This window comes from Phocoena phocoena, chromosome 3 (assembly GCF_963924675.1).
Source record: "Phocoena phocoena chromosome 3, mPhoPho1.1, whole genome shotgun sequence".
NCBI classification, from domain to species: Eukaryota; Metazoa; Chordata; class Mammalia; order Artiodactyla; family Phocoenidae; genus Phocoena; species Phocoena phocoena.
Genome location: NC_089221.1, coordinates 85,948,583 through 86,092,761, shown reverse-complemented (window position 1 = coordinate 86,092,761; position 144,179 = coordinate 85,948,583).

Below are 144,179 nucleotides of genomic sequence, written 5' to 3'. Positions count from 1 at the left end.
CACTACAAATCCAGTCCCCATTCTTTTCCATCATATCTGTGACCTGGGAAGCGGTACTCTGTGGAGTACTGGGCTCCCTTGCCTCCTGACTTTCTGATGGATTTGGCCAGTGAGAGGCATTGTGAGAGATTGAAAAAGACAGGAGAGAGAGATCAGGGTATCATTTCTGCAAAGCTGTCAGGTTATTTATTACTCCCTGCTGTGAAGAGGTTTGCAGTAGCTGAATTCATTAATTTCATGGCTCCTGTGAGGCAGCATCACTTCTGGGACTGTATCTCCAACTGAATGCCAATAAAGTCTTCTTTCCTTTGGCCTTTAGGTCCATGAGATGATAACGACTTCCTGTACTTCCTAACCCCTGGGTGATTTACTTTCACTCGTAGTCCCATTAATCTTGCCCATTTCTTTCTTAAAAATCCCTTAATTAAATATTTTAATTACTCCTTAGAGAAAGCGTCAACACACTTTCTTTAAAGGGCCAGATAGCAAATATTTCAGACTTTGCAAGCCAAGAGTCAAAATTGAGTATATTTTTATATCAAAACTACACTTTATTTTTGACTGTTCAAAATATAATAATTGAATATGTTTTTTTAATAATTGTCTAGTAATGAGAAGAGTGGGATTAGTTTTTGGGGGGCAGGGGATAACATATTGCTTAACTGGATTTTATGGTTAGTGTTCCCTATCATCAAATTAAATAGAAATGTTCATCTATAAAAACCACTCTTAGCTCATGGTTTATAAAAAATAGGCAGCAGGCCTGATTTGGCAACTGGGCCATAGTTTGCTAACCCCTTCCTTAGAGTGTGCCATAGTTTACTGCTTGGGACCTGAGTAATAAACATCAGGATGCCCAACAGACACCTCAAACTTGTACATCCTTTCATAGCCATTCTCTTGATAACCAATAACAACATTTATATCATTCCAGCCAAAATGTTTTCTTCATATGTTCTCCTTTCTCCAGTATATTCTATCTAAAATACAAATTGTGTCCTCACTCTAGTCCTTTAATTTCCTCTCAGCTGCTCACAGTGTTCAGAAAGAAAAGCTTCTCCAGCTTATGCCTTCATTGCTCTTCAACATGCACACTGTGCTCTAGTTATATGGATCATTTGCAATTCCTTGATGTGACTGCCTTCCTTCTTTTACCAAACTCCTGAATCATCTGTTGGCCCTTTCATTCTTCCTTCCCTGGCTAATACTTCATGAAGCTTTTTGAAGTTACTTCTTCCATAGGCTGAATTTGATAACATTAAAAAAGTCTCTTTATACATGTGTATACCTCCATCATAGGATAATAGGACTATATTGCAAATGGTGACCAATGTGTAATATCCTCCTGCTATAGATTCCCCAACAACTAGGACAACTCCAGACACATAGTGGGGCCATAATACACGTTTATAGAATTAATAAGTGAATGAATAAAATCAATGATTTGCTAGGCTAGATCTCAACAATCCACAAAGGCAATGCTGTAATTTAAAAAAATATAAAATATTTGTACTCTATCTCAGAATTCGATCTACCATGTTAATATAGATTGACTGATTTCCTACAAACCCAGAACAGATTACTGCACACACAAAGAAAAATGATGCAATAAGGGTAAGAGATTATCTAAAAGATCATATTTTCAGCCATTTAAAAGAGGTCAGTCAGACATGTAAGTTTGGAATTATCCCTTCTGTGAAAGCTACTTTGATCCTAAATAACTTTTGCTGACCATTCAACATAACAGTGGTTCAGAGCCTGTCCTTAGGAGTTAGAAGTGTCCTGGTCCCATCCCATCTGATCCTTATCTGCTCTGTGACCTTGAGCAAATTTCTCAGTCTTCTACTCTCCTCTCTTCTTTCAACTATGGAATGAGAATAAAAATAGATCTTGTTTAACAGGATAAAACCCTTAGCACTTTAACTGGTACAACTTAATCCCCCAATATATTCATTTTTAATTATTGTATCAGTATTCCTGGCATTAATATAACCAAGCACCTACTGAGTAAGAGGAACTAAGCTCTGGAAATATAGAAGTAATACTCACTTCAGTGTGTTAGAAAAGAAATCTAAATAAATAAATAAGAGCAAATCAGGGTGAAAGCTATAAAATAAGCAGGTAAAAGGGGGCACAACAGAAAAATTGTCAATGTGAAATAGAATTTTGAAAAGGATCTTGAAAGAAGGATATGAGTTCAGATGGAAACAATATTTCAGGCAATAGCATGATATGTAAAAAGGCCATACATTTATAAAAGCCTGGTAAAGAAAAGTAAAAGTTAAGAAATAAAAAGTGATCGAAGGTTAGAGTACAAAAGTAAAATTCTACTTGGACATCAAGTGGGGTTTACTTTATCTAGGATGTCTCCTCTTACTGTGAGACTGGCTTAGGCCCCCAAGCACTACCTTATGTTTATCTTTACTGTCAAACATTTCATACCATATTGAAATTACCAATGAACTCAAGAACAGGAACTTGGGTTCTTTTCAGTGCTGTATCCTCAAAACCCAGCTAGGTGATCAATAAACACTGAAATTGGTGCCAGGCAACTCAAAAGGAGAGTTGCTGTAAAAGACCTAGTAAGAAATAACATTCAGGTAGGGAGAAAGGTCTTCATATGTAACTTTTTTTTTTTTTTTTTTTTTTGCTGTACGTGGGCCTCTCAATGTTGTGGCCTCTCCAGCTGCAGAGCACAGGCTCTGGATGCACGGGCCCAGCGGCCATGGCTCACGGGCCCAGCCGCTCCGTGGCATGTGGGATCCTCCTGGACCGGGGCACGAACCCTCATCCCCTGCATTGGCAGGCAGACTCTCAACCACTGCACCACCAGGGAAGCCCTGTAACTCATTTTTGAAGCAGATTCCAACAGCATTATTATATTGTATGAGTTAGACTAAAAGGAGGAATTAATGATTACTTTAATTCAGGGGTTAAAATAAATGACTACAAGAGCCTTGGAGGTAATGTGCCTTAAAGTAAGATACTGAATTTTTTTGGTTTCTGTCAATCTGAAAATGACTATGGGTGAATATATGCCAAGTAGTTAGTCTGGAGGTGGGAAAGTGTTCAAATTTGGATGTTATTTACTTAATAGGATAAATCATATTAGAATTCATGATATTTCCCAGGAAGTGTATAATGAGAATTTTAAAAATGCTGGATCCTCTGAGAATACAGATATTTAAAGAATGGGTTGCAGAAGGAACGTGGGGAAAGGGCTAAAGTTGTTGAAAATCTTTTTTATTCCAGTGATACTGAAATAATTAAGCTATATCATCAGATAACAAAATTCTACATATTATTGTAAAGATGATGAAATTCAGAGTTAGAAAAGGTTAAATAACTTACCCCAAGGGGATGGCTTATCCCTGAGTCAAAAGATAGACTCTATGAACCTGAAACTATGTTTTTCACTCTACCGTGCTGCCCATGGGTTTCTCCTGCTATAAAATGAAGAAGTTGTTGTCAGACACTTTCTAGGGACACTACATAACATTTTATAATTGCAAGTAAAGAACCTCTTATTTATATATTTATTACTGTGTCAAATAATGTTCTAAAAGGTTTGTATATATTAATCCTTATTTAATTCTCACAACAAGCCTATAAGATAATTGATACTGTAAGATAATTTTTTCCACTTAAAATTTGCCAGAACTGAGGCATGAAGATATTTGGTGACTTGACCAAGGCCATATAGGCAGGAGCAAGCAGTGCAGCTGTAGAGCCTGTGCTCTTAACTGATAAGCTTTATTGCTGCTCTGTTTTGGCAACCCTTACTGCAGAATTGTGCAAATTCTTCATCTTACAAATTCATGAATACAGTAGGAAGTAAATCTTGGAAGAAAAAATTTCTAGACCTTTGAAAAAATAGAAAATAAGAGCTGGAAAGTGTGAGATGTGACTTAAAAGCCCTATAGATGTCCCTAGATTTGTTGTCATCAAAAGGGAGGCTGTCAATACCTTGCCATGCTCTCATATTATAGTTATTATATATATATATTATATATATATATGTTATATATAATATATATAGGCAATTCAAAAGCTTTATTTTCTAGTATTTTGTGTGTTTATGTTCTTCATAAATATTTTGAAATAGTTTATTTCAATTGAATAATAATTCAGAAAAATTTTGTGTATGGAATCGTTAAAGAAGCTCTGACTGTTCTTAATAACATAGGTACTTTAATGAAGCTAAAAGGGTAAATGAGCAAAGTGGCCTTGAAGGTTGATAACCATGTGTGCATTATATGAAGTACATTGTGTAATGGATAAAAAGATTTTTACTTTGAGCAATTACTATCAGTGTGAGAATTCTATATATGAGCAAATATTTCAATCAAATTTTTCATAACCATAATAATCTAAATACAGTTCTTCGTGACAAATATATAGTTTACCACAGTTAGTAATTTATCACAGTGTAGCAAAATTTGAAGATTATATACAGCTTTTACAAGTTAATTATGAAGTATTTGATATGTAAGTTATAGAAACAATACAACAGGAAATGATGACTCTATTCTCTGAATCAAAAATACACAATATCAAAAAGGATCCTATAAATTTTTTCTACCTGAAATATAAATAACTGTTATACCTTCATCAAATTTCTGAGGAAGACTTGTATTTTTATATTGGAAAAAAATGAACTCTACCTCACTGAAACCTGAGTATATAGGCATATAAGTTGAGAATATCAAGTACTGTGAAGTAAGGTGCACATCTAGGAAACAGGTACTTATTAGTCACTTTTTCTGTTATCATGAGATTAGATGCATGAGATGGAAGAAGACTATCCAAACTGCCACTTGGAACTGTGCTGACCTACTTTTTCTTAGAAGCAACATCAAATATGGAAGAACAGCATAAAAAACAGTATTTATAACATTTGTTAAAATATCTTCAATAGAATATCTACTTTTAGATAATGTCTTATATGTGGGATATAAATAAATATGGCAAAGGTATATCCCCTACACTCTAAGATTTTCTTATAAGGGAGAGAGACTTGGAAGAGTAGAAGGATTTATGCATGAGTGAAAGGAATCTTTCCTACTGAGAGGAAGGATTGAAAAGCTTAATTTGGGGGATGGGGGAGCGTATAAGTTTTCGATTACTAAATAACAGTTTACCACAAATTTAGCAGCTTAAACAATACCCAATATCCATTTATTTATATCACAGTTCTGTAAGTCTAAAGTCTTGTTGGAGTTGGCTGGTTTCTTTGCTTAGGGTCTCTAAAGACCAGAATCAAGATGTTGGCCTAGATGGGTTCTTATTTGGAGATCCTTGGGAGAAATTCTCTTCCAGACTTATCCATGTTGTTGGCAAGATTTTTCTTTGCAGCTGTAGGACGGAGAATTCTGTTTCCTTGCTGGCTGTTAGCCAGGGACCTCTCAGCAAATAGAGCCTGCCCACCTTCCTTAGCATGTGGCCCTTTCATTTTTATGTCTAGAAACTGTGGCTGAGATGCTTCTCTTGCCTCAAATCCTTCTAATTTCCTCTTCTTTGTACTAACTGGAGAAAATTCAGTGCTTTCAAAGGGGCTTGTGTGATTAGATCAGTCTCACTTAGATAACATCCCTATGTTAAGGTCAACTACATTATAAAAACATGTTATTAAGGGAGTGATATATCATTTATTCACATGTATCTGAGATTAAGGTGTGGAATCCTAAGAGGACCTTTTTTTTTTCTGAAGACTTCTGCCAACCGCAGGACCTGTTGGAAGAGTCCTCAAATGATGTAATGTATTAGCTGACCAAAGAAGGAAGACAGGCCTTCAAGAGGTCATTGTATGGGAAAGTATTTTGGATTAAGGAAAAAGCTCAGAAATGCCTAGATCTGAGAATGTACAAAGTGTATTTAGAAAATAAGTATTGCAATGTGACATAGAACGTACATATTGTAGCAAGAAACAGGATGAGGGGATAAAAGGTTATAAGGGATCAGGGTTTTGAGTGCTTCTGTGAGCTTCCAAAACTTTGTTCACTATTTGGTATGAAATAAGATAAAATATGTCAATATTTGCAGATACTTGTTTTTATCTGGAGTAATTGAATGAATGAATATATTTCCTTCCATGAACTGCTTAGTATTTATCTTTTTTCTTGAATTAAACCCTAAGTTTAGATATTAGCACATGAGGGCAAAATGTCACATATACCTATTAAAAAACAAGAAGCAAGAGTCTCTTAAATATTTTGCTTGGAACTTCTAGATTAACAGACTTAATGATAACATTAGCCTATACCATTCACTAATAGTGAAAAAAGATATGATACTTCAAAAATAATTTCCTTTATTTCAAATTCCTTTCCTACATCACAGATGTTGCCTTTTCTCAAAAGATATTTTAAACTAGACAATTCAATTTCTTCAGGGATTGATTTATAGAAAACTAATTTCTCTGCTTCTGCTCTATGACACAAACTGAAAACAAAAAGAGAAATGAGGAGCTTTTTGATGAAAAAGAAATGTTATATAGTGCTACTATGATATATATAAAGATGTGCTACCAGAAGAGAGGGGAACACCTGAACAGGCTGAACCAAAACTACTGAAACAGGAATGGCAGGAAGAACAGGTGACAGGAGACACATGAATAACACACACAAAAACTTTGGTTAAAGAAGAGATGAAAATTATCTTCAAAAATTTCCCCAAGAATTTAGAGGAATTTTTGGAAAAATCAGTAAAAAATTAGAAAAAAATATTATTAAATGAGCTATCGGTGGTGCTCAAAATGAATGGGAGGGGCTTCCCTGGTGGTGCAGTGGTTGAGAGTCCACCTGCCGATGCAGGGGACACGGGTTCGTGCCCCGGTCCGGGAAGATCCTACATGCGGTGGAGCGGCTGGGCCCGTGAGCCATGGCTGCTGAGCCTGGGCATCCGGAGCCTGTGCTCCGCAACGGGAGAGGCCACAACAGTGAGAGGCCCGTGTACCGCAAAAAAAAAAAAAAAAAAAAAAAAAAAAAAACAGTATTAAGAAACTAAAATATATAATTCAAGAAAATTTATTGAAAGAAAATGAGTGATCCCATCTATTGAATCAGATATAATTCTAGAAATATGAATGCAATTAATCAAAGTGATGGCCTTGTGGATTTGCATTTTTTTTCAACAAGATGAATCAATTATATATGTACATATGTTCCCATATATCTTCCCTCTTGCATCTCCCTCCCTCCCACCCTCCCTATCCCACCCCTCCAGGCGGTCACAAAGCACGGAGCTGATCTCCCTGTGCTATGCAGCTGCTTCCCACTAGCTATCTACCTTACGTTTGGTAGTGTATATATGTCCATGCCTCTCTCTCGCTTTGTCACAGCTTACCCTTCCCCCTCCCCATATCCTCAAGTCCATTCTTTAGTAGGTCTGTGTCTTTATTCCTGTCTTACCCCTAGGTTCTTCATGACATTTTTTTTTCTTAAATTCCATAAATATGTGTTAGCATACGGTATTTGTCTCTCTCTTTCTGACTTACTTCACTCTGTATGACAGGCTCTAGGTCTATCCATCTCATTACAAATAGCTCAATTTCATTTCTTTTTATGGCTGAGTAATATTCCATTGTATATATGTGCCACATCTTCTTTATCCATTCATCTGATGATGGACACTTAGGTTGTTTCCATCTCTGGGCTATTGTAAATAGAGCTACAATGAACATTTTGGTACATGACTCTTTTTGAATTATGGTTTTCTCAGGGTATATGCCAAGTAGTGGGATTGCTGGGTCATATGGTAGTTCTATTTGTAGTTTTTTAAGAAACCTCCATACTGTTCTCCACAGTGGCTGTACCAATTTACATTCCCACCAACAGTGCAAGAGTGTTCCCTTTTCTCCACACCCTCTCCAGCATTTATTGTTTCTAGACTTTTTGATGATGGCCATTTTGACTGGTGTGAGATGATATCTCATTGTAGTTTTGATTTGCATTTCTCTAATGATTAGTGATGCTGAGCATTCTTTCATGTGTTTGTTGGCAGTCTGTATATCTTCTTTGGAGAACTGTCTATTTAGGTCTTCTGCCCATATTTGGATTAAGTTGCATCATTTTAAACGTAAAGAATATATTCTGCAATTAAGTAAAATACAAAATTAAGAACAAAGGAAAAACAGACTAGTTATAAAACTTTTCCTCGTTGAGATATAAATATAAAAATATGACTAATTTGCATCAGTAACTGGTAAAGTAAAGTGAGGAACTGTAGAGCAAGAGACAGAGAAAATTACATGTATATGCTACTAGTTAATAATTAACTAGTTAATAATTAACTAGTTAATTATTAACTAGTTAATTAATCAAAACCAAACACAAATAAGAGACAACTATTGCAATGAAAGTTAAAGGCTTCAGGAGTGGTAAATGATAGATAGATAGATGATAGAGAGAAAAATGTACATTATTAGAGTCAGTAAAAATTGTTGGCATTTATTGAATATTTAAATGTCATAGTCAATTTTCAGTGCTTACATGTGTGTGACTGTGTGTGTGTGTACATAATATCATTTAATTTTTACATCTCTCAAGAGGTAGTTATTATCACCTTTTGAATATGATGAGAATGAGACAAATATACTTAGGAAACCAACCCAGTACTCCACAGCTTGTAAGTGGTGGCTCTAGAGGTGAGGTACCAGGCAGCCGAGCTCTGTGAACTGGTGCTCTGAACCATTACAAACTGGTGGTCTTAACAAGTGTAAACTGGTTCTTAATGGGTGCAAACTTCATCTGAGGAAATGTAGTTAAAATTACAATTTTAATAGCTGTTTATTGGCCACAGTCAAATCTCTGAAACATAACAGATAGTCTTAAAAGAAATTTATACATGGGAATACCTTAATATATGACAATCCAATAATAACTAAGGAATAAATTAATGATCTTCAACTTCTAACCACTGCCAAACCCACATTCACAAATCTCAGAGGCTCACAGATTAGATTATAACAACTTGTAAATATTTAAATAGTCTTATGACCAGAGAGAGTTTTCAAAATATTCAAATGAAAAGGCAAACAATTTTACAAAGAAAAGATCAAGAGAATAAATTCTTCAAAATTTAAAAACATTTTTGCCAAACACCATAAAAAGGTACAGTATCAATTTAAAAAAAGTCTAAGTGAATATTGAATATCCATAATCTGTGAAGAGCTTTTAAAATTAAAAAAACAAGTTGCAATAATTGTAATTTTTCTTAGGAAATAATCAGAATTGAAGGCAGTTTTAAAAATATATGATGTTTATTTTTGAAACTACACATTCACAAATATGGTCAAATAAATGATGATGTGTGTCCGATGGCATATTGTGCTGTCCTAAAAACCATCATTCAAGTAATTTTCCATGAAAGGGTAAAATTCATTGTTTCCTGGTTAAAATGAAAAATGTATGATATATAACTGTATATATGAGTCCAGTCTTTAAAGTAATATTTATGTAGTAGATTCATGCCAGATATATGCACATATTGATATATTGCCAGCGGCTTCATGATTTTGCCACTTTGACAGTGAAGGATCTTAAAACCTAGGGCCCAGAGACTTTGTAAGGGCCATTTCATTTTACACATAACTGGGCTCTTCCTGCTCTAATTCTGAGAAATATTGTTGAGGATTTTTCATTCCAGATATACTTGTTTCTGTTGTTATTTGATGCCTTACTGGACAACCAACAGGAGGCAACACTAAGTTTACTTCTTTTGGGGGGATCATAGCTGACTACATAATATGTGAGGCCCAGTACAAAATAAAAATGTGCGTTCCATTATTCAAAAAACAGGAAAGCTGTGTCAGTAAAGGTACTAATAAATACATAGAGAGAGAGAGCATGAGCATGTGTGTGTGTGTGTGCGTGAGAGAGAGAGTTCAGACACATAAGTTAAATGATGCTTTTTATGTTTTATCTGTAATTTCTAGGTGTTTGTAGGAGGATATTTTTTCCACAGAATACTTCCAACTACCATACTATTCTTGACAAAAAAATACTTAGTCTCGATCTAAGATAGATATGGAAAACTTTATTTGAGCCAAATTGAGGATTATAACCTGGGAACAGCTTCTCAGAAAGCTGACATATCATTGACAGTTTACACAATCCAGAGCTACATGTACAAAGTGAGTAGTGAGTCATGGGTCATCGTGGCCCCTTACAAGATTAAGAAGAAAGGTTATCTCTTAAGAAGTTATCTTGTTGAGGCTAGGAGAATGTTGCCCTTTATAGTTGAGCAGGAATTTCTGCCCATGGGGAGGTTTGGTCGATGCATGATGCAGATACACAAGCACAGTAGAAAAGAGAGGGAAAAAATGTTAATGTTCAAATTTTCTTTGACTTGCCTTAGAATACAAATTTTTATTTCATCACTATTCTAATATTTTTTTAAAAGCTATTTGATTTTGTTGATCCTTTCTCCTACTTACTTTATGTTTACTTTATTTATGGCATAGTTTCTTGAGTGGAATCCTTAGATCTTTTATCTTCAGTCATTTTATGTATTGTTTTAAAAAATAAATTCCTACCTTGTATGAGGAGACATAAGCCTTTTGTTTCCTATAGACTGCATTGTCCTGTGACCGCCCTGAGTGTGTTAACTCAGCAGGCTGAGCTGTTCAGGAGGAACCACCAGCTTTCTGATCTCCAGCAGACAGGTAGTAGTAGGCTACTTCTTCTACATGATCGACTTGATTGCCTGGCGTTCTTCTGGTTGTTAAAGTACCCTACCCCTCAGCCAGTTTCTGATGCAATCATTACAAGTTCTCATGGTTACATAGTAAGTTAGGCACAGTTGTCCACCTCCTAACTTCACTGAAATTATGTAAAATGTTACTTGGGTGGGTTCCCTCTCTTGAGCACTTATGTTTGCTTCTGAGTTTTGTCTCCACCATCTGGAATAATAGAGTAAAAATTTTGCTATAATTGTCACTTCAGTTTTATCCCTAAATTTTGATATGTGACACTTCTATTGTTTTGTCATCCCTATATTTCATAATGATTTTCTGTATAACACATTGTTTGTTTAGACTTATGTCTTCACTTGTAAATATCTAAAATATCTCCCTTTCTATTTTCATTTTTACTCTCTAATTTCATTTTATTTTGTTTAATCCATTCATATTTATTTTTATTATGTTTTGAAATATTTCTAATATGTTTTATCTGTGTATCATTTTTTAATGTTTGCTTCTCCCACTTTCTACTTTCATGACTTCCTGATTGTATTTGTTCATTTGTGTATGCATTTTTATTGATTCTTTAATTGTGCTTTAGAATTTTGACAGGCTTATGGTAGAATGAGAGTAATAATTGATCATTAAATCATACATCGTTGAAAAGAATATGAAATAATTAGGCATATAATGGTTTTTACATACAGTAAATGTAGAATATGCAAAATATAACTAAATTTGGAAGAAAATATTTGACAGAACACTAAAATTAATTAACATAAAAATTGGGTGAAAATGTCTTCTTTGGAGATAGATTCTAGTCTTTTGTGGTTTACTCTATTTTAACTTGTGGTCTTCTAGCTTCAAATGCTTTTGATAAAAAAATTACCATGGTAATTATTTGAAATAAGATCAAGTCATGTAGTAAACATATTGTGAATTAAATAGAGGTTAATCAGTTGTAAACATTCATAGCACAATATATTGAGAAAGGAAAAAGAGCAGAATTATAATTAAATTTGAGCGAGACTGTTTCATTTTTATTTTAACAGTCATTTCAATTATGTTCCAACTAAAGTGGTTGTTTTGATAATTCATTTTTAAAAATCTCATTTTAAATAATTTTTAAAATCCTATTTGGCCATAAAGAAATTACCAGGGATGCATTTACTTGATTGCATTATTGCAGAGATTGCATTATTTGAGGGACTTAACATAGCTTTTGAAAGAAAATGTAAACATTGACATTTCTCTAAATGTTCAGTTATAATGTTACAAATATAATAGGGCTGAAATTTAATAATTTTTAAAGAAAATGATCACACCAAAACTTAGCATGCAGGTACAAGTGACAATAAAGAAAGAAAAATCCTATTTTTAAATCATATTAGACAGACAATAATACAGTCTGACATAATTTGCAGTTGAATAAAATTAATGTATTCACTAACCAGTTTTTATCAGCAGCACATTAAATGTAGTATAAAGCATGTAAAAATTTAGCAAATCCAAAAAGTAAAATTTCTATAGAGCTTTCATTGATAAAATGGAAATTCAATGAATATTTTATTATCTATTTTCTACAAAGTATATTTAATACTTCTCTGTGGGAAATATAACAATTAATAAGGTATAATTACTGTCCATCAGTAATTTAAAGTTAAATGTGACAGAAAACTGAATTATAGAATATCACAATTTTAAATTAATATTATATATGTTACAGAGCATACGCTGTATAATTGTGTTATGTGCTTTATATATATAATGTATAATATTTGTTTTAAATTTGTGATAATTTTATAGTCAAGTTTTTCTGTCTCAGATTTTAAATTATCGGGGTTAGTGCCTGGAGGTGCATATGTGGGGAGCTTCAGATGTGGTGCTAATATTCAGTTTGGTTAATTTCTTGATCAGCTTAATGGGTAGATGGATGTATTCAGTTAGTAAAAATTCATTAAGCTGTGCATTCCTGATTTGTGCACTTTTATGAGTGTATATTTTATTTCAAAAATACTTTACTTTAAAAAATACATTTATATTACTGAAAGAGATTCAAAAGTTTGAATGTTCCACTAAAACTTGTTTGAAACTGTCCCAAATACCAGCTGGACAGGTAGAGGAAAAGCTTTATTTCTGTGGGTTTGTTGCCTAGTATAGCAATTTATGATATTCCTGGCTAAAGACTGGGGTCATCAGAGAAAATTGTATATTGTAGTCCATTAAAAGTAAAGTGAAACATTTAATTTTTCACCTTGAAACCAGAAGTTCTCACATAGTATTTTTGATTTTTAAGTATTTGGATGGGTAACGTAATTAAAAAGATGTATTGTTTCTTCATGGTTTTAGTTGCATTCTCTCTAATTGTGTCCACATTATGTGCCCAACTTTACCCTCTTATAAAATTATGTTGTGGACCATTCAGAAATAAAATTCAGGCATAATCTAAACATAGACATTTTCCTCATTGGGTAGAGTGATTGTTTGCTACTAACATAAATCTAAGTGAGAAAAGCTTGACTCATCCATTATAAAGGAAAATCACAGCACAATATCTTTCATTATCTTTTTCCAGATCTTTCTCTTTACTTATATTTTGCTGTTTCTTAATCTATCCTTTGAGGTTAGAGGAATTCCAGTAATGACAGATGTCAGTTCTCTTTTATCACTGTTTTCTCTCAGGGTCTTTGAACAGTGAAACACTCCCTTGTCACATGTGAATCAGCAAATATCAGATGAATTAAATGATAAATAGGTCATGTAGAAATTCTAAAAAGTGATGTGTTAGTATAAACTCATCCACCAGGGACGGAATTCGGCCTATTAGGGTGGTTAGGATTTTGGTAGACAGAGAAAAATAGAAGATGCTTTCAAGGGAACTGTCAACTTTAGCAGAAGCTGAAAATTTCAAAATATCACCAGTATTCCTAGTTTCACAAAATCTAGGGACCATTGTCATCATCTGCCATATCTGAGATTTTTGATTAACTATATTAATTTCCTCTTTTATAATTTTGAAACAGGCAGAGACAACATGGAAAGTGAGGCCCACAGGCTGTGGGAAACTACTTCGGCTACCTTTATTGATTGGCCAAAAAGTTCATTCAGGTTTTTCCATTAAGATATTAACAATTTGGCCAACCCAATATTTATTATAGTGAAAATTTGTATTTTTTAAAAGATGCATTATTTATGTTCATATACACCACACTACCCACTTATACCACACATATTCATTAAATGAATAAACTGACTGAATCTTGTAATATCTTATAAATTCCCAAGTAATGTTAATAGACCTTAACTCAGCATTTAGGATTTGGGTTTTTTTTTCTGTTTTTTTTCTTCTTTTTTTAAAATTTTATTTATTTTTGACTACGTTGGGTCTTTGTTGCTGCCTCAGGGTTTCTCTAGTTGCAGCGAGCAGGGGCTACTTTTCGTTGTCGTGCGTGGGCTTCTCATTTCAGTGGCATCTCTTGCGGAGCACAGGCTCTAGGCATTCGGGCTTCAGTAGTTGCCACAGGCTCAGTAGTCGTGGTGCATAGGCTTAGTTGCTCTGCGGCATGTGGGATCTTCCCGGACCAGGGCTCGAACCCATGTCCCCTGCATTGGCAGGCGGATTCTTCAACCACTGCACCACCAGGGAAGTCCTAGGATTTGTTTTAACTTGATGGTAATCGATGAATTGTAGTGCAAAAGCAAGCAATGTATCTTGAAGTAGAGCAGACTTGGATTTAAAGAGCAGCTAATAGCTATTTTTCTAATTTGTAGAGTAAAATTGTGTAGATATTTAGGTTAGAAGCTTTACATTTAACAACAAATGACTTTGTTGCTTTGGCACTCACTGCATAAGCTATTGCATAAGGAATTTCAGAAAAAGGGGTGTCTTAATTATACCAAAAAAAAGTATGTATAAATATAATAGTAAGACTTTTTCCATTAGTCTGTTTGAAGAGCTAATCTGCCTGAAGAAGCAATTAAAATGCTTTCATTTTAAGTGTATATTAAATAAATCAAATATGATGTTGTAAACATTCATTATAGATTTATTTTGATATTTGTTCTGCATAAATTACAGATATATGCATAATTTTATCTTTAAACATCTAATAACATTTGATTATCAGGGCACACAACCATGCACTGTAAGTGTTGATGTTTAGCTAATAAAATGACTGTTTCATTGCCTGATTTATAAATAAACCAAAGAGATCCATTAGCAAAGCTATTCTTTTTTTTTTTTTTTTTTTTTTTTTTTTTTTGCGGTACGCGGGCCTCTCACTGTTGTGGCCTCTCCTGTTGCGGAGCACAGGCTCCGGACGCTCAGGCTCAGTGGCCATGACTCACGGGCCCAGCTGCTCCGCGGCATGTGGGATCGTCCCGGACTGAGGCACGAACCCGCGTCCCCTGCATCGGCAGGTGGACTCTCAACCACTGCGCCAACAGGGAAGCCCAGCAAAGCTATTCTTTAACTTCTTTTGCCTGCAAATATCTTTTTTTAGATTCATTACATTTAGAATTTATATTACTGATTTGTTGATAATTCCCATCAGTATCACAATTTTTCCATCCATCAGTATGATTGTATTTTTAGATATTTGGATTGCATGAGAGACTAATTTATTTTACTTTTCTTAATTTTGGCCATATTTATTCAAACTGCCAGAGAGATATTCTCTAGGTGTTCCAACTCAAAGCCAGGGGTTACTTGGGCACTCAGTCTTAGTATGTGATCTAATTTCAAAACGGAGGGTATGTGCAGTATATCTTATTGGCACTTTTCTGGCCAATAAGATAGGTAGGAAAGTCTGCTGAGGTGGTGCAGTGTAAAGATGATACCTCACACTGGGAAAGACTTTAAACCCTGCCTCTTCTCTATTACTACATGTGCTAGAATAAGGATGTGGTATTTGGACCCAAAGTGGCAATATAGTAACCATCAGGGGGAAAAAGGTGATTTAAAAAAATTGTAGATGTAATTGCAATGACATAATATTATTGAGTTATTAAAACAACCTGGAACTGCCTAACTCTAGCTTTTCTTATAGAAAATACATAATCATTTCATTGCTTAGGCCAGTGCTAGTGAGATGATTCTGTGATTTGCAGCTGGATGCATCCTAATTGCTGTATATTTTTTGGTAATCTATACATAACTACCCACATCAGTTTTTATTTTCTCCTTTAATAATTAACTTTTGGGAAGATTTTAATAAAATTTTACATAGATAAGAAGTTATTGTTTGACGTGAAAGCACCAATAAATGTACCACTGAGTTTTCTGTAATAGCTTGATAATTCTTTCTGCCCCCATTAAGCAGCAGAAATACTATTTTCCTCCTGATAACCAGGATAAGTAACACTTGTGAGCATAGTAACTCCTTTCTTTGACTCCTGGACTACTGGTATGAGGAGCACAAGATGGGAGATGGCATTACATTTAAGTATAGTGAAACCCCCTACCATGGTTTCTGATAGAAGCATTATTCCTCTCTGGGAACTAGGAACTGTAGTTCATCAGAGATAAAAATTATGGGGAAGGGAAGCTTACATTTCTCAGGTGAATCACAGGGAAGAATGATGAGCAGGGAATCTTCTCCATCCACTCCTTTGTTGAAGACACAGCATTACACTGATCAGGGATATAACACCAATTCATTAGTTTAAAATATATACCATGTCTAGAAGGATAACACGCCAATCCCACAGTGCTTCCAGTGGAACCATCCACAGGGTCATCCTCTCAAGGAACAAGCTGTTGTACTTTCCAACTCCTACCACCAAGAAAGAGGCACATGACTTGGCAGGTCAGCCTGAGTTTTGGAGATGGTGTCCACCACAAAGGGAAACATTACTTAAGCTTATTCACTGGGTAATTTGGAAGGCTATCAGACTTGAGCAACATCCAGATCAAAAGATGGCATTTAAAAATGTATATGCTCTGATATAACGTAGCATGCTACTTAGGCCGTATGATCGAAACAAATCTGTGGTTTTAGAGGACTCAGTGGTAGAAAATATGCTGTGTGGAGTTTCTGCCAAGTTCTTTACACTAATAATATTTACATTATCTCTGATAGTTAAGTGCAGTCAACAGGTCTCTGCTATTCCAGAACTCTGTCTTTGCCACTGACACCATCAAGTCAAGTTCCACAGCAGATATCCCTATAATTAGCCCTGGCCTACAGAGGAACACCACTGTTGAGCTTCTTAGTGATAATAATGCTCCCTTCACTAGTGTGTTTCTTATTGTTTTGGTGAAACACACACAATGAGTTGGGTTTTCTAGTCTTACATAATAAATCTGTCCTAGTGTACTTGTATCTCAGAGTATGTTCCTCAATACTTTGTCAAGGCAGTGGCAGAATCTTCACTTTATTAACTATGGACCATCATTGTACCCACATGTTCCTACCAGGATTTTAAATACTGAAGAAGGAGAAAGGCCTCCACTGTCACTAAATTCTTGCTTATCCAGCCTTATATTCCATCCTTGTGCTCCTCTACATTCAAAATCATTTTCCCATGAATGTTACTCTAGTACCTTCCAGTACTTATTAGTCATTATTTCAGTTCCTTTCATGATTAAGCTCTTACTTCCTGGATCAGACACAATACTTCTCCAGTTATTCCATGTTGAAATTTGGCCCTAGTTATTTATCTAGAAACAATTAGGGGTAGTGATTTCAGACCTTGAATAGAGTGAGTATTACCTTGCAAGACATCATGTAAAGTCTTTGCATGGTCATAGTCAAGGGCAGGCCTCTTGATGACTTTTGTAAGCTCAGAGGTTCCAGGGAAATCTGGTGGCTCAAAGTTCTCAAGTATTTCAGTGTAGGTATCCTTACTTCAGATCTCAGGGTCCTATTCCATCCATATCCTTGTCCTTAATTTAGTCTCAGAGGCTTGCCAGTGCTCTATATTCAGCCTTATTTGTAGCATTTTTTTCTTATAATCAGGGCTTAAGCATGAATTTGAGCACAGACTTGCCTTTTGATGCCAGAGATCAAGGTCCCTTTACAATGTGATAGAGGCTCTTCTGTAACTTTTGTACCAAGCTGACTGGCCTGAGCTTGTTTTCTTCCACCCTCGCTTCAGTGATACTTAATAACAAATAACCAACTCCACATTCCTTATAATTACCGCTACCTCCGTATCTCTCCATTGTTAGAGATATTACATAAGTCACAGATCTCCTTCCACATCTGTTATATCCCAATTCATCACATGTGAGAGTTGCGGTAATTATGATGATTCAGCTCACCAAGAGTTATCACCACCCACTTAGCACCAGCAATGTAATCCTTGTTGCCATTTGGACAACAAAAATTCAATTTCCAAATTATATCCTGAAAAACTGCTTCAAAAATTCATGGCTGTTAATACCTGTCTTAGTTTGGATTTTGCTAGAAGCAGACACTTGGACAAGTAGGATTTAATGAAAGCAGTTTTAATGGGATATCATTCTAAAAAAGTGTTATGGGAAGGAGGAAGGAAAACAGGAAAGGAAAGGCAGGTGATAAAGTGTATCTTATCCAACTGTCATTGTGGGCAGCGTTAACTTAACCCAGTGAAGAACTCAGAGTTAATAAAAAAAACATGAGCTTCAGGGTAAACTCAGTAGAGCAGCAAGAAAGCTAGGATAAAATCCTATCAAGCATGGATCAAAGTCTGCTCTTCAGGGCTTATATTTTTATCGCACATCCAGTTTACCATGTGCACAGTCAGGGAGGTCTCCAGAAGCTGATAAAAAGCTTTCAGGAAAAGAGAGATGCTGGTAGTGAAAGTGTGGCTAATGCCCTGAAATGGTAAGACACAAGAGGAGTGGGGAGGACACTATAAGTATCTGTTACAGTTATGTCCTATCTGAATCTTTTCAGGTATTCCTCTATTTCTTTTTCATTTTATTTGTTTTCTCATTCTATACTCCATATTACCTCCTGAATTTTTATGGGGTCTATTCTCTCTCATGCTCTTATAATTTAATTTTTATTTCTGAAATAACTTTCCCTTCAATCTCTTTCCTAAAATGGTACAATTCATGTTTCACATCCTCTGTTTACTACACACCACTTCTTGTTGTTTGCCTGAGTTCCTGTATTTGCTTTGAGTTGTTTCATTGTAACTGTAATTTCTTCAATAATTTTTCAAATTCATGTTGGATTGTCGTGACATAATATTCCTGTATTTCAGGATGAATTTCATCTGTTTTTGTTTATTCTACTGGGAGGAGTTGATGCTTGTTTTTTAATTCTTTTATATTTATGCTGCAATTTCATTTTGGATTATTAATACTTGAAGAAGGTGTACTTTTGTACCATTTATTAGCAGAACAATCACATATTTCCTGCCACCTAGTTTCAATTAATATATAAGTTGGGTTTTTTTTGTTTGTTTTTTCTATTCAACTTGTTTTTCAATATGCCTTATAGGAATTGAAGTAGTTGTAATTGAATTGAAGAACTTGTAATCAATCTAAAAACCATTTTAATGAATTTATTTTTCATTTTCATAATTTGTATTTAATGTTCTTAAACATTTTTTCAGACACTCTTTGTCTTGCCTCTTGGTCTAAAAAATTTTTTTCCTGATATAATTGTAGATTCACACACAGTTGTAAGAAATAATATAGAGAAACTCCGTGTATACTTTACCCAGTTCCCAGCTGTGGTAACATCTTCCATTGGTATCGTACAATATTATAATCCATATGTATCACAAAAGGACATTAATAAAATCCATCAATCTTATTCAGACTTAATTAGCTTTACATACTCTGTGTGTGTATTTAGTTATATGCAATTTCATAATGTAGATTTCTGTCACAACTGCCACAGTTAAGATATAGAACAGTTCAATCAATCAATCCCCTTGTGCTACTAACTTTGCCATAGCCATCTCCCTTCATCCCCCCTCCCTAACCCCGGAACCAACTAATTTGTTCTCTGTCTCTATAATTTGTCATTTCATGATTGTTATATGAATGGAATTGTACAGCATTTCACCTTTAGATTGGCTTTTATCACTAAGCATAATTAAATTGAGATCCATCAAAACCGTAGTGGATATTGATAGCTGTTTCTTTTTATTGCTGAATGGCATTCTATGGTACTGATGGTTTAACACAATTTGTTAAACAATTGATTTCATCCTTTATGTTTTGAAATATCACAGCATATTTATTTTGGGTTAATTTCATACTATATTATTTTTAAGTATCAGAGTATAAATTCTACACTTCATTCCATCTTCTAAACTCTCTCTCAAAGGGGATTACCAACTCATGAAGTTTTTAAACTCTAGCCATGAACTTTTTCTTTTAAGCTAAGTAAACAAACTTCATAGGTGTGTGAGCAACTTATAACAACAAAATAATCCTAATTTCTCCTTCCCATACCTTGTATCATTGCTGTCATTTATTTCACTTTTATATAAGCATATGTGTGTATGTGTGTGTGTATATATATGGTATTTACTTAAACATACATAATTGAATACATTTTTGATACTATTATTTTGAACAAACATATGTTAGAAAAATTAAGAATAGAAAATAAAAGTTTTTATTTTACCTTCACTTATTCTTTCTTCAATACTCTTCACTTTTTATGTAGATCTGAGTTTCTAACCTATATTATTTGTCTTTTCTGTAATGAACTTCTTGTAACATTTCTTGCAAGGCAGGTGGCAACAAATTCCTTCTATTTTTATCTGAGAAAGTCTTTATTTCTCCTTCACTTTTGAGAGACAATTTTGCAGAGTAAAAAATTCTAGATTGGCTTTTTGTCTCTCTCTCTCTCCAGTTTTAATATTTCACCCCACTCTCTCTGGCCTACATAGGTTTTGAGAAGTCAGATGTAATTCTTATCCTTTTTTTCTTTTTATACGTAAGGTGTTGTTATTGTTGCTACAGTTGTTGTTTTTTCTCTGACTTTTTTTAGGATTTTTTAATCTTAGATTTTCTGTAGTTTGATAATGATATGCCAAGAGATAGATTTATCTTTAGCACTTATCCCACTCGGTGTTCTCTGAGCTTCCTGGGTCTGTGGTTTGGTCTCTGACATTAATTTGGTTAAATCCTCAGTCGTTGTTGTTTTAGATATTTCTTCTATTCCTTTCTCTCTTCTCCTTCTTTTATTACCATTAATGTGTATTTTATACCATTTATAGTTGTCCCCCCATCCTTGCATACTCTCTTCTATTTTTGTTGTTGTTTTTCCAGTCTTGTTCTCTTTGCTTTTCAGTATTGGAGGCTTCTATTGATATATTCTAGCTCAGAAATTATTTATTCAGCCATGTCCAGTCTGCTAATAAGCTCATCAAAGGCATTTTTAATTTATGTTACAGTGTTTTTGATCTCCAGCATTTCATTTTGGTTCTTTTTTATGATTTCCATTTCTCTATTTATACTGCCCATCTGTTTTTACATGCTGTCTACTTTATCCACTAGAGTGCTTAGCATATTGAGCATGGTTGTTTTAAATTCCCAGTGAGATAATTCCAACATTGTTGCCATGTCTGGTTCTTAAGCTTGTCCTGTCTCTTCAAATTGTGTTTGTTACCTTTTGCCTTATAATTTTTTCTTGATAGGTAGGTATGATGCAATAGGTAAAAGCATCTGTTGTAAATAGACCTTTAGTACTGTGGTGGTAAAGTGGTGGAGGGAAGGGAAGTGTTCTGTAGCTCTACAGTTAGGTCTTTGGTAGCCTATGCCCTTGGACTGTGAACTTCACAAGTGCTCAGTTTTCCCTCCTCCCCCTTTAATTGGACAAAATGACTGGAATGGACTAGAATTGGGTATTTCCCTTTTCTCACATGGACAGCTAAGAGCTGGCTGGAGTTGGGTATTTCCCTTCTCCTAGATCAGTTAGAGTTTTCTAAAACCCCAGCAGGTTAGGCTCTGGTTAGATAGTTTTTCCTGAGTACAGGCCTTATTAAGAAGAAACAGTGCTCTGGAATATTTCGAAATGCTTCCTTTTCCTCTCTCCCTGCTGGGAGCATAAAGAGATTTTTCTCCAATGTTTACTGTGAAAACCTAGTCCAGTTCCTGGAGGTAAAACTCACAAAAGCACGAAAAGTATGGGTACCACCCCCCCCCACACACACACCCTGAATGAATCCCAGTGGAGTTTTTAACTCTCTGACTTTTCACACTGAGCCTCCAGTAATTCACCAGTTACAGTTCAGGTTTTCCTTCCCTGGCACTGATTTCTGTTTATGAGTCTCTGTCCTGGTAAGTCCTGACTCCCTGTGTTCGCCTGTCTCTGCAGTCTTAGGGGCAGCTGTTTGCTCTGTGTCCTCCCCTCTCTTATGAATCCAAGAAAAGTTGCTGACTTTTTAGTTTGTTCAGTTTTTTACTTGTAGTTGGGATGGAGTGGTGACTTCCTAGCCCCTTACCTGGGAACCAGACCCAGCTTGTTTTATTAAAGTGTTGGTTACTATGGCATATCCAAATGCTTTGGGCTTTGGAGGCATACTTGCATGGTAATTTTCATGTTTGTCATGCACAGTCCTCTGGATATCAACTGCTTCATTTCTGTTAGCTTCTTATTTTTAAGGTTTTTGTACTACTTTAATAAGACAAATGTTTATTGAATGCATGCGTGTTGTGCAGCCTCAGGTTCAGAATTTATTTGGATTATTGTTTGATCATAGCTACACCTAAGCAGAGAGGAAACTCTTTTTCTTTTCTTAAGCCAGTGGGAAGATACTTTTCAGCCCAAAGTTTCATAGAAAGGGAAAATTCTTGTGTCCTCACATTGGTTAAACTAGGTAATGGATCTCCAACTCTCATCCATGTACAGAGAAAGAAACTATGTTGAAGACTTAAACAAATCCAGAAAATCTACATGTTTTCTCTTAAACTTACTTTCTGTTAAAGAGACACATTTTGTATGTAAATAGCCATTTTGTATGTATGTAAATATATACATTTTGTGTATAAACAGCCATGTACAGGTAAGCAGTTTGTGCTCTAAGTAAAATGTAAAGAACTATACAAAGTTAGAGGTAAGAACATATGAAAAGAAAAACACTGTGTTAGCACCGAACAAATCAGGGTGAGAGATGTGGGTCACTGCCACTGTGTCCTCTTTATTAATCCTAATATCACCATTCCTCCCAAAGCTACTCGCAGGTAGTATGAAGTAATCACTAATTATCCTCAAAACATAGGTAGAAAAAAAAAAACCCTGCTTTGCTAAGCTGAACAATTTATCATTTTCTATATGTGAACATTTTTCTATTTGATTATGCTGCTAGAGAGCACAGTATGAGCAAAAGAGAGATGGCACATGTTTTTGGAAATTGAGGTTGAGACCAGATTATAAGGAGATCTGATCCTAAGGAGTAAGAGTTTAGTTCGTTAGGCAATGGGGCATCATTGATTTTTTTTTTTTTTTCCTGAACCAGGGATTAATGTGATCTAATTGTACTTCAGGAAGAAGGCTTAGGAAGAACTGTAGAATTGATTAGAGAAAAGTAACTGAAAGCTAGGTAGTTTTGTATATTCTTAAGTGTAAAATGTACAGTTCTAATGATGAGATGCAGTTAAATATAAACATAAAGTTAAATTTAGATTAAATATATTTCAACTAGATGATACATAAATATATATCCAATGACACATGAGCATTTGGTTTAATGCAGTTTTCCGTGATTAATCCTTCCCATCTTTCTTATGATGTCAGTCCAGGCCTTCCTCTGATGTTTACTCTGTGAAAGATCTTGCGGTGATAATTATTTCATTGAAATATTTTTAATTTGAGGTATTTATAATAATCTGTTATGATAATTATTGTGCTCTTCGAGCATTTCTTTTAAAACTGAAATCCTATTTAACTTATAAGAATGTTACAGTTTTGATAGAAAATATTTTCTCTTTTCATCTGAAATTCTCCACAATCATTTCTGAAAACAACCATATAATGGAATGGTTGCTAACTTGAATGAGTTTAGGAACAATTTTTGACTCAGTAAATAAAACATTTAAGTGATCAGAGTATTCATGGATATGAAAAATCTTTCTTCCCTTGTAAGATTTTGTGAACACTCACAAAATGAAATGGATAATATATAGTTAGTTATCTCTACATTAAGGAAAAAAATAATTATTTAGTCTTGATTGAATTCAGAAATTCAGTTACCAAGCAGTTAAATGTAGGGACAAATTATTTGTACATAGAACTTTAAGTCAAAATCAACAAACTCCTATTTTAATTAGAAATCTTTCCATGGTAGTGTGCTTCTTTCACCCTGCCAGAAAATATCTTCAGTCTTTCGTGGTGTGGTATTTCTCTTATTTCTCTTTTCACACAACATTTGTGTTACCCTCGTGGTCAGATATATTTTTACTGAAAGTAGGAAGAGCCTCAGTTTCATACTTCTACCAATTCTTTTGCTTAATATTGTATTTGATTATAACTACTTTGGAGCTACTTCTCTTAGAATAGGAGGAGGTATTTGGATTGTCCCAGTAAGTGACAACAGTCAGATGTAATTTGTTTTCTGTCCTGGCTATCACAGCTCTCAATATTTCTGAAGTTTCTTTTATCTGTTAAACAGTATAATCTTTTATCATGGATTCTCTGTCTTCAAAGATCGAAACATATTTGGTATTAGCATAAAATTTGGGGGGAAAGACTAACTTGAAATGCATATTGCCGAGAATGTTGGAGTAGAAAATGTATTCAGTCAACATCTGAGAGTTCATAATGGGCATAAGAGGCTATGAAATCCTGAATAAGGACATAATGAGACCTCAGAAAACAATAGCTGAAGTGCGGGTACCATCATTCTTTCCTGACTTTCCAATGGGTAAATTTGCCAAATGCTTCAGACTGCATCAAATATACTATAGTTGTTCATGGGGAAAGGGGGTAAGTTATATGAGTGGATGGAAAAATGCATAACATGAATACATTTACAAGATAATTAATCAAAGAACACAGTCCATGGGTAAAAAATAGAGCATGAAAGTTAGAGCACAGTATCAGAGAAGATAAATTACCAGGAAACAGTGAGTTTAGGTAATTCGTTTTCCACATTTGATTCTTAGGCCTAGGTAAGAATGGTATAGCTGCAAATGTATCTGTTGAGAAGGGGCGTTTGTCACATAAACATATAGTACATGTAGTATATTCTAATGATATAGTTCTGTCTTGAAGCATTAAATATAGGAATATGTTCTTGCAGGGTAGGAAGTAGAAAGTGGAGATAGAAGTTCATGCGGAAAATGTGTCGCAACATTTCTTTTATGTGTATTTGAAACACTTTGTTTAGGTTCTGGTGTGTTGTAAGTGCTTACTAATTATTTGTCAATGCAATGGATGAAGGTCTAAGACCTAAATTTCCTATTGTGCTCCCTAGTGGTAATTGCTTGAAAGCTGTAGTCAGACTACATAAAATATAGTAGGACTAGGGAAATTTTATAATTCTTTCAGAATTTAGCCTGGTTCATGGCTCAGCCTGGTTCATGGCCGTTTTCTTAATGGTTATTGCAGCTTGAGCTTTACAATGGCCTTTATAGCCCCTACTAATAGCAATATTTTCCCTTTTATATTTGTCAATTATTAACTTTCTATCTGTAACTCTTATTATATTCATTCAGTGTATCTTTCTTTCTTTTTTTTAATACATGGTGTTCCCATATATCACGTTATTTATTCAGTCAACATGATATTAAACATGTAATATACATTAATAAACTATGATAAAAATAGCATTGGCATTTTTCTGCAGAACTGATGGGCTAATTATTCAGGTAAATATCACAACTTACCCTTATTTGTTCATGGAAATGGGTTATTTTCCAGGAATATTTGATGAAAAATTTCCATTCAACATTATGTTTTAATACATAGTAAAATCTCACTTATTTATCAGTTAAGTAGATTATGCACATTCAAGACTATGTCATCTATATTTAAGCATTATATTTTATTATATTTCTTAAATTTGATGCCAGAGCTTACTCATTTTTATCTCAAATGCTTTTTTGTCACAGGAACACCATTCACTAGTGTTATACTTTATAAACATCACAATTTGTAAGACACACACACAGAAAATATATATGTGTGTGTGTGTGTATATATATATATATATATATATATATATATATATGATTGCTTAATACATTCATGAAGCTTTGTAGCAGGTGAATAATTACTTACATAAACTGACTTTAGTGGCTACCATAAAACAGTCTAGTTATTGCATTCTTAAAGTGACTGTAATTAATGTAATCTCCAAAGCTGTAAAATATTATTTCAGGTTGCAGATTATCTGTAACATTTGTTGCACAAGATGGTAGTTTAATGTGCAGTCAGGGTTATAATTCACTGTTAATCTTTCAATACTGAACATTTAAAGTGCCAGTTCTTAATAAATTACTGCTCTAGTATCATAGGTTTGAACTCAACTTCAGGTAAAAACGAGCAGTTAAATGTGCAGCAAAACTGAAACATTAGGAAAAATGCTAATCTTAAAAATGAATGTTAATATTTGTATCTGTTAATATCTATAATATTTCATAAGCAAGAAATCTGAACACTGGATAAGAATTTAGAGTATTTGATAGCTTGTCTTTACTGCTTATTGCAAAAGCTTTGCCATCCTATGAAATAACAAAAAGCTATATATGAACTGGCACAAAATAGTCAAAGAAAACATGATCTATGAAATATATGTTAGAAAATTATTTATTTTAGAAATATTCTTATTCGGCAGGTACAAAAATTGTCAATTTCAGTTGTATATATTGAATAGTTTGGGCCTTTAACCTTGTGGTGACAAAAATGTGCAGGGGTGGAGTGGGTCAATAACTAAATAAAAAATCTATATAGTGTTATTTTTGTATCAAAAGTTGTCTTAGCTACCAGTGCACCTTGTTTTTGAGACACTGTTAAGTATGCTTAAAGGATTTGAAACTCCAAAAACTTTTATTAAAGTGTAGACTACAGTAAATGTGTTATTAAAAAGTAAAGAACAGGCTTCTTTCAATAAAACTGCCCTTGGAACTGAAAGACTCTTTAGAAACAAACTATAGTTCATCCTCTGAGACTATTTTATTTTTATTACTTACTCTTAGTTTTTGCTTAGTTTCTTACACTATTTTAAACAGTATATTTTTAAACTACTTAATTATGACATAAAAACTTTTTATCTTCCCTTAAATTTGGACCCTCTTTGATCAAATAAACACAAAGATCATTCTGCTATTATGGATTCCTACTATTAAAATCTATAAATAAATTAGAATATCAATAAAATATGTTTATAATATGTATAAAATTCCACTGAAGTATATAAGTAAAAACAGTTCTTGTAAAGGAAGATAAAGGAATGAAGTAGAAATACTAGTGTGTGGGCCTCTTCTAAACCCTTCCTTACCCTTCCAAGTTCTCTGTATTCATAAATCAGGGGTATTGACACCTGACTGAAGTAAGGAAGAATATACATCGTGTTCAGAAGACAGGCTATAAGATAGCAATGAAATGATTTCTAGATTAAAAGTGGAAATATTGTTTACATCCAAAGAAATTATCATTTTTCCAAATTATCAATTCTGTCAGGTTTTTAAAATAGATGTAGAAACAATAAGAGTTAAAATTTGGAGAGTTGTTGGTATAATTTAGACTTTGGAGGAAGAAAGAGGAGGACTTACGGTGAAGAAGGCATTTTCTTGACTTAAATTTACTGTGAATACAGTTTGACCACATTGACCGAAGTATATTTAATTGTATTTAACTCATTTAACTGGTAACAGTATGAAACTTTCTAAATACAACACACATTTCTCTCTGAATAGCATGTTATATGTTAAATCAGACACTGTAAACTATTCCTGAGCAATAACTTTAAGAATTACAAATTATTTTCTAGGGATAGTCTGGGAATTGATACAAAAGCCTGAATTCTATATTCTCTCTCTCTCTCTCACTCTCTCTCACACACACACAGACACACACACACACTCTAATATATTTCTTTTTATACTACCATATTTATATAATAGAAGTGTCTGTAATTACCTTTACTGTAGATATATATGCCTTTATGTCTTATATATGCTGGCATGATTAGATTATTTTATAGTTTAATTTACTTATTCTGCTTCCAGAGTTTCTTATATTTTGAGGGTCATTTCATACAGAAATGTGTTTGCACCTTAAAATTTCCCTCTATATTTATTTGGTTTTGATAGATTTCACTAAAAGGATGATTATGAAAATCTTGCATAATAACACTGATGAACCATGAAATATGAATGTAAAAACTATGGATGTATAAAAGGTGACTTTAATCTCAGATACTAGAATGAATAAAATTGTCTTGTAAAATTTTCATGAAGTCATATAGGATTAAGTATAAAATTTTAAAGCCTTCAGAAGGTAAGCGTGATGTTCTTTATATTCACAGCCCTAAGTCAATCTTTTATGAATTAGTTTTTAAACTCAAGCATCTTTAATTTTTATAATTTTTACCTCTGAAAGATCTTAAAATAATCTATTCAGTTTTACCAGATCTCTAGATATACATAGATCAATTGAAGAAAACATGTTTAATAGTTAAATAAAAGCTTTGTCACTTTATTTTAAAATGAAATTCTTGTCATAGTTTAGGTGACCATAGGTGCATGGTGCTGGGAAAACTGGACAGCTACGTGTAAAGGAATGAAATTAGAACACTCCCTATCACCATGCACAAAAATAAACTTAAAATAGATTAAAGACCTAAATGTAAGGCCAGACACTATAAAACTCTTAGAGGAAAACATAGGCAGAACACACTTTGACATAAATTGCAGCAATATCTATTTTGATCTACCTCCTAGAGTAACGAAAATAAAAACAAAAATAAACAAATGGGACCTAATTAAACTTAAAATCTTTTGCACAGCAAAGGAAACCATAAACAAGACGAAAAGACAACCCTCAGAATGGGAGACAATATTTGCAAATGAAGCAACTGACAAGGGATTAATCTCCAAAATATACAAACAGCTCATGCAGCTTAATATCAAAAAAACAAGCAACCCTATCAAAAATTGAGCAGAAGATCTAAATAGACATTTCTCCAAAGAAGACATACAGATGGCTAAAAAACTAATGAAAAGATGCTCAACATCACGAATTATCAGAGAAACGCAAATCAAAACTACAGTGAGGTATCACCTCACACCAGTCAGAATGGCCATCATCAAAAAAATCTACAAACAATGCTGGAGAGGGTGTGGCAAAAAGGGAACCCTTCTACACTGTTGGTGGAAATGTAAACTGGTACAGCCACTGTGGAGAGAACAGTATGGAGATTCCTTAAAAAACTAAAAATAGAGCTACCATATCATCCAGCAATCCCACTCCCAGGCATATACCCAGTGAAAACCATAATTCAGAAAGATAAATGCACCCCAATGTTCATTGCAGCACTATTTACGATAGCCAGACATGGAAGCAACCTAGATGTCTATCAACAGAGGCATGGATAAAGAAGATGTGGTACATATACGCAAGGAATATTACTCAGCCATAAAAAAGAAAAAATATGCCATTTGCAACAATGAGAATGGACATAGACATTGTCATATTGAGTGAAGTAAGTCAGACAGAGAAAGACAAATATTATATGATATTGCTTATATGTGGAATCTAAAAAAGGGTACAAATGAACCTATCTACAAAACAGAAATAGAGTTACAGATGTAAAAAACAAACTTAGGGTTACCAGGGGGTAACAGGGGGTGGGATAAATTTGAAGAGTGGGATTGACATATACACACTACTATATATAAAATAGATAACTAATAAGGACCCACTGTATAGCACAGTGAACGCTACTCAATACTCTGTAATGGCCTATATGGGAAAAGAATCTAAAAAAGAGTGGATATATGTTCATGAATAACTGATTCGCTTTGCTGTATACTGAAACTAACACAACATTGTAAATCAACTATACTCCAATAAAAATTAATAAAATAAAATAAAATTCTTATGTATTTCCAGGATACCATCAAAAGTGTTGCTCAGGAATTCTAAAGAGGCATTTGGGGGAAAAAGAAAATGAAAGCATTCAACTTGAGTCCACTTAATTAAGTGTTCATTTTCTTGATTTCCTACTCCTCTTACCAATATTACTTCAGATTTTCTTTCTATTGTAAGCAGATTACAAAGCATGAGGTAAAATAAAGAATATAAGGAGATATTAAATCCTATTCCAGTTCTGCCACTGTTAGCTGTGAAGTCTTACATATATCAGACAAGCTCTCTTGGATGCATTTTCCCCATAATTAAATGAAAGTGTTGGACTAGTTGAATACTGTATTTTATATATATCAGCTGTAGGGATGAATAAAATTTGAAAAACTGGAAGGCTCAGTGTGTTTCTGCACGTAAATGCACGTTTTTACATTTTGAATAATCATCATGTGTGTAAGAGTGGCACTCAACCAAATATTAATTTTCAACATTATATTAATTTATTTCTACTTCATGTATTATGTTAATACGTCAGGCTTTGTATTATGTAAAAGTATCAATATAATATAAAATAACATGTTATTACTTATGCAGATAAAATTTCTGCTATGTATATGACATAAATTTGCTAGTAAAGGATGAATATATTAATACTTTATGGGAGTACCAGTATAAAATTAAAAAGGCATGAGGTTAGATATCCCCCTTTATCCTTAATAGGTGAATATTTCTGCTAAAGAATACTTTTTAGGAAATAAAACTTAGGCAAGTTCCGTAAAAGCAAAGGTTATGATTTCATTATGTTATTTAAAATATCTGTGTAGAACATTTCTACCAAAAATTTAAAAAACGTATAAATTTGAAAAAATATTATCAGTCCACCTAAACAGTACAGGTTAACGCCATTACCATATTAGTGCATTTTACTCATTCATGTGACTAATGATCTAAAACAATAGGAAATTTAGGGAAGAATAGAGAAGTCACAAAAAGAAATACAGATAAGCAATAGACGTGTAGAAATATCTTTATTTTCTTTAGATTAAAAAAACAAAGTTAGGGATATATTTTTGTCTTGCAAGCTTATAAACATTAAGAGACTGGTGATGACTACTGTTTGTGGGTATGTGAGGAAATAGACGCTAGAGGGAGATTTGTCCATGGTTGTCAAAAAGTCTTTAAGTGAATATCTTGGGATGTAGCAATTACATTTTTAGGTTTTTCTCCTACAGAAAAACTACACGAGTGAAAAATAATGAATAAAAAAGATTTCATAGCCTCAGTGCAGCATCTTTTTCTCAAGCTGTCACAAGATCTTAACCACACCACTGTCATCCTTCATATTGTCCTACCTGCTGACCATCGTGGTTCCTAACAAAGTTTGACCAAAGGCTAGATATATCTCAATAGATCTTAAAATTATAATCAAATCTAATTGCAAAGTTAATCTGACTAATATTTAATGATATGCATGGCTATTATTGATGCTGTATAAGTAAAACTGGCCAAGTATTCATTTAAATCACTATAACTAGTATTATGCTTAGAAATTAAATCAAATCTCAGCTCAATTCAAGAAATATTGAGTTTATGCTGTATGAAAATAGCTATTCTGTGGTTACTATATCATGGGAAATGACTTTCATCTATTTTATGGGACTTGTTCTGTCCTTTACTGCACGCATACATATTTATGTTTATCTTAACCATTCCAGGAAAACTACAATTTACAGCTAGAATTGTTTATGTGTGCCAATATAAATTTTTATGATATATTTTAAAATATACAGTTATGAATATGAATGTTATTGATAATATTAAAATTATTTTATTCTGAGATCTCTCTTTCTCCCTCCCCCACAATTCACTCAAATTGATTCCAGTATATAAGAGATATTATATTTCCTCACTGAATTAATATTAAAAATCTATGAAGTTGGTAATGCTTTTCTAAAAAATTCTGTCATATTCCTTCAAAGTATTAACATTATAGAAATAATCTTGCATGTATGTTTTCAGAATGACGTTTTAAAAAATATTTTATTGAAGTATAGTTGATTTACAATGCTGTGTTAATTTCTACTGTAGAGCAAAGTGATTCAGTTATACATATATATGCATTGTTATTCTTTTCCATTATGGTTTATCACAGGATATTGAATGTAGTTCCTTGTGCTATATAGTAGGACCTTGTTTGTCTATTCTGTATATATATTTTTTTACATATAAATATATATATATATATATTTTTTACATCTGCTGGTCCCAAACTCCCAGTCCATTGCTCCCCACTTGGCAAACAAAAGTCTCATCTCTATGTCTGTGAGTCTGTTTCTATTTCATAGATAAGTTCAATTGTGTCATGCAGAATATGACATTTTTTGATATTTGATACTTCTGTTTCAAAAAATAGATAAAATAACTGAATAAATTTAATACATATTTAAATATTCTCTAAATAAAATAGATTTATAGAGACTTGTGTTTCATTCTGTATCAATGAGTTCGACCAAAGGAACACGAGTTTTACCAACATTATATTTATATACATTTAAACACTAATAGATAAATATTGCTTTCTAAAACAACATATGTATTATCTTTCCTGTAACTGTCATTTCAAAAGTAAGCATTTTGAAGAGCCGTAAACATAGACATGTTTACAGTATCACCATTAAAGGAAATTTGGCAAGATATTGTCAACAGAATAAATACTAATTAGTCAAAAGTAAATTGAAAAGGATGAACAGTGAGGTATTTTTAAGGTTTTAATGTAAATTTTTAAATGTTATTTTCCTTGTTTTTTTGCAAAACGGATGTCTAAGAGAAAGAATTGACTAATGAAAGCAATTTGAATCTATAAAATATGTAACTGATGTAAAAGTAAGTACTATTTTGGACTTATAACCTGGAAAACATGGGAAATATGGGTTAAGAGGATTTTCATATGGCAAATCATTAATAATGATAATACTTTATAATTTCAATAAGTAGAACTAAAAACTCATCAGTATAAAATAACATACATCATGTGCACTTATTTTAAATAGGAGTTTTAAAACAAGCAAGTAAAAGACAGTGGAAATTTGTGACTGGAGTTAATAAATACATGATATTTAAATTTTCTGGGATGTAAATGATTCAAGGAAAATTCCCTTTAGGTTTTCATTGAATGAGAATTCTTTATGTTATTACTGAGCAGTAACACAATTAGAGCATTTCTAAGATGTTCTTAAGATGATCTTGATAAATCTCTATATATTAGGACTAAGGAATTTCACTGTGAGTTGAAACAGAATCTGTGAATCTGGAGCAAAATATTAGGTAGGACAGTATAGAAGTGCTTCACACACATACTAACTATGCCCATCTTCTTAGTAGCAGTTATCCTGCTGTTTCCAGGACTTTCCACTTATTACATAGAATCACCAAGAATTCTTAATTTTCATACGATTTTGCTCAAAAATAACTTATTTCACCCCTAATTCCAGTATAGTGTAATTATGACTATAATTATCAATATTGGTCCGTGGTTTGAAGCATTATTGTACATTACATTTTGGAGGTGCTGTTTTTTTTTTTTTTTAACAGAGTTTTGCCATTTCAATTCACTCTAATGAAGCTAAAAATGGAACAAAGTTGCTACATATCATGGTTCCAACTTGACCGTTAATGACAATTTCAGTTTTTCACTGGATTGTGGGCATTAATCAATTACCATTATGACAAAATTTGTTGAGGGAATAAAAATATATGTTGTCTGGATATACAACAGTTGGAATATAACTATAATTATGTCTTAGGAATAATTTATTAACTGCTATCATACCAATAAAACTTAGAGTAACTGAATGACTTAATAAAAAATACGAGTGTTCATTATGTGTTTTTTTTTAAATAAAACATGATTCAACACCAAATGTCAAAACAGATTTGATTACAATCACACACGATTTTTATCTTACACTTGGAAAAAGAGATGCAAATTGTTTCCCTCTGTTTCCATTTTGACAAATGCTATTAATTGTTACAAAGAAAAAATATAAAAAATACCATAAATTACCAATGATTATTTTTGAAGTAAACTGTTTCCTTTTTCATTTTATTGAGGTATAGTTTATTTACAATGTTATATTAGTTTTGGGTGTACAACATAGTGATTCAATATTTTTAGAGATTATACTCCATTTAAAGTTATTACAAAATCAGGCCTATATTTCCCTAAGCTGTACAATATAACCTTGTTGCTTACTTATTTTATACATTTTACATTTGAGATTTCATCTTCAACCTACTGTTATTTAAGAGTATGTTATTTAATATTCAGATATTTGGGAAGTTTCCAGCTATCTTTCTGTTACTGATTTCTAGTTGCCTTAATACATTTGAGCTGCTATAACAAAATACTAGAGTCTGGGTAGTTTATAAACAACAGAAATTTACTTCTAACAAATCTGGAAGATGAGAAGTCCAAGATCATGGTACTAGCAGTTTTAGTGTGATGGCTGGTGACAGCTTACTTTCTAGTTCATAGACAGTGCCTGCATGTTGTGTCCTTACATGGTGGAAGGGGCTAGGGATTGCTGCGGGATCTCTTTTATAAGAACACTAATCCCATTCTTGAAGGTTCTACCCTCAATCACCTAAGGTCTTCCCAAAGGCCCCACCTCCTAATATTGTCACTTTGGACATTAAGATTTCAACATAAGTATTTTGGTGGAAAACAGACATTTAGACCATTGCACTAGTTTAATTATCATGTCTGAGAATATTTTTTAAATGACTTAGTATTTTCAGAAACTTAAAAAAATATATTTTGTGGCCCAGAGTGTGGTTCATGCTGGTGAATATTGAATGAGAGCTTGAGAAGACTATGTATTCACAGGTTGTTGTAGTATTGTATAAATATCACTTACATTAAATAGATGGTTAATGCTATTTGGGTTAACAGTATCCTTTCAGATTTTCTGCCTGCTTTATCTAACAGTAATGGAGAGGTATTGAAGTCTCCTACAATAGTAAAGGATTTCTATTTCTCCTTTCAGTTCTATCAGTTTTTGACTCTCATCACTTAATGCTCCCCTTTATTCCTGATAATTTTCCTTGTTTTGTTGTCTTCTTTGTGTAAAATTCATATATAGCTATGCTAGCTTGCTTTTGATTAGTGTTAGCATAATATATATTTTATAGTTCTTTTAGCTTTTTTGATTCTTTAATAGGGGTTTCTTATAGACAGCATATAGTTGAGTGTAGTTTGCAAAACTTCAACAAAAAAGGCTTCAGAACAAGGAAAATTATCAGGAATTAAAAGGAATATTAAATAATAAGATTTAGAAGTGGATAGAACTGAAAAGAGAAATCTATTATTATTGTTGGAGCCATGTAACCCCTCTTTCAGGCTTCCTTGTTTCTTTTTTCTTTTGACGTCTTCCTCCTGAAAGAGAGGCAGCATCTTACAGTTTAATTCAACTGTAATCCACTATTATCCTGAAACTCTTTTCATTTGTTTTTTAGTCATTAGGTAAAGGAAGTATTCTATAATCTTATGTTTAAACCCCAAGAATTTTAGTGGGTCTCTGTCTGGGCTGTGTCCACCACAAGTGCTACTGCAGTGGCAGAGCTCTTTTTTCCTGTTAGATAAGGTAGGAAGCTAAGACCTGCTGGTGTGGAAGGAATGTCCTTCTCCAGCTGGAGTAAGTTTCTAGTAAAGTCTTTTACCATGGAGAGTAGGACTTTGGTATGGAGAACATTCTAGGTATATTTCACAATGATTATTATTCCCTTACCTCTGCCAGAGTTGTGAGAGGATCTTTCTTGGAACTTCACTGTAGAACCTAGTTGTTTTCCTAGAGTTAAACCCATTAAAAATGTGGACCCTACTCCCCAGACTTTAGCATTCATAGTTTATCACTCTTGACCTCATGCACAATCAGTCTCCAGCAATTCATAAAGGTTACCATTCAAGTGTTACTACCAGTTCATGGCTCCTGTACCTTCTTGCCGTGTAAGCTGATCTCAGCTATGACTCTGTATTAGCCTGTCTCTAGATTTGAGGGTGAGTGTCTTGCAACCTCAGTTCTCTGACAGTTACAAGAAAAATAATTTATTTTTGGTCTGTTCAGCTTTTTCTCCTTGCAAGGTTGAGAATGACAGCTTCTAAGCTCTTTATATGTTGGGGCCAAAACCAAAAATTATGAATATCATTATTTGTTGATTAAAATGTACTAATTTTGGACATTGAGAAATCTCTCAGAGCAACCTCCATTTTCTTTAGGTGTTGTTGTTGCTATTATTATTATTATTAAACATTTACTTTCTGGCAATACAAGAGGCCCTAGTCTCATCTTGTTTTTTCCCTGCCCCTTCATAGAAACAGCCATTTCTCCAAGGAATCCTGTTTCCTTTTATTAGAGAATGACATTTAGAAACCAACAATCGTCACTGGGTTTGCTTGTTTCTGTTGCATTTCTAGAAATTTTCAACTATGCCTCCATGCAATTTTCACTACCCCAAATTTATTTTTCCTACAAACATTATCTATGCTTTTTAAGTACAGGAAAAGTACAGAAAACAAGAACAATGTACTTAAAATATATTCTCTTACTCCCTGTGAAAACTTAAATCAGAGCATCTAGGCATATGACAAAGGAATATCTATTGTTCACCTACTCTATAAGGTGTTCTAAGGCCTCTAACGTTAAAAAAAAAGAAAAAATTCTCCTAGAAAAAAATGATCTCCACACTAATTTAGAGAAGGAGGATATTTTATATTTTAATTTTTATTACAGGAATGATATGTGTGAAGCAGGAATATAACCCCAGGAATATTAGGAAATCTAAGAAAATAATCATTGTTTTTAGCATAGCAATGTTAAGAGAGTAATAAAGTTACCAAACTTGAATTCATGTAGGAGATGCTGTACTGTATTTCTGTATATCATTCCAATCACCCTTTCATGATGGAAGCACTTTTTTCCTACTTGCTATAGATGTTGGTGGCTGAGTCTGTGTACCTCTCTGGTAATTGCCCTGGTTGAAAAGAGCTACCTATACCAAGGTTACCCTCCCCTACTTTCAGGAGTAATCCATAGCCAATGATTGGTCAGTTTGGGGCTATGGAAAGCCACTGTCCTTGCCTCAACTGGGACAACTTTAAGGAGCAATGTCCGCTCTAGAGCCACTTTTAGGACAGCCTCGCCTGCTACTGAAAATGTTCTGTAGTTCAGTCTTCCTCTGTCCAGTCCTGCTTTTCTCACACCTGACTAGTGGTACCTTTTAGAGTACATCTGTATAAAGCTCCTGCACCCAAATCTCAGAACCTCAGAGTCTCTTTTCAAAGAACCCAACCTCTGAAAAGGTTATGTCCTCATAATGCACCATGTGATGAAACAATGGAAGAATAATAAAATAGTTTAAAAGTTTTACTGTGCCATTAGGATTTGGCTGGCATATATATTTACTTTTTACATTTAATACTTCCAATAAGCCCGTGAAGCTAATTTTTGAAATAGACATCCATCCTAATTATGCCATCATTCAAATTGTATCTATTTTGAACTTTGATTCTAGTCAGGCTGTTGATTAAAGTACTTTCAAATAAATAAATAAAAGATACTAGGGCTTCCCTGGTGGCACAGTGGTTGACAGCCCGCTTGCCGATGCAGGGGACATGTGTTCATGCCCGGGTCTGGGAAGATCCCACATGCCGCGGAGCGGCTGGGCCCATGACCCATGGCCGCTGAGCCTGCGCGTCCGGGGCATGTGCTCCGCAACGGGAAAGGCCACAACAGTGAGAGGCCCGCGTACCGAAAAAAAAAAAAAAAAAGATACTATCAATATTTAAAAGGTACTTGCAAATAAACAATGCATCTGAAATTAATTTTCCTGACTTAGAAACAAAAACACTGAAGTTTACAAAAAGCCTACAAAAAGTGTTATGTCCTAGAGATTGCCATAAGTACCTTTATTCCATTTGCCATAGGTTAAAGGGGAAGATAATTCTTTTAATTAGTTTTTCTTTTATATATTCTCATAATAGCAAATACAGATAATAAAGAGGAAGAAAGCTAAAATAGTTAAATCACTGAAATATTACCACATTTAATGTTTTTGTATATCTCTTTTGTCTTTTGCTTTAGTTTTGATTGAGCTATGATTATATTACCTATATAAATTAACACATCTCTATACCTAATAATCCAATACTTTTATATATCATCAAGTTATGAAAAACGTTGATTACAGAAATAAAAATTATTCTGAAATATTTTAATGAATATATAATATTCTATTGAATGTATGCTTCATAGTTTATTTCCCTAATGTTATTTTATGTTGTTTTGAATATTCCCTATTATGGAAGTAGTATAATATTTACTTATTACATGATGCTTTCATAATATTTAATAAAATGTTGGTATTGTGTCTGTAAAATAGAACTATAAGTGAAATGGTATACAGACATTTTTTCATCTTGAAATATATTACAAAAGTTTTATCAAATATATTTTAAATCATTTAAAGTGCTACCTAAAATAGATGATACCTATTTTATCATGTCCTTGCCAGCATTATATATTCAATATAGGCTAATTTTAATAATGAAAATTGAAGTTGAGGGACAGTCCACTGAATTTAAATATTAATCATTGTATATAATCTGTATGTGTTCTGAAATAGTTACACAGCTTAAATTATACAAAATAGATTAGAAAAGGCAAAATAGGCAGCTTGAAAAATGTTAGGATGTAGGTAAACAATGATGGTTTGTCTAGGTAGTGGAAAAGAAAATGGAAATATATACAAAATTTTAGGTATATTTTTGAGAAGGAATTAACAATTTTATGTGAGAAAACTAGAGTGGAATTGCTAGGAAACTGTAGACTTCAAACTTACTTTTAGAAAATGAGCCAGAATCTGAAGATACATTTTGAGCCTGTGTCCCCACAATTTCATTTTAGGCACATATGCACATACTCCAAGTCTGAAAGAAGTGTGAATGTGGTGTGAATGCTTGAAAGTACATGAGTGTCTATATGTGGGATTTGCATGTGTGTATATGTGAGTGACTGTGTATGTGGGGTAGGTGCATATGTGCATCTCTGTGTGGGAGTATGTGTATATATAAGAAGAAGTTGAGGGAGCTGGAGGTGTACATTTATATGAATATGTTTGTGTGTGAGTGTGGGTACGTTTATGTATACATGCATGTGAGTATGTGTGCGTGAGGAATGCACGTGTGTCAATTTGGGTGAGGGAATACAAGTGTATAAGTGAGTGCATGTGTGAGGGTGTGGTATGCACACATTTATATGAGCATCTTTTGGTAGTGTCTGTGAGTGTGTATTTACAGAGATATTCATATGCTTGTATGTGAGTATACGTTTATGTGGGGAAGTGCATGTGTGTATGGGAATGTGTATGTGAGATGTGCACATCTGTGTATGTAGGTGAATTCACATATCTGTTTGAGAGTGTGCTATGTGTGTCTTCTGAAGGAATATTTACTCCCGTTTTGGGCATGTCAAGCACTGGAGACTGAGTTGAGATAATCAAATATCAGGGGAAAAATTAGGATTTGGTACTATCACAGATGCAAAGAGAGGAAAATATTTAATAGAAATAGAATCATCAGTAGAATCATCTGAGATACAGAATAAGGTGAAGTAAAAGAATGATTATTGGATTGAGCAATGTGGAATCACTGGTGACCTGAGCCAGATCAGTTTGAATCGGGGTATAACCCAGACTGGAAGATATCAAACAATAGTTAGAAATTCAAGAAGAGGTGGTGGTATATACAGATTATTTTTTCAAGATCTGTGGTTATGAAGGGGAGCAGAGATATGAGGCTCTAGTTGGATGGTGTTATAGGCAAATACGGGTTCAGGAGTTTTGTTTTGATTTTTGGTGTTATAGGCAAATAGGAGGGGTTGGGGGGGTTGTTTTTAGGATATAAAACAGTACATGTTTTTATATTGATAGGAACAATCCATCAAAGATGGAGAAAGAAGGACATCCAAAGGATAAAATGAGGAGGATGGGATGCAGTGGACAATTGAGATTTTGGTGTTGAGAGGAGTAGGAACATTTCTTCTTTTGAAATAGGAGGGATAAAAGGAAGAGGTGCTTCCTGAACAGGTAGATTTTAATGAGTAGTGAAGGGAAGGGAAGAGCCCTCCAGTCTGATGGCTTCTATTTTATCAATAAATTATCAATAATAGATAATAACTTGTGTGAGAATAGCTTTTGCCAAAAATATTATGAAACAAAAGACAAATATGATTGATTTGCAGGGAAGTTTGAGTGTCAGTTTTTTTTTTTTTTTTTTTTTTTTTTTCTTTTGCGGTACGCGGGCCTCTCACTGTCGTGGCCTCTCCCGTTGCGGAGCACAGGCTCCGGACGCGCAGGCTCAATGGCCATGGCTCAGGGGGCCAGCCACTCCACGGCATGCGGGATCCTCCCGGACCGGGGCACGAACCCGCGTCCCCTGCATCGGCAGGCAGACTCTCAACCACTGCGCCACCAGGGAAGCCCTCGAGTGTCAGTTTGACCCTAATGGTCTTGAACATTTTTTGGACACTAATATGAATGTATGATTCTCAGAAGCAATGCTCACCCATTCAGAGATGAGCATGGAAAATGTAGTATACTGAGCTCATCATGATTTTGGATTTATTAGGTAATTACAACTGTAGGAAACAAAGACTAAGGTTTTGAGCTGGTTGCAAAGATGATTTATAATAGTAATTCATTGAATATAAGATAGAAAATGAGAACATGATGAGAAAAAGATAGAAAAAATATTTTGAGGTAACTGGATTGAGTTGTATAACTGCATTTTATACATTTTACATTTCGTACCTCCTTCAGTGAAGCCTGTGGTGATTCAAAAACAAGTGGGAGAAAAGATAGGATATTTCATTTGTTGTTACCACAATGAATATCTTAATTCCTACTATTTACCAATTATTATTCTAGGTACTAGAGAAACACAGTGTAAAAAAAAAAGAATAAAGAAAATATCCTTCACCCCCTGGAACTTAAATCCTAGTGCCAGTGGCAGATAATAAACAAACTCATGTATAATATGTTAGCAAGCAGTAAATGCTATAAATAAAATAAAACAAACACAGCTAAAGATTGAATTGTATATTCTTAAAATTGGTTTGTTTAGACCAAGCTTATCTGAAAAGGTGACATTTAAAAAGTGATTTGAGGGACTTCCTGGTGGAACAGTGGTTAGGTGGCTCCCTGGTGGATTTCCCTGGTGGAGCAATGTCAGGGGATATAGGTTCGAGCCCTGGTCCAGAAGATCCCTCATGCGTACATGTCGCGGAACAATTAAGCCCGTGTGCCACAGTTACTTGAGCCCACGTGCCACAACTACTCAAGCTCGGGCGCCTAGAGCCCATGCTCCACAACAAGAGAAGCCACCACAGTGAGAAGCACGTGCACCACAACGAAGAGTAGCCCTTGCTCGCCACAACTAGAGAGAGCCCGCGTACAGCAACAATGACCCAACGCAGTCAATAAATAATTTATAAAAAATTTAAAAAATAAACATGTCTCTTTAAAATAAAAAGTGATTCAAAGAAGTAAAAAAGAATAAGCTGTAAGAATACTTGAGAAAGTATATTTAGACAGAGGGAATAGCAAGTTAAATCTCCTTAGTTTGTGGCACACTTGACAGGTTTGAAAAAGAGCAAGCCATTGTAGCTGGAGAATACGGCATCTAATTTTTAGAGACAACCAAGGACTTATGATGGAAACTTTAGATTTCATTATCAGAGTGGTGGAAACTTATTGAAATGCCCTGAACAGAGGAATGGCATAATCTGACTGACAATAAAACCACTACTGTGTTTTTGGTGGCCAATAGGAAGAGAAGGATGGAAGGCTATGGAAACATTCCATTTGAGACATATGTGGAATAATGTTAGTGATGATGGAGAATGGTTGTAACCAGTTGATTTGATGTTCCTTATAAATGTAACCATACATTCACCAGGTGACCCAGCCATTGCAATCCTAGGTATTTATTCAACAAAAGTGAAAACGTGCATTATCCTGAAAAGAAAAGCTGAAAATATTGTTTGCTGAAGCAAGTAAGACTCATTATTGTCTGGTACAGGTTTACTGTGCAAAGCATAGATCTCTTCTAATATAAGGTTTTAAGAGCCTTTGAATTTAGCAATTGATACACTTTCAATGCAGGAGTATTTCTGAAAGGGATTGGTTAAATCTTAAAGGTAGAAAGAAGTGCTTCCATTGTTGCAGAGCTGACAGTGGATTTTTATTTTTTTTTGAGAGAGTGGGTACTTTTAATTCTCACTTAGGATTTTGTCATAAAAATTTTGATGCAGAGGTAATAGCTTAAGTTCTGTGATAGTTCTGCCAGGTGTGGTAACAACATGAAGAATTGGGAAGATAAGTATGGACTATCCCTTTGAGTTTATAATATGGGAAGAAACAAAAATTTAAAACAAGTGTGAAAAGGAGAGTGGGAAAAAAAGAGATAATGGAAAAAACTGATTCCTCTAAGAGCTGGGACAACATCTCTTAGACAACAATAAGTATACATAAAGGAATACAACCTGGGAGAGAGTGTACACTTTTTTTTCCCTAAGAAAAAAAATAAATGGATATGTGGAAAAACATAAGAATCATTGAGAGAGAGGGAATGTGGTGCATTACACATTTTCTCAGCAAGTTAAATTTCTGAAACTGAAGAGTGTTGGGAGTTGTGTTGGGTTTTAATGGAGAGCTGTGAGAAAATTAAAGATGATAAGCCTAATTTAGAAACTTTAGGATTTGGAGGGCATCTGTCTGTAGCTGATCAAATTCTGTTTTAAAATATAATTTTTAAAATATAATATATGCTACTTTCTTCTAAATTATTATTTCATGGCCCTCTGGGTATTTAACCTTGTAAATCTTATTCATTTTCAAAATTTGCCATTGACCTACTTCTCCTACAGGCTCTATTTTAATGTATTTATGATCATATTTATATTTTACATGTTGCTAATTGGTCTTGTATTACCTTGAGCAGGAATGTCATTTATCTTTGTTGCTGGACTTTAATGCAATCTTAGGTAGCCTGTAAAGACTCTGTGAAGACACTTCAGGGAAAAAAAAAGAGATTTTAGGAAGGAACACATTAAGCCTTTGTATCTCATTTCATTTCAAAAACAAAGTAAAAAATGGGTAGCAGTCCTAGGTGGGTGTCTAATTATTTTTGCTTCAAGAGTATGAACTGTTACAAGTACTTTTGTCTTTAAAATGAAAGAGAATATATAATAAAAGAGCTAGTGACTCAGTATCATCTTAGTGCTTTCAGATTTTCAAAAATTTATTTTAAAATAGTTACTCAATAAACTGTCAGTCACCCATTTTTTTTCTGCCAGGAAAGAAGAAATCATTCACTTGATTTCCTACTGACTTGATCATGGAAGATTAAGCTATCAGAGAAAGGGAAGGAAACAGTTTAGGAAAAAGGAAGTAAAGATGTATATGCATATATTCTCTAGTGCTTATTTTTTTTTAAAAAGTCCTGTGTGTGAAATATCAATATCCATAACATGGAAGGTAATATCCACATGTAAAATATTACAAAAACTTCCTACATGGTTTAGAGACATACATGCTTTTGAATATTAATTTGCTGTACTTTAGTTTCTTCACTAAAAGTTATATGCATCCTAGATTCTTAAGAATAGACAATCATGACAGTTTGAAGCAAAAATCTAATCTAGAACTTTTTTTCTCTAACTCCCTTACATATGAAAAAATTATGGAGAATAATGGGGAATTAAAAAGTAAATATGGACTTTTGAGAAATATGTGATTTTATAGTCACTTTTCTTCTTGAGTATCTCAGGTTATTGCTGAAGATTAGGGCCACTGAAGCCTAGCTTAATCCAGATTTTTTGAGGCACTAGAGTGCTCTAAATTCAGACAAATAAACCAAACAGCAAACATACACACAGAAACAAACAAAACAGTGTCAGCAGTATGAGCCTTCCTTCATTTAATGGATGTTTATTGGACATCTATATGTCGAGCATTGGACTATATGTAGATTTATATGACATGGTATGGTATTTTAAATGAGAAAATTTTCAAATTAATGAATGAACCAATTACTTTGTGTTAAATCTTACAATTTCATATAGAGTATACATTTTAAAAACTATAATAGAATATTGTTTATAAAATCCTTTACAAAATATTATGTGAGAATACCTTTAAAAAGGAGAAAGGGAAGATCCCAACTTGGGAGTGAGAGTATTGCAAGGGGACCCTAGAGGAAAATGTTAAATCACAACTAGGTTTGCAGTCTTTACCCCTTAGGATTTTGATTGAAAGGCTTCATAAGTATCCTTCCTTGCCAAATAATAACAAAGGGTTACGGGTGAAAAAATTTCCAGCTTCACCTTTTTTTGAACCAGATAGGATTTTCATACATGGTTGTTTGTAATATGGAGTAGATTTGGGGGGTGGCAAGATAAGGGAGAAGCTTAATTTCCTTTTCCTTTATATAGTATATAGTACAGTATACTCTTGATACAGTATATTTTACATCATGATTATGTGAATTTTCTAATAAAAATATTATTTTTAAAAGTTTGAAACATTCAGAATGTGAGTACAGGTACTTAATGATAAATGATAAAGTAATGCAAATATTTTGGAATTACTTCTATTTTATGAAAGGAAAACTAATTTAAGTTCTGAAAGATAAAACTAGCATATGAACTTACTAATTTTGAGAAAACCTACTAACAATGAGAAAGCTTAGTACAACTAAAACATATTCACATTTGGTCTTCTGTTTTCTGTTGTAAGAAATCCCACATGCTTTGTATTGTTATTAGATTTCTGTAGTATCCAGAATTCAATTCCTGAAACTTGCTTGCCTAAGCTTGCCACTATTCTTTATGAACCTGGCATCACTCTCGAGAAACACCGATGTTCCAGATTTCATTATTCTTTGAGATGGAAGAAAGACTTGTATTATTTGTAAATGGGTTTTCTCTCCTCATAGATAGATAGATAGATAGATAGATATAGATAGATGTTATAGATATAGATATAATCTTTATAATACATACAATCTTTATTTTAAATATATATATAAAACCTTTGTCCAGCTTCCTGATCTGTATATTTCTCTGATTACAAAAATGTAAATATCTTTAATTTGACAAGTAGTGTATCTAATTCTTAAAAAAAATTAGCAACTGGGTCTCTTTGATTTATATATAAACTGAAAAAATATAGAAAATTCCCCAGTTATTGTCAGCAGTCTTTATTTTCTTTATATATCAAAAATGACCATATTTTGTCTCTATTGTTTTATAAGTCACATATTTATAAGTCCTTGGTATATTCATTTCATATCCCAAGATCTTTTATTGGTTTTCCACAGTTTGTAGAATCTCAATTAAAAATTGTAGTTTATCTAGCTCTACCTTGTATTGTTAATTAAATTTAGTTGCTGTGTGTTTTATTTCCATAACTCAATTTTAACTATTTGAAGGTTCTCATATTGAGTCTAAAATTAAAGTTAAAATGTCTAGAAGAATTGTCTCTGTGTAAGACACAACTAATATTTTGAGAGATTAGATAAATGGAGAGAGTATTATACTTACCAATTAAAACATTTTGCCTCAAATTTTATTCTACCAAAAAAAAAATCCTTAGCAGGCATAATAGGTACAACTTCTGTTTTTGATTAAAGAAATCTAGCTTTGAATCCTAGATCTATAAAACAATGGTGCCTCAACAAAGTGGTTTAAAAAATAAATACATATACATAGACAAATATTATGCATCCAAGAAAAAATAATACGACATCCTTTAATTTTAAAGTGATTTTCTGATTATTGATTGACTACTTGGAATATAAATTATGTTTAGAAGGGACCTGAAAAGATAGTTGAGCTCCCAGATGTAATTATCCTTAAGATTTTTTTTTTTTTTTTTTTATGTTTGGCTGCATTGGGTCTTCATTGCTGAGCGCGGGCTTTCTCTAGTTGCAGAGAGTGGGGGCTACTCTTCGTTACGGTGCGCGGGCTTCTCAATATGGGGGCTTCTCCCGTTGCAGAGCACAGTCTCTAGGCACGTGGACTTCAGTAGTTGTGGCTCATGGGCTCAGTAGTTGTGGTGCACAGGCTTAGTTTCTCCGCGGCATGTGGGATCCTCCCGGACCAGGGCTCAAACCTATGTCCCCTGCATTGGCAGGCGGACTCCCAACCACTGCACCACCATGGAAGCCCTTAAGATATTTTTATATTGTCATTATAAACCATTAGAATTATTTGTTTGATTAAATACTAAAAACTCTTCTCCCCAACTGCCTGGTCATTACATAATGCATCATTATAATAGAGAAGAGTAATACTGTAATACAGCATGTAACATGATTCTATGATGGCTTAAGAACACTTTTTTTCCCCTGAATCTCTTGTCACATTTAATAGAGTATATGATAAAAGAAAGATATAATCTAATCCCAAATTTCTGGCACAAAATTTTGGGTCTGATACTGTATGGAAATCAGATAAAATTGAATCTCTACTTGAATGTTTCTATTATGCATTTAAGACAGAAATGGCAACTTACATATTTGGTTGGTATAGACTATTTCTTTTTTATCCGAGAGATTTGATTTGTTTAAAAGAGATTTTCATCTGTAGATTACAGCAGAATATTCCTTTACCAATTAAACTTCTTTTCTGTTTTATAAGAGGTAGACTTTTGTTTTAGGAAATACATCATAGTTTCCAACTCTTGTTAAGAAGAATTTTTCATTGTTTCATTTATTAACCTACATGAGCATCTGTTTTAATGAAACATATTTTTTTATTAAGTTGAATAAAATTTTGAAAAAATATGTAATGTGCGAATGGAAAAATTTATTTCAGGAGAATAGTCTGCTTAAAAATATTTTAATGGTTTCTGCCTCTTCCAAAACAATTTTATTTTAAAAAATATTTTCCTTTTGAAGTAATAATTTGTTTAAATATATTAAACTGATTGAATAATATTAACTATTTCTTGAAATTTTTCATGGGTATTCTATAATTTTTTTAAATGCTGAAGTTGTGGTTTTTTGAGAAGATAAATTATTTTAATTCGTTTGTTTGATCCTTTTTTTGGGAGGGGAGAGGAGCAGGGAGGGTAGGCAGGTAATATTTAACGAGCACATTTTACCAAAACTAAAGGTTAATGGCACAGAAGCTGATGTCCAAAGCATAGTTTACTTTCTCATTTTCACTCTGCTCTTGTGTGATTTAGAAGGAAGCACTTGAGTTTCACAGAGAAAAAGAGGTAGTTAATGAAGAAAGACAGAGGCTTCATTCTGTGAAATGAGCAAAGTTTGGTACTCTTCTGCTTATTTCAGTTCCTAGCAAGTTACAAGAAGATAGTTACTCTTGTTTTTTGATGAGGAACTTCAGCTTCCCACAGTGACCCAAGTTGGAAAAATCCCTCTTTATATTACTCATTTAAATTTTTTGCATTTCTTTATGATGAAAATACTTAAGTTTTACTCTCTTAGCAGTTTTCATTTATGCAGTACAATATTATCAACTGTAGTTTTACCAAACTCTCCCTATTTCCACCATCCCCCAGCCCCTGGCAACAACCATTCTACTCTCTGTTTCTAAGGTTTCATTTTTTAAAATTCCACATATAAGTGATTTCATGCAGTATTTATCATTCCTTGTCTGGCTTTCCTCACTTAGCATAATGCCCTCCAGTTTCATCCATGTTGTTGCAAAAGACAGGACTTTCTTCTTTTTTAAAACTGATAATACTCCTTAGTGTGTGTGTGTGTGTGTGTGTGTGTGTGTGTATAAGTATGTATACATATCACATTTTCATTATCCATTCATCTCTTGGCAGACACCTAGATGGTTTACATACCTTGGGTATTGTGAATGGTGCTGCAATGAATATGGCAGTAGTACAGATGTCTCTTAGGGATACTGTGCTCGTTTCCTTTGGATATATACCCAGAATTGGGATTGCTGAATCGTATGGAAGTTCTGTTTTTTAATTTCTTGAGGAAATTCTATACCGTTTTCCATAATGGCTGTACAAGTTTAGATTCCCACTAACAGTATACAAGGGTTCCTTTTACTTTATATCCTTACAATCATTTGTTATCTCATCTGTTTTATAATAGCTATCCTAACAGATACGAGGTGAAGCTTCACTGTAGCTTTGATTTGCATTTCCCTGATGATTAGTGATGTTGAGCACCTTTTCATGTACTTGTTGACCATTTGTATACCTTCTTTGGAAAAATGTCTATTTAGGTCCTATACCCATTTTCAATTGGGTTATTCTACTATATTTAATCATATAAGTTCCTTCTACATTTGGGGTTTTCTGCTTCTAGTTTTATTGAGAATCTAATTGACAAACAGCACTGCATAAGTTTAAGGTGTACAGCATAATAATTTGACTTACATACACCATGACATGATAACCACCATAAGTTTAGTGAACATCCATCATCTAATTTATTTTGTAACTCAAAGTTTGTACCTCTTAATCAACCTCACCTATTTCTGTCATCCCCCTTCCCACTTCCCCTCTGGCAAGCACCTCTTTGTTCTCTATATCTGTGACTCTGTTTCTGTTTTGTTATGTTTGTTCATTTCTTTTGTTTTTGATATTCCACATATAAGTAAAATCATATGATATTTATCTTTCTCTCTCTGGCTTATTTGACTTAGCATAATACACCCTCTAAGTCCATCCTTCTCACAAATGGCAAGATTTCATTCATTTTATGGTTAAGTAATATTTCACCATATATATGTGTGTGTGTGTGTCTGTGTACATACACACACCCCCCACATCTTCTTTATTCTTTCGTCTGTCTGTGGACATTTAAATTGCTTCCATTATCTTCACTATTGTAAATAATCTTGCAATTTACACAGTTGCTGTTCTAAGTGCTGGAGCTGTACAGTGAACAACACAGAATCTCTATCTCATGGAGTTTATTTTCTGGGAAGAGAGAGACAGCTGCACCTTCCAGTGACCAGTTTCTGTGCTCTGTACTACTACATTCTGATTCTCTTCTTCTGATAATATTGCTGGAAGTATGGGAGGTCTTTGTGGAAATTCTGGATTAAATTCATAAGAAAGGTACATGCTATCCCCACACTTACACACTTGTAAACAGGCATATTAAGCTATATGTTTGTGTATGTGTATGTGCCACACACTCTTCTTAGCTAAGTAACCTGGTTCAAGTTACAACTCTGGGTGGGCCTCAATTTCTCATCTGAAAAATGGGAATTATCCTAGTACCAACCTTACCTTGTAGGGACTAAACGCATGTACATAATTCAGCATAGTGTCTGGCACAAACTAAGAGCTTAACAAATGATGGATAATATTTATTATTATTATTCTTACTAATATGTATATATTTATGCACATGTGCTTAATATTCCTCAATAGAATAAAATAAATAATTGTGGATCTCATAAATAAATAAAAGGGATGCATATACCTTTTCAAATTACTGTTTTTGTTTTCTTCAGATATATATCCAGGATGAAATTGATGGATTGTACAGTAATTCTATTTTTAATTTTCTAAGGAAATGCCATACTGTTTTTCATAGTGGCTGCACAAATTTATGTTCCCACCAACAGTGTAAGAGAGTTCCCTTTTCCTCACATCTATGCTAACGCTTGTTATTTCTTATCTTTTCGATAATAGCCATTCTGACTGGTATGAGATAATACCTCATTTTGGTTTTGATTTGCATTTCCCTGATGATTAGTGATGTTGAGCATTTTTTCATGGGTCTGTTGGCCACCTGTATATCTTCTTTGGAAAAATGTCTGTTCAGATCCCCTGCCCATGTTTTCTTTTTTTTTTTTTTCCTGCCCATGTTTTAATCAGGTTGTCTGTTTCTGATGTTGAGTTGTATGAGTTCATTGTATATTTTAGATATTAACCCTTTACCAGGTATATCATTTGCAAATATCTTTCCCCACTAAGTAGGCAGCATTTTCATTTTGTTGATAGTTTCCTTCACTGTGTGAAAGTGTTTTAGTTTGATGTAATTTCAGTCATTTATTTTTGAAATTGTTTGTCTTGCCTGAGGAGACATATCCAGAAAAATATTTCTGAGATCAGTGTCAAAGAGTATAGTGCCTATGTTTTCTTCCAGGAGTCTTGTGGTTTCAGGTCTTTTATTTAAGTTTGTAATCCATTTTGAGTTTATTTTTATGTGTGGTTTGAGAAAGTAGTCCCATTTAATTATTTTGCATGTAGCTGTCCAGTTTCCCCAGCACCATTTGTTGAAGATACTATCATTTCCCCATTGTATGTTGTTGACCTCTTTGTCATCGATCAATTGACCATGTACACGTAGGTTCATTTCTGGACTCTGTATCCTGTTCCATTGATCTGTGTGTTTGTTTTTGTGTCAGTACTATACTATTTTGGCTACTGTAGCTTTGTAGTGTAGTTTGAAATGAGGGTGCATGAAAACTCCAGATTTGGTCTTTTTTCTCAAGTTTATTTTGGCAATCTGGGGTCTTTTGTGTTTCCATACAAATTTTAGAATTATTTGTTCTAGTCCTGTGGAAAATGCCATTTGTATTTTAATGGGGATTGCATTGAATCTGTAGATTGTCTTGGAGAGTATGGTCATTTTAACAGTGATGATTTTTCCAATCCATGAGCATGGTATAGCTTTTCATTTGTTTGTGTTGTCTTCAATTTCTTTCATCAGTGTCTTAAAGTTTTCTGAGTGAAGGTCTTTTACTTACTTAGTTAGATTTATTCCTAGACATTTTATTCTTTTTGATGTGATTGTAAGTGGGATTGTTTTCTTAATTTCTCTTTTAAATAGTGTGGTGTGAGTATATAGAAATGTAACAGACTTCTATATATTAATTTTGTATCCTGCAATTTTTCAAATTCATTGTTGAGTTCTAATAATATTTTGGTGGCCTCTTTAGGATTTTCTACATATGGTATAATGTCATATGCAAACTGGCGGTTTTACTTCTTTCTTTCCAATGTGGATTCCTTTTTTTCTTATCTAACTGCTGTGGCTAGGACTCCTAGTACTATGTTAAAGTAGTGAAAGTGGGCATCTTTGTCTGGTTTGATTTTACAGGAAATGTTTTCAGCTTTTCACCAGTAAATGTGATGTTAGCTGTGGGCTTGTCATATATGGCCTTCATAATGTTGGTTATCTTCCCTTTGTACCCACTTTATGGAAAATTTTTATCATAAATTGTTCTTGAATTTTCTCAAAAGCTTTTTATGCAACTGTTCAGAGTATCATGGGATTTTTTTTTTTTTTAAACATCTTTATTGGGGTATAATTGCTTTACAATGGTGTGTTAGTTTCTGCTTTACAACAAAGTGAATCAGCTATACATATACATATGTTCCCATATGTCTTCCCTCTTGCGTCTCCCTCCCTCCCACTCTCCCCATCCCACCCTTCCAGGCTGTCACAAAGCACCGAGCTAATATCCCTGTGCCTTGCGGCTGCTTCCCCCCAGCTATCTACCTTACTACGTTTGTTAGTGTGTATATGTCCATGACTCTCTCTCGCCCTGTCAAAACTCACCCTTCCCCCTCCCCATATCCTTAACTCCGTTCTCCAGTAGGTCTGCGTCTTTATTCCTATCTTACCCCTAGGTTCTTCATGACATTTTTTTCCCTTAAATTCCATATATATGTGTTAGCATACGGTATTTGTCTTTTTCTTTCTGACTTACTTCACTCTGTATGACAGATTCTAGGTCTATCCATCTCATTACAAATAGCTCAATTTCATTTCTTTTTAAGGCTGAGTAATATTCCATTGTGTATATGTGCCACATCTTCTTTATCCATTCATCCGATGATGGGCGCTTAGGTTGTTTCCATGTCCTGGCTATTGTAAATAGAGCTGCAATGAACATTTTGGTACATGATTCTCTTTGAATTTTGGTTTTCTCAGGGTATATGCCAAGTAGTGGGATTGCTGGGTCATATGGTAATTCTATTTGTAGTTTTTTAAGGAACCTCCATACTGTTCTCCACAGTGGCTGAACCAATTCACATTCCCACCAGCAGTGCAAGAGTGTCCCCTTTTCTCCACACCCTCTCCAGCATTTATTGTTTCTAGATTTTTTGATGATGGCCATTCTGACTGGTGTGAGATGATATCTCATTGTAGTTTTGATTTGCATTTCTCTAATGATTAATGATGTTGAGCATTCTTTCATGTGTTTGTTGGCATTCTGTATATCTTCTTTGGAGAAATGTCTATTTAGGTCTTCTCCCATTTTTGGATGGGGTTGTTTGTTTTTTTGTTATTGAGCTGCATGAGCTGCTTGTAAATTTTGGAGATTAATCCTTTGTCAGTTGCTTCATTTGCAAATGTTTTCTCCCATTCTGAGGGTTGTCTTTTGGTCTTGGTTATGGTTTCCTTTGCTGTGCAAAAGCTTTGAAGTTTCATTAGGTCCCATTTGTTTATTTTTGTTTTTATTTCCATTACTCTAGGAGGTGGGTCAGAAAGGATCTTGCTGTGATTTATGTCATAGAGTGTTCTTCCTATGTTTCCCTCTAAGAGTTTGATAGTTTCTGGCCTTACATTTAGGTCTTTAATCCATTTTGAGCTTATTTTTGTGTATGGTGTTAGGGAGTGATCTAATCTCATACTTTTACATGTACCTGTCCAGTTTTCCCAGCACCATTTATTGAAGAGGCTGTCCTTTCTCCACTGTACATTCCTGCCTCCTTTATCAAAGATAAGGTGTCCATATGTGCGTGGGTTTATCTCTGGGCTTTCTATCCTGTTCCACTGATCTATCTTTCTGTTTTTGTGCCAGTACCATACTGTCTTGATTACTGTTGCTTTGTAATATAGTCTGAAGTCAGGGAGCCTTATTCCTCCAGCTCCTTTTTTCGTTCTAAAGATTGCTTTGGCTATTCGGGGTCTTTTGTGTTTCCATACAAATTGCGAAATTTTTTGTTCTAGTTCTGTGAAAAATGCCAGTGGTAGTTTGATAGGGATTGCATTGAATCTGTAGATTGCTTTGGGTAGTAGAGTCATTTTCACAATGTTGATTCTTCCCATCCAAGAACATGGTATATCTCTCCATCTATTTGTATCATCTTTAATTTCTTTCATCAGTGTCTTATAATTTTCTGCATACAGGTCTTTCGTATCCTTATGTAGGTTTATTCCTAGATATTTTATTCTTTTTGTTGCAATGGTAAATGGGAGCGTTTTCTTGATTTCACTTTCAGATTTTTCATCATTAGTATATAGGAATGCCAGAGATTTCTGTGCATTAATTTTGTATCCTGCTACTTTACCAAATTCATTGATTAGCTCTAGTAGTTTTCTGGTAGCATCTTTAGGATTCTCTATGTATAGTATCACGTCATCTGCAAACAGTGACAGCTTTACTTCTTCTTTTCCGATTTGGATTCCTTTTATTTCCTTTTCTTCTCTGATTGCTGTGGCTAAAACTTCCAAAACTATGTTGAATAAGAGTGGTGAGAGTGGGCAACCTTGTCTTGTTCCTGATCTTAGTGGAAATGCTTTCAGTTTTTCACCATTGAGGATGATGTTTGCTGTGGGCTTGTCATATATGGCTTTTATTATGTTTAGGAAAGTTCCCTCTATGCCTACTTTCTGGAGGGTTTTTATCATAAATGGGTGTTGAATTTTGTCGAAAGCTTTCTCTGCATCTATTGAGATGATCATATGGTTTTTCTCCTTCAATTTGTTAATATAGTTTATCACATTGATAGATTTGCGTATATTGAAGAATCCTTGCATTCCTGGAATAAACCCCACTTGATCATGGTGTATGATCCTTTTAATGTGCTGTTGGATTCTGTTTGCTAGTATTTTGTTGAGGATTTTTGCATCTATGTTCATCAGTGATATTGGCCTGTAGTTTTCTTTCTTTGTGACATCCTTGTCTGGTTTTGGTATCAAGGTGATGGTGGCTTCGTAGAAGGAATTTGGGAGTGTTCCTCCCTCTGCTATATTTTGGAAGAGTTTGAGAAGGATAGGTGTTAGCTCTTCTCTAAACGTTTGATAGAATTCACCTGTGAAGCCATCTGGTCCTGGGCTTTTGTTTGTTGGAAGGTTTTTAATCACAGTTTCAATTTCAGTGCTTGTGATTGGTCTGTTCATATTTTCTATTTCTTCCTGATTCAGTCTTGGCAGGTTGTGCATTTCTAAGAATTTGTCCATTTCTTCCAGATTGTCCATTTTATTGGCATAGAGTTGCTTGTAGTAATCTCTCATGATTTTTTTTATTTCTGCAGTGTCAGTTGTTACTTCTCCTTTTTCATTTCTAATTCTATTGATTTGAGTCTTCTCCCTTTTTTTCTTGATGAGTCTGGCTAGTGGTTTATCTATTTTGTTTATCTTCTCAAAGAACCAGCTCTTAGTTTTATTGATCTTTGCTATTGTTTCCTTCATTTCTTTTTCATTTATTTCTGATCTGATTTTTATGATTTCTTTCCTTCTGCTAGCTTTGGGGTTTTTTTGTTCTTCTTTCTCTAATTGCTTGAGGTGCAAGGTTAGGTTGTTTATTCGAGATGTTTCCTGCTTCTTAAGGTGGGCTTGTATTGCTATAAACTTCCCCCTTAGAACTGCTTTTGCTGCATCCCATAGGTTTTGGGTCGTTGTGTCTCCATTGTCATTTGTTTCTAGGTATTTTTTTATTTCCTCTTTGATTTCTTCAGTGATCACTTCATTATTAAGTAATGTATTGTTTAGCCTCCATGTGTTTGTATTTTTTACAGATCTTTTCCTGTAATTGATATCTAGTCTCATGGCGTTGTGGTCGGAAAAGATACTTGATACAATTTCAGTTTTCTTAAATTTACCAAGGCTTGATTTGTGACCCAAGATATGACCTATCCTGGAGAATGTTCCATGAGCACTTGAGAAAAATGTGTATTCTGTTGTTTTTGGATGGAGTGTCCTATAAATATCAATTAAGTCCATCTTGTTTAATGTATCATTTAAAGCTTGTGTTTCCTTATTTATTTTCATTTTGGATGATCTGTCCATGGGTGAAAGTGGGGTGTTAAAGTCCCCTACTATGAATGTGTTACTGTTGATCTCCCCTTTTATGGTTGTTAGTATTTGCCTTATGTATTGAGGTGCTCCTATGTTGGGTGCATAAATATTTACAATTGTTATATCTTCTTCTTGGATCGATCCCTTGATCATTATGTAGTGTCCTTCTTTGTCCCTTTTAATAGTCCTTATTTTAAAGTCTATTTTGTCTGATATGAGAATTGCTACTCCAGCTTTCTTTTGGTTTCCATTTGCATGGAATATCTTTTTCCATCCCCTTACTTTCAGTCTGTATGTGTCTCTAGTTCTGAAGTGGGTCTCTTGTAGACAGCATATATAAGGGTCTTGTTTTTGTATCCATTCAGCCAATCTGTGTCTTTTGGTGGGAGCATTTAGTCCATTTACATTTAAGGTAATTATTGATATGTATGTTCCTATTTCCATTTTATATATTGTTTTGGGTTCGCTACTATAGGTCATTTCCTTCTCTTGTGTTTCGTGTCTAGAGAAGTTCCTTTAGCATTTGTTGTAAGGCTGGTTTGGTGGTGCTGAACTCTCTCAGCTTTTGCTTGTCTGTAAAGGTTTTAATTTCTCCATCAAATGTGAATGAGATCCTTGCTGGGTAGAGTAGTCTTGGTTTCAGGCTATTCTCCTTCATCACTTTCAGTATGTCCTGCCACTCCCTTCTGGCTTGTAGGGTTTCTGCTGAGAGATCAGCTGTTAACCTTATGGGGATTCCCTTGTGTGTTATTTGTTGTTTTTCCCTTGCTGCTTTTAATATGCTTTCTTTGTATTTAATTTTTGACAGTTTGATTAATATGTGTCTTGGCGTGTTTCTCCTTGTATTTATCCTGTATGGGACCCTCTGTGCTTCCTGGACTTGATTAACTATTTCCTTTCCCATATTAGGGAAGTTTTCAACTATAATCTCTTCAAATATTTTCTCAGTCCCTTTCTTTCTTTCTTCTTCTTCTGGAACCCCTATAATTCGAATGTTGGTGCGTTTCATGTTGTCCCAGAGGTCTCTGAGACTGTCCTCAGTTCTTTTCATTCTTTTTTCTTTATTCTGCTCTGCAGTAGTTATTTCCACTACTTTATCTTCCAGGTCACTTATCCGTTCTTCTGCCTCAGTTATTCTGCTATTGATCCTATCTAGAGTGATTTTAATTTCATTTATTGCATTGTTCATCGTTGCTTGTTTCATCTTTAGTTCTTGTAGGTCCTTGTTAACTGTTTCTTGCATTTTGTCCATTCTACTTCCAAGATTTCGGATCATCCTTACTATCATTATTCTGAATTCTTTTTCAGGTAGATTGCCTATTTCCTCTTCATTTGTTAGGTCTGGTGGGTTTTTATCTTGCTCCTTCATCTGCTGTGTGTTTTTCTGTCTTCTCATTTTGCTTATCTTACTGTGTTTGGGGTCTCCTTTTTGCAGGCTGCAGGTTCGTAGTTCCCGTTGTTTTTGATGTCTGTCTCCAGTGGCTAAGGTTGTTTCAGTGGGTTGTGTAGGCTTCCTGGTGGAGGGGACTAGTGCCTGTGTTGTGCTGGATGAGGCTGGATCTTGTCTCTCTAGTGGGCAGGTTCACGTCTGGTGGTGTGTTTTGGGGTGTCTGTGGCCTTATTATGATTTTAGGCAGCCTCTCTGCTAATGGGTGGGGTTGTGTTCCTGTTTTGCTAGTTGTTTGGCATAGGTTGTCCAGCACTGTGGCTTGCTGGTCGTTGAGTGAAGCTGGGTGCTGGTGTTAAGATGGAGGTCTCTGGGAGATTTCCGCTGTTTAATATTATGTGGAGCTGGGACGTCTCTTGTTGACCAGTGACCTGAAGTTGGCTCTCCTACCTCAGAGGCAGAGCCCTGACTCCTGGCTGGAGCACCAAGAGCCTTTCATCCACACGGCTCAGAATAAAAGGGAGAAAAAGTAGAGAGAATTAGTAGAAGTATGAGGAAAGAAAGAAGGAAAGGAGGAAAGGAAGGAAGGAAGAAAGAAGCAAAGAAGGAAAGAAAGGAGGGGGGGAGGGAGGGAGGGAGGAAGGAAGGAACGAGGGAAAGAAGGAAAAAAAGACAGAAAGAAAGATGATACAGTAAAAATAAAATAAAGTATAATATAGTTATTGAATTAAAAAATATTTAGAAAAAAAAAAGGGACGGATAGAACCTTAGGACAAATGTTGGAAGCAAAGCTATACAGAGAAAATCTTACACAGAAGCATACACATACACCTTCACAAAAAGAGGTAAAGGGGGAAAAATCATAAATCCTGCTCCCTGAGACCACCTCCTCAATTTGGGGTGATTCGTTGTCTAAAGGAGGGAGGGAAGGAAGGAAAGAAAGAAAGAACGAAGGTAAAGTATAATAAAGTTATTACAATTAAACTTAATTATTAAGAAAAAGAATTTTTAAAAAAAAGTCATGGACGGATAGAGCCCTAGGACAAATGGTGGAAGCTAGAGTATACAGACTAGATGTCACACAGGAGCATACACGTACACCTTCACAAAAAGAGGAAAAGGGAAAAAAATCATAGATTTCGCTCCTAAATTCCACCTCTTCAATTTGGGATCATTCCTTGTCTATTCAGGTATTCCACAGATGCAGGGTATATCAAGTTGATTGTGGAGCTTTAATCCGCTGCTTCTGTGGCTGCTGGGAGAGATTTCCCTTTCTCTTCTTTGTTTTCACAGCTCACAGGAGCTCAGCTTTGGATTTGGCCCTGCCTCTGCGTGTAGGTCGCTGGAGGGCGTCTGTTTTTTCCGCTCAGACAGGACGGGGTTAAAGGAGCCGCTGATTCGGGGCCTCCGGCTCACTCAGGCCGGGGGTTGGGGGATGGGGGAAGGAGGGGCACTGCGTGCGGGGCAGGCCTGCGGCGGCAGAGGCAGCGTGATGTTGCGGCAGAGGCCGGCGTGACGTTGCACCAGCCTGAGGCCCGCCGTGCGCTGTCCCGGGGAAGTTGTCCCTGGATCCCGGGAACCTGGCAGTGGCGGGCTGCACAGGCTCCGCGGAAGAGGGGTGTGGAGAGTGACCTGTGCTCGCACACAGGCCCCTTGGTGGCGGCAGCAGCAGCCTTAGCGTCTCCCGCCCGTCTCTGGGGTTTGCGCTTTCAGCCGCGGCTCGCGCCCGTCTCGGGGGTTCGCGCCCTCAGCCGCGGCTCGCGCCCGTCTCTAGGGTTCGCGCTTTTAGCCGCGGCTCGCGCCCGTCTCTGGAGTTCCTTTAAGCAGCGCTCTTAAACCCCTCTCCTCGCGCACCAGGAGACAAAGAGGGAAGAAAAAGTCTCTTGCCTCTTCGGCCGGTGCAGGCTTTTTCCCGAACTCCCTCCCGGCTAGTCGTGGTGCACTAACCCCTTCAGGCTATGTTCAAGCCGCCAACCCCAGTCCTCTCCCTGAGCTCCGTCCAAAACCAAAACCCGAGCCTCAGCTCGCAGCCCCGCCCGCCCCGGTGGGTGAGCAGCAAGCCTCTCGGGTTGGTGAGTGCTGGTCGGCACCGATCGTCTGTGCAGGAATCTCCCCGCTTTGCCCTCCGCACCCGTCGCTGTGCACTACTCCGCGGTCCCGAAACTCCCCCCTCTGCCTCCCGCAGTCTCCGCCCGCGGAGGGGCTTCCTAGTGTGTGGAAACTTTTCCTCCTTCACAGCTCCCTCCCACTGGTGCAGGTGCCGTCCTTATTCTTTTGTCTCTGTTTTTTCTTTTGCCCTACCCAGTTACGTGGGGAGTTTCTTGCCTTTTGGGAGGTCTGAGGTCTTCTGCCAGCCTTCAGTAGGAGTTCTGTAGGAGTTGTTCCACGTGTGGATGTATTTCTGGTGTATCCGTGGGGAGGAAGGCGATCTCCGCGTCTTACTCTTCCGCCATCTTCAAGGTCGAGAGCTATCATGGGATTTTAATTTTTCAATTTGTTAATGTGGTTTGTCACATTGAGTGGTTTTTGAATACTGAAAACTACTTGAATCTTTGGGATAAATCCCATTTTATTGTGGTGTATGATCCTTTCAATGTATTATTGGATTTGGCTTGCTAATATTTTGTTGAGGATAATTGTATCTCTGTTCATCAGTGTTTTGTTCCATAATTTTCTTCTTTTGTGGTGACTTTTCCTGGTTTAGGATCTGGGTGATACTGGATACATAGAATGAATTTGGAATTGTTGCTTTCTCTGCTGTTTTCTGGAATAACTTGAGAATGATGTGTTAACTCTTTAAATAATTTGTAGAATTCATCTGTGAAGACAACTGGTCCTGGACTTTTGTTTGTTGGGAGTTTTTCTTAATTACTTATGTAATTTTACTACAGGTAATTGGTCTGTTCATATTTTCTATTTTTTCCTGATTCATTGTGGGAGACTGTACATTTCTAGGAATTTGTCCATTTCTTCTAAGTTGTCCATTTTATTGACATATGATTGTTCATAATAGTCTCTTATGATCCTTTGTATTTCTATGATATCAGTGATAAGTTCTTTTTCATTTCTGATTTTATTTATTAGGGCCCTCTCTCTTTTTCTTGATGAGTCTGGCTAAAGCTTTATCAGTTTTGCTGGTCTTTTTAAAGAGTCAGATCTTAGTTTCATTGATATTTTCTATTGTTTTCTTACCCTTCATTTCAATTATTTCTGTTCTGATATTTATTTCTTTATTTCTACTAACTTTAGGTTTTTTTCATTTTTCTTTTTCTCATTCTTTTAGGTATAGGTTTAGCTGTTAACTTGAGATTGTTCTTGTTTCCTGAAGTAGGCTTGTATTTCTATTAACTTCCCTCTAAGAACTGCATTTGCAGAGTTCCATAGATTTTGGATTGTTGTGTTATTTTTTATTTCCTTTTTGATTTCTTCAAGAAACCACTAGTTGTTTAGTATTGTAATGTTTAGACTTTACATGTTTGTGTGTTTTGCTGTTTATTTCTTGTAGTCAATTTCTAGTCTTAGAGTGTTATGGTCAGAAAAGGTGATTGGTATGACTTCAGTCTTCATAAAGTTTATTGAGACTTCTTTTGTGGCCTTGCATATGATTTCCCCTGGAGAATGTTCGATGTGTACATTGAAAAGAATGTGTATTCTACTGTTTTGGAATGAAATGTTATATATGTATAAAAGTCCATCTTATCTAATATGTCATTTAAGGTCAATGCTTCCTTATTTTCTGTCTGGATGATCTGTCCATTGATGTAAATGGGGTGTTAAAGTTTCCTATTACTGTCTTACTGTCAATTTTTCTCTTTACGTTTGTTAATATTTGTTTTATGTATTTAGGTACTCCTATGTTGGATGCATTTACAGTTATTAAATCTCCTTGTTAGATTAATCCCTTTATCATTATGTAATGACCTTTGGCTCTTGTTAATTCTTTGTTTTAAAGTTTATTTTTTCTGAAAAAAGTATTGCTGCTCTGGCTTTAATTTTATTTACATGGATTACCTTTTACCATCCCCTCACTTTCAGTCTATATGTGTCTTTAGACCTAAAGTGAGTGTCTTGTCGGCAGCATATATATGGGTCTTGTGTTTTTGTTTTGTTTTGTTTTAGCCACTCTATCTCTTGACTGGAGATTTAGTCCATTTACATTTAATGTTATTATTGATAGGTATGTACTTATTTCCATTTTGTAAGTTGATTTCTGGTTGTTTTTGCTCATTTCTGATTCTTTCTTCTTTAGTTCTCTTCCCTTGTGATTTGATGACAATTTTTAGTGTTATGCTTGGATTCCTTTTTTTTTTTTTTCTTGTATGTGTATCTGTTATAGATTTTTGGTTTGTGGTTACCATGAGGTTTATATATAGGAACCATATATATGCAATTATTTTAAGTTGATGATCTCTTAAGTTGGAACACATTTAACAACCCTGCATTTTTAATTCCCCTGTTCCATGTTTAATGTTTTTGACATCATATTTTATATATTTTTGTATTGTGTATCCCTTTACTACTTACTGTGGAAATAGATGATTTTACTTCTTTTGTCTTTTAACCTTCCTACCAGCTTTATAATTAGTTGATCTACTACCTTTACTGTATATTTGCCTTTACCAATAATATTTTTCCTTTTGTAATGATCATATTTCTTTTTTTTTTTTCTTCTTACGCATATTCCTTTAGCATTTATTATAAAGCCAGCTTAGGGGTGCTAAACTCTTAGTTTTGCTTGTATGTAAAACTCTTTATCTCTCTTTTAAATATGAATGATAATCTTGCCAGGTTTAATTATTCTTGGCTGTATTTTTTTTTCCTTTTTTTTTTCATCATGTTAAATACATCATGACACTGCCTCTGGTCTGCAGAGTTTCTGCTTAAAAGTCAGCTCATAGTCTTACAGGAATTCCCATGTATATGACTAGTTGCTTTTCCCTTGCTGGTTTTAATAGTCTCTCTTTATCTTTAATTTTTGCCATTTTAATTACAGTGTTTCTTGGTGTGGACCTCTTTGGGTTGATCTTGTTTGGGACTCTGTTCTTCCTGAGGTCTGTTTCCTTTCCCAGGTTAGGGAAGTTTTCAGCAATTTATGTTTTCAAAGATGTTCTCTGCCCCCTCTCTCTCTCTTCTCCTTCTTGGACCCCTATAATGTGAATGTTAGTACTTGATGTTGTCCTAGAGTTCTCTTAAACTGTCCTCATTTTTGAATTATTTTTCTTTTTTCTGTTTAGCTCAAATGATTTCCACAACACTGTCTCCCAGTTTGCTGATTTGTTCCTCTGTGTCATCAAATATACTGTTGATTACTCGGGAATATTTTTTATTTCAGTTATTGTGTTCTTCAGCTCTGTTTGTTACTTCTTTATATTTTCTAACTCTTTGTTAAACTCTCACTATATTCATCCATTCTTCTGAGTTCATTGAGCATCTTTTTGATCATTACCTTGAACTCTATTGGGTAGATTGCTTATCTCACTTCTCTTAACTGTTCTTCTGGGGTTTTATCTATTTTCTTCATCTCAAAAACATTCTATGTTGCCTCATTTTTGCCCAATTCTGTTGTTATTTCTGTGTATCATGTAGGTCAGTTAAATTTCTTGATCTTGGATAAGTGGTCTTATATAGGAGATATCATGTGGGATCAGCAACACACTCCCCTCTGTTCACTAGAGCTATATGCTTTAGGAGTGCCCTTTTTACAAGCTGTGTGTGCCCTTGTTGTGGTGAAAACAACTACTGTAGAAGAGCTGGGAAGTGTGGCTGGTACCTGGCCCAGTTGATTGCTAGTTCCTGTCTCATGTAGAGGCTGCTTGCTGCAAGTGGGTGGGGCCATGTCCATGACTAATGATGTAGAAGGAGGACTCCAAAATGGTGCTTGACAGCACCAGTGTCCTCATAGTAGAATGAGCTCCCACAAACGGCTGCCACAAGCATCTATATCCCCAGAATGATTCCACCTGCCTCCTGCCTCTCCAAGAGGCTCTCAAGATCAGCAAGTGTGTCTGACCCAGGCTCCTTTCAAATTATTGCTTCTGCCCTGGGTCTTAGAGTGTGTGAGATTTTGTGTGAACCTTTAAGAATAGAGTCTCCATCTCCTACAGCCCTATGGTTCTACTGAATGCAAGCACCACTGATTTTCAAAGCCAACATTCTGAAGGCTTATCAGATATCTAATTTACAAATATGTTCCCTCATTCCATAAGTTGCCTCTTATGTTGTTAACGATTTTCTTTGCTGTGTAGAAGGATTTTATTTTGATATAATCCCACTTGTTTATCTTCTTTGTGTTGACTTTTCTTTGGTGTAAAATATTAAAATCCTTGCAAAGGAGAATGTCACAGAAGTTACCCTCCATGTTTTCTTTGAGAGGTTTTATTTATGGCTTCATGTTTTACATTCAAGCCTTTAATCCATGTTGAGTTGATTTTCATATGTGGGGTAAGATAGGAGACTGGTTTCATTCTCTGCATGTGGTTATCTAGTTTTTCCAGCACCACTTAATAAAGAGACTATCATTTTCCTATTATATATTTTGGCTCCTTTATCTAAAATTAATTAAACATATTTGCATGGGTTTATTTCTGAGCTCTTTATTCTGTTCCATTGTCCTATATGTCTGTTTTTTGTCAATACCATGCTCTTTTGATTACTATTACTTTGTAATACAGTTTGAAATCAGGAAATGTGATGCCTCCAGCTTTGTTCTTCATTCTCAGGATTCCTTTGGTATTCAGGGTTCTTTGTATTTCACATTAATTCTAGAATTAGTATTTCTTTTCTGTGAAAAATGACTTTGGAATTTTGATAGACATTGTATTTAATCTGTAGGTCACTTTTGGTAGTATGGACTTTTAAACAATATTAATTCTTTCAATCCCTGAACATAAGATACTTTTCCATTTATATGTATCTTCTTCAATGTCTTTCATCAATGTTTTGTAGTTTTCAATATATAGATCTTTAACCTCCTTGGTTAAATTTATTTCTAAGGATTTTATTTTTTGAAGCTATTAATGGGATTGTTTTCACAATTTCGTTTTTTGGATAGTTTATTTTTAGTGAACAGAGACACCTGATTTTTGTAAGTTGATTTTGTATCCTGCAACTTTACTGAATTCATTTATTAGTTCTAACAGGTTTTTGATGGAATCTAGTTTTCTATGTAAAAGACCATGTCATATGCAAACAGAGAGTTTTGCTTTTTCCTTTCCAATTTGAGTGCCTTTTGTTTCTTTCTTACCTGTATGCTTGACTAAGACTTCCAGTACTATGTTGATTAAAAGCTGTAAGAGTGGGCATCCTTGTCTTGTTCCTGATTATAAAAAAAAAAAAAAATAGCATTCATCTTTTCACTGTTGTGTATGATGTTAACTGTAGGATTATCATATATGTCCTTTATTATGTTGAGTTATGTTCCCTCTGTACTCACTTTAAGAGTTTTTGTAATGAAAGCCTGTTGAAGTTTTGTCAAAAGTTTTTTTCTGCATTTAGCCAGGTGATATTATTTTCCTTCATTTTGTTAAAGTGTGTGTCATACTATTGATTTGTGGATGGTGAACCATCTTTACATCCCTGAAATAAACCCCACTTGATCATAGTGTATGATCCTTTTAATTTATTATTTGGTTTGCTAATATCTTGTTGTAGATTTTTACATCAATGTTCATCTGGAATATTGGCTTGTAATTTGTGTCTTGTATTATCCTCATCTGGTTTTGACATCAGTGTAATGCTGGCCTCATAAAATGAGTTTTGAAGTGTTCCCACTTATTCTATTTTTTTTGAAGAGTGTGAGAAGGATTGGTATCAGTTCTTTAAATATTCAGTAATACTCACTAGTGAGGCCATCTGCTCATGGACTTTTCTTTGTTGGGAAGTTTTTGATTACTGATTCAGTCTGTTTACTCATTATTGGTCTGTTCAAATTTTCTATTTCTTCATCATTTAGTCTCAATAGGTTGTACATTTCTAGGAATTTACCCAGTTCTTCTAAGCTCTCCAATCTTGAGGCAAGTAATTGTTCATAGTGGTCTCTTAGGAACTTTTGTATTTCTGTGGTTATATTTATAATGTCTCCTCTTTGATTTACAGTTTTAGTTACTTGAGTCTTCTCTATTTTTTCCTGGTAAATCTAGCTAAAGATTTGCCTATTGTAATTATCTTTAAAAAAAAAAAAAACCCAACTCTCAGTTTTGTTAATCTTTTCTATTGATTTTCTTGTATCCATTTCATTTCTCATTTTGCTCTGATCTTTATTATTTCCTCCTTCTTACTTTGGGCTTAGAATGTTTTTCTCTTTCTAGTTCTTAAACAACAAGTTAGGTTGTTTATTTGAGACCTTTCTTTTTTTCTTTCCTCTTAGAACTACTTTTGCTACATCACATAATTTTTGGTATGTTGTATTTCCATTTTCATTTGTCTGAAGATATTTTTAGATTTCTCCTCTTTTCTTTCTTTGACCCATTAGTTGTTTAGGAACATGTTTAATATCCACATTCTGTAAATTTTCTGGTCACCATTTTGTATTTCACTTCTAGTTTCATACCATGAACATGTGGCCAGAAAAGATGCTTGATATGATTTCAATGTTCTTAAATTTGCTGACTTGTTTTGTGGCCTAACATATCATCCTGCTCCATATATGCTTAAGAGATTTTGTTTTCTGCTTCTGTTGGATGGAATATTCTGTATATGTTTTTTAGATTTATTTGGTCCAAAGTATAGTGAAAATTTAGACCAGTATAAACAATTAGGTCCAGTATTTCCTTATTGATTTTTTTTTGTCTGAGTGATCTATCCATTGTTGAAATTGTGGTATTGAAGTCCCCTACTATTACTATATTGCAGTTTATTTCTTTCTTCAGAACTCTTAATAATAGCTTTATATATTTATGTGTCTGGATGTTGTGTGCATAAGTATTTACAACTGTTATATCCTCTTCATGAATTTACCCCTTTATCATTAAATAATTACTTTCTCTGTCTCTTATTACACTCTTTGTTTTTTTTTTCTGATATAAGTATAGCTACCCATGATTTCTTTTAATTTCCACTTGCATGGCATATATTTTTCTATTCCTTCACTTTTCTTTTTTTGCAGAACACAACCTTTTTTATTGAAGTATAGTTGACTTATAATATTGTGTTTTTCTTAGGTGGACAACATAGTGATTCAGTGTTTTTGAAAGTTGTATTCCATTATAGGTTATTACAAGATAATGGGAACAATTCCCTGTGCTATAGAGTAAATTCTTGCTGCTTATCTATTTTATATATAGAGTTTGTATCTGTTAATCCCATACTCCTCATTTGTCCTTCCCCTGTTCCTTCTCTCCTTTGCTAACCACAAGTGTGTTTTCTAGGTGTTTTAGTCTCTTTCTGTTTCATATATACATTTGTATTATTTTTTAGATTCCACATGTAAGTAATATTATACAGTATTTGTCTTTCTCTGCCTGACTTATTTCACTAAGCATAATATTCTCTAGGTCCATCCATGTTGCTGCAAATGGCAGTATTCCACTCTTCTCTGTGGCTGAGTAGTATTCCATTTTATACATACACCTCATCTTGTTTTTTACCAGATCAAATCCTCTTTATTATAATTATTATAATTTTTCTTTCTCTGTCATAATTCTTGATTATACTTACAACATTTTCATCACTAGGTTCAAAAGGATCTGTGTGTTTTTCTTGTTTAACATCAGTAACTAAATAGCAAGACTTTGGACAAACATTTAAGACAAATTCCTGTCATAAAACACAAGAAATATCAATCTCTATTTTCAAATTTCAAGTAAATATTATTCCGAAAGTGGTCCTAGATAACACTTTTTTTAAACTTATTATTTTATATTGAACAATAGTTGATAATGTTGCATTAGTTTCAGGTGTACAGCCAAGTAATTCAGTTATACATGTATCTATTCTTTTTCAAATTCTTTCATTTAGATTGTTACATAATACTGAGCAGAGTTCCCTATGCTATACAGTAGATCCTTGTTTGGTTATCCATTTAAAATACAGCAGTGTGTACATGTGAATCCCAAACTTCCTAACTATCCCTCCCCTCAAACTTTCCCCCTGGTAACCATAAATTAGTTCTCTAAGTGTGTAAGTCTGTTTCTGTTTTGTAAATAAATTCATTTGTATTTCTTTTTTTTTTTTTTTTAGAATCCACATATAAGCAATATCATACAGTATTTCTCTTTCTCTGTTGGACTTATTTCACTCAGTATGACAATCTCTAGGTCCATCCATGTTGCTGAAAATGGCATTATTTTGTTCATTTTTTATAGTTAGTAGTCCATTGTATATATGTACCACATCTTCTTTATCCATTCTTCTGTCAATGGACATTTAGTTTGCTTCCATGTCTTGGCTATTTTAAACAGCTCTGCAATGAACATTGGGGTGCAAGTATCCTTTCAGATCATGTTTTTCTCTGGGTATATGCCCGGGAGTGGGATTGAAGCATCATATGATAGCTCTGTTTTTAAGTATCTTAAGGAATCTCCATACTGTTTTCCATAGTGGCTGCACCAATTTACATTCCCACCAGCAGTGCAAGAGGGTTCCCCTTTCTCCACATCCTCTCCAGCATTTATTGTTTGTGGACAATTTGATGATAGCCATTCTGACTGGTGTGAGGTGATATCTCACTGTAGTTTTGATTTGCATTTCTCTGATAATTAGTGATGTTGAACATCTTTTCATGAACCTCTCGGCCGTCTGTATGTCTTCTTTGAAGATATGTCTATTTAGGCCTTCTGCCCGTTTTTTGTTGGGGTGTTTGTTTTGATGATATTAAGCCTCATGAGTTGTTTGTAAATTTTGGAGGTTAATACTTTGTCAGTCAAATCATTTGCAAATATTTTGTCCTGTTCTGTTCATTGTCTTTTTGTTTTGTTTATGATTTCCTTTGCTGTGAAAAACCTTTTGAGTTTAATTAAATCCCATTTGTTTATTTTGTTTTTATTTCCATTATTCTGGGAGATGGATTGAAAAAGATATTGCTATGATTTATGTCCGAGAGTGTTCTGCCTACATTTTCCTCTAAGAGTTTTATAGTGTCTGGTCCCACCTTTATGTCCTTAATGCATTTTGAGTTTATTTTTGTGTATAGTGTTAATTAATGTTCTAATTTCATTTTTTTACACACAACTGTCAAGTTTTCCCAGCACCGTTTATTGAAGATGCTGTCTTTTCTCCATTGTATAGTCTTGCCTTCTTTGCCATAGATTAGTTGACCATAGATGCATGGTTTTATTTCTGGTTTTTCTGGCCTGTTCCATTGATCTATATTTCTATTTTTGTGCCACTACCATACTGTTTTGATGACTATAGCTTTGTAGTATATTCTGCAGACAGGGTGTCTGATTCTTCCAGCTCCATTTTTCTTTCTAAAGATTGCTGTGGCTATTCAGGGTCTCTTATGTCTCCATACAAATTTTAAGATATTTTTTTCTAGTTCTGTGAGAAATGCCATTGGTAATTTTATAGGGATTGTATTGAATCTGTAGATTGCATCGGGTAGTATAGTCATTTAGACAATATTGATTCTTCCAATCCAAGAAAATCATATATCTTTCCATCTGTTTGTGTCATCTTTGATTTCTTTCATCAGCATTTTATAGTTTTTGGAGTACAGTTCTTTTGTCTCCTAAGGTAGGTTATTTGTATATATTTTATGCTTTTTGATATGATGGTAAATGGAATTGTTTCTTTAATTTCTCTTTCTGATCTTTTGTTGTTAGTGTATAGAAATGCAACAGATTTCTGTGTATTAATTTTGTAACCTGCAACTTTACCAAATACATTGATGAGCTCTAGTAGTCTTGTGGTAGTGTCTTTAGGATTCTCTATGTATAGTATCATGTTATCTGCATACAGTGACAGTTTTACTTCTTCTTTTCCAATTTGGATTCATTTTATTTCTTTTTCTTCTCTGATTGCCATGGTTAGGGCTTCAACAACTATGTTGAATAAAAGTGGCAAGAGTGGACATCCTTGTCTTTTTCCTGATCTTAGAGGAAATGCTTTTAGTTTTCACCATTGAGTTTGATGTTAGCTGTAAGTTTGCTATATATGGCCTTTATTATGTTGAGGTATGGTCCCTCTATGCCCACTTTCTGGAAATTTTTATCAAAATGGGTGTTGAATTTTGTCAAAAGGTTTTTTTTTCCTTCTGTTGAGATGATCATATGGTTTTTTTCCTTCATTTTTTTGATGTGGTGTATCACACTGATTGACATGTGGATATTGAAAAATTCTTGCATCCCTGGGATAAATTCCACTTGATCATGGTGTATGATACTTTTAATGTATTGTTGGATTTGGATTGCTAGTATCTTGTGAAGATTTTTCCGTGTATGTTCATCAGTGATATTGGCCTGTAATTTTCTTTTGTGGTATCTTTGTCTGGTTTTGGTATCAGAGTGATGGTGGCCTCATGGAATGAGTTTGGGAGTTTTCCTTCTTCTGAAATTTATTGGAACAGTTTCAGAAGGATATGTGTTAGCTCTTCTCTAAAAGTTTGATAGAATTCACCTGTGAAGCCATTTGGTCCTTACATTTGTTTGTTGGGAATTTTTAAATTTCAATTTCATTACTTATGATTCATCTGTTCATATTTTCTATTTCTTCCAGGTTTAGTCATGGGAATTTTTCCATTTCTTCCAGGTTGTCCATTTTATTGGCTTCCAGTTGCTTGTAGAAGTCTCTTATGATCCTTTGTATTACTGTGGTGTCAGTTGTAACTTCTCCTTTTTCATTTCTAATTTTATTGATTTGAGTCCTCTTCCTTTTTTTCTTGATGAGTCTGGCTAAAGGTTTATCAATTTTGTTTATCTTGTCAAAGTACCAGCCTTTAGTTTCATTAATGTTTGCTATTGTTTTCTTCCTCTCTATTTCATTTATTTCTGCTGTGATCTTTATAAATTGTTTCCTTCTACTAACTTTGGGTTTTGTTTGTTTTTCTTTCTGTAGTTGCTTTAGGTGTAAGGTTAGGTTTTTTATTTGAGATGTTCTTGTCTCCTGAGTTAAGAATTTATTGCTATAAACTTCCCTCTTAGAATTGCTTTTGCTACATCCCATAGGTTTTTGGTCATTTTGCTTTTGTTTCCATTTGTCTCTAGGTGTTTTTTTGATTTCCTCTTTGATTTCTCCCATGATCCATTTCTTGTTTAGTAGCATACCGTATAGCCATCATGTGTTTGTGGTTTTTACAGTTTTTTTTCTTGTAGTTCATTTCTAATCTATGGTGTAGTGGTTGGAAAAGATGCTTGATATGATTTATGTTTTCTCAAATTTACCGAGGCTTGCTTTGTGGCCACGTATGTGATCAATCCTGGAGAACTTAATTGATACACATAGAACATTCCATCCAAAAGCAGCAGAATACACATTCTTCTCATGTGCACATGGAATGTTCTATATGTATCAATTAAGTCCATCTGGTCTAATGTGTCATTTAAGGCCTGTGTTTCCTTATTGATTTTCTGTCTGGCTGATCTGTCCATTGATAAAAGTGGGGTGGTAAAGTTCCCCACTATTATTGTGTTATTGTTGATTTCTCCCTTTATGGCTGTTAGTACTTGCCTTATATACTGAGGCGCTCCTATGTTGGGTGCATATATATTTACAGTTGTTATATCTTCTTTTTGGATTGATCCCTTCATGATTATGTAGTGTCCTTCTTTGTCTCTTATAACAGTCTTTATTTTAAAGTCTATTTTGTCTGATATGTGTGTTGCTACTTTAGCTTTCTTTTTATTTCCATTAGCATGGAATACCTTCTTCCATCCCTTCACTTTCAGTCTGTATGTGTCCCTAGGTCTGAAGTGGGTCTCTTGTAGACAGCATATATATGGGTCTTGTTTTTGTGTCTATTCAGCCAGTCTATGTCTTTTGGCTGGAGCATTTAATCACTTTATATTTAAGGTAATTATCGATATGTATGTTCTTATTGTCATTTTTAAATTGTTTGGGGTTTGTTTTTATAGGTCTTTTTTCTTGCCTTCCTCTCTTGTTCCCTTCTCTTGTGGTTTGATGACCATCTTTAGTGTTGTATTTGGTTTGCTTTTTCTTTTTGTGTGTGTGTATCTATTGTAGTTCTTCGGTTTGCTGTTCCCATGAGGTTTTGATATAGCAGTCTATATATGTACAGTGTTGTTTTAAGTTGCTGGTCTCTTTCCTGACTAGAGAAGCTCCTTTAGCATTTGTTGCAAAGCTAGTCTGGTGGTGCTGAATTGTCTTAGCTTTTGTTTGTTTGTGAAGCTTTTGCTTTTTCTGTCAAAACTGAATGAAAGCCTTGCTGTGTTGAGTATTCTTAGTTGTAGATTCTTCCCTTGCATCACTTTAAATATATTGTGCCACTCGCTTCTGGCCTGAAGAGTTTCAGCTGAGAAATCAGCTGATAACCTTTTAGGAGTTCCCTTCTATGTTGTCATTTTTCCCTTGTTGCTTTTAATTATTATTGTGTTTAATTTTTTTCAGTTTGATTATTATGTGTCTCAGCATATTCCTCCTTGGGTTTATCCTGTATGGGACTTCTGTGCTTCCTAGACTTGGGTGACTGTTTCTTTCCCATGTTAGGGAAATGTTCAACAATTTTCTCTTCAAATATTTTTTCAGGTCCTTTCTCTCTCTCTTCTCCTTCTGAGACCCCTATAATGTGATTGTTGGTGCATTTAATATTGTCCCGAGGTCACTTAGACTGTCCTCATTTTTTTTCATTCTTTTTTCTTTATTATGTTCCATGGCAATGATGTCCACCATTCTGTCTTCCAGGTCACTTATCTGTTCTTCTGCTTCAGTTATTCTACTATTGATTCCTTCTAGTGTATTTTTTCATTTCAGTTGTATTGTTCATCTGTGTCTGTTTGTTCTTTAGTTCTTCTAAGTCTTTCATAAACATTTCTTGAACCTTCACAGTCCTTTCCTCCATTCTTTTTCCAAGATCCTAGATCATCTTCACTATCATTATTCTCAATTCTTTTTCTGGAAGGTTGCCTATCTCTACTTCACTTAGTTGTTTTTCTGGCATTTTATCTTGTTCCTTCATCTGGCATATATTCCTTTGCTATTTCACTTTGTCTAACTTTCTGTGATTGTGGTTTCCACTCTGCAGGCTGCAGGATTCTAGTTCTGCTTGCTTCTGCAGTCTGCCCTCTGGTGGATGAAGCTATCTATCAGGCTTTTGCAAGCTTCTTGATAGGAGGAGCTGAGTCTTGTCCATCTTGTGGGCAGGGCCATGTTCAGTAAAACTTTAATCTGCTTGTCCATTGATGGATGGGGTTGTGTTCCCACCCTGGTATTAGTTTGACCTGAGGTGACCCAGCACAGGAGCCTACAGACTGTTTGGTGGGGTTAATGATGGCCTCCAGGAGGGCTCATGCCAGTGAGTACTTCCCAGTACTGCTGCTACCAGTGTTTTTGTCTCCACAGTGAACCACAACCAAACCCTGCCTCTGTAGGAGACCCTCCAGTAGTAGCAGGTAGGTCTGGCCCAGTCTGTTAATGAGGTCACTTCATTTTTCCCCGGGGTCCTGGTGCACACGAGACTTTGTATGCACCCTCCAAGAGTAGAGTTTCTGTTTCCCCCAGTCCTGTGGAAATCCTGAGATCAAATCCCTCTGGCCTTCAAGGACAGATTCTCTGGGACTCCTCCTTCCATTGCCAGACACCCAGTCTGGGAAGCCTGATGGGTGGGGCTTAGAACTTTCACTCCTGTAGGATAACTTCTGTGGTATAATTGTTTTCCAGTTTGTGTGTCGCCCACCTGGCTGGTATGGAATTTGATTTTGTTGTGACTGCGCCCCTTCTACCATCTTGTTGTGGCTTCTTCTTTGTATTTGGATGTAGGGTATCTTTTTTTTGGTAGGTTTCAGCAATTTTTAGTCAATGGTTGTTCAGCAGCTAGTTGTGATTTTGGTGTTTTCATAAGAAGGGGGTGAGCTCTCATCCTTCTACTCCTCTATTCCTTCACTTTCAATTTCTGTGTCCTTAAGCTAAGATGAATCTCTTATAGGCAGAATATAGTTGATAATCCATTCAGCCACTCTATGTCTTTTGAGTGGAGAATTTAGTTTATTTATATTTAAAGTAATTATTGATAGGTATAGATTTACTATTACCATTTGTTAATTTTTCCCTGGATGTTTTCTACTTCTATTCTTCCTCCCTTGCTCTATTCCTTTGTGATTTGATAGATTTTTGAAGCATTATGCTTTAATTCCTTTATTTTTATCTTTTAGGTGTCTAATATAGATTTTTGCTTTGTGATTACTATGAAATTAAAATAGTCTATTTTAAGTTGATAACAGTTTAACTTTGAATACCTACAAAAGTGCTACATTTTTACACCTTCCTCCCACATTTTGTTTTTGTTATCAACATTTACATCTTTTTATACTGTATAATCATTAACAAATAATTGAAGTTATAGCTATTTTTTATACTTTTGTCTTTTAACCTTTTACTAGAGTTATAAGTGATATAGCCACCATCACTGCAATTTTTGAATTTCTGAATCTAACTATATCTTTACCAGTGAGTTTTCCACTTTCATATTGTAAGGTTGGATCTTAACAAACAGCACCACAAAACAGAGGAAATCTTCAAGTGAGCTTTATTAGGGAGTGCTCCCAGGCGAGGTTCACTGGTCCGAGAGTAGGGGGCCAGAGAAGTCGCACCCAGGCGAGGGTTGGGCAAGATTTTATACGGGAAGAAGGGAAAGGGGTGTGGTGAATCTGGGAGGGCACAGGGTATTCCTTATTTGGTGGTCTTTTCGGGTATCCTGGGGGACCGTTAGTCCCGCCCCTTGAAAGGCGGGAAGGCTGGGCTGGGTTCAAAGTCCCCAGGTCAGTTCCTGGAACTGGGTGGTCCAGAATGTCTCCAGGGCAGTTACTGGAACTGGGTGGTCCAGAGAATTTCAATCTGATGCAACCTGTGAATCTGATTGTGTTCCCCTGCCTCGGGCCAGTTGGTCTTACACATATGTTTTCATGTTAAGAATTAGTGTCCTTTAATTTCTGCTTGAAGAACTCCCATTAACATTACTTGCAAAGCTGGTCTGTTGGTGATGAACTCTTTCAGCTTTTGTCTGTCTGGAAAACTCTTTATCTCTCCTTCAAGTCTTAAAGGTTACCTTTGCTGGGTAGAGTATTCTTGGTTGGTCAATTTTTGTTTCAAAACTTTGGATTTATCATTCCACTCCCTTCTGTCCTGCAAAGTTTTTGCTGAAAAATCATCCTTCCCTTGTATGTAACAAATTGTTTTTCTCTTGATGCTTCTAAGATTCTGTGTCTTTAATTTTTTTTAATTTATTTTTATTAATTTATTTTTTAACATCTTTATTGGAGTATAATTGCTTTACAATGGTGTGTTAGTTTTTGCTTTATAACAAAGTGAATAGGGAGGTTGTGTCTTTTACTTTTGACAATTTTAATTATAATGTCTTCGTGTGAGCTTTATTGGATTCATCTTAGGTGGGCCTTTTCTGTATTGGATGTCTGTTTTTTGTTTGTTTGTTTTTTCCTCCAGGTTAGGGAAATTTTCAACCATTAGTTCTTTGAATAGTTTTCTGCCCCATTATCTCTCTCCTCCTCCTCCTAGAAACCCTATAATGTGCATATTGGTCTTGTTTGTGGTATGCCATATGCCCTTTATGCTATCTTCACTCTTTTTCATTCTTTTTCTTTCCCTCTTCTGACTGGATGACCTCCACTGCCCTGTTTTGAGTTAAATGATCTTTTCTTCCTCTTGATCTAGTCTGTTGTTGAATCCACTATTGGATTTTTCAGTTCAGTTATATTCTTCAGCTCTGTGATTTCTTTGGTTTCTTTTATATTTTCTATCTCTGTTGAAATTTTCACTTTGTTCATTCATTGTTTGCCTGACCACGGTGAGCATCTTTATGACCGTTAATTTGAACTCTCTTCATGTAAATCACTTAATCTCCAATTCATTAAGGTTAGTTCCTATAGATTTATTTTGTGCCTTATATTCCCCAGTTCCTTCATTTTCCTTGACTCTCTGTGTAGGCTTCTGTGCATTAGATAAGGCAGCCCCCATTCCCAGTCTTGACAGACTGGTATCTTATAGGATATGAAACTTGTTAGTTAACCCAGTTCAAACTCCTAGTTGTTTCTCAAGCCTTTTTGATTTTCCAAGCCTCTACCCTTGTTCTTAGTGGCTCCCAGTAGTTGAAGTGTGTCAAGATCTGTCAGTATCCCAAAGGGGAGGGTTGCAATCAGCACCTAGATGCAGACTGATTAGAACTTGAATCATTAAGTTTGGAAACTATATAATTAAGCCCTTTCTAGGGAGAAACTGGGATATGGGAGTTTTGCCTGCTATTTCCGTGCTAGTTCCTGCTGTATAGCTATGGGAGGTACTGCATACCTGTTAACAACTGCTTCTTTGTTTGATAATGCCCTGTGAGACTTGTGAATGTAAGCCTCATTGCCTTTCAGAGGGAGGTGATTTTGAAGTTTTAGCTTTTATTGGCAACTGTAAATGTTGAAGTGCTAGATGTGTGGACAAGCTTCTTCCAGGGAAACACTGGTAACTTGGTTTTATTGTTCATGTGAGCCAGAGAGGGAGAAGGCAGAGGAAGTGCCCAGAAGCTCTCTAGGACTCCAGGGAGAATTGCAGTCAGCCTGTGGAAGCCAGACTCTCAGGCAGCAACTTATAAAGCATGCAGTCAAACCCCTTCCAGGAAAAAATGGGGGATGGGCATTTTTGTCTTCTCCCTCTGACCTGAGCTCAAGTGAGAGAGCCATGGTGAGTACTCATCTATCCATTAAGAGCGGCTTCTGTGGGACTCAGAATATAAGCCCTGTTGGCTTTTAGAGCCTGGTGTTTTGGGATCCCACTTCTCTGGTGGAAGTCTTAAAAGTTGGGGTACATGATGTGTGGTCCAAGCCTTTCACTCCTCTGGGATAAACTGGGAGTTAGAGTGTCCCTCCTGATTTAATGGTATTGTGCCAGGGTTAGGGTTTATTGTCAGAGTGTGTCTCAGCCTTTCCCACCCATTTCAATGTGATATTTTCTCATTTACCCAGGGTGGGGGAGATACTCAGCTAATTTTTGGGCTTTCTCTCAGAAGGAATTGCTCTGTTTGTACCTGTATATTTGGTGTGTCCATGGGAAGAGGGAAGTTCAGAAGCCTCCTTTGTATCCATCTGGTCCTTCCATTAGAATTCTTATTTGTTTATTACTTGATGTTGATTAGTTGTCGTGATGGAATGTTTGTAAATAAACCTACTTTCATATATTTAAGTGACTAACAACTTATGGCACATAGTGTATACAGCCAACTGTGTGCTGGACATTGGTGATAGGGAAATATGAAACAAGGTCCTTGACCTCAAGTAATTATTAGGAGCTATATACATAGATTTGCAATATATCATAATTAATGTTACAGTAGAACAGAGCCTAAGAATGCACAAAGATGATATTCCTAACTGTGAAAAGGGGTAGGAGGCACCACAGAAATCTTTATGGAGAAAATAACATTTGACCTCACTTGGGAAATGCACTCGGTGAACTCTAAGGAATTGTAGACAACATAGTGGGTACAAAGCATAGAACTGAAAAAAAGGATGGAACACAGAGAACAGAAATATTTCAAGACTGGAGCATTGCATGTATATTGGAGAGTGATGGGGAATGGACAGAAAAGGTAAGAGTCCTATAATGATGTCTATGTTGTACTGAAGAGTTCCTACTTTAGCACAGAGGCAATGTGGGATTATGAAAGTACTTTAACCTTGTGGCAATGCCACCCTTTTCTATCCCCAGTTCAATAAAAGCAGTAGGCTTTCCTGATTGCCAGGTCAATTCTCAGATGCTGTCAAGAGAGCAAATTCACTTTTCTCCCTGTATCCTCTTTTAAGAGTCAGTCCTTGTTGAAATAACAGGAAATAGAGGAGGCAAAGCAAGCTCTAATTCTCTCAATGATTTACACTGATCTAGGACAGGATGAGTGGCAGAAGCAAGCCTATAGTTCTGCACACCTTCTCAAACATGCATGCTTCAATGTACATTTTTATAGGAAACCAAAAAATAATTATCTCTTTTGACTCCACCCATGTTTCCTTATAGTGCTTCCCACTCATAAAATAATCTTTAAAATCAGTTTCAGGCATACTGGTATGTTAGTGAGAATAGTCATTTTAGGGAAGGCAATGTTATCCATGTAAAACAAATAAATAAATAATACTAGTTGCTACTTGTGATTATGATTTACACAGAGAGGGAAAAGATGAAGATAGGTAGAACAAGGCATTAGCTTGGGAACAATATACAGAAGAGTCAAGAAAAAAAATTGATGAAGTGACTTGTATGGAAGAGAAAGATACCAAATTTCTCAGACATAGGTAAAAACTAGATAAAGAATATTAATAAAATTTGGTGTTTAAATGTTAATATTTTCTGAATAAGCAGTAATTTATTTCTTCTTTGGAAAATTTAGAAAGTATTTTATAGCATCATAAAACTCACTTATCATCTATAGAAAACCTTGTGAATACTTGATAAATTTCTCCTTAATTTTTTTCTAATCCTCTATTTTAAAACTTGTTTTCTATATTTGAGATGATTTTTTAAAGTTGTAAACCATGTACATTAATGAGAGCAGGTCTCTCTTTTTTCAGTTCTTGCTTATCAATGGGAATGTCTAAAGCCGTGGAAGTGACCTTGGCCAAACACTGAGAATGAAACTTCTGGAATGTTCATATAGTCACTGATGAGGGTGTTTTTCTGTATATCTGAAGCAGTGAACCAGGATGTACAAGGCTCTCAGCATTGTTGAAAGTATGCATAAAGATTCATAATAGGCAACTGGTGCCTGATTTGGCGTCCACACATAGCCATGTGACCAGCTCTCTTTTAAAACTCTGCACTCTAGGAACCAAGCAGGCTTCCCCAGTGGAATGATTTGCAACTGAAGGGAAAAGTGAATCCATGTAAACCATGCAAAGAAGAAGCTTGTGCCTAGCCTCTCAAATGTTCACCTAATGTGTATATTTATTATGAACTGAATTGTGCATCCCCACAGTTCATATGTTGAAGTCCTAACCCTCAATACCCCAGAATGTGACTGTATTTGCAGACAGAGCCTTTAAAGATGTCATTAACATTAAATTAGATTATAAGAATGGACCCTAATCCAATAAGACCAATGTAAGGACATAAGAAGTAGAATAGACACCAGGGTTGTGTGCACACAAAGAAAAAGCCACATGAATACATCCAGAGAATACAGCCATTGGCAAGGCAAGGAAAGAGATTTCAGGAAAAACAAATTTTTCCTGCACTTTGATCTTGGACTTCCTACTTCCAGAACTGTGAGAAAATACATTTCTATAGTTTGTCACCTAGTCTATGATGTTTTGTTTTGGCAGCCATAGAAACATAATACAATATTATTCTTTTTTTTAATATTTAGTATTTTTGTTTTTACAATATTATTCTTGCTATTGCTTCATTGTATCCTTTGTAATGAACTTTACATGAATATAACTTGTTGTTGAGCTGCCTGAGTCCTTAAAGTGAGTCACTTAAACTAGTGGGAGTGATGGGATCCTGAGTAGTATATTTTCCACTTTTTTTGTAATAAGCCTTTTGGTACATTATGTATATGTTTTCATTATATTCGATCATACGGCTGTGACAAAATACATTTAACTCTTCTCCTGTTCATGAAATTTAAAAATTTATCCTGTCTTTTACCATGGTAAATGACACTCTGAATAGATTTAGAAATGTCTTAATTCACATTTTTGATTATTTTCTTAAGGTACGGTTCTAGATTTTTATTCTACGGATCAAAGAATACACATATATTAAGGATCTTGGAACACATAGAGTTTCTTATCTATTGTTAATTAACAGGTGTATCAGTAATAAATGATCATGTTACCCTCTGTACATTGACTACTAACAAGGTTAGACCCTTATTTTTGAACCAGTACCAGCAAGTATGTAGTAGTACCTTTTTTTTACTAACCAAATATCTGTTCTTTGATCCATCACATTTTTCTATCATTTTCCTTTTGTCTCATTTTAAAATATTTAATTTTGGGCTTCCCTGGTGGCACAGTGGTTGAGGGTCTGCCTGCCAATGCAGGGGACACGGGTTCGTGCCCCTGTCCGGGAAGATCCCACATGCTGTGGAGCGGCTAGGCCCGTGAGCCATGGGCGCTGAGCTTACACGTCCAGAGCCTGTGCTCTGCAACGGGAGAGGCCACACAACAGTGAGAGGCCCACATACCACACACACACACACACACACACACACACACACACACACTATATATATATATATATATATATATAATTTTGCTGTATTGTAGACAGCTTTTTATGCTAAAATGTATATTTTATTGAAAAACTATTTTGAATGCATAAATATATCAGTTTTGCTAAATTCTGTTCCATAAATATTACATAAATTTGCATTGCCAGATGTTCCATTTACAGGGATTTTTTTTCTCAATGCCTTTTCCCTAAACTCCTTCCTTATTTTTCATTGTGATTATTTGCCTCTTTGCTGTTCCTTGATTTTAAATTCCACTTGACATATCTGAAGTCTTTCAAAAATCCTCTGCATCCAAACATCACATGACATTGTAGCTGTACTATTTCCTCCAATCTTTTACTTTCTAGGAACTTTCAATTTTATATTTCTCTATCTAGTCTCATTCTATTCTTCATAAATACTAATATCAGTTTTACTCAGTAGGTAGGTAAGTAGATATACAGATAAATATTGAGACTTGGACAAAAGAAAGAAAGAGACTCAGTATAATATGTGATGGACATAGCCTTTAATTAAATATTTAACTCCCTTTTTAGATTCTGTGTTTACATATATGTCAAAATATTTTTATATATCAAAAATATTCCTAATTTTTCACAGAAAGTACACATGGAAAAGCATGTCACTTTTAAAAAATCAACATCCTTATATTATGATTAAAAGTCATTAAAGAGAAAAAAATTACTGCAAACAAGGAAACATTTTAGTTGTCACAGTTTTATAACTAAACACATTAAACTGTTTCTTTCCCACTTTTAATTTATAATTGTTTATGAATATAGACTTAGTGAACATTTGTTCTATGTAAAAATGTACCTTTCGTTTTTCCTGTAACATTTTAAAATACAAACTCCCATCTTCAGTGTACTGTTAAGATCATTTGACCTGGATACTACAAACATCTAAATCAAAGCCTCAGTCTTTTTAGACACAATAATAAATATGATGAAATCAGAAAAGAAACATTGTAAAACAAAAGTTAAATTAATATTGTTAGGTCACAGAAATGTATCTTCAAATCTTTTTGTGGGTATATGAAAGAAGGAAAACCAATTTTTTTTAATCAATTGCATTAAAACAACCAAATTAAAAATGTCAGAAATGAATGCTTGGCTTCCATTAAATTAGCTCTCTTTTTATCTATATAGCAAATAGAAAACAGAAACTTAGTTATTATTAGATATTGAAACCATTAGCATTTATGGCAAAATTTATTTTTAAAATCTATTACATTTTTAGGATTTAGTATTTATTTATAACTATTAATATTGAATTACTAAAGTGAAGCCAATAATAAAACAACCCACCTAAAATAAAAAAGAGGTATTGATTATTTCCAGAACTTAGAGGTTTGATATATTTGAGTCAACTTATGAAGTGTCATTATTCTTTTTTTCATCCTTTCTGGCTATATATCAAAACTGTGGCATTTTCTACATTTTGCCATGATATCTCTTTAACAGACTTGGGATAATTTAGGGGTATTGTAGAAGCATAATTGAAGACAGTATATTTTATTTTCTGTATATATGAAGAGCAAATGCTTTAGTAAATTTATACTTTCAACTAAAACATATTTAGATTACTTAAATACTAAATAAAATAGATATAAAATAACTTCTAAATTTAAAGTAGGCTCTGGGTTGCAATAGTAAAAGTTTATTTTTATTCCCTCTATGAATTTATTCAACAACTATTTATTTTCCATGATATTTGAGCAATACTTTAGATCCTAAATATAAATAGGTGAATTAAAAATACAGTCTTCAACTTAGAGAGCTATCATTGCTGGTGAAAGTTGAATCATTGCCTTCTTCATGTATAGTATCTGTCAACTTCTACTCATGATCCCTCTTTTTGTCTTTCTCTCTCACTTTTACCTGCACAAATATCCTAGTTGGCAAAATTTCATAAAAAAGCATGAGACTAATTTTTAAAGAGAAATGTAGGCAATGTTTGCAATGAAAAGTATAATTAAATGACTTTGAAGCCATTTATATTGATTAAACTACACAGGTCCATTATTAATCAACTAGTTGCTGTTTATTGGAACATTATATCTCCTAGGGATAAAAATCTCTGCATTATTACTGAGTTGAAATATAAAGAGTTGAAATTTTGGCATTTTGCCTATAATCTACAAACTATCAGTGGTTGTGACCATGATTATCTTCCACATTTAAGAAAAGTTAATGCAGAACAAATTTTTACATTTTTACTCAGGGAAATATTTGGCAGCTGATGAGAAGAATGTATAAGTGAGGAATCAGATATAAAGTTGAATGCTTCAGAAGATCAGGTCATTATAGCCAAAATAAAATTAAAAGAAGAAAGATGTAGTTATTTAACTTCCTTTGAGAAAATAGTCACCTTCTGTTGTTATTGTGTTCCTGCTTCTAAACGTGTATATTAATTACACCAACTCTTTGAATGATATTCCCTAGTGATTATCTACTTTTCAACACTGGCAAAAATTGGTAATGTGTGTTCACATATTATCTGTATACTCTTCGTGTGAAGGTATCAAAGATGTCTTGATGTGTACTTGATCTCATTGTACTTATATGAGTTAGATTCTTTTCTACCATAAATTACAAATAGAGTCTTCCTAGTACCCAACGATTTTTTTCTGTTGGTTCTACCACCACATTTGTACAAAAATCTGTGTTAGTCAGAGTTCTCCAGAGAAACAGAACTAATGAGATGTGTGTATATATGTATGTATGCATGTGTGTGTGTGTGTGTGTGTGTGTGTGTGTGTGTGTGTGTGTAGTGGGCTTATATATTTGTGGGGGTTGGCAAGTCTAAAATTTTCAGGGCCAACTGGCAGGCTAGAGCTCCAGGGGAGAGTTGATGTTGTAGCTCAGCCCCAGTGGCAGAATTCCTTCTTTCTCAGAAAAGGTCACTCTTTGTTCTATTAAAGTCATCAACTGATTGGATGAGGCCTACCCCCATTATAGAGGATAATCTGCTTTACTCAAAGTGTTTTGATTTAAATGTTAATCTCATTTAAAAAATATCTTCAGAGTGGCACTTAGACTGGTTTTTGACCTAATATCAGGGTATGGTGGCCTGGCCAAGTTGACACACACATACTCACAGTGGCTGAGCAATCTCCTAACTTCTGGTTTTCAAATGCAAAGGGAGAAATGAAAACCATTTTGGTGAAGTAATTATATTCATTCAGTAAACTTTCTTTGTTAGGAGAGAGAATGAGCCATCAGTTTCTTTAGTTAGAATATTCATGGAGAAAATATTTGCAACAATGAAAGAAACACAAAAATACACAATTTATTTTTTTCTTCATGGATTTATTACTAACAATTCATCACTTACTCATAACTCAGAAAGATGTTAGCCAAAATTCACATTTTTAGAGTGTATTTCCCAGGCTACAGTCTTAACTTACATGGTTTTGCTTATCTATTAACACTAAAATATCCATTGGGCCTAGAATGGTGTGACAAACAGTAAATACTTTTAATTTGTTTTAAGAACAAAAGTAGGAATTAATCAAAGTATAAGTAAATGAATGCAGCACTATTCAAGCATACATTCTTGTTTTGAGTCCCCACAGTGTTATATAATTATGGAAATTAGTAATCTGCTGTCCATCACTTTCTCTCATATTTTCAAGTTTTATATTAATTGCTATACCACTTCTGTATACTTAGAGTATATCTTATTTGATTAATTTTCTCCAAATTCTTGTTCCTTTTGTTCCATTTTCCCAGATAAGAAAAATGAACATTTCCTGATGCTTTTCAAGTAAAACCTACTACCTCAATTGATTCTAAAATGCACTTTATATAAACGGAAACAAATGGAGTAGTTAAGCAAAAACATGGGCCCCTTCTTTAAGTATACAGTAGATATTTTAACAGCTTTCAAATACTCAGTTATTGTGTTAACTGTGACTTGTGGCCAGAGAAAAAAGAAATGCGAACAAACATCTAGTCTGATGAAAGTTATTTCTATTCATTAAGAAATCCTCTGAAATGTTTTTCCCTGAGACTAGTGTACTCCTGACCGTACGGCTAACAAATTGTATATTCCTTACCATTTATTTTCATGAACTTAATTGACTATTTTAGGAAAGAAATGGCCCTTTATGATAACAACAAGATAAAAGCTGGTAATTGACTAAAATGCTTGAGTACAGATAGCTAAAACCACTTTCGACTAATGGAGACCTGAATGAAAGGCCTGAAAGTTTCAGCCAATTGCAGAGAAGGTTACAAGATTTTTGAATCTTACGAAAAAATGTTTTGATGATGCATCAACTTGAAAGAGGTATGAAAGAAAAGAGAAAAGATCATATCAAAAATTGTTTTGTAGAGCAACTGATTATCATGCACCATGCATGATGTATTATGGAAAATTGATATTATTTTAAAAGATTTTTTTTCAGTATTATTATGCTGTCAACACAAGGTTATTTCATGTAAATAAGGCCAAGAGGATTTATTAATATTTTCAGAACATGGTAAAAACAATATTCTATTAAACACAGGATTGATAATCTAAATTAAACAATTACAGATTTTTTAAACAGTCATAAATTATTCAAGATTTTATATTTATTGGCTCAAAAGTAATAGATAACTCTAAATTTAACTTAAGTCATTTTATCTATATAAAATAATTTTAAAATACCCAAATTTCTGTGCATGTCATTACTTTACATGATTTAATTTACTTATATTAATATATTTATATCTAAACATATTATGGCTAATATAGTCTCTCACTAAGCATAATATATTTTTAATGGTTTATAGCTATTGATGGTTTTATTTTCTGTCTATTCTTTTAACAAGGACCTTATCTTTTTACTGTTTTCATAAATTGAGGGAGTACCCTCAGAGTCCTGCTACAAAAATCACTCAAAGGTACACATTAATTCATACTTCTGCTAATTGTTTTAAATGAACACTCTTAATGGATCATAAGAAATTGTAATATTTGATTTGTTTTGCTCATCTTTGTTTCTTATTTTTAAAAAATTTTAAGTGAGGGTATGTTGCTTTATTAACAACAAAAAAAGGATTTTAAAAAATGTATATGATTGTGAAGAAAGTTCTAGGAAAAGGTGTAGCAATAGAAAATAAAATATTAAATGTCTGTTGATTTAATGCATCCTTAAAATTGTAGATAAAAAACTGCTTTTTGTAACTAATTGGATGTTCCTTCTCTAGACCCTGAGGATATAATTCATATACCAAAAAGGTAGAAAGCACTGAATACTTTATCATTATCTATGAACTTATTTTCCTTTCAACTTTGGCAAATTAGACTAAAGAATCTACATCCAATAAAAACATATGCTCCCCTTTACTCTTTTTAAAAACAGATCACTACGAAGACACAGACTTCCTGTTTTCTTGAAATTTGCCATTTTCCTGTTAATTATAAAATCCAGTGGATTTTTTAACCCCACTTTAAGACAATTTTATAGCACTTTATACTACTGATCATACAACTTTTGTAGATTATCCTCTTCTGGCAGTTAGGAATAATCTTATTGTTACACAATTTCAATGACCTTTTCTTTATTGTGTTTTCACAGTAGGTATAGATAATGCTTTCACTTCTTCCTTGATAGTGATTAATGCATAAATTCCCTTATGTCCAGATAATCTGTTTCTTTCTTTTTTATTTTTTTTTTGTCTTTTCTATCGGAGAGCTTATTGACTCTGTGTTTCAACTGTTACCTTAAAGTGAATGGCTCTCCTTTTATACCACAAGCCTCCCAAGTTCTATTTCAGTTGCCTACTAAAAAACCCCACAAATGCGTATTTTCATTTTCACAAGTAATCTACAAAAACAACCTCATATTTTCCCTTTCAAAACAACTCAGTGATTCTATTAATCATCCATGAAATCTGATTTATCTTCAATTCTTGAGCCCCAATATTTTTTGCTCATTTAAAATAAATTTCATCAGTAAGATGCCACATCTCTCCTTTCAAGTATTAGTCTTTTTGACAAGTGTTAGTTCCACCCTACACCCTCTACTCTTTCTCCCATGTTTTCTCCAGTGAGGAAACAGCTTGAGAAAGATAAAACTCATTTAAAATTACTGTATATGTAGTTTCTAATACATTATCTATGATAAATGTGAAATTTGATAGGGCAAGTATTAAGATGTCTTAAATACATGGCTGTAAATATTATAAAATTAATAAAGCTATGGAAATAGTAAGGTTATGAGATGATAAGAACATGAACTAGGTGGATAACAATACGAGGAAGAAGAATTTAATTTAAAGAAATTAAGAAGACAGAATTAGTAGAGTTATTTTACTGAGTTTAATAAAGTGCCTCAAAGGAAGTTGTATCTGAAATTTTCTTATGCCTATGGATAAATCAAAATAGAGTTTCAAAAAATTGTTTGGCCCATAGGAAGGCAGGAAAAATAAAGAAAGAAAATACAGAAAGAACAAACAGAAAATGAAAACCAGACTTAAGCTCAAATAGATCAATGTTACATTAAGTACAAATGGTCACAATACAATTAAAAGACAGATAATGGCAGAGGAGATCCAAAAAACATGTCTCAAAAATATGCTGTCCATAGGAAAATCACTTCAAGTATAATGATATAGATAGGATTAAAAAATATATCATACAAATATTAAATCAATCAGAAGAGGCTCTATTCATATCAGGTGAGGTAGACTTCAGAACTGAGACTTAGGGACATTATATAATAAAAAATATTTAAAGAAGAATAATTCTAATTCTACATAATCTCTTCCAGAAAATTCAAGAGGGGGAAGAGATTCATTTTTTTTTGTTAGTATTACTCTGTACCAAAACCAGACAAAAATAGAACAAAAAGAGAAAATCACAGATTTATCTCTCTTGAATATAGATCAATATCTCACATGTAAAAATCTTTAATGGGAAATAACAATTAATAATTATATATCATAATTGAGTAGGGTTTGTTTCAGTGATGCAAGTCTGGTTAAATATTCAAGAATCAGTTAATATAACCCACCATATTAACAGGATAAAGAAGCAAACTCATATGATCATATCAGCCGATGGAGTAAAAACAATGCAGAAAAAACAAAATTCACCACCCACACATGTAAAAACCTTCAGAAAAATAGGAAACGGGGGAGGCATTCTCAATGTGATAAGTAGCAACTACAGCACACCTACAGTTAAACTTAAACTTAGTGATAAAAGACTGAATGCTTTCCCACTAAGGTCAGTCCTAAGACAAGGGGGACTGCCATTATCACTCTTATTTAGTGTAGTTCATTAAGGCAAGAATCAGAAACAAAAGGCATGCAGATTGAAAAGAAATAAATAATACTGTCCTTATTTGCAGATGGTATATTTGTCTAAACAAAATCACACAGAATCTATAAAAACAAACTCCTATAATTAACAAGTGAATTCAGCAAAGTTATTGGTTTCAAGATAAACCTAGAAAAATTAATTTCATTCAATATACTACCAATGAATATGTGGGCACTGAAATACCATGTATAATCCTAAAAAGTAAAATAAATAGATGTATATCTAACAAAACTGGTACAGGACATGTATGCTGAAAACTACACATGATGACAAAAGAAATCAAAGTATATCTAAATAAATGGAGAGATATATATACCATGTTCATAGATTAGAAAACTCAACATAGTAAAGATGTCAACTTACCCATTGTTATATATGTTTAACAGAATTCCTATAAATATTTCAGCAAGACATTTTGGAGCTATAGACAAAATTATTCTAAAATTTGTATGAAACGTCAAAGAAACTAAAATATTTAAATCAATTTTGAAATAGAAGTATAAAGTTAGAGGAATCAGTCTACCCAGTTTTAAAGGATTATTATATAGCTAAAGTAATAAAGAATGTGTAGTATTGGTGGAATTATAGAAACACAGATCAATAGTACAGAATAGAAAACCCAGAAATAGACACCCACCAATATCCCCAATTGATTTTTTGGACACAGGATAAAAGGCAATTTAATGGAGGAAACAGCCTTTCCAATAAATGTTGAGGGAACAATTGGACATCCATAGGCAAAAAAAATGACCCTCAACCTGTCTCACACATTATAAAACACTTAAAATAGCCATGTACTTAAATGTCACATAGTTTTACATTTTGAAAAAATTAACAAAACCTTGGGATCTAGGACCGGGCAAAGAATACTTAAAATTGACCACTAAAGCACAATCCATAAAAGGAAAAATTGGACTTCATCGAAATTAAGAACTTTTATTCTGTAAAAGAACCTGATAAGTGATTGAAATTTTTATCTACAGACTTGGAGAAACCATATGCAAACCACATATACAACAAAGGACTAGATCTAGAATATGTAAAGAACTCTCAAACACAACATTTTTTTAAAAAAAACATAGAAAATCGGCAAAAGACACAAATAAACATTTTACAGCAGGGGATTTACAGATGACAAGTAAGCGCATGAAAGATTTTCAACATCCTTAGCTATTAGTGAATACAGATTAAATCCACAGTAAGATACACACCTATCATAATAGCTAACTAAAAAGTAGTGATAACACCAAATGCTGATGAAGGAACTGGATCACTCATACATGGGTGTTAAGGGTATAAAATGGTATAGTCACGTAGAAGTCAGTTTGGAGGTTTCTTAAAACACTAAATATGTTTAACTGCTACATAACCCAGAAATTGCACTCAGAGAAATGAAGAGATATGTTCACATAAACATCTATACATGTAAATTTATAGCTGCTTTATTTATAATAGTTAAAAACAGGAAATAATCCAGATATCTTTCAATAGATGAATAGTGAAGTAACCTGTGGTACATCCATACAATGGAATATTACTCAGTAATGAAAAGGAACAAACTGTTGAAATATGCAATAAACTGAGTACATTTTTAGAAAATTATACTGAATGAAATCCCAATAGTTTATATCCTGTATGATTCCATTTATATAACATTTAAAAAATGACAACACTGTGGAAATAGGGAGCAGATAAGTGGTTGCCCAGGGTTAATGAAGCTTGGAACCTGGAATTAAGTATTTGTGATTATAAAAATGCAACCTAATTGGTCCTTGGCATGATGGCAATCTTCTGTATCTTCACTCTATTAAGATTCATATCCTGGTTATTATATTGTACTATAGTTTTGCAAGATGCTACCATTGGAGAAAAATGGGTAAGTATACATATGATCTCTCTGTATTATTTCTTCCTTTTTTTAAATTTTAATTTTATTGGAGTGTAGTTGATTTACAATGTTGTGTTAATTTCAGGTATACAGCAAAGTGATTCAGTTATACATATACATATATTCATTCTTTTTTAGATTCTTTTCTCATATAGGTTATCACAAAATATTGAGTAGAGTTCCCTGTGCTATACAGTATGTCCTTGTTTCTTATCTATCTTATATATAGTATTTATTATCTATGGAGCTGCCTCACAAGATCCTGGATTAGATTTAACCTACTAGGGAAAAATATACAATCATTTTTTGCATTGTACTATCTTTGCTTTATATGGGGAATTATGCAAAGACTTTTAATTATTGAGAAGGATAATTAATTAACCTCAGGAAAAAAAATTGTTTCATGGCTATCCATTGATTTTGGTACTGCTTTTATTCATGCATGTAGGAAGGGGCATAATCATCAGCTTTATCCCTCATAACAAACATTTCAAATCAAAATTTCAATATGTGATTTATAATATGTTCCTGCAGTACTAGTATCCCACCATGGTTAAAAATCATCTTTATGAAACTATTTCAACATACCTGACTTAATTTCAGCATTGAACAAAATTTTTGTCATTGTTTAGACTTCACTTAAGCTGTATTTGATTATTATAATATATAATATGAAATATTGGAAATTCAACAAATTTAGTACTCAAACAACAATGTTCAAGTTTACCTTCCCAAGTACCAAAAAATAAAATGAGGAAAATAATACATTTCCTAATTATCTAACAAAGTGATTATGAGAAATCAGTTGGAAAACAAGTGAGAGGACAATTTATAAAAGTATAACAAGCTAAAAAATAGCCTCTTTCCTATCATTCTTGTAAATATCAATTTGTTGCAATCTAAGTATAGTAGGAAATGTTATTCTTCCTCAGCTAAATGGAATGGTAACATTCTCTAGGCTTTTGTCAGGACTACTTTGCTTTCTTACTTTGTTTTGCTTCCCTCAGTAATCATCACACCTTAGGATTCCAGTGCCCACTATAAGTTGATGACCATTAAGCCTGTATCACTGCATAAGACTTTTTCACTAATGTTTTGAAAATATACACAGTTTCCTGCATATATGTGCATTTGATAGACTCAGTCATCTCCAAAATTGTGCACTTATCTTTCTTTTCAAATTCTATTCCTTTTCTGGCTCTATATCTCATTTAATGACATCATCCACCACTTTGTACTTGGGAATCATCTTTGAGTTTTCTCTCTTCCTTAATTCCTACAATCTATCAATAACTGTCACTAAATTTCATTAATCTCTCTTAAATATATTACCTTTAGCCATTGACTTTTCTCTGTCCCTGCCATTTTGGTTCAGATGCTCATTCTTTATCATCTAGACTCTTGCAATAGTCTGCTGCATTTCCTCTGTGAGCTCAATCTCAAACCCCTACTTAAAATGCATAAAAAGTTCTACCCTGACCAAAGTTTAACGTTCAACATTAGGGAGAATGCAGGGTCCTTTCTAACCTTTATTACTCTATCCTCAACACAAGTTTTCATCTCAGTTGAATCAACACTTATTTTGTACTTCTATGGTTTCAGAGTCACTTCTACAGACACTCTCTCTCACACCCATATATCAGTGATAAGACTTCACTACTTTGTGCCCTTGATTAACTCTGTTTATCTTTCAGAATTCATCAGAAGCATTACTTCCTAAGGTATACCTTTCCTAATACTTTCACAATAAATTAGGTGTCTCCTTATTTTATGCTCCATTCACATTCTCACTTATCACAAATACTTGCACAGTATTTAAAATGTTTACTTGGTTGCCTCACACTTCAATCAGACTGTGGCAAGGATTGTGTTTTATTCACAACTTTATTTCAAATACTTGCAGATTGTTTACCACAACTAAGAGTTCAATAATTGTTGAATGAATAAATGAATGAAGGCACAGATAAATTAATTTGATTGTAAAACTATCTAAAGTGTCTGCTTATATAGCCTTCTTGATTTTGAAGAACATAAAAAGATATTTTGCAAATATCTGAACCAAAGCCCACTTCATACTTTTCTTTTTCTTAGAAAAAGGAGTTTAGTTCACAAAGTGTATATGTGAAATCAGTTTTGAGCAGTATCTCTTTCCAGTGAACAGTGCAGTATATCATGTGAAGGCATTTTCAGTCATCTCGCTGTCCCCTTAACCCTCACTGCCACCCTTAACCTGAGTAGCTATGAACTTAGAAAGTCTGGCTTTTTCTCCTTAAAGAGGATTGACGTGTAAGAATCAAATATTTTCTCAAGGTTGGAGGTGAACACTTTATTCATCAAGCAATTTAACAGATTCTTTTTCCAACTTACTTCCAAGTGCCTATCTGCAACAAATGTTCTTAGAAATGATGTTCAAAATAAACTTCAATGGTTCACTTTTGATTCATTTTCAGTCCTCCTTCTAGGTAAGGATTTATTGACTTGGTGTGTTAGTTCCGGTGCTCTGCAATGCAGACCCCAAAATGGGATAGGATAATGTACATCTGTGAAGAATAAAGGGGCAGGGGATCAGGAGTAGCCAAAGAGAGCCCATTGACTGTAAGCAGGTCTGACACCTGTGAGAGAAGAGGGTAGGGAGAGGTGGATTACACAGGTGGAATCAGACTCCTGTACAGCTCTATGAAAATTTCAACTAGTCTGATGGGAAGTCCTTAAGCCAAAGGTTCTTATTAGAGTACGAATATCCCCACCATGTATAGACATTAGCAAGTGGAAATACAGCCTCAGTGCAGACATGGTTGTGGATTCTCACAGGTGGCAGCTGAGGCTGTCAGTTGAATATGCTCTGTAGCAGGGTAACTGAGAACCCTATTTTCCTGGTGTCACACTTAGGTCTGAGCAGGGTATACAGAATTATGCCTTTATGGATAATTTTAACTATTATTATATTTTTTATCATTCAGAAAAATAAAACTACTTCTAATCATTGAGAGATTTAAGTCATATCGGGTTATCAAGCATAGTGTGGGAGAGCACCACACTTGGAAGAACAGAACCAACGTTTTCCTTCAGGTTTCACTACCACTTTTAACAAAATATGATCTATAAGTATTTGTCTGAAATATCCCTGTGTATATTTTAGAGGATTTGGAATAATCTGTCATAATATCTCAAAGGCCATTTGCTCTCATATTATCATTTAATTCCTTCAATTAAAACAAAACTAACAATTGTTCATTTAAATGACCCCAAATTCCTAATTTATTAAGATCTTTCAAAGATAATAGACCTTGTCAATATTTTGAAATAACTAAATCCCATGAAATACTTATTATATAAATTGAAGTAATGTACGCTGCTCGGAATCACTGTAGTAATAAATAGAGCTTAGATTTTAGAGTCAGAATTGAATTGGACCCCTGGTGCTTCTTTGAAGTAATTGAACATCACTGAATTTGTTTCATTGTCTATTAAACAGGAAAAAAAATAAGAGAAACTTTGTAAGGTTTTGAGGATCATCTGAGATAAATTTTGTAAAGAATTTATTGTAGTGTTGAGCATATAATAGATACTGAAAAAAGTGTACACTTGAGAGTCCAAGTATGGTCATCAGTCTTACTAAGGAAATTTATTAATTTATAAGTTAATATTTGTAGAAGATAATACATCTAAAAATAGTCACCATTTTAATTTATTAAGCATTTCTAATCTATTTTCTTAATTGCCTAATGGGGATATTAATATTACATAATTTACAGATTGCTGTGAGGATTACATATGAAAGTGAATATCAACTGAATTACCCATGCATGTATGTATGTATCTACTAAATGCCTATCAAGTTTATAGTATGAAACAAGTATTCAAAAGTATTAGCTATGGTCATCCTTATTGTTCTCATTTTAATAATTCTCATCTTTCTCTTCTGTCATCATCAAACATTTCATCAAGTTCCATGAGGGACAACTTTGTATTTTGTAGCAAAACCTCTATGAGGTAGAAAAGGTTCATTAATATTTGTTTTATGGATGGCACTGGCCCTGAGAAAAAATATAACTATTAGGAGTTATGAGGATGTGCAATCATTTAAAAAGGTGTATTAGGAAGTAAAACAGAAGGCAACTGCTTTCCAGTTCTTTTGATTTTTTCCCCTTTTCATTATGTTTTTTTTTAATGTAGTGTTAGTTTCAGGTGTACAGCAGAGTGATTCAGTTATACACACATACATATCTTCTTTTTCAGATTCTTTTCTCTTATAAGTTATCACAAACTATTGGGTATAGTTCTTTTTGCTATACAGCAGGTCCTTGTTGGTTATCTATTTTATATACAGTAGTGTGTAAATGTTAATCCCAACCTCCTAATTTATCTATTCCACTCCCTTTCCCCTTTGGTAACAATGTTTGTTTTCTATGTCTGTGAGGCTCTTTCTGTTTTGTAAAAAAAAGTTCATTTGTATCTTTTTTTAAATATTTCACATATAAGTGATATCATATATTTGTTTTTCACTGTCTGACTTACTTCACTTAGTATGATAATCTCTAGGTCCATCCATGTTGCTGCAAATGGCATTATTCATTCCTTTTTATGGCTAAGTAATATTCCATTACACACACACACACACACACACACACACACACACACCACGTCTTCTTTATCCATTCATCTGTCGTGGACATTTAGGTTGCTTCCATGTCTTGGCTATTGTAAATAGTGCTGCAATGAACATAGAGGTGCACATATTATTTTCTAATTATAGTTTTCTCTGGATATATGCCCAGGAGTGGAATTGCAGGATCATATGGTAACTCTATTTTTAGGTTTTTAAGGAAGCTCCATACCATTCCCCATAGTGACAATACCAATTTACATTCCACTCAACAATGTAGGAGGGTTCTTTTTTCTCCACACCCTCTCCAGCATTTTTTATCTTTAGACATTTTTTTTTTTTTTTTTTGGGTCTGTGCCGTGTAGCATATGGGGATCTTAGTTCCCTGACCAGGGATCGAATCTGTGCCCCCTGCAGTGGAAGTATAGAGTCCTAACCACTGGACTGCCAGAGAAGTCCCTATCTGTAGACTTTTTGATGATGGCCATTCTGACTAGTGTGAGGTGATACCTCATTGTAGTTTTGATTTGCATTTCCCTAATAATTAGTGATGTTGAGAATTTTTTCATGTGCCTGTTGGCAAACTGTATGTCTTCTTTGGAGAAATGTCTATTTAGATCTTCTGCCCATTTTTTGATTGGGTTGTTTGTTTTTTGATATTGACCTGTATGAGGTGTTTATATATTTTGGAAACTAATCTCTTGCCAGTTGCATTGCTTGCAAATATTTTCCCCATTCTGTAGGTTGCCTTTTCGTTTTGTTTATGGTTTCCTTTCCCGTGCAAAAGCTTTTAAGTTTAATTTGGTCCCATTTGTTTATTTTTATTTCCATTTCCATTTCTTTTTTTTTTTTTTGACTTTTATTTATTTTTTTATACAGCGGGTTCTTATTTGTTATACATTTTATATATATTAGTGTATATATGTCAATCCAATTTCTTTGGAGGCAGATCCAAAAAGATATTGCTGTGACTTATGTCAGTGTTCTGCCTTTGATTTACTCTAGGAGTTTTATAGTATCCAGTGTTACATTTAGGTCTTTAATCCATTTTGAGTTTATTTTTGTGTCTGGTATTACAAAATGTTCTAATTTCATTCTTTTACATGTAGCTGACCAGTTTTCCCAGCACCACTTATTGAAGAGACTGTCTTTTCTGCAATGTATATTCTTGCCTCCATTGTCATAGATTAATTGACCACAGGTGTGTTGGTTTATTTCTGGGCTTTCTCTCCTCTTCCATCAATCTATGTCTGTTTTTTGTGCCAGTACAATACTGTTTTGATGACTGTGGCTTTGTAGCATAGTCTAAAGTCAGGGAGCCTGATTACTTTAGCTGTTTTTCTTTCTAAGATTGTTTGTCTATTCAGGGTCTTTTGTGTTTCCATACAAATTTAAAATTTTTTGTTGTAGTACTGTGAAAAATGGCATTGGTGGTTTGATAGGGATTATATTGAATCTGTAGATTGCCTTGGGTACTATGGTCATTATAACAATATTAATTCTTCCAATCCAAGAACATTGTATATCTTTCCATCTGTTTGTTTCATCTTCAATATCTTTTATGTGTCAGTTTTCAGAGTACAGGTCTTTTGCTTTCTTAGGTTGGTTTATTCCTAGGTATTTTATTCTTTTTGATGTAATGATATATGGGATTGTTTCCTGAATTTCTCTTTCTGATCTTTTGTTGTCAGTGTATAGAAATTCAACACATTTCTGTATATTAACTTGTATCCTGCAATGTTACTGAATTCACTGCTGAGCTCTAGTAGTTTTCTGATAGCATCTTTAGGATTTTCTATGTATAGTATCATGTCATCTGTAAGTAGTGATAGTTTTACTTCTTTTCCCGTATGGATCCCTTTTCATTATGTGTAATGAAAAAGCTAATTAAAATAATATAACACAAGTTGAAAACAAAAAATACCAAATGGAATTTGAAGACAGACCTAAGTGAAGTCTTGAAATGTTGCACTTATTGCTAGTTTAGTGTACTGTCAGTTTTTCTTTACTTCACAAGGAGTAATAGCATAAGAAAAATGTATTCAATTTAAGCTGCATTGAGAGAACAAAGTAATGTATTATTAATTAGAGGTAGCTTGAGAGAAATTCAAGTATTTAAAGCAGTGAAGTTTAAATGAACAGAATGTAAAAACTCTTAATGTGTTTTATTTATTTTTTTAAATTAATTCATTCATTTTTGGTTGTGTTTGGTCTTCATTGCTGTGCGCAGGCTGTCTCTAGTTGTGGTGAGTGGGGGCTACTCTTTGATGCAGTGCGTGGGCTTCTCATTGTGGTGGCTTCTCTTGTTGTGGAGCATGGGCTCTAGGCATGCGGGCTCAGTAGTTGTGGCACACAGGCTTAGTTGCTCCACTGCATGTGTGATCTTTCTGGACTAGGGATTGATCCCATGTCCCCTGCATTGGCAGGTGGATTCTTAACCACTGCGTCACCAGGGAAGTCCCCCCAAATGAGCTTTAAAAGGCACAGCCCCCTATGTACATTTGATATAATTACTGCGAATTTTAATATATTATAGAAATAGTTATTACTTGTAGTACTGTTCATAAGTAGGAAGGTATGTGACCTAAAGTTGTATTCAAATTTTCTCTTTCTTGACATCTTGATCTCTTATTTGTGATGGTAATAGTATGACAAGACAGAGGAAAATGTTCATGTCCTGGAATGCCCTGAGTAAAAACATTTCAGTGCAAAGGAAACGTCCATAAAATCTGCTGTACACATCACTTTTGTCTGTTGAAAGATATTTTGCTCTTATCTGATTGTAATGAAACAGAAACAACAAACAGAAGCAAGTTTTTATGAGTTTAGGATTACAGAATTTAGTATAAGGGATGGGCATAGTGTGTGTGTGGATTCAATATTTTATTTGCTGTTATAATTTAAGTGGAACTATTTTCTCAAGATCAGTTGTTGTTAACAATGATACTTATGTCTTTTCATGTGACTGTAATAAACTAATCCAATTCTCCAAGCCAAGTACAATGGTCATTTAGCAGTGAATATGCAGTTTTATCTTAATTCATTGTAAAACCTATATAAATTGGTTTTGATACTGTACTCTTATGTTACTTTCAAGGAATTTGTTTCCTCTATTAAATAAAGACTTGTGTTTTTCTGTTTCCAAGAAATAGACTACTAGAGTTCTCTGTTTTCTTTCTGCATTCTCTCCTAGGTTGTGGATATAGGCATTGTTTTGCTTTGGTATCCATTGTTCCATCAGTTACACTGTTGATGTCCAGACTCATTGTCATTAAAACCCTTACAAGTAAATACATTTGATTTATACTAAATAAAGCTTGTACTCCCTTCTTACTACAACGTTCATAATCAAAATCGTAAAATATTATATATATATATACACATAGTAAATTCTAATTCAATTTTCTGAAAACTTATAGATAATATATTTAAACTACAGTGTAGTGTCACTGAACAGGTAGTTAAGATAAACATATAGAAGAAAACCTTTGCTCATTTCAAACTTCAACTTTACTACTCTCATCTACATCTATTAACTCAGCTTATGGAACTAAGGCCTGGTAGTGTGAGGTTTTTTTCCTTTTTTTTTAGTTCAGCTTTTAAAAATGCAAGTATAGCTGATTTACAATATTATGTTAGTTTTAGGTGTACAACATGGTGATGCAGTATTTTTAGAGATTGTACTCCATTTAAAGTTATTACAAAACAATTGATATATTTCCCTATGCTGTACAATATGTCCTTGTTGCTTATTTATTTTATACATAGTAGTTTGTATATCTTAATCTCCTACCCTTACCTCACCCCTCTCCACTTCCCTCTCTCCACTGGTAGCCACTAGTTCATTCTCTATATTGGCTAGTCTGTTACTGTTTAGTGATATACATTTGTTTTTTTTTTTTTTTAATTCTACTTATAGGTGATAATATAGAATACTTGTCTTTCTCTGTCAGACTTATTTCACTAAGCATAATGCTCTCTAGGTCCATCCAGTTATTGCAAATGGAAGAATTTCATTATTTTTTTATGGCTGAGGAATATTCCATTGTATATATACTCCATATCATTTTTGCCCATTAATCTGTTGATGAGCATGTACATGGCTTCCATATCTTAGCTATTATAAATAATGCTGCTGTGAATATTAAGGTATGCATATCTTCATATCTTTTAGAATTACTGTTTTTGCTTTCTTCGGCTATATGGCCAGAAGCCTAATTTCTGGATCATATGGTAGTTCTATTTTTTAGTTTTTTGAGGAACCTAATTTACAATCCAACCAAGAGTGTACTAGTGTTCCCTTTTTTCCACATCCTACACAATATTTGTTATTTATAGACTTTTTCATGATAATATTTTGAAAGGTATGAGGTGATATCTCATTGTGGTTTTGATTTGTATTTCTTTGATGTTAAGGAATGTTGAGCATTTGTTCATGTGCCTGCTGGCCATCTGCATAATTACTTGTGAAAAATGACTATTCAGGTCTTCTACCCATTTTTTTATTGGGTCCTCTTTTGATATTGAATTGAATGAGCTGATTATACATTTTGGATATTAACTCTCATCAGTCATATCTTTGCAAATATTTTCTCCCAGTCCATAGGTTGTCTTTTCATTTTTGTTGATGGTTCTCTTTGCTGTGCAAAAGCTTTTAAGTTTAATTAAACACCATTTGTTTATTTTTTGCTTTTATTTATTTTGCCTTAGGAGGCAGACTAAAACAATATTGCTACAATTTATGTCAAAGAGTGTCCTGCCTATGTTCACTTCTAGGAGCTTCATAGTTTCTGGTCTTACATTTAGGGTTTTAATCCATTTTGAATTTATTTTTCATATATTTATGAGGAAATATTAAAATCACATGGACCTGTCCAGTTTTCCAAGCACTACTTACTGAAGAGAATGTCTTTTCTCCATTATATGTTATTGCCTCTTTTGTCGTAGATTAATTGACTGTAGTGTGTGGGTTTATTTCTGGGTTCTCTGTTCTGTTTAATTTATCTGTATGTTTATTTTGGTGCCAGTACCATGCTGTTTTGATTGCTATAGCTTTGTATTATAGTCTGAAGTCAGGGAGCTTGATACCTCAAGCTTTGTTGTTTTTTCGCAAGATTGCCTTGACCATTAGGGGTCTTTCGTGGTTCTCTATAAATTTTAGGATTACTGGTTCTAATTCTGTGAAAAAAATGTCCTAGGTATTGTGGTAAGGGTTACAATGAATCTGTAGATCACTTTCAGTAGTATGGACATTTCGACAATATTAACTCTTCCAATCCCAGATCATGGGATATTTTTCCATTTCTTTGTAATATTTTCAACTTCCTTCATCTGTGTTTTATAGTTTTCACATTATAAGTCTTTCACCTCCTTGGTTAAGTTTACTCCTTGGTATTTTATTCTTCTTGATGTAATTGTAAATGAGATGGTTTCCTTAATTTCTCTTTCTGATAGTTCATTAATAATGTATAAAAAAGCAACAGATATCTGTACATTAATCTCATTAATTAAAATCTGCAACTTTATTGAATTCATTTACTAGTTCTAATAGTTCTGGAGACTGTAGGGTTTTTTACATATAGTATAATGTCATCTGCAAATAAGGACAGTTTTACTTCTTCCCTTCCAATTTGAATGTCTTTTATTTCTTTTCCTTGTCTGATTGCTGGGGCTAGGTCTTCCAATACTATCTTAAATAGAAGTGGTAAGAGTGGGCATCCTTGTCTTGTTTCTGATTTTAGAGGAAAAGCCTCTCAGTTTATCACCATTGGGTATAATATTAGCTGTGGGTTTGTCACAAATGTTCATTATATTGAGATATGTTCCCTCTATATTCACTTTGATGAGAGTTTTTATCATGAATAGATATTGAATTTTGTCAGATCCTTTTTCTGCATCTGTTGAGATGATCATGTGAGTTTTGGTATCAGTTGTTATTTTTCATCCTTCATTTTTATTTTTTATTTGGGTCCTCTCTCTTTTCTTCTTGATGAGCCTGGCTAAAGGTTTATTAATTTTTGTTCATCTTTTCATAGAAGCAGCTTTTAGTTTCATTGATCTTTTCTATTGTTTTTTGTTTGTTTTTTGGTCTATGTATTATTTATTTACTCTCTGATCTTTATTATTTCCTTTCTTCTGCTGACTTTGGACTTTGTTTTGCTTTTTCTAATTCCTTTAGTTGAAAGGTTGGGTCATTTATTTGAGATTTTTGTTTCGTGAGGTATGCTTGTATCACATAAACTTCCCTCTTAGAACTGCTTTTTCTGCATCTCATACATATTGGAAAGTTCGTATTTCCATTTTCATTTGTCTTGAGGCATTTTCTGACTTCCTCTTTGATTTCTTCATTGACCCAGTGATTTTTTAGTAGCATGTTTTTTAGTCTCCATGCATTTGTGCTTTTCCCATTTTTCTTCCCATAATAGATTTCTAGTTTCATACCACTGTGGCCTGAAAAATGTTTTATATAATTTCTATCTTCTTAAATTTGATGAGATTTGTTTTGTGGCCTAGCATGTGATCTTTCCTGGAGAATGTGCTATGTGAACTTGAAAAGAATGTGCATTCTGCTGTTTTGTGATAGAATGTCTTGTAGATATTTATTAAGTCCAACAGGTTTGTTGTGTCATTTAAGACCACTGTTGCTTTATTGATTTTCTGTCTGTATGTTCTGTCCATTGGTGTAAGTGGGGTGTTAAAGTTACCTACTATTATTGTACAGTTGTCAGTTTCTCCCTTTATATCTGTTAGTATTTGCTTTATATATTTAGGTGGTCCTTTATTAGATGCATATATGTTAACAAGTTTAATATCCTCTTTATTGATCCCTTTATCACTATATAATGCCCTTCTTTGTCTTTTGTTATAGACTTTGTTTTAAAGTCTGTATGTCTGATATGAGTTCTGCTACACCTGCCTTCTTGTTTCCATTTGCATGAAATATCTTTTTCCATCCCCTCACTTTCAGTCTGTGTGTGTCTTTAGCTGATAAGTGAGTCTCTTGTAGGCAGAATATTGAAGGGTCTTGTTTTCTTATGCAATCAGTCACCTTTTGATTGAAGCATTTGGTCTATCAACATTTAAAATAATTATTGATAGGTTTGTACAATTGCCATTTTATATCCTGTTTTCCAATTGTTTTTTTTTCTTTTTAGTTCTTCCCTGTTCATTTTTTCTTCTTTTAGTTTCTTTCCTTGTACTTTGATAATTTTCTTTAGTGGTATACTTTTGTTTCTTTCTCTCTTATTTTTGTGTGTCTATTATAGGTTTTTGATTTGTGATTACCATGGGGATCATATATTTTGACCTATAACTGTATCTATTTATTTTAAATAGGTTGTCCTTTAAGTTCAAACATGTTCTAAAATAATTACAGTTTTACTCCCTTCTCCCACACTTTCTGTTTTTGATGTCATATTTTACATCTTCATCTATATCCCTTTACTGATTATTGTAGTTGTAATTTATTTTACATTTTTTTGTATTTAATCTTTATATTAGCTTATTTAAGTTGTTGATCTCCAGCCTTTAATACAGACTTGTCTTTAATAATGGGATTTTCTTCTTTTCTATGGATACTTAGTTCTTGTTATAGTCTTTTATTTTCTACTTCGAGAAGACTCTAACATTTTTTTAGGGTCTGGTTAGTACTGATAAACTGTTTTAGTTTTTCATTGTCTGAGAAGTTCTTTATCTCTCCTTTAATTATAAATAATGATCTTGCTGGCTAGAATAACCTAGGTTGCAGGTTTTTCCCTTTCAGCACTTTAAATATATCATGCCACTCCTTTATGATCTTCCAAGTGTTTGTAAGAAAATCAGCTGATAGCCTTATGGGGGTTCCCTTTTATATGACTATTTTTATTTTTCTGCCTTTAGAATTCTCTCTTTAACTTTTGCCATTTTTGTTATGGTATGACTTGATGTGGATCTGTTTGGCTCATCTTGTTTGGGGCCCTGAACTTGGATATCTGTTTCCTTCTTCAAGATTGAGAATTTTTCAGCTATAATTTCATTAAATACATTTTTGACCCCTTCTCTCTCTCTTGTTTCCTTCTGGAACTGCTGCAATGCGAATATTGATATGCCTGATGTTGTACCAGACATCCTTTAAATTATTATCATTTTTTAAATTTGTTTTTCTTTTTGTCATTCTGATTGGGTGATTTCCATTATTCTGTCTTCCAGATCATTTATGCATCCTTCTGTAATACCTGGTCTACTGTTCATTTCTTCTATTGTGTTTTATTTATTTATTTTTTCAGTTATTGTATTCTTCAGTTCTGACTGGACTTTTTCATATTTTCTAGTTTCTTATTATAATTTTCACTGTGTTCCTCTATTCTTTCCCATAATTCAGTTAGTGTTCTTACTAATAATTCTTTGAATTATTTATCTATGAAGTTATTTATTTCTCTTTCACTATTTGTTTTTAAAGGGTTTTCTCTTGCTCTTCAGTTGATACGAATTCTTCTGTCTTCTCATTTTTGCTTATCTTTTTATATCTCTATGAAATTAGGTGAAACAGTTACCTATGGAAGTCTTATTTTTTTTTGGCAGTACGTGGGCCTCTCACTGTTGTGGCCTCTCCCATTGTGGAGCATAGGTTCCGGATGCGCAGGCTCACTGGCCATTGCTCACGGGCCTAGCCTCTCCATGGCATGTGGGATTTTCCCGGACCAGGGCACGAACCCATGTCCCCTGCATCGGCAAGTGGACTCTAAACCACTCCACCACCAGGGAAGCCCCCTATGGCAGTCTTGAAGAGGCACCCTTATGTGGCAATATTCTTATACAGTATCTGTGTGCCCAGTGGCTTTAGCGAGAGAACTGGTTTTGACATGAACACAAAGCATGCCTTCCCTCAGTGTTTGCTGGCAGCTATCACCTTGGTAGGAGGTGGGGCTGGAGATGCAGGGGCTAGGTCTGGAGCCAGGTGTGAGGTGGGGCTTCGCCTCTGCCCAATGTCCATCATCACCCTGTCAGGAGCAGTGTCAAGTCCCAAACTGCTGGAGCAGAAGCCTTGAGAGTCCAGTCTGAACTGACTCAATTCTCTTTAAATGTGTGCTCTTCCTTATCCCAGTACCAGGACCCTCAGTCTCAGAGGGGAGCAGTGCTGGAGCAAGAATGGGTGGTGTGGGTATTCACTGAAAGTCAGCACCTGAAGGTCAGTGGCAATCTGGCCACTGTCAGAGATCCAGACTGCTTCTGATATACTGTGTAATCACCAGTAATATCTTCCCCTTCCAGAATTAAAATTATTTAAAATATTTGGTTTACTGCATTCTCTCATACTTTTGCATTTATTATGAAAACTATTAAATAGAGCCCAATTTGCATCAACTTTTCATTTTGTTTTTGTTTGTTTTAAGGCCCCATGTTGCTTTTTTACAATTTTTTACTTTATCTTTAACAATAGAGATTATGGTGCTTTTGGCTTTATTCTGTCAAGTATCTGGAAGAGCACAGAACTCTTCTTAATCATATAAGTGCAATGTTTCTCAAATGACTGACTCTTTCTTAAAAGTCATATTTAGATATGAGACTTTTAAGCTTCAGTTGTTTTGAGAGTTGTCATATTTTCCTCTGATTATAACAGCAGTCAAATCCCATTTCCTTCTTTCTTCTATTAGGTGAACAGAAAAAAAAAAAAATATATATATATATATATATATATATATTTTTTTTTTTTTTTTTTTTTTTTTTTTTTGCCTAGTTCTGCACCTCTCCTTCCCACTGCTAGTTTCTTGCAAAAAAAAATTTATTTGGCACTTAATCTAGCCAAGCGTTGCATTTGGCACTGGGGATGCATAGTTCAAAAAAGACACAATTGCCATATTTAAGGTGCTTTACCTAAGCAGAGAGGTTAAGATTGATATGCTCCTCTTGTTACTTTAAGGGCTAGACATTTCTGTGAATATATCAGAAATGAATATGTGAAAATTTATTTCCACTACCAGCTTCTTGCACAATTTCCCCACTTGTCTTAGATTATAACTTTGCTTCCATGTAATCATAAACAAATTTTGAGAGAGGGAGATAAACTATACTTTCTGTAAATTCTTCTAGCATCCTTGGATGAAATCTTTTGTGGATTAAATATTGCTTCATACTTTATGAATATTCAATGAAAACAGTTACTCTCAGTTTGACTTTGGAAGAGCTTTGAATTCATTGGAATATGTAGGTTTGAAAAATGTGAGGGTTATTATTGGTGAAATTTTTACAAGGACATTCTTATTTAATTCCAGATTTTGAATTAAAAGCACTTTCAGAATCACCATTAAGAAAAGTTATGTTGCATTTATGGAGCATAGGTTGTTTTAGATATATCAGCTCATTGTTTTCCTACATCAACCATGGAGTGAGAAGACAGTATACTGTAAAGTGTTGCTTTCCCCAGTTTACTGTGCAGAGGAATCACTGAGGATCCGTTTAAAATGCGGATTCTAGATCAATAGGGGTCTGAGCTCTAGACAGCTTTTCTACATGTCTAACAAGCTTCCCAGTTATGCTGATTTTGTTTCTCCAGGGACCATAGTTTGAAGAGCAAAGCTGTAAATAAACCCATTAAACACAATCTGGAAATATAAACTTTAGCCTCACCTCTCATTGTTCAGTTGATGACCTAAAGCAAATTACTTTACCTCTGGGCTGAGTCTTTTCATTAATAAAGAAAAGATATTTGAGTTTTATTATTTTTCATAATCAAGAAGCTACTGATCACTGATGTAGAGATATTTCTCAAATTCACGAGTAGTGACTACTCTTGTTTTCTGACTTTAGGTGTTCTAATGGCAAGTTGAAGCTTTCACTTTATCATACAAGCAATGGAACCTGAACCCATTTATATAGAGCATCATAGCTAAAAATAAGAGAAATCTTTCAGAGCTAGTTTACAAGATACCTTGAGAAATTTTAGTAAATTGGATGGTTATTAAAATAATGGATTTTATATTTTTCATGCTATACCAATAGTTTTCTATTTTATTCATTTCCACTATTCATTACTTTTATACCATAGCCCTTTTTTCTACTTTTAAACAACCCTTGACCAAGTGATAGCAGCACCTTTAAGCAAAGCTATTTTTCACAGCAGTCTTACATAAATGCCAGCTGTGATTTCATTTATACTGAATCACTGTAATTCCTGAAACAATTTATGAAGTCGTTTATGCAACCCTGACTTCAACTTATATTCTCATGAAATCAAGGTATGTGGAGACCATACTCATGTATTTTTCTATGGTTCATTTTTGTAACTAAGGTTTGGCTTGCAGATGTAAATTTATTGGCATGTCTTCCTTGACTAGTAGAAGCATCCTTCTAAAGCAAAGTGTGGAGAAAAATCTAAATATGCTTACATGCAGGTGTATTGTTTACCTCACTGGCAGTGTTGTAGTTACTGCCTCTTCCAGTCTACATGATAGTGTTTTTGCATGGATAAACAGGTGCACATGAGCATAGGGCCAAGTCTACCCCAAACACAAGTGACCAGTGTGTTTCTGCATATTTAGGTCAACTGGTGGTTTTTTATTGACTGCAGATGGTTACTGACTATGCAGTAAAAAGCTTCCAGTTGACTGATTACATTCTTAAATAACCCTAAAGTTTCTTTTGCTCATGGCTGGCAGCTCCAATTGGTACTCAAATGTAAAAGCATAAATGTGAGCCCACATGAAGGCCTTACAACCCAGATGTGCCCTTGAAGCCAATAGAGATTTCAAGCCTCATTTACAGCCTCAGGCTCATCTTGATATTTTAAGAACCCAAAGAAATGAGCCAGTTTCAACTCTACTCATCTTTCCCTGAGGTCTTCACAGGTTTATAAACATTGCTTCCTGGGGCCCAGCTGAAAGCATTAAAGGAAACCCAGAGTCAAATATATATATGTAAATTTTTCATGTTTGGAACATTTCTAATAATAGTCCTGGCTGTGAAGGTGCTTCAAAAAATGCAGCAAATGTGTTTTAGGTGTCAACAATGTTTACTAATCAACTGGATGTGGGAAACCACACAGACATACACATATACACACATGCACACCTGCACACACAGTAATGTATGTTTTACCCTCCATTGTTCTATAATCATGTTGAGAGTCCATATGAATAAATATAGAGTGAGGAAGAATGTGATTGGAACTATAAGAAGGATATTAAAAAATGCTATTAAAAAATCTGAAAAAGAGTGGGCAATACTCTTCTTGCTGTGGGGAGAGATAAAGGAGTAGAGGAAAAAGGTCCTGGCCTTTCCTCAGGTAAAATTTTTTTTTCTTTTTTTTTTTGCTGTAATGTATGCATTTTATTTATTTTGAATTTTTTTAAATCTTTATTGGAGTACAATTGCTTTACAATAGTGTGTTAGTTTCTGCTTTATAACAAAGTGAATCAGTTATACATATGTTCCCATATCTCTTCCCTCTTGCATCTCCCTCCCTCCCACACTCCATATCCCACCCCTCTAGGTGGTCACAAAGCACGGAGCTGATCTCCCTGTGCTGTGCGGCTGCTTCTCACTTGCCATCTATTTTACATTTGGTAGTGTATATATGTCCATGCCACTCTCTCACTTTGTCACAGCTTAACCTTCCCCCTCCCCATATCCTCAAGTCCATTCTCTAGTAGGTCTGTGTCTTTATTCCCGTCTTAACCCTAGGTTCTTTATGACATTTTTTTTCTTAGATTCCATACATATGTGTTAGCATATGGTATTTGTCTTTCTCTTTCTTACGTACTTCACTCTGTATGACAGACTCTAGGTCCATCCACCTCACTACAAATAACTCAATTTGGTTTCTTTTTATGGCTGAGTAATATTCCATTGTATATATGTGCCACATCTTCTTTATCCATTCATCCAATGATGGACACTTAGGTTGCTTCCATCTCCTGGCTATTGTAAATAGAGCTGCAATTAACATTTCGGTACATGACTCTTTTTGAATTATGGTTTTCTCAGGGTGTATGCCCAGTAGTGGGATTGCTGGGTCATATGGTAGTTCTATTTGTAGTTTTTTAAGAAACCTCCATACTGTTCTCCATAGTGGTTGTACAATTCACATTCCCACCAAGAGTGCAAGAGTGTTCCCTTTTCTCCACACCCTCTCCAGCGTTTATTGTTTCTAGATTTTTTGATGATGGCCATTCTGATTCGTGTGAGGTGATACCTCATTGTAGTTTTGATTTGCATTTCTCTAATGATTAATGATGTTGAGCATTCTTTCATGTGTTTGTTGGCAATCTGTATATGTTCTTTGGAGAAATGTCTATTTAGGTCTTCTGCCCGTTTTTGGATTGGGTTGTTTTTTTTTTTGTTATTAAGCTGCATGAGCTGCTTGTAAATTTTGGAGATTAATCCTTTGTCAGTGGCTTCATTTGGAAATATTTTCTCCCATTGTGAGGGTTGTCTTTTGGTCTTGTTTATGGTTTCCTTTACTGTGCAAAAGCTTTTAAGTTTCATTAGGTCCTGTTTATTTTTTATTTTTATTTTTTGTGGTACACGGGCCGCTCACTGTCGTGGCCTATCCCATTGTGGAGCACAGGCTCCAGAACTGCAGGCCCAGCGGCCATGGCCCACGGGCCCAGCCGCTCCACAGCATGTAGGATCCTCCTGGACTGGGACACGAACCCATGTCCCCTGCATCGGCAGGCGGACTCTCAACCACTGTGCCACCAGGAAAGCCCCTATTTTTGTTTTCATTTCCATCTCTCTAGGAGGTGGATCAAAAAGGACCTTGCTGTGATTTATGTCATAGAGTGTTCTGCCTATGTTTTCCTCTAAGAGTTTGACAGTTTCTGGCCTTACATTTAGGTCTTTAATCCATTTTGAGCTTATTTTTGTGTATGGTGTTAGGGAGTGTTCTAATCTCATACTTTTATATGTACTTGTCCAGTTTTCCCACCACTTATTGAGAGACTGTCCTTTCTCCACTGTACATTCCTGCCTCATTTATCACAGATAAGGTGACCATATGTGTGTGGATTTATCTCTGGGCTTTCTATCCTGCTCCATTGGTCTATCTTTCTGTTTTTGTGCCAGTACCATACTGTCTTGATTACTGTAGCTTTGTAGTATAGTCTGAAGTCAGAGAGCCTGATTCCTCCAGCTCCGATTTTCGTTCTCAAGATTGCTTTGGCTATTCGGGGTCTTTTGTGTTTCCATACAAATTGTGAAATTTTTTGTTATAGTTCTGTGAAAAATGCCAGTGGTAGTTTGATAGGGATTGCATTGAATCTGTAGATTGCTTTGGGTAGTAGAGTCATTTTCACAATGTTGATTCTTCCAATCCAAGAACATGTTATATATCTCCATCTATGTGTATCATCTTTAATTTCTTTCATCAGTGTCTTATAATTTTCTGCATACAGGTCTTTTGTCTCCTTAGGTAGGTTTCTTCCTAGATATTTTGTTCTTATTTTTGCAATGGTAAATGGGAGTGTTTTCTTCACTTTCAGACTTTTCATCATTAATGTATAGGAATGCCAGAGATTTCTGTGCATTAATTTTGTATCCTGCTACTTTACCAAATTCATTGATTAGCTCTAGTAGTTTTCTGGTAGCATCTTTAGGATTCTCAATGTATAGTATCATGTCATCTGCAAACAGTGACAGCTTTACCTCTTCTTTTCTAATTTGGATTCCTTTTATTTCCTTTTCTTCTCTGATTGCTGTGGCTAAAACTTCCAAAACTATGTTGAATAAGAGTGGTGAGAGTGGGCAACCTTTTCTTGTTCCTGATCTTAGTGGAAATGCTTTCAGATTTTCACCATTGAGGACAATGTTGGCTGTGGGTTTGTCATATATGGCCTTTATTATGTTGAGGAAAGTTCCCTCTATGCATACTTTCTGCAGGTTTTTTTTTTTAATCATAAATGGGTGTTGAATTTTGTCAGAAACTTTCTCTTCATCTATTGAGATGATCATATGGTTTTTCTCCTTCAATTTGTTAATATGGTGTATCACATTGATTTGATTTGCGTATATTGAAGAATCCTTGCATTCCTGGAATAAACCCCACTTGATCATGGTATATGTTCCTTTTAATGTGCTGTTGGATTCTGTTTGCTAGTATTTTGTTGAGGATTTTTGCATCTATATTCATCAGTGATATTGGCCTGTAGTTTTCTTTCGTTGTGATATCCTTGTCTGGTTTTGGTATCAGGGTGATGGTGGCCTCATAGAATGAGTTTGGGAGTGTTCCTCCCTCTGCTGTATTTTGGAAGAGTTTGAGAAGGATAGGTGTTAGCTCTTCTCTAAATTTTTGATACAATTTGCCTGTGAAGCCATCCGGTCCTGGGATTTGTTGGAAGATTTTTAATCACAGTTTCAATTTCAGTGCTTGTGATTGGTTTGTTCATAGTTTCTGTTTCTTCCTGATTCAGTCTTGGCAGGTTGTGCATTTGTAAGAATGTGTCCATTTCTTCCAGGTTGTCCATTTTATTGGCATAGAGTTGCTTGCAGTAATACTCTCTCATGATCTTTTGTATTTCTGCAGTGTCAGTTGTTACTTCCCCTTTTTCATTTCTAATTCTATGATTTGAGTCTTCTCCCTTTTTTTCTTGTTGAGTCTGGCTAGTGGTTTATCTATTTTGTTTATCTTCTCAAGGAACCAGCTTTTAGTTTTATTGATCTTTGCTATCATTTCCTTCATTTCTTTTTCATTTATTTCTGATCTGATTTTTATGATTTCTTTCCTTCTGCTAGCTTTGGGGTTTTTTTGTTCTTCTTTCTCTAACTGCTTTAGGTGCAAGGTTAGGTTGTTTATTCGAGATGTTTCCTGTTTCTTAAGGTAGGATTGTATTGCTATAAACTTCCTCTTAGAACTGCTTTTGCTGCATCCCATAGGTTTTGGATCGTGTCTCCATTGTCATTTGTTTCTAGGTATTTTTCGATTTCCTCTTTGATTTCTTCAGTGGTCACTTCGTTATTAAGTAGTATATTGTTTAGCCTCCATGTGTTTGTATTTTTTACAGATCTTTTCCTGTAATTTATATGTAGTCTTATAGCATTGTGGTCGGAAAAGATGCTTGATACAATTTCATTTTTCTTAAATTTATCAAGGCTTGATTTGTGACCCAAGATATGGTGTATCCTGGTGAATGTTCCGTGAGCAGTTGAGAAAAATGTGTATTCTGTTGTTTTTGGATGGAATGTCCTATAAATATCAATTAAGTCCATCTTGTTTAATGTGTCACTTAAAGCTTGTGTTTCCTTATTTATTTTCATTTTGGATGATCTGTCCATGGGTGAAAGTGGGGTGTTAAAGTCCCCTACTATGAATGTGTTACTGTCGATTTCCCCTTTTATGGCTGTTAGTATTTGCCTTATGTAATGAGGTGCTCCTATGTTGGGTGCATAAATATTTACAATTGTTATATCTTCTTCTTGGATCGATCCCTTGATCATTATGTAGTGTCCTTGTATCTTCTAATAGTCTTTATTTTAAAGTCCATTTTGTCTGATATGAGAATTGCTACTCCAGCTTTCTTTTGGTTTCCATTTGCATGGAATATCTTTTTCCATCCCCTCACTTTCTGTCTGTATGTGTCCCTAGGTGTGAAGTGGGTCTCTTTTAGACAGCATATATATGGGTCTTGTTTTTGTATCCATTCAGCCGGTCTGTGTCTTTTGGTGGGAGCATTTAATCCATTTACATTTAAGGTAATTATCGATATGTATATTCCTATTCCCATTTTCTTAATTGTTTTGGGTTCGTTATTGTAGGTCTTTTCCTTCTCTTGTGTTTCTTGCCTAGAGAAGTTCTGTTCACATTTGTTGTAAAGCTTGTTTGGTGGTGCTGAACTCTCTCAGCTTTTGCTTGTCTGTAAAGGTTTTAATTTCTCCATCAAATATGAATGAGGTCCTTGCTGGGTAGAGTAATCTTGTTTGCAGGTTTTTCTCCTTCATCACTTTAAATATGTCCTGCCAGTCCCTTCTGGCTTGCAGAGTTTCTGCTGAAAGCTCATCTGTTAACCTTAGTGGGTATTCCCTTGTGTGCTTTTTGTTGTTTTTCCCTTGCTGCTTTTAATACGTTTTCTTTGTGTTTAATTTTTGACAGTTTAATTAATATGTGTCTTGGCATGTTTCTCCTTGGATTTATCCTGTATGGGACTCTCTGTGCTTCCTGGACTTGATTAACTTTTTCCTTTCCCAAGTTAGGGAAGTTTTCAACTATAATCTCTTCAAATATTTTCTCAGTCCCTTTCTTTTTCTCTTCTTTTTCTGGAACCCCTATAATTCGAATGTTGGTCTGTTTACTGTTGTCCCAGAGGTCTCTGAGACTGTCCTTGGTTCTTTTCATTCTTTTTTCTTTATTCTGTTCTGCAGTAGTTATTTCCAATATTTTATTCTCCAGGTCACTTATCCGTTCTTCTGCCTCAGTTATTCTGCTATTGGTCCCTTCTAGAGTATTTTTAATTTCGTTTATTGTGTTGTTCATCATTGCTTGTTTCATCTTTAGTTCTTCTAGGTCCTTGTTAAATGTTTCTTGCATTTTGTCTATTCTATTTCCAAGATTTGGGATATCTTTACTACCATTATTCTGAATTCTTTTTCAGGTAGACTGCCTATTTCCTCTTCATTTTTTAGGTCTGGTGGGTTTTTATCTTACTCCTTCATCAGCTGTTTGTTTTTCTGTCTTCTCATATTGCTTATCTTACTGTGTTTGGGGTCTCCTTTTTGCAGGCTGTAGGTTCGTAGTTCCTGTTGTTTTTGGTGTCTGTCCCCAGTGGCTAAATTTGGTTCAGTGGGTTGTGTAGGCTTCCTGATGGAGGGGACTAGTGCCTGTGTTCTGGTGGATGAGGCTGGATCTTGTCTTTCTGGTGGGCAGGTCCACGTCTGGTGGTGTGTTTTGGGGTGTCTGTGTCCTTATTAGTATTTTAGGCAGCCTCTCTGCTAATGGGTGGGATTGTGTTCCTCTCTTGCTAGTTGTTTGGCATAGGGTGTCCAGCACTGTAGCTTTCTGGTCATTGAGTGAAGCTGGGTGTTGGTGTTGAGATGGAGATCTCTGGGAGATTTTCACCATTTGGTATTACCTTGAGCTGGGAGGTCTCTTGTGGACTATTGTCCTGAAGTTGGCTCTCCCACCTCAGAGCACTGACTCCTGGCTGCAGCATAAAGAGCTTTCATCCACACGGCTCAGAATAAAAGGGAGAAAAAGTAGAAAGAAAGAAAAGAAAAGAAACAAAGAAAGTAAAAGGAAGGAAGGAAGGAGATAAAATAAAATAAAGTAAGATAAAATAAAGTTATTAAAATATAAAATAATTATTAAGAAAAAACTTTTTTTAAGAAGTAAAAAAAAAAAAAAAAAAAAGGATGGGCAGAACCCTAGGACAAATGCTGAAAGCAGAGCTATACAGAAAAAAAATCTCACACAGAAGCATATACATACACACTCACAAAAAGAGGAAAAGAGGAAAAAATTATAAATCTTGCTCTCAGCGTCCACCTCCTCAATATGGGATGAATCGTTGTCTATTCAGGTATTCCACTGATGCAGGGTACATCAAGTTGATTGTGGAGATTTAATCCTCTGCTCCTGAGGCTGCTGGGGGAAATTTCCCTTTCTCTTCTTTGTTTGCAAAGCTCCCAGGGCTCAGTTTTGGATTTTGCCCCTCCTCTGCATGTAGGTCGCCTGAGGGCGTCTGTTTTTCACTCAAACAGGATGGGGTTAAAGGAGCAGCTGACTCGGGGGCTCTGGCTCACTCAGGCCGGGGGGGAGGGAGAGGCACGGATGCGGGGCGAGCCTGCGGCGACAGAGGCCGTTGTGACGTTGCAGCAGCCTGAGGCACGCAGTCTCCTGGGGAAGTTGTCCCTGGATCGCGGGACCCTGGCAGTGGTGGGCTGCACAGGCTCCTGGGAGGGGAGGTGCGGAGAGTGACCTGTGCTCGTACACAGGCTTCTTGGTGGCGGCAGCAGCAGCAGCCTTATCGTCTCACGCCCGTCTCTGGGGTCCGCGCTTTTAGCCGCAGCTCGCGCCTGTCTCTGGAGTTCCTTTAAGCAGCGCTCTTAATCCCCTCTCCTCACACACCAGTAATCAAAGAGGGAAGAAAAAGTCTCTTACCTTTTCGGCAGGTCCAGACTTTTCCCAGACTCCCTCCTGGCTAGCCGTGGTGCACTAACCCCTTCAGGCTGTGTTCATGCTGCTAGTCCTCTCCCTGTGATCCAACTGATCCAACCGAAGCCCGAGCCTCAGCTCCCAGACCCGCCCGCCCCAGCGGGTGAGCAGACAAGCCTCTCGGGCTGGTGAGTGCCGGTAGGCACCAATCCTGTGTGTGGGAATCTCTCCGCTTTGCCCTCTGTACCCCTGTTGCTGCGCTCTCCTCCGTGGCTCCGAAGCTTCCCGCCTCCGCCACCCTCAGTCTCTGCCCGTGAAGGGGCTTCCTAGTGTGTGGAAACCTTTCCTCCTTCACAGCTCCCTCCCACTGGTGCAGGTCCCGTCCCTACTGTTTTGTCTCTGTTTATTGTTTTTTCTTTTGCCCTACCCAGGTACGTGGGGAGTTTCTTGCCTTTTGGGAGGTCTCAGGTCTTCTGCCAGCGTTCAGTGGGTGTTCTGTAGGAGTTGTTCCATGTATAGATGTATTTCTGATGTATCTGTGGGGAGGAAGTTGATCTCCGAGTCTTAGTCTTCCGCCGTCTTCCTCCTTTCCCCTCAGGTATAATTTTTGATAGCAAACTTGGAACACTCTGGAACAGGTTAGTTATGTAAAATGGCCACTATATCTGGGAATACATGATTTGGTTTCCAGGTCAAATTTGCCAATATATGATCAAATAAGATGTTGGCTGATTCATTCCCCTACCCACGTTGGGCAGCTATATCTTCATGCGTAAAATGAAGAGCTTGGATTTCATGATCTCTGAACTTCCTTGTATCCCCTAAAATTCTGTAACAATTTTAAAAGCACTTGAGAGGAATTGTAAGCATTGTTACTCTCCTTCTTCTCAAACCTCCACTTTCTGTGCACAATCCCTACTTTATGTTTGTAACATTTTATCATTAATTGACAGATATGTATTATTTATTTTATGTACTTCCCAGCCACTAGAATGTAAGTTGCATAAGAACAGAACTTTATTTGATTACTGTTACATCCTCAGTGTCTGGCATGTAGTACACATTCAGTAAATATTTCTTTAATGAATGATTGAATGAATCAGTAAACATCTTCCAATGCAATGATTTAAAAAAAAAAAAACCAAAATAATATATATGTGAAAGCTAACAGCCTCATTCTGTTTTATCCTGAAACACTTTTTCAAAGTAAAAAACCTGTTATTATATATTGATCATTTGAATTGTATCTAGTTAAAAGGAATACATACTTTAGAGTCCAAAAAGTCAAATAATAATGCAGTGTGCAGCAGACAATACATATGGCCTTTTCAGTGCTGCAACTTCTATCTTCTTGATACGTTGACAGAATGAGATTGATAGGGAGCAAAATGATCATTCATATTAAAATAAGTCCAGAAATTCCCTGTTGGTCTAGTGGTTAGGATTCCGTGCTTTCACTGCCGGGGCCTGGGTTCAGTCCCTAGCTGAGGAACTGAGATCCTGCAAGATGCATGGTGAGTCCAAAGTAAAAAAATAAAATAAAATAAAATAGTCCTTGTTTTCAAATAACACGCTGGAGTAGATTTTTTTTTCTCAGCTTGCCAGAGATATACTATATGGTTAAAGCAATAAATATCTTTGTAATGATAAAATCATAATTTTATAAGATAAAATGTTTAGTAGTGGAATAGTGAAAATAAGCCTAAAAATGCTATAAAACATTAAACAATTTTTTAATTGAAGAAAAAAGTGTTATAGTCTACTGGTCTTTTACAGAATGAATTCTAGATAAAGGAACAGTGGTCAGGAATGTTTAAAGACCTAGAAATATAAATACCTATAAATGGGTTAAGTGACAAAGAATATAAAAATAAAGATCTGATATCAAAAGAGTAATGTTAGAACATTAACTATAAAATACTACATGTAAAATAATAAAGTAAACTGAATATAAAACAAATTTTAATATAGAAATTAAAATATACTCCCTGATAGGCTTTTAGAAATTATTATATTTTTTTATATCTTCTAGAAAGAGTAAAAAAATAAAATATCAAAAAACCTTTAAAAATTCATTTAAAATCTTTTAGCTAAAGCCCTTTTGACATATAAATTTTTTCCACCGAATTTGAATTAGTGTTTTAGAGTGGGCTTAAGTTGTTATTACATGTATTGAGATTAGCTAATGAAATTAGCTAGTGAAATTCTTGACAACTTGCTTAATCAGATACTAATTAAAATCATATGCTAAATTCCTAACCACAGCAAGCATATAAATATAATGACAGATATCATTGGCTTCAAAATACAGCTTTCTAAGATATAAAAGCTTTCGGATAATACGTAACAAAAAGGGAAATTAAGACCCATTAGACATATGGTATGCCTGAGTCAGAACAGAATTATGTTAAATATCCAGAAGCAAGCCATAAAAAGAAATACATTTGTTTAAAGAAAATCAATATCTCAGTGACTGATGGAATGCATAGGTAAACTTGATTTTCTAGCAGTTACTTCTAACAAAATATGGGACAGAATATGTAAATATGAAATAGTTTTAATTTACTTTCTGTCTAATACACCAATTACCTTCATGTACCTTAGGCACTGAATTTCTAAATGTTATATATATATACATATATTAATTACATTTATGTTAACTCAGTGTGGCAGTTTCTAACATAGCCCCCTCTGCTCTCCACTTCCTGTTACTAACAGTCTTGGGATGTGGGATTTCTGACTTGCTTCTAGCTAACACAATACTGCAAAGTTGATAGGATGTCACTCTGTCATTACTTTACATAAGCAAGTCACCTTAGTGGGGAGACCCACATGGCAAGGAACTAAAGGCTGCCTCCAGCCAACAGCCAGCAAGGAACTAAAGCCCTCACTCTAACAGCCAATGAAGAACTGAATTCTGACAACCACATAAACTTGGAAATAGATCCTCCCCTAGCTGTTAGCCCTGAATCCTTAGTTGCATTCTTGTCAGAGAGTCTGAAGCAGAAGACTCAGCTGAGCTGTGTCCGGACAGAAGTAGAACCACAGAAACTGTGAAATAACAAATATGTGTTGTCTTAAGCTGTTAAATTTGTGGTAATTTGTTATGCAGCATTAGAAAACCAATACATAGACTATTAATGAAGATTTACTTAAAATGAAGTATCAATAATGACTTTATTTCACAAATGTTAGAATAAGACAGCACTAGAAATGCTAAAGATGTCATAATATTGCTATTTTCTTTCATTTTACTTAATTTAGGTTTATTGACATATAAATTAAATACAAAATATCCACCTTTTTTAGATGTACAGATTGATGAGTTTTGACTATATGGACAGTTGAGTAACCACAAAACATTTGAGATAAAAATAAGTTGGGGATGATGGAAATATTTTATAATACCTGGCTATTTTCTTTGTTAGTACAGTACTTTCTCCTAAGTGAAATCAGAACCTCTGCTTTATTTCTATCTCCGTATTCAATAATTAGGAAAATATATAAAAAACAAATAAGTAGTGCAATGTAATAAAAATTTAGTTTAATAAGGGGCATTGTAAACTTTCCTAAATTTGATAAATTCGCTTAAAATTAGCCAGAAGTCTGGGGTCTTTGGAGACAATACATTTCAAGATACCACCTAGAAAACAAAACACCACCCAAAGTAAGACAGTGTTAAAAAGTGAAGTTGGACTAAAACCATTTATGTAGAAAAGCTATATCCCTTCCCATAACACACACAAACACGCACATAGACACAGACACAAAACTATGCACATTCCTATAAAATAATAAAGTTGATATTCATTTGTAGAATCTGTCATTAATACATGAGCCATAAAGACGCTTGCACTGAGGAGGCAAAATGCTTTTGCTATACTGAAACAGATGTATCTGCTGTGTAGTGATTAAAAAAAATAAAATTGTTAGAAATCCGTTGTGATTACTGGACTTCCTGAACATATTTGTTTGCTCCCTCACAAGGATATGTTTTGTTTGTTTTTTGTTGTTGTTGTTTGAGTTTTTCTCTCCAGGTAAAAAAGAAATGCCAGATTATATATGCATTGGATGTATGAATTTTTCCCTTCAGATGTTTGAGCATGATTTTGTTGAATTATATCTGTAATCAGAATTGTGGTTTTGTAACAAAGAATTTGCTGCTCCTAGGGCAAATTTGGGCTCTGAACTTTTATTATGCAATATTGGGGGATCCATATAATAGTATACTTGGTCAGCAAGTGTGTTTGTAAGTTCCATGACCAGTTACCAATATGAAATTTAATGTGTCATTCTAATAAAAGAATTTACAATAAATTGAGAAAAGTATTTTTAAAAAGAGGGGCAAATATTTGAATAATTATAGAGAGAACCAATATAGAAATGGCTCATAAATATTATGCTATACAGTTGACTGAATTGAGCAAAAAGATGCAAAGGAATGCATCTTTTTGTTCAATTCAGTCAACTGCATTGCTCTCAAACTACAGGAATCTCATACTAAATGCAACTCAATCTTTTTTGCCTTGAAAGAATGTGAGCTTGAATTACCTGCTTTGTGATTGCGTTCTGTGATTTCTGAGAGTACAGGTGATGCCAAAATCACTGAGTAGACTTCTGTAACTTTCAACTTTATCAGAAGGAAGCAGAGTAGATTATACTGGAAAATATACAGAAGCAAGAATAAAGGAAGCGGTGGTATTGTGAAATTTAGAGAAGAATTTCATAGATATAGTGCTGTTTTGGCTTCCATTTGTTCTTGCAGTATGCATGTCATCAGCTTCTACAACTAGTTTATCTTAGGTATAGGAATCTGAAAGAGTTATAAAGCATCCATTTATGTGAAAAACCTTTAAAAACAAAAAAAGCATGGCTCTTATCTACCCATCAATGTTTATTGAGCTTTATCATTGAAAATGAGGATGTACTTAGCTTGTGTTGTCTGGGAAGTAGTGAATTAGAACAGAGAAAAATGACTATTTTACCATTGAAGTAAAATATTCTATTTCTTTTCTTTAAAATTATTTTTCTTTCCTTTGAAGAAAGGGAATCACGACAGTGAACAAAAGAATTATCAATATTTTTTAAGCACATTAAAAAGCTGCTTAAAACAATTTGTAATAGCAAATGTTTTATAACCATAGTTTCCTTTTATTTTCCTGAATAAGAAACATCAACGGTAATAATAGTGATAGCTAAGTAATGACAAAAATAACTAACATTTATTGTTCTAGATGTCGTGTGAAGTAACTTTTAATCCTTATTAGGTGCATTTTTATTTCCATTTTGTGGATGAGGAATCTGAAGCACAGAGAGGTTATATAACTGGCCAGTGATTCTATGGGCAGTAATCACAGTAATTGTGACCAGTGGGATTCAAGAGCAAGCAGACTAGCTCTAGAGCCAATACCCTTAATCTTGATAAAATTTGAATGATTATACAAATAATTACTTCAAAATAACTCAATAGGGCTGCTAGTTTATTTTACAAAGTATTTTTTATATAGAAAAACATACTTCTGGGCTTCCCTGGTGGCACAGTGGTTGAGAGTCCGCCTGCCGTAGCAGGGGACACGGGTTCGTGCCCCGGTCCGGGAAGATCCCACATGCCGCGGAGCGGCTGGGCCCGTGAGCCATGGCCGGTGAGCCTGCGTGTCCGGAGCCTGTGCTCCGTCCGCAATGGCAGAGGCCACAACAGTGAGAGGCCCGCGTACCGCAAAAAAACCACAAAAAACCATACTTCCTAGTAAGCTTTTTACAACTTAGGCTTCAATCTTCATGAGTCAACTAAATTGATTCAAATGTCAGTATTACACTTGATTAAATATCTACATTCCTCTAAGTTTAACCTCTAACTTTATCAAAGAACATTCACATTTTCTTAATAAGGTATATCACTTTTTGATAATTGTTTCTATCTTGAGGCTATAAAATTATTATGGCTTTTATGGCTTTATTAAAACCTGTGATTAGGAAAGCCAAAGTATTTTGAAACATCCCATTTGTATTATTAGCAAAACTCACTAAAACATAAGATGGCATTTATGTCTGGTTAAACAAATTGACGATGAAACTATAGAATACTGACCAATCCTCTTCTCGAGTCCTTACAATGCTGTGTTGAGGGTCTGAGTGCCAAAATGTTAAGCCAGGCAATTGACAATTTAAAATTATATGCTGATTCCTTTCGTGAATATTTGCAACTTCAACTGCCAATTTTAATTTACTCCACTGAGCAATTTTCCCATTAAAAACTCAATAATTGTTAGACCACTGCAATAAAACCTTCAAACATTTTGCCTCCAAACACAATATTTGTTTCAAATAAACTTTTGGTACAGAAGCCATATTAATTTATGTGCTATAAAATGTTAGGCAAGTAATTAGAATCATTTTTTAACTCCCTGTGAACTTCCAATAGCATAAACAAAGAGGAAAAAACAACAATTAATTAAACAGATGTAAGATGAGGCTGCTATATATTGAATTTATATAAAACATGCATATATATGTATTTAATTTGCCAAAGAAAAGACATTTTGTTGACCCAGACTTCATTAACGTGTGCGTACGTATATAGACATACATATATACTTTCATACACATACAAGTTAATGTAGTCTGGGTCAACAAAATGCCTTTTCTTTGGTAAAGTTACCAAAATATAGGATATGACAAAAAATAACCAAAAGATGTATATTCTGGCTACAATAATACTGCCATGTCATGTAATTTTCATTTCCTTGCAAGAAGGTTACAGCAATGTATCACAGTCCAAAAGGAAAGAATAGTAACTCACTCCATTTTCCTTACTCCCATTTTCAGCCAACTCTTTAGTGGAAAGATGTGAATGTTCTTAAATATAACTAGTATTCAACTTTTCTAATTTTTTTATTGGCTTTCCTGCAGGTTTTAGAATACATTCTTGGTGAATAAGATACTAACTTTTATATTTACAAGAGCAGTGTTAATTACATATTGAATTGAAACTTAGTGATACATGATTGAGATTAAAAAAAAAATTTTTTCTCTGGGCTTTTTTCAGTTTCCAAGTCATGTCTTCCATCACTGGTTGATTTTTCTAATTTTCTAGTACATTTTTTAAAAAATGTCCTCTATATTTTCATCTTTTTTCCTACAGGATTATATTGAATTATTTCTATTTGTTAGTTTTGTGCTTTTCTCTCTTTTTTATTTTTGTTTTTCTTTTTTATATCAGTGATGGAAATATTTGAAGAAAGATTTCTCTGAATCACCCTTTTGGTTTGAGTATATTAGAAAATGATTGAAAATATCAGTAACAAAGAAGTCAAATAACTTATACACTTAATAATTTTCCATTTAGAATTTAAGTGTATTGTTAGTCACTTCTGCAGGCTTTCCCATTGTCCCTTTCATTCTCCTTTGGGAATTTTCTTAACCCTGATTCTTCTTTCCTATTGAGTGGGAGGAAAATCACAGACTATAGATTCACTACAAATAGAGATTGTTGATTTGAGAGTTTTCTTCCTTATACTCATGCATGGTGCTTTCCTTATATCCATAATGACACATTTGCCCAATCTCAACCTGCCCACCATTTATTGTCTGTGATAATATTCTAAAAGGACCTTAAAAATTCTTTGAGATGATTTGAGAGTATTGGCTTATTATTATGAAGTTTTACATATCAACTTGAGTATTATATTATACTCTTCCCTCATCTTTGATATCAGTGGCAAATAGACCCTAGAGCTTTTCTCAAGTTTTCTGACCTATTCGATCAAAATTTATTATATTAATACTTCAATCACCCCCGTAGGGCAGGAGTTCAGAACATCAAGTATAAGCTCCTCTTTATGATATACATTTTTACCATTTCCTAGTAATATTTGCTAAAGGAATTTTTTTTCTGCCTGTCATTAATTCAACTGCATCTACCACTATTAAAATCCTACCACCAAGGAATTCACATAAAAGGAAACTATTATGTATCAATATAGACACGTTTCTTTTTCCATGACAGATTAAGTGAGGCCTTCATGTGTGTGAAAAGAGTAAACACCATTTAATTAAATGAAGCAGTTATAAAGCATATGGACATATGAAGTGAAGTGAAGGAAAATAAAAGTAATCTATTAATGTCTCCAAAACCAGTGGTGTAAGGTAAATTTTAGACTTGAAAATATTTGTATGCCTCATACATGCTATGCTGTGCTCCATGCATATTATTATGCATGTGAATTATTTAAAAGATTTATAATATATCTCATGAATTTTTCAGGCCAAATTTCAGTTAAATTCAATGTGATATCAGCAGAAATGATCAGCTATATATAACAAGTAATTTTTGAAGTCTGTGGAGAAGGCAAAATATATGAATATATATACAGAGAGAGATTTACATTTTTAATCAACTGAAATTAGAATAGTTCTAGTGCATACCTATACTTTTATTATTGTCTCCAAATTACTAAAATACCAACTGATCTTGCTTTTTTGCTATTGACTTCATTTTTCATTACACATCAGCTGATGTTCTAGTCTTCCGTCAAATGGAACAGATTACTTCTGATACACAGATAGGGTATAGAGTGGTGCTTCAGCTTGAGATAATCCACAAACAAAACATGTCTTCTTTAACTGCTAGACTCAACACTCCATAAATTAACTTACTTACAGTTCTATGGCAGCAGTCACTTCCTAAACGTAGTCTATAAACTCCTCCATATCTTCACAATCCTTCACAAACTCTGAATTTGTTCCCAACCAAAGCCAGCATTACCTTTTCAAAACAAAGATAATGTCCATCTCATGCTTCAGTACCTTCCAATTGTTCCTACTTAAGATTCATGATATCTGTCTGTCTTCTTTTCCTTTATTGATATTCTGGTTAGATCTTCTCACTTAAATGATTGCTTCATCACCTAAAGATAAAGTCTGCCTTACTACACTGTAGTTGGTATCAACCTCGGTGAATTCAAAGCTCCATGTAGACAAATATAGCTATATCCTATACAGTTGATTTCTTTGATCCTCAGATTCTTCAGTTTCCATGGCCTTATCTGAATATTAGCATCACTGACAACTGTTCTAGTCTGATATATTAAACTCGAACATCTTATTATCTAAGTACAATATGCATCTAAGTCTCATTCTTTGTTTCCATTGTACCCTACTTACTAACCTTATTAAATGTCATTCATTTTTGAGGCCCTTAAATTTCTCCTAATATGTCAATCAACACCATGTGTAAAAAAAATAGTTTGTGACTGTTTATTAAGAGGCAAGTTCAGGTCACTTGTATGTTGTTATTTCTGATACACTTGGACATTTTCTATGTCATTTTGTGTTTTCTTTGTATACCATTTTAGGTTTTATTTCCCCCAATCTTGCTTTCCTGTGGATGCATCAGGTTTTCTTCATTACTCTTCTTTTTAAAAACACTGTATTTTGAATTTTATTTGTTCCTTATAAATTACTAATATGCATACTATGACAAATTGAAAGTTAATCAACACACTTATCTTCTGAAGAATACAGGAACCATAACATGATTTATCTGAGATCTTCTCATTTGGTGTTTAGTATTATTTTTTTTATAGTATGTTGTTTCTGACCTGACTAATTTTTAAGTTCTCTGAAATTTTTCAGCAAATGAGTAATAAAGTAGCTAATATATTTACTAATTCCTTAATTTACCATTTCTTTTCCTTGTATATGACTTCTTTTTGTTTTCTGTGAAATTCATTATAGTAATTTTTTCTTTATGAAATTCTGAATGTAATCTAAAAGCTCTTTGTGTTCTTATTTTTGCATGATAATCTAGGTGGACATAGAAGTCTTGTGACAGATATTCCCTCAGCTATTTGAACTTGTTAATCACTTGTCTTCAGGCATCTATTCTTATTAATGAGAAGTATTGTCAGTCTAATGAGGTAGTGAAGTACTTTTGATTTCTCTAAATTAAATTTAATGTTCTACATTCTCTCTATGATGTATATAGGTAAGGATTAGATTTTTATAATGTTTGAAGATTGGCGTACAGTCAGTGTAAGGATTCAGTATTCTCTCTGAACCTAGAAAACACTCAATATTATCTTACAATATTGCTTACACTTCCTTTCTTTTTCCCTCTCTGGATATTCTCAGTATATCCTTAGCATTTTTAACATCTCTTCCGTATTTTCCACCTTTCAAGATTACTATATATATTGCATGGGTTATTACTGAAAATCTTTTATATAATTCTATATATTTTAAAAGCTATTTAAAAATTTAATTACCATATTTTTAATTTTAGAAATTATACTGAGTTATTTCTCAAATATTTTTATACTATCTATGAATGAATAAATAGTGTTTATCATTCTATGCCTTTAAATATTTTTGGCCATTTTTTATAGTACTTTTATAATCTACTTTAGTTTCCTGTTATTTATTCTCTGGTACTGCTAAATCTCCTGTTTATAGCAATTGACTCTCCCTCATGGTAGTTTATTTCCTTATGAAGTGGCTTGTTAAAATTTTGGCTCATCTTTGAGGAGCGGTACTTTTTGTACCCACCCCTGTAGAGAGTTCCATAAGACTTGGTTCTAAAAACATTTCCTTCAAAATCATTTTGCCACTCTGGCTTATATTATTCCAAGATAGCAACTGAATGTGAACATGTTGCAGGTCATTATCTTATTTTGGTGTTGGTTCCTACTCCCAAGTTGCAATGCAATTCTAGATCTCACATCCATGTGTGACAGAGACTCTGACTTCCTATTTCTCATGACTAAGTCTCCTCCCATGACTTCTAGTGTGGATCAGATAGTCTTAGTTTTCTAGTCTTTGAGCAAAGCAGGCCTTGTTCTAGCTGCCTGCTTCTACAAAGCCTAATGCTATATCTTCTCTTCCAGGTAGCATTTAAAACCCTACTCTGTGGGTTTCTAATCATATCTCCATAGACCACAAAAGTTTAACATATACATATGATTCTGGTTTTTTTTTCACTTGGTTTCCAGCATCAATGGTTTCTTTCACCTCTTTAAAATGTGATTTTATTTGCTTTTATGTTTTACGTCATGTTGACTGGTATTTTTCTTATACTAAATTGGCTACTAGAAATTACAACTGGAAACAAATATGCAATCATTATTTTGTGTTATAAAAAAGGAATGAAGCAATTATTTAGACTGGCATCTTTCCCTGAATGGATGTCTACTTATGCACTCTACTGACTGATCTATCTCAGGGACTTATTATTTGAACTTGGAAAAAAGAGTATCATTGAAAAAAGGAATACAGATATGGGAAAGCCACAGAACAGCCAGCATGACACTTGCTTAGGATGTTAAGAATAAAGGAAATGTCTGATGGGTCAAGTGAACCCTGTGAAGACAGCCCACTTTGAAATCACTGAAGATTCACCATTTGGGAGGCTGGCTGCTAAGCAAAGATGCAGTGGTGTAGATAGTTGTGTAACTGAAGAGACCATGCTGGATTACATTTCTTACCTTGGGAAATTATGCAGAAGGTCCTTTCCCTGCAGGGTTCCCTCAAGTATTCACACATGTCATCCATTTGATAAAAAACTCTCTGTTCCCTGTCTCACAGAGAACACACATACTCTGTCTTAACCAAAGGAGAAATGGAAGCAAACAGAGATCTACAATAGTGGGTAAATACATAAGCATCAGGTACTTGCCTCTCAAATCTATTCCTCCTTCCCACATGAACTCGCCAGAGGAGTGGAAACCAGAAAAAGAAAAGGAGGAGGGGGAAGAGGAAGAGTTGGAGGGGGAGTCATTTCAGGAAAAGAATACAGTCTACATTTTCTCCCCTAGTCCCTCCTGCTAAAGTCTAGCCAGTGCTGATGGGAGGGGGCAAAGCTAATATTAAGTGAACATGGAGTAGATTCTTTAATTTGACTAGGCTTTTACATACTTGAACATGAACACAAAGTAATGGAAACTGTACAAAATGTAGTTAAGGGAAAGAAAAAGGAGATTCAAGGAAGCATGATAGAAGACAATGATTGGAGAAAAAAATTAAAATCAATTCATATTGATGAATTGTGCAATAAAGTAGTTACTTTTTTTTTTTTTTTTAACAGAGAGTGAGGCTTGTCTTTGTCAGCTCAGCTCTCCTTATTGATGGCATGTCATTTATTTTATAAATGAAATCATCTTCAGTGTGGTGAGAAAAGCATTTTGCAGATTTTTCTAGTCAAAATGTTGATTTATATTAAGGATTACATTTTTGAAACTCATTGGAAGTTAAAAATATTGAACTTTTAAAGGAAAGAAAATGTATGATTAAACATTTATTACCAGGAGTCAATGAGCGTTCTTAAGTTATAAGAACTGCCCTCAGACACATGGGGTGTTCTGCCAGTTTGACCACTAAGCTCACATTTTCACACTGAGATGGTTCCTCATCCACCCTATTCTTTTCTTCCAGTAGACTTTAGCATTGGGCCATTTGTCTTTCTAACTGCCTCATGCCAATATTCTGCATGATTTCTGTCCACAAATCCCTATTTTTTCTTTTCAGCTTTCTCCAGATACAAGCACATTAATTTATTTTTTTTAAATGTTTAGTGTGGAATGTAATAGTAGGACCTATGTATAGAGACAGAAATAAACAAAAGTGACAATAAGAAAATTATAGACACTGCTAAACATATGAGAAATGTAGCTTATTAAAATGAAAATAATGTTGTATTAGATTAAGAACATGTGATTTGTATCCTCATTTCCTATTACTAATAGGAAGTGCTGTGGAAGAACCTAAAATTAAATCATAGCTCCATATTGCCTAGTTAGAAGTAGCATTAGACAAATCACCATACTTTTGAATCATGTATTGACTTGTAGTGAAGAGTAGAATATATGCTTGTGTGGTGGGGGAGGGGAGGGAGAAGAGAGGGGAGGGATTAGGGAGGGGAGTATGCAGTGTGTGTTTATATTATATAGGTAGGTATTTAGATGGTGCTTTTAGTGATAGGCAGATGTACAATAACGGATAGTTTGTTTTCTACCGACACTTTTTGAGTGTCGACTCCTCCCTTTGAGTCAAGAAGCAAGAAATTCAGAAAACCAACACAAAAAATAGGGCAGATTTTTGGCAACAAGATGAGCTCTTTTGGAGCCACATATCCTCTAGCAGGCAAAATAAACAGGCAAGCAAGAAAACTAATTTTCTTGGAATAATAGGTTATGAAAATTTTCCCTCTTCATGGAAGAGGTAGACCAGCACTGGCACTACAATCCCAAGTGATAAACATTCAAGCCAGATATGAAAATAGGTTTTCTCAATATACTATTCTAGATTTTTCCATAATGGGACCAGAAGGATTATCACTTGTATATTAAAGGTCCTGATGATCTTTCTCAACACATTCAACCAATGTTTATTAAGCACTTACTGTGTACATTGATTTAAATTGTTCCTGAACTGTCTAGGCATCATATCCTGAGCATTCACTATTTACTATTGTATCTGTTTCTTCCCTTGAGTATTTTTATCTGAATGTATTTTTCAACCTGATTTTACATGTCTTCCTTAGTTACATAACCTTGAGCTTTGTCATCATAAATCACATCAGGGCCTCGTCTCAATAGTCACAATATTATCATGGGCTATAGATTTCTTTATGCTGGATATGACAACTTCACATTTCTCTGCTCAACCTCACTGATATTTTTCCTATTGATTTTTTTAAGTTTCATAACTTGTTAACCCTCATGCACAATTTTTTTTACCAATTTGAATAACATGTATAAAATTTTTGCAGAGTAAAAATGACTAACTTGCAGAGTAGAATGGAGTCTAATCCAAAGTTAAATTAACCTTTTATAACCTCCTAACCAATAGTTCCTCCCTTTTTCCCAGATCCTATTTTGTCATCTGTTACTCGGCAATTCTCACTGACCCAAGGAAGCTCTTCCAAGACTTTCACTTCAGATGAACTATTTAGCAAAAATAGCCTGAAAATTTTTTTCACATGGAGAATTATTTTCTCACGATACTGAATCATCCGAGAGCAGAGACTCTCAAGGATAGACGTGGATATTAAGGGAACAGATAGATAGATAATTTAAAGGATGACAGAATCTTCTAATCTGCCTAGAAATTAGCAAGGCCATGGTAACTAAGAAATATTTGCTTTTATCAAACAGTGGAGGATTTAGATGACACACCTAGGACTTTGTACACCTAGATCACTTCCATTTTGATTATAGCACTCTACCTCCTAAATCATTCCAATTAATTCACACCCAGGGCCTGACATTTTCATCATACATGGATTTAGATCTTTAGAAAATTATTGTTGAAATGTAACCATGTTAATTAGGAGGGAATTTAAATTATTGATAATATCTTAGACACTAGCATATTATTAAAATAATTTAAATTACACGTCAAACTGCAGTAATATGTTCTTAAAATTGGAAATTAAAGTTTAAAAGTTGTGATATTGACACCCACTGGTGAGATAAATAACTTGACTTGGGAAGGTATGGAAATGATGAGAATGGGATTTACCCAGGTTGTACTTTGGAATGGTACCTCATTGAGGGGCAAGTCTTATATTCCTGGAGGTGGAGGGGAGTAAGGGGAATGGTGTCTGGTCTTAAGGAGATGTGCCAAAACATGGAAAGAGAGGCAGGAATCAAAAATTAATATAATTTAATTTATGTATTTTTTTCTAGGTCCTGTACCTGGTCTGGGCCTCTTTCTTTATTGTTACTATTTTAAACTAGCTCAGGATCCACTGGATTTGATCAGATCTGCTTCCTTTCTTGGTCTATACTCTTGCCTCCATTATCTGCGGTCATGAAGCTTATAGCTTTGATTTCTGAAAGCTCTCCATGTCCCTTGGTCTCTCTTTGTCTTTACTTCCTCTTCTGTGTCTCTGTCTCTCTGTCTTTTATCTCTCTCCCTGTATCTCTCTCTCTCTCTTTCTCCACACACACACACACACACACACACACACACACACAGAGTACAAAGTACAGGTGAATCTCAATGGACAGTGCAGTGCCATAGGGTTACTAAGAATGGGCACTTTTGATATCTCAAGCCTGAAAAGAGTTAGGAGACAGCAATAGTTATTTGTGCCTAAAGAGAGGGAGTTGAGTCAGGGCCACCCTTTAGATAAAAGTAGACAGTTTGTAGTAAACTTTCACAGAAGAAGTCAAGGGAATGATTACTTTGATCTTACTTTCTATCTAACTCTCATTTCCTGCCTGTGTTCCCCATTGACTAGTCCCCATCCCCCAGAAATGATAGAGCAACAGACCCCAGTGATATAGCTCATAGAGTCACAAAGCAGGTAGAGGATCTTAGAAGGAGATCTAGAGGAGCAAATGGAAGGCATTGGGTACAGTGTAAATTTACTTGAATGAATGAGTATCATCAGCAGCTTTTTCATATTATTCAGACAATTTATTGACCACATTCAAAATAAAATTATGATAGGCTTATCTTTTATTATAATTATTCAACATATTTGTTCATCATATTTGTTCACAAATATGAATTACTGGGCATGAATATACAGAGTATATATTCAGTGGTAAACTGATAAACCTCACACAATAGAGGAAAATAACACCACGCAAAAAAAAAAAAAAAGTAGCCTTTTCATTGCTTCAAAGACACTTTTGGGAATTCTTCAGAAGAAATTATACAAAGCTATCTAGCTAATCCAAGAGATCAGATGATCAAAAGAGCAGAACACCTAAATTATCTCCTTGTTCAAACTATGTTAAATATTTTAATAGCATGTTAAATGAAAAAAAAATTAGAGAATGTGAAATAAATATTTAATTTTACACAAAAGATAAATTTATATCTTCATCCTTATTCTGTTTCCCATCAGGTGCTGCACTCTAAGTAAATTAGCCATAAGTCAAAGATTAAAAGTAAAACAACCAAATAAACAACTTGATTTAAACTTCATTATTTTTCTGGTATTATATGTGATAAGTTTCCAAGATTCATGTTCACTTAAAGTTTAGACTATATATTTCTCTAGTGTCAAGAGAAGCATATTCATAGATCTTAATTATTGTACTATGACTATGTAAGTTATTAACATTTGAAGATGGGTGAATGTATATAATGCGAACACTATATATAATTTTTGAAACACTTCTTTCAACCTAAAATTATTTTAAAATAAAAAGCTAACAATCAACAACTACCAGAACCAACTGCCTTAATACTGAATTACCTTTGTTTATATGTAAGTTAAAAGCACTATTTGCAAAAGTACAAATGTTCTGACTAAAATACCTTCATTTTGGGAAAGAGTAAATAGAAAAGTAGCAGTTATGAATTCATTTAAAAAAAGTCCTCTTGCAAGAGTATTTACTCTAAAAGCCTAGAAAAATGAGAACAAAAAAATATTGAACTAACCACTTACAAATTTCAAAAATATTGCTGCCTATCTGATATGAAGTTCTAGGGTTTAATTTTGCTAGTCTTTTGAAAAGAGAAATGTTCATGTCAGATTTTGAGATGGAATTTTTCTTGCATGAGACTAAACAATGGAATTATATTGAAAACCCTGTTTTAGGAAACAATTTTAATAATAATTGACCATGAAATATAATAAAGCAAAAACATCAATCTTGTTGTCATTGACTTAAATGATGCCCATCAAAGAATCATTTTTTTTGACAGCAGAGTGAAAATGTAAATTGTGTATTTATACCCACTATATTTTTTTTTTTTTTTTTTTTTTTTTTTTTTATGCGTTACGCGGGCCTCTCACTGTTGTGGCCTCTCCCGTTGCGGAGGACAGGCTCCGGACGCGCAGGCTCAGCGGCCATGGCCCACGGGCCCAGCCGCTCCGCGGCATGTGGGATCTTCCCAGACCGGGGCACGAACCCGTGTCCCCTGCATCGGCAGGCGGACTCTCAACCACTGCGCCACCAGGGAAGCCCCTATACCCACTATATTTTTTTAGCGTAAAAAATCCTTCAATTCATCCCTTTCCTTAACTCAGAACAATGAATCACTTAGAAAGTTATAGTGAAAAGAGCATGCTAATTCCAGTTCTTCTACTATTAACATTTTTAACCTGAAGCAGGTAGTTTAACAATTAAAAGACTGTGTCATTCTTTTAAAATTAAAGTAATAAGGTTAAAATTCATTATAGAATTATTGAGTAACATAAAGGAAAAATATATGAAAGCTAGTTATAAAATAACATATCAACACTAATGTTAAAATTACTGCTTATACTTCTATAATGATTTGGAAGAATAAGAGCAATAATATTTATGCCAACTAACATGGTGCAGATGGAAAAAATTTATTGTTCCTTGAACTTGTGCCCCTCTGACAAGTTTCAGGATTAGCTTGGAGATGTGTAACCAATACATTTGTGAAATATTCACCTCAAAAGTTCAGGTAAAATTGACCTCAAAGTTTAGCTCCATGATCTGGCAAAGTCCAAAGCACTCTCCTCAGTATTTTCAAATTCCCAAGGCCATGTTTTCAAGCTACTGTCTGCTCATGGCATCTGTGTTCTCACAGGCTGACTATCTTTTGCCTACATCCACCTAGAAGCAAAATTTCCTTCTGCTGTTCTTTGACATACAACACACATATACATACACTCCAATCATATCAAGTATTCTGATATAGAATAAAATGAGTCTTTATAGATTACATTCATGATTCATACTGCACACAGCTGGTAACTTCCTCTCTCTACTCCCTCATCTTTTTTTTTTTTTTTGCCTAGATTCCTTTCTCTCAAGGACCAACATATTTTTGGTTATGGTCAGACTCTGAAAACTCAGGGTTTTCATATTCAATATTACATATATATAAACATTTATATATATATATTACATTTATGTATAATAATTATATAAAGCAGTATATGTATATATACACACTTATGTATGCATATATATTTATGTATTCATATTTTAATATATATTTATGTATGCATACATATATACACACACTCACATGCAGTTTTTTTCCTTAGATGAATTATGGTGCCAGTGGTTGAGGTAAAATATCTTCTTGATATAATCATCCAAGTTTTCGTGGTGAGTTGGCCACCTGATGATTATTTAGCTCCATTGGAGAAGCCCAGATACTATCTTAAATTTAATTCAGATATGAATTCTTTCAAAAATATTTTATAAATTATCACTGGCTATAGTAGAATATCTTTTCTTATCTCATTTTGGGTATCAATTTTCTAAGTATCGTAAAATGGTGAATAACTAGAAATATCAACAAAAAATTCTCTTTTATGAGTGGTGGAAGGTGATCTTTAGTTTTACTTGACTGTAAAATGCCATTTTTGTCATTCAAGTTTCAGATGTCTCCAACCCATTATAGTATTTTATATCCACATATTTTTGTGTGTATGTTCAACATTGTACCTTGTGGCTTTCAAGTAAAATTCAGTTAGGAAAACAAAAGCCATGTAGGTATTCCAAAGAGGAAGCATTTTTTTTAAATATCAAGAATAGAGTCTTCCTAAAGATGCCACCAGAAAACTACTAGAGCTAATCAATGAATTTGGTAAAGTTGCAGGATACAAAATTAATGCACAGAAATCTCTGGCATTCCTATACACTAATGATGAAAAATCTGAAAGAGAAATTAAGGAAACACTCCCATTTACCATCGAGACAAAAAGAATAAAATACCTAGGAATAAACCTACCTAGGGAGACAAAAGACCTGTATGCAGAAAACTATAAGATACTGATGAAAGAAATTAAAGATGATACCACCAGATGGAGAGATATACCATATTCTTGGATTGGAAGAATCAATATTGTGAAAATGACTATACTACCCAAAGCAATCTACAGATTCAATGCAATCCCTATCAAATTACCAATGGTATTTTTTACAGAACTAGAACAAAAAGCCTTAAAATTTGTATGGAGACACAAAAGACCCCAAATATCAAAAGCAGTCTTGAGAGAAAAAAGCGGAGCTGGAGGAATCAGACTCCCTGACTTCAGACTATACTATAAAGTTATAGTAATCAAGACAATATGGTACTGGCACAAAAACAGAAATATAGATCAATGGAACAAGACAGAAAGTACAGTGATAAACCCACACACATATGGTCACCTTAGTTTTGATAAAGGAGGCAGGAATATATGATGGAGAAAAGACAGCCTCTTCAATAAGTGGTGCTAGGAAAACTGGACAGCTACATGTAAAAGAATGAAATTAGAATACTCCCTAATATCATACACAAAAATAAACTCAAAATGGATTAGAGACCTAAATGTAAGACCCAACACTATAAAACTCTTAGAGGAAAACATAAGAAGAACACTCTTTGCCACAAATGACATCAAGATCCTTTTTGATCCACCTCCTAGAGTAATGGAAATAAAAAGAAAAATAAACAAATGGGACCTAATGAAACTTCAAAGCTTTTGCACAGCAAAGGAAACCATAAGCAAGATTAAAAGACAACCCTCAGAATGGAGAAAATATTTGCAAATGAATCAACAGACAAAGGATTAATCTCCAAAATATATAAACAGCTCATGAAGCTCAATATTAAATAAAAAACCCAATCCAAAAAGGCAGAAGACCTAAATAGACATTTCTCCAAAGAAGACATACAGATGGCCAAGAAGCACACAAAAAGCTGCTCAACATCACTAATTATTAGAGAAATGCAAATCAAAACTACAATGAGGTGTCACCTCACACCAGTTAGAATGGGCATCATCAGAAAATCTACAAACAACAAATGCTGGAGAGGGTGTGGAGAAAAGGGAACCCTCTTGCACTGTTGGTGTGAATGTAAATTGATACAGCCACTATGGAGAACAGTATGGAAGTTCCTTAAAACACTAAAAATAGAATTACCATATGATCCAGCAATCCCACTCTTGGGCATATATGCAGAGAAAACCATAATTCAGAAAGACACATGCACCCCAATGTTCTTTGCAGCACTATTTACAATAGCCAGGTCATGGAAGCAGCCTAAATGCCCATTGACAGGCGAATGGATAAAGAAGTTGTGGTACACATATACAATGGAATATTACTCAGTCATAAAAAGGAACGAAATTGGGTCATTTGTTGAGACTTGGATGGATCTACAGACTGTCATACAGAGTGAAGTTAAGTCAGAAAGGGAAAAACAAATATCGTATATTAACGCATATATGTGGAACCTAGAAAAATGGTACAGATGAACTGGTTTGCAGGGCAGAAATTGAGACACAGATGTAGAGAACAAACCTATGGACACCGAGCAGGGAAAGCAGCAGGGGAGATGGGGGTGTGTGATGAACTGGGCGATTGGGATTGACATGTATACACTGATGTGTATAAAATTGATGACTAATAAGAACCTACTGTATATATTAAAAAAAAATAGAGTCTTAAAACATATGGACATGGTTAGGAAAGTAACTGTCAGGGAATCCACCATTGAGTGTTCAAGAAATCAGGAAAGCTGTATGTAGGTTTGTCAAGAAATTAAAAATAGAACTACCATATGATCCAACAATCTCATTTCTGGATATATATCCAAAGGAAACTAAACTATTACCTTGAAGAGATATCTGAAGTCCCATATTCATTGCAGCATTATTCATAGTAGCCAAGTTATGGAAACTGTCAATGGATACACACACACATACACACACACACACACACACACACACAGAGGAATATAATTCTGCCTTAAAAAGGAAGGAAACCATGTTATTTGCGATAACATAAATGAAGCTGGAGGACATTGTGTTAGGTGGAATAAGTCAGACAATGACAAATACTGTATGGTATCATTTATATTTGGAATCTGAAAAAAACCCCATCAAACTCATAGAAACAGAGTAGGATGGTACTTGCCACAGAGTGGTGGGTGATGAAAAGAAGGAGAGGTTGGTAAAAGTGTTCAACCAGCGGTTATAAGATGAGTAAGGTCTGAGGATCTAATGTATACCATTTGAGACTATGGTTGATGACACTGTATTGTATGACTGAAATTTGTTGAAAGAGAGTAGAACTTAAATGTTTCAACAAAAAGGAAAAAAGAACAAGTGAGGTGATGAATGTTGTTTAACTGGATGGGGAAAATCCTTTCACAATATATACATATATCAAATCATCACATGGAACAGTTTAAATATATTGCATTTTCAATTATACCTCAATAAAGCTGAATAAAAAAGAAATTTTGCAAAGTTAGTAAGTGGTGGAGCTGGGTTTCAAACCTAGGTAGCCTAGATCCAGAATCTACACTTTAAACCACTAATCCTTACTGACAGAAACTGTTCTCTCAAATTGCATCTTAATGGCTTTACAACTTATTATGCTTATAGAATAAAGTAAGGCCGTTAATTAAATTCCAGGCTGCCGCAGAAACATATAGCTTAGGGACATCCCTTCTTCTGTGGGTTCCAAAGCAATGAAAGGATTGTTTGAGCTGCAACAGTTTGTAAATATTGTGTCATGTGGAACTTATCTGAGTCAGCTCCCCATATGCTTACATAAGCTGCTATAAATGAGCAATTTAACAAACTTCATGAACACTGCAGAGACATTAAGCTCTTCTTGAGATAAAAAAGAATAGAATTCTTCAAATCCTTAATGACTACAAGGCATGTTTGACCCATGCTGACACAGGGTCCTCCCAAAAGTGATGCAAATATACCCTTTTCTTAATGCATGAATCTATTTAATATATATTTTGAACATTTAAAGCTACACAACACATATTAGAAAAAAGCAATCAATATTTGAATCATCTAACAGATAAAGTGCAACAAAGGCAAAGGAGCCACATGTGTTTCAAGAAGAGAAAAACAGTAGGGAAGCCCACTGCACATTGAAACTAGTGATATTTCAAAAGCTGATTTTTAATTGTATATAATTCATTGATTGTTAGTTGGCATGGAGTTTCAAATGATCAGATTTTGGGGAAAATAATTATATAAAAAGGTTTTGCTATTATAAACTAAATTTCATAATTGTGTTATTTTTTCTTGCCTCTGTTTTATTTTGGTCATGTTGCCAATTAACATAAGGAGTTACTTTCTTCTATTAGTAAAATCGATGCTTCGGTAGAGACATGCCAAATGTATATTTTAGAATGTTATAACAGGTAGAGAAATAACCCTGTGTTTCATTATTTTTAATCTTTTATTATTATTCATACATTTGGCAAGTTTAAAGTACTGCCTTTTTACAGTTTCCCTAGTTTAAATTTCCAGTCATTAATGGAAATACTAAAACAAAATATGATGATAAAAATAGTTCTTAAATAATTCCTGAGAGAGCTCCTAAGACTGACTTTATCTATTCCTTGCAGGCACAACCTTAACATATCATAAGATGTGAACTCTATTTAGCTGACACTTTGGTGGTGTAAGTGTTTTTCACAAGTAATCAGCCTCTGAATAATCAAAGGTGTGTACCATGCATCAGCTTTAAGGAAACATTAAAATACTTTAATGGAACTTAGGGTAATTAGAAAGTCTCTTATGCAGTTCATCTACTATCAAGAACATTTTCAGGATTAATAATAGTGGAGTGAGTTTTCCAACAAGGAATGGGCCCTTACTTTACTTCTGCAATCTCATTTGTAAAACTAGAATTGTTTTATGTGTTTCAAGGGGATGTTGGGTATAATTTATGATTAAACTGTTATAAAGTATTAATAGTTCCTTTGCTGAAATTATGTTTGTTCTCCTTAAGGACCGATCATAACAGAGAAAATGAAAAATAATACAGTTTTTCAAAGATTCAACATTATATTCGAAGGAATATAGTGACTCAGAGAAGATATTTTACCCTAGAGATTGATATTTATCTAATAATGCCCTAAAGACTACTGGGATAAGGTTAAATTTACTGTGACTTAACAGACAGGTTATGTATAATAATTTAACAAAATTAAGTTGTATAACTGACATTTAACATTATTTTTGTAACTACATGAAAATCAACCACTTCTTCAACAATGAATATTAAGTCAGCTGAAAAGCAGGAGAATTATTACATGACTTATTGTTGATCCAGTTGTATTGACAATATCTCAGCAATTGCTTTTCTACTGAATATCTAATCTTTATTTCTCACTTATAGAACCTCTATTATATTTTGGGTGACAACATACGTACATAAAAAAACTAAATTTCCCAGCCTGACTTGTCCCCAGTGAGATGATAGAAGTTTGTGAAAATTATTCTGCTAGGACTATGCCCTTTTGCCCTTCTATCCTCTCCTATCTGAGGTTTGGAATTGGTGGTCTGGTAGTTAAGTTGAGTTGACCTCTGTTCTCCAAGATGGTGGAGCAGAGGGAGGGAAGGAGTCTAGGCCTCTGAATAAGCATGGAGCTTCCTACAAACCCAGGACTTCTCACCTCAAGTTATTTTATGTGAGAGAGAAATAAATATCTGTCTTGTTTAAGCAATTTTATATTTCTACTGAATACAAATTATGAAATAATATGACTTAAGAAAGTTAAATATATGGTAAACAACAATTTTAACAAAGGAAAGATATAATATTTAAATGGTAAAATAAGTAAATTAATAATTTAAAATAATAATAATAATACATTTAAAAATAAAAATGACAAAATAACAAAAAATAACATAATCTTAAATGCAACATAACGCACTAAAAAAAAATTTATGTGTTCTGGATAACAAAATCCTGGGTTTTAAACCCAGTTCCACCACTTATTAGCTGTTCAAACTTGGGCAGTTTATTTTACCCTGTACTTCAATTTCTTAACTTGTAAAATGAGGATAAACACTGCCAATTCAATTAGATACATATAAAATCCTCAGAAAACTATATGACCCTTAGTAAGCATCCAATGATAAGTTTCATTTATAGAATGAAGTTAAATTGCAAAATTATGTTATATTTTTATTTTAATGTCTCATTTTAACTAAAAGTTATTTTCTTAATCTTATTTTAGTATTTTATGTTGGGCTGTTGTAATTTTTTACATTGTTTTTATTCTTGGTTTAAAAATAGTAGCCAAGAAATGTCTTAAGATAGAAGTGTCTTCCAAAACAAAGAATAGATCATTTCTCTATTATAGTTGATCACTAATAATATTTTAAAATATTATCATTGAAAATATTAGTTTAAATCTTTTCTGGTCTTGTGCATTTGAATTCTTAGGTAGGCATACAGAGGTAGTGTATGACAGGGATTCTTAGGGAATGGTAGGAGAAGATCTGCACGAGCTTGTAAAGGAAACTCACCAAAGAATTTTGAGGAAGTAGGTGATAATTAAAGGGAATGTGATCCATTTTAACATGTTTCAGTGAAAGTGGCAAGACCTTCAGCAGTATGGGAATATACATTCTGGAGCACTTGCCTATAGTTGTGGAGAATGGCACACTCAAGGGACATGTAAGCCATTAGAAATTTAAGTCTGGGATTCAATGTAGAAGACATTTGGGATTTAATGCCACTGGAATTGATGAAAGAGAATAGAAAAATGAAAGAGCTTTTAGTCTCCCTAGTGGAGCCCCAAGCCATTCCACATATCAGTTTTATGGAATGCTGCCTAAAACAATCAATCATGTGAGAAAGTATATATTATAAAGGAAGCTCAGAAAAGAGAAAAGTTTAAGAACAATGGAATGGCCACCTGGGACAAACCGTCTCTCTCCTTCCTCCCTCCCCCTCTCCCCCTCCTCCACTCTTCCTCTCCCCAACCCTCACCCCCTTCTCTGACTAAATTGGTAGGAGTGAAGGTTCCAGTGAATTTGGCAATGTGAGGTCTTTGTGACCTTGGCAAGAGCAATTTCATCAAAGTTTGAGAGGAAGCTAGGTAGATTGTTGGAGTGGCTTGAAGAGCAAATGGGAAGTGAAGTGTTGGATCCACAAAGTGCAGACAATACTTTTGAACAGCTTTGCTGTGGAGAGGGTGGCAGAGGACATAGGGCAACAATGCAGTGTAAACATATTAAGGGTAACAGAACATATCATTATGCTGATCTGAATGAAAGGAGAGAAAAACTTCAATGAACAACAGAGGATAAGATAGATGAGGAATAGTGGAGTAATATACTTACTCATCCTGTACTTTGATGGGTAGAGAAAATAGTTTCTTTGTCTCTAACTGACCTGATTTCTTAAGGTCCTGTTGTTCTGTGTAGCTGATGCACTTTTTCCAATTAAAATTGTTTTTCATTCTTTTTAGGTTTAAACAATGTGTTTTCAGTTTAAAACTTCTGTCAGTTTAATAGTGAACTTTCTGTCAAAGTTGGTTTAGGCTCCTTTCTGTCAAAGTCAGTTAGGTTTATATATCAGATTTTGTATTATTTTTTTTTTTCCAATAAAGTGGTACCTGAATATGAGGAAGAGGGACAGGCTTACCATGTTTTCAAGAAGAGATGAGAGAGGGAACCAGGTTTCCCCATACCCATCTGCATTTTACTTAACTCTGTTACTGGTGTCCATTCAGATGTGACTGGTCTCATCACTAGACCAGTTGACCTGAACAATTTATCTGGCCTCAGTGTCCCCGTCTGTGGCATTTTCTTTTTCCGATTAGCATGCATGTTCGCCAGCAAGCTTGATATGCTGGTGTCCATTCACTGCAGCACACAGGATATTCATAGTACCCCGAACAAGACATCACATTGGGAGTCAAGAATACTGACTTAATCACCATCCTTCTACCACTGGTGCTTTCTTATTTCTTACACATAACATGGGACATTAAGCCAAGCCTATATTTCAAATTCTCCTAAGCTCATATCTTTCTCAAGTTAAGTCCAAGAAAGAAAGCCTAAAGTCCTCAATTTCTCCATTTATGTCCAAATATATCTAAAGTACTTTTCTTATCTATCAGTGTTAGGCCCTGTTAACAGACTTCCTAATTTCCTCTCTCACCGTTTTTCTTCTCAGTCTTTCAGGAATAGGAGGAACCATATTAAGGATTTTAGTATGCCTTATGTCATATATACCTACCTTAAGTCTGTATGCCTCATGACCTAGATCGTAGAAGCTTTCCTTGCCATTTCCACTACAAGGACTAGAAGAGCTAAATGTTTATTTTCTTAGCCATCCTGTCTGTTAGGAGTAAACATGTGACTGAACACTAACCAAAGGCCTGGATGTGGAAACCTGCTGAAGCCACTTATTTATAAAAGACAAAACGGGTTGATGCTGTCACCTTCCTTCCCACAGCCTTTTTCATGCTTGGAATTTAGGAGGAAAAAAATCCAGGGATGACCATGGGGAAAAGAGAGTGAATCATGGATACATAAGTTCTGCAAAATGTTTGAATTTATTTATGTGAAGAACCCAGGCCAACCCTTTCCTATCCACAAACTATTTAGTATCTGAGGGAAAAAAAAACCCTTCAAATTTGTACTATTTGGAGTATTTTCATGCTTATACCCAAAAGCATTTCTGACTGATGTGCTCTGCTTTCTGTCTGTGTAAAATGCTCTTTCCTCCTTCTGTCATGTCCTTAAGGTCCTTAGTTTAATATCCCTCCTCAGAGCAGAAGATATAAAGCAGGTCCCAAGATTATGCTTATTATAAAACCCTATATTTTATGATAAAGATTATTATAAATTTTCAGTCAAAACGTTATCTACCTAGGGCTATCCTACGTAAGAGAATTACTGTAACATAGATTTTCAATAACTGGAATACACCCTGAAATTTTGGAGACTTCAAAATGCAAATTTCTATCATTTAAAGACTTTTCTTTTTCAAAAAGAAAATACATTGTTTGGGGTATTATTCTTTTGTTGTTATTGTAGTTGCTTCTAACCAGGTATTAGAAGTTATAGTAGTGGGCAAGGGGATGGTGACCAAAGCTGAGAAGGAACAGATACAGGTGCCAGAATGCTGGCGAGGCATATTTGGTGGCTCTGGGATGTGCTGCCCTTCATGAGACTTGCAGATCAAGAACAGAAAACTTGCTTCTAAGTAGCATTTCATAATAAAATATGCAGTTAATTTTGGTGATAAATCACACATAAATGCAAATGACAAATAGGTTAATGACTTAGATCTACTTTATTTGTGTATGAATTTTTTACTTCAGTAATTTTTTTTCATCCAAATAGTATTAAGAAAGCCATTTTTGTCAACAAATATATCAACCTTAAAAACCTTAAAGCAATAGTTACCTACCATTTTTTTTTTTTTTTTTTTTTTGGTGCTACACGGGCCTCTCACTGTTGTGGCCTCTCCCGTTACAGAGCACAGGCTCTGGACGCGCAGGCTCAGCGGCCATGGCTCACAGGCCCAGACCCTCCACGGCATGTGGGATCCTCCCAGACCGGGGCACGAACCTGTGTCCCCTGCATCGGCAGACGGACTCTCAACCACTGCACCACCAGGGAGGCCCTTACCTACCATTGATAGCCATTCATTAATTTGGATGTTTGGAAGAGTGATCCTGGCAGGCAAGCTCACTGTGATCTGTGACAGGGATGAGAGGATGGTGGGCTTAGGGACACTTTTAATCTTGGGTAATTTCATTCGATCTGTGTACTACATTGTCGTGTTCAGTGTCAATTATTTTTTTTCAGTGTCAATTTTAATGAGTGAATGTCTCTGTCTCTAGCATGCTCATACCACTTCATGAAGTGCTGCCAAACTGGCTACCTGACTTTATCACAGTAACTCAGGGAGTTTTACAACAATATATATGTTTTACACTACTCCCAGATGGACTGACTCAGCAGGTCTTCAGGGCAGTGTTAGAATATATATGTGCTCACTCTCTCCCCCTACTTCTCTTTCCTCTTCTCCCACCCTCCCAAGGATGAGAGTTCTGATTCTCAGCTCAGGTGATATATACATGGGACTCATTGTTCAGGAAATGCACCTCTCAGGTTACTCTGAAGTGCAACTGCAACATGAGATGTCTGTAAATAACTTATCTATGTTGCCTTTCAAAGACTATAGCCCAACTCTGACCCCCACATTAAATCAAAGCTACTCAATGTACAAGAAGGAGCTGCTCTCACTGACGACCACTTTTGAGGCTACAAGGTACTCAGCACTTTGAAGCTTGGGCTCTCTGATCCATATGTATGCAATTTTTTCCCACCTATTATTTTTCAACCATGTTGCTCAGTTCTGGAAAAAAAGTAAAAGCAAGAAGAGAAATTCCCTAATTGTATTCTGTTTGAATCTTGGGTTGATAGAAAGATTTGGGTTGTAAAGAGCCCAGAATTTTTGAGAAGGTGATAAATAGCTGATCTCTGGAAAGTCATATAACATAGTGGAAAAAGAGAGCATTTTCCCCCTGTTCTAGAGTATCCACTGCAGAGAAAGCAGTTTGTAAAATCTTCCCTCTTTAAGGCCTCCTGGGTCACATTCTCTTACAATACTGGCTTCAAACCATGTTTTACTTTTGTAAGGTCCTTGTAAAGTGTGTGAGGCATTCTTTTACTTCATGACTGCCCACCCTCTACTGCTTTTCTACCTTAATCATATTGGAAATTAATTCTAGTGATTAGCTGCTTGTTTTTTGTTTCATTTTGTTTATTTGACAAATAAATCATCACCACCCTTTACTTTGGTAACAAAGGGATGCTTTTCTCAGAGGGGAAACAATTACATGCAGTTTGCGTGAAATTGATCCCCCTCCACAAGCCAGGGATGTGGGAAGGAGACCTGGGCTCAGCTAAATAGAATACTCTAGATAATTGTTTCATCCAGGTGACTGGTTCGGTGTTGGGCCCATGATCCAACACATGTCCATCATGGCTTGCAATGAAAATTTTTTTCCTAGAATTCTAAGGACAGGCTGTTTCTAGCCAGTTCAAAGCTGGGGGTCTGGAGGCTGATAGAGAGAGTATATTTCCTGCTACAGGGAATCTTACTGTCTAATCAACAAAGAAAGAGGAATCCCCTTTCCTCTTTCCTAGTTAACTCATGTAACTAGGATTTCTAGTTACATGAGTTAATAATTCCCTTTTAAATGTTTACACAAGCTGATTTGAAATGTTTCTATCATCTGCCAAAAAAGCAGTCTTAACACACTCATTTTTTCAAAGCCAAAACACATAAAATGAACCAATTGACATTTTTAAAATAAATGCATGTGTTTCCCATATTCAAAAGTTCATACACTATACCATATGACATGTCTGTCCTGAATTTTATTATATAAAAATATTGTTTTCATTTTATTTCACATCCCATCTTGTCGCAATTTAATAAGGATATAGACAGGAGAGTGCTAAAAATTAACTTCATAATGATACTGGTTTTGTGTAACAGTTTACCTAATGAGTAAGGCAAGTCTTAGGTTTTAACATTTGACTCAAAGTTTGTATAAATAAAATATGAATAATTTTCTATTAAAATTATGATTTGCATTTGTTTATATTTAAGCTTCTATGAAATGTCTCTCTGTATTCCAAGAAAATATTCAGTTATTCTTATTTTGCCTGTTCACTGTGTACTCTATCATCTAAATAATTCATTAAAATGTTGAATCAGACTTTCCCAATACTTATTCATCTTTGTTTCTTATCTCTAAGCTAGTTTCCTACCTATGACAAGCCAGTAACCTTCCATTTTACAGTTCCTGTAAAGTTTTTTGTACCTTTAGGTATGAAAACCTGTTCAAGGCATTTCAAAAGTTTAAAGAGATTATATTCTCTATTTTCCTCATTATCCAAGAATATTTATCCTGCAAAGAATGCCAATAGATTTGTCAGGCACAATTTTCTCTTGACAGGAGCTGTGCTATTATTATTATTGACTGAGGTATCTGAAATTCTTGCTAAGGTTTCTACAATTATTAATAGTTTTGCCTCCCCTCCCCCACCTTTTATTCCTCTGGAAAACATTCATATTTAACATAAAAGGAGCCATCTTCCATTTTAAAGCTTGATTTTTGTTAGACAGTAGTATAATTAATACAAGGCACTCACATGTTATTTCTACTAACATATTGGTTATCCCCTACGTATGGACCGAATGTTTGTACTCCCCTCTCACATTAATATGTTGAAGCTCTACCCTCCCAGTGCAACTGTTTTAGAAGATAGGGCCTTCATGGAAGTAATTAAGGTTAAATGTAGTCATAAGGGTAGGATCCTAACCCCAGAGAATAAGAAGAATAGGAGAGACCAGAACTCAGTCACTCTGTGTGTGCACACACTAAGGAAAGGCCATGTGAGCACCAGTGAGAAGGCAGTGGTCTACTACAGAGCCCTCACCAGAAACCAACTATGCTGACAACCTAATCTCGGATTTTCAGACTCCAGGACCATGAGAAAGTAAGTTTCTGTTGTACAAGTCATGCATTCTATGATATTTTGTTGTGACAGCCTGAGCAGACTAAGATACCATGTTTATGAAACAAACATAGCATGCAGGAGTGAGCAATATCTTTGCCAGGTCTAGGGTTTATTCTGCAGACCACTTTTTCTAGTGAACTTTTTGTTGTTGTTGTTATTGTTGACGTTTTCTGATGTATCTCATTTTTTTCTGTTCCTCTGATCTCATACATACTTACTCATTGGGGAAATAAAGCTAGAAATAGAGGTGAAAGTGTAGCATTTTTTTATAAAATAAAATTGTATCCTCAACCTTGTTAGAGTGTATGGTTAATTTTGATTGATTCAGGAAGTATTTATTGAGTATCTGTTAAGTGCTGGGATCCTGCCAAGCAACTTGGGATAAATAAGTGACTAAAACTAAGACTCCTATCATTGTCGAACTTTCATTTCAGTGGGAGTGGGAGTGTGTAACCACATAGGACACATGATAAAAAATATAAGTGAATCAAATCGTATTTCAGAGAGTGATATATGGTATGGGAAAAAAATGAGGACATAAAATCTTGGGTGCACATTGGCAGTATTATCAAGGAAAGAAGGTAATAGAAGTTGAGGTCAAAGAGATATTAGTGGCAAAGTCTTTACAAGGCAAGATTTCTTAACCGTGGCATGGAATAAAACACAGAGAGTATTCATGAATTTTGATGGGAAACGTTTTTTTCAATCTTACTCTGGTGGGCTGAAGGGGGGAATCCCCCAAGATATCCACATCCTAATCCTCATAACTTACATGGATGTATTATCTTAAAACATAACAGGTACTTTGCAAATGTTATTAAGACCTGTATGCAGAAAATTATAAGGATCTTGACATGGGGATTATCCTTAATTATCTGGTGAGCTCAATGTAATCACAGGGATCTATATAAGAGGAAGCCAGAAGGATCAGAGTTAGAGAAAGAAAATTAAAGGACAGGAGCAGAAATAGGAGTGATATGCTCTGAAGATGAAGGAAGGGGCCACTAGCCAAGGAATGTAGGTGGTCTCTAGAAGCTGAAAAGGCAAGGAAACATTCTCCTCTAGGGCCTCCAGAAGAAGCAAAGCCCTGCCAACACCTTGATTTTAGCACAGTGAAAATGCTTTCAGACTTCTCACTTCCAGAACTGTAAGATAATAAATGTGTGTTATGTTAAGCTACTTAATGTGTGGTAATTTGTTAGAGCAACAATAGGAAATAAACCTATCTAGGAATAAACCTACCTAAGGAGACGAAAGACCTGTATGCAGAAAATTATAAGACACTGATGAAAGAAATTAAAGATAGGTTTATTCCTAGATATTTTATTCTTTTTGTTGCAATGGTAAATGGGAGTGTTTTCTTGATTTCACTTTCAGATTTTACATCATCAGTGTATAGGAATGCCAGAGATTTCTGTGCATTAATTTTGTATCCTGCTACTTTACCAAATTCATTGATTAGCTCTAGTAGTTTTCTGGTAGCATCTTTACAATTCTCTATGTACAGTATCATGTCATCTGCAAACAGTGACAGCTTTACCTCTTCTTTTCTAATTTGGATTCCTTTTATTTCTTTTTCTTCTCTGATTGCTGTGGCTAAAACTTCCAAAACTAAGTTGAATAAGAGTGGTGAGAGTGGGCAACCTTGTCTTGTTCCTGATCTTAGTGGAAATGGTTTTAGTTTTTCATCATTGAGGACGATGTTGGCTGTGGGTTTGTCATATATGGCCTTTATTATGTTGAGGAAAGTTCCCTCTATGCCTACTTTCTGCAGGGATTTTTTTTATCATAAATGGGTGTTGAATTTTGTCAAAAACTTTCTCTGCATCTATTGAGATGATCATATGGTTTTTCTCCTTCAATTTGTTAATATGGTGTATCACGTTGATTGATTTGCGTATATTGAAGAATCCTTGCATTCCTGGAATAAACCCCACTTGATCATGGTATATGATCCATTTAATGTGCTGTTGGATTCTGTTTGCTAGTATTTTGTTGAGGATTTTTGCATCTATGTTCATCAGTGATAGTGGCCTGTAGTTTTCTTTATGACATCCTTGTCTGGTTTTGGTATCAGGGTGATGGTGGCCTCGTAGAATGAGTTTGGAAGTGTTCCTCCCTCTGCTATATTTTGGGAGAGTTTGAGAAGGATAGGTGTTAGCTCTTCTCTAAATGTTTGATAGAATTCGCCTGTGAAGCCATCTGGTCCTAAGCTTTTGTTTGTTGGAAGATTTTTAATCACAGTTTCAATTTCAGTGCTTGTGAATGGTCTGCTCATATTTTCTATTTCTTCCTGATTCAGTCTTGGCAGGCTGTGCATTTCTAAGAATTTGTCCATTTCTTCCAGGTTGTCCATTTTATTGGCATAGAGTTGCTTGTAGTAATCTCTTATGATCTTTTGTATTTCTGCAGTGTCAGTTGTTACTTCTCCTTTTTCATTTCTAATTCTATTGATTTGAGTCTTCTCCCTTTTTCTCTTGATGAGTCTGGCTAATGGTTTAGCAATTTTGTTTATCTTCTCAAAGAACCGGCTTTTAGTTTTATTGATCTTTGCTATCATTTCCTTCATTTCTTTTTCATTTAT